This window comes from Hevea brasiliensis, chromosome 14 (assembly GCF_030052815.1).
Source record: "Hevea brasiliensis isolate MT/VB/25A 57/8 chromosome 14, ASM3005281v1, whole genome shotgun sequence".
Classification (NCBI taxonomy): Eukaryota; Viridiplantae; Streptophyta; class Magnoliopsida; order Malpighiales; family Euphorbiaceae; genus Hevea; species Hevea brasiliensis.
Genome location: NC_079506.1, coordinates 6,474,108 through 6,618,286, shown reverse-complemented (window position 1 = coordinate 6,618,286; position 144,179 = coordinate 6,474,108). Strand labels below are relative to the sequence as shown.

The window sequence follows — 144,179 nt, the reverse complement described above, 5'->3', positions numbered from 1 at the left end:
AATATAATTACTTAATTTAATTATTATAAAAATATTAAATAACTATAAAATATAATTAAATAAATTTTAGAACCATTATCTTAATAGGAAGTCTACGTAATAATAAGAATTCATATCAAAATAAATTATCAATTAAAAATTATAAAAAAAAAAGATTATGAATTAAAAATTATAAAAGAAAAGCTTAACAAGAGTTAAAGCTAAGGGATTTTTTATTTTAAAAAAAAAAATTTCACATAATGAAATTCTTTTTCATACTTATATGCTTTGCACCTTCCTAATTAGCGGATCAATAAAGTTGAATTTAGTTTTATCAGTTTTGAGATTGAAATTTTTAAATTATAGAAATTTCTATATAGTAAATAAATTTACTATATACAATAAGACTTCACATCTTATTTAATTATATTAAAATTTAAAAATATTAATTGAATAAAAATTTCTTTTTATATATATATTAAAAATATTATTTTAAATAAAATTAATATTAATAAAATTTCTTTTTTAAAAAATAAACTATATCAAAAAATCATAATTAAACATAATCGATATGATAGAAATTGAATTGCATAGATATAAAACTATTTTTACTTTAACATGATTTCGAATTTTAATAATTATTGAGTAAAATATTATATTAAATACACTAAACAAAAGAATGAAGTAAAAATATTTTTATACATTTATTTATCATACTTTTTAGATACATTATATAGTTTTTATTTAATTAAATATGTAATATATTAATAGTAATAAATTACATATTTTTTAATATTATATCTATTTTTTTTAATTTATTGCACAAACTTTATAAAAAGTTATTAAAAAAATTATAAGACACTTTCAATCTATATAAAAATAGTACCTAATTTATTATAAAAAAGTGTAAATTTTATATTAAAAATAAATCTTATATAATTATAAAAAATAATATATATATTAAATATATTTAATAATTTCTTCTATTATTATTATTATTATTATTGACGGAGAAGTCAATTTATATCCTGTTAAGAAATTGACCATTAAACTTAAGTCAAGTCTTTTTTTTTTTTAAAAAAAAAAAGAAAGAAAAAACTGAGGTCAAGTCTCGAGACTTTTTTTTATTTTTTTTTAGCTATTTTTGAAATTAAATTAGCAATTATTTATATTAATGCTGTCAAGTGGATAACAATAACATAGCGCCGCCAATAAATTTCTCATTCGATCAAATAATTTTAATTTAATAATAATATTAAAATTATTTTTTAAAATTATAATATCTCAAATTTCAACCACCTCATTTAATAAGAAGTTGATATGCAGAGACTAGTTTACAAATGTCCATCTCGATTGAACTCACATAGCCAACCACCAATGCCACCTCCTGTAGCATCACTTGAAACTATGACTTTGACTACGCGAAGACGGAGCTGATGACGGTTGTCCGTCTGGCATTAGGATTTTAAGGTAGAATTAATTTTCAGACAAAAAAAGACAATTTTAAATATGATTAAAAAAATAGTTTGAAAAATATTATTTTATTATTTTAAGAATTAAAATTTAATAAATTTAAATTTAAATTGTTTTTTAATTAATATATTTAAAAAAATATTTTCTATGACAGCAGTTTTAATACACAAACCTCGAGTCCTTGAGATAACGAGCACAAAATTGAGACCGACTATAATTGATTTAATAAAAAAAAATAAAATATGTATTTTATATTATTATTTAATTATTAAAATATTAATAAAATATATTTATAATTTTTTATTTATAAAAAAAATAATAAATTTAATTCAACATTAAGAAGAAAATAATATTAAAATAATAATTAAAAGACATATAGAGTAAAAAAGTTCACATTATTTAAATACTTAATATATGCTTAAATTATATATCAATTGAACACTTTTAATTTATAAGGTAATTTTTAAATTATAACCTCATTGGTCGGTCAGTCTGTAAATTGTAAATTAATGATATTAATATTTTAATTAAAAAAAATAAAATTCATATTTATTTAATGAATAAAATGCTGTTTATCTTTTTCTTTTTGTAATTTATATTAATACATTAGATTTTATAAAATAATTAAATGTTGAATTAAAATAATTTATATATTACATATAATTAAATGTTGAATTAAAAAGTATTTAATAATAATATTTAAAATTTGTATAATTTTCATATTTTTATATAAAATTTATATTATTAAGATATAAATAAATGTAAATTTAATTTATTAAGCTTATTTACTTGTGTTAATAAGTGTAATATTTATTTATTTTTAATGATTGATTCCAATAGTTAAATCAATAATTCATTAGCATAAACTCTTAGCAAGATCATATTCTATGTTAGATTTGTAACTACGCCTAGAACTGAATTAAAATTGAACTAATATATATGAATGTACGAATGAGATGTGAACTTTTGAGTGAACAAGCATATAATTAATTTTTATTTTATATAAATTTAAATTTAACTATAAAATAAAAAATATAGTTAAATTAGAATTTTTTACCTAAAAAAAATTAATTTTTTCTATTTAGTAATTATATAGCTTTAATCTCATAATAAATAAATTTGTTCATTACGATTCTCAATTATTATATAAAAAATTTCAATTAATTTTTTCAACCATGCTATTTAAGATTGGGAGTAAAAGATTTTTCTTTTAAGGAAAAAATTAGAAAAAAGCCCAAAGAGAAAACTAACGAGAGTAATTTTATTTATGTATATTTTTTTATCAATTTAATTTATTTTATATTTGAATTAGTGTATTTTATTATATAATTATCTTTTATCTATATTTTTATTAATTTTAAATCGTTTATTATAATAAAGAATATAACAACTCACAAAACTTAAAAGCTTTTTTTTTCAACTAATTAATAAAATTTATATTTTATTGAGTTAAATCAAATTAATACTTAAAATTATTAAAAAATGGAAATTAAATTTTCATTTTTTGTAATAATTTTAAAATAAAATTAAAATTTTCAATTTAATTCAAATTTTGTTAATTAAATATTTTTTTATAAACTTTTTATTTTAATTTATAAAAGTAAGGTTGAGTAGGTAAATTTATGATTTGATAAAAAAAAAATCTTAATTTTTAAAATTATTTAAGATGTTAAGAGTATTTAATATTAACTTTTTATTTGAAATTTAATTATTCCTATTCGAATTTATAAAATTCTGTATTTATCTTATTTAAACATTCTCAAATATATACTTTTCTAAAATACATGATAAACTTACATTTATATGCTAATTAAAAATATAATATCCTATACATGAAAATATGTTTAAAAAATAAATAATCATAATATTTAAAAACTATATAATCTTAAATTTATTGAATTATTACTTTTTAATATAAATTATTTATTATTAAATATTTATAATGGAAGGATTAATTAAAATAATATTAAAATTTTTATTTATAATTGACCAATTGAACATAAAACACTATACTTTTACGTGATTTTGCAATTTATTTCAAATATTTTAATCTAGTTTTGACCAGTTAAATAATAACACACTCAATTTCATAAATTTAATGTAAATTATCAAAATTAAATATTTAAATTAACATACAAATCAGTATAAAAATTTTGAATTTTTGTGAAGTTGAATTTTATTTATTTATATAAATAAAATTAATTATTATTATTATTATTAGAGTCCTTTGCCATTTTTAATAATAATAATAATAATAATAATAATAATAATAATGTTTACAACATAATTTAATTTTTACATTTTATGCCCCAGTTAATTAATGAATAGAAAATATTAAATTAAATTATCAATTTAATGTGATCAAGCCTATAACTCAACCTAGCAAAAGACTAATAGTCAGTGGGATTAATTATGTAAAACCATACTGATTAAATAATTATCTATATAAGTGAGTATTATTTATTCAGTATCTAAAAATATCTACTAAAGATGGTGGAGTAGTGAGCAAGTGGATAAGTGATATAGTCGATAGTTATGGGAGAAAGTGAATGGTTATGGGAGAAAGTGAATGGTTATGGGAGTTATTTGGTGGTTATATGAAGTTATGGATGTGAAAGTGCTTATGAGAGAAAGGTGCTGGTAGTGGAGAAAATGGTAGCTACCTTACTTGGCCACTAAGTAGATTTTTCCCATAAAGAGACGTGTTGGGCAATAAGCAAATGATACATATAGTTAATCAATTAACATTTGACAGATATAATATCTTAATTCAAAACTATCTCTACTTTAGCAATTTTTATATTTTTCAAGCGGTCTTTTATTTTTTCCTGCTAAGTAATCAGTCTTTTATTTTCAATTCAAGCAATCATTTTATATTTTTTTTGCATATATTTCAATTTTTATAAGCAATCCTTTAAATTTTTAATGTAAATTGCTGCTTTCCTGTTCATATTTCTTTTCAAGCAATCCACCAATTTAATTTTTCAAGCGATCAATTTATTTTTCCAACAATGATTTAAAATTTTTTGCCAAGCGATCATTTACTTTTTGTGTACAAATTTACTTTTCTAAGAGATCAATTTACTTTTATGCAAAGTAACTAATTTACATTTTTAATGTACAAATTTACTTTTTCTACAAAGTGATCAATTTACTTTTCAATGTACAAATTTACTTTTCCTGTAAAGCGATCAATTTACTCTTTAAATGCATATATTTAATTTTCAGTTAAGCGCTCAATTTACTTTTCCAATGCAACATTCATATTTTTCATAATAATCAATTTACTTTTAAAGCATAGTTTGGCTTTTCAATGCGCAAGTTCTCATTCAAATTCTCTCAAGCAATTAAGTCATTTTTTCAATTTCACAAAAGTTGAATGAGTAGAAATCCTAACAAATAATTATATATATATACTTCTTAAATATTTAATTATCATTTTTTCACTAAATTAATTTTGAAACAATTTTATTTATAATAAAGTGTGATTTATTATTCTAATAACAGTGTTGTGGACATTTCACTCTGTTGCGATTTCTTATTTTCAATTTTTTAATTTTTATTATATTATATATATATATATATATATATATATATATATATATATATATATATATATATATATATATTGAAATCTTTTAATATGTTTTTTTTTTCAATTAGCTTAGTCTTCTTAACTAAGAAGCAACACTTGAGTCTCCCCTAAATTTTCATATAGATTTTGTTTAATTAATTGAATTTTCAAATTCTATTTATTTATTTTAATTTTTACACCATATAAATATTTATATATGAATTTAAATTATTTTTTAATATTTTATTTTCTTTTATTATCATTTTATTTTTTTAATTACATGATTATTTAATCATTAAATTTGCATTAATTATTAATTTTTTTATTAAACAAGTTCAATATGATTTTATTTTACAATAAAATGAATTCTTTATACATCATGTTGAAGTAAATTTTAATTTAAATTTATAATTTTACATATTAGATAATGTAAATCAATTATTAAGAAATATTATAACGATATATAGTATTTTCAAAAAATGTTTATAGTATTCTCAATAAAGTGTTTATTGCATTCTCTTTTTCATTTGTTTGGATATTTATTTGAAGAATTATAATAATTAAAAAATATACTTTCATAATAATTAAAATTTTTAATATTGTATATGGATTTTATGCTCGTATAATATTTTGATGCTCGACTGATTTTTATTTCTTTCAATAATAGAATATATTATGAATTCATATAATAATTAAAATTATAATTATGTAATAATTATATTAACTATGGAAATTTTGTTATAATTTTTTTTTTAAACTTTTAAAAAAATTATAATTTGATATTTTATGTTATTTTTATTTACATGTTTTGTTTATGTATTATGGTTGGCTCCTACGAAAATTTCCAGCTCCGCCCTGGCAATAATTTGACCCATTAAAAGTCGCTTACTGTCATAACAAGAAATTGCTATGTAAAAATACTGATAGTTTCATGGCTCTCTTTCTTTCTATCCATTTGCCAAAACTTTCACGAAGTCATGCAAATTACCTGACATTTTGGTTAATCTTTATAATAATGATCAAGAACTAATTTGTCAAACATGTCAATATCATTTGACAAATATGATTGAATATTAGCAATCTATCAAGAGTCATGGTGGTCCACCTTATTTAATACTTTGTGAAGAAAAATCATAAACTTTCAAATTCCAAATCACATGCCACGCGATTGGAGTTCTATATTAAGGTTCCTCAGAAATTATTCTGCAGGATTTCAAAATCTCAACAACTGAATCATGGATATTTTTTCAGTTCTGAAAGTTGTATTAACCTTCATATGTTTGATAGTACGAGAATTTGCTTGCAATGTCAATGCCCAGATGATGGATTGCCTAGAGTCTGATAGAGAAGCTCTTGTTGACTTTAGAAAGGGTCTTATTGATCCTGGAAACCGGCTCTCAACATGGCAAGGAACCAACTGCTGCCAATGGCAGGGAATAATTTGTGATGGCAGAACTGGAGCTGTTATTACAGTGGATCTCCACAACCCGCATCCACCAAATGTTGGTAAAGTGCTCCAAGACTCAATTCCTTCTGATTCTTCTGCCGGTGACAGGTATGGATTCTGGAACCTGAGTGGGAAGCTTAGACCTTCACTAACGGCACTCAAGTCCTTGAGACATCTAGACTTGAGTTTCAACTCATTTATTGGTATTCCCATTCCCAGTTTTTTTGACTCTTGGGAGAACTTGCAGTATCTAAACCTATCAAATGCTGGGTTTAGTGGTGTAATTCCTCCAAATTTGGGGAACCTCACAAGCTTGCAGTATCTTGATGTCACTGATTATGACTTACATGTTTTAAGCGCTGAAAATCTTGATTGGGTGACTGGTCTTGTCTCACTGAAATATTTGGCAATGAGTGGAGTTAACTTATCAGTTGTAGGATCAAACTGGGCTGGGCAATTGAACAAGCTTCCCCATTTAACTGAGTTACACTTATATTCTTGTCTCTTATCTGGATCCATTGCATCTCCTATATCTGTTAATTTTACTTCACTTGCAGTAGTAGACCTCAGTTTTAACAGCTTCAACTCAAGGTTCCCCGCCTGGCTTGCGAACATCAGTAGCCTGGTTTCCCTTGATGTGAGCTTTAGCAGCTTGAATGTTGGTAGATTTCCACATGCTTTTAGTGAATTACCCAATTTGCGGTTCCTGAAACTTGTGGATACTTTCAACAAAGCACGTTGTTCTAAAATATTTACTGGAAGCTGGAAGAAGATAGAAGTTCTTGATTTGTCGTTCAATCGTTTATATGGAAAACTCCCTGCCTCCCTTGGAAACATGACATCTCTTACTTATCTCAGTCTTTATTGGAATGACATCCAGGGAAGGATTCCAAGTTCAATTGGCAAACTTTGCAACCTGAAATATCTTTCCTTGAGGTTTAATAACCTTAAAGGAAAGATACCTGAATTCCTTGGAGGTACAGTAAACTGCACTTCTGAAACTCCTTTCCCCAGCTTGGAGGTCTTAGTGCTGAGTTCAAACCAGTTGGTTGGTCAATTGCCAAATTGGCTTGGTAGCCTTAAAAATCTGGCTGTTCTTGATTTGGAGTACAACTCACTTCAAGGTCCAATCCCTCCTTTAGGCAATTTGAAAAAGCTAGTTGTACTCAAGCTTGCTGAAAATGAACTAAATGGTACCCTCCCTGATAGTTTACAATACCTTTCTGAGCTGTATGAACTGGATGTCTCAAACAATCACTTCACAGGAATATTTTCTGAAGCACATTTCTCAAAGCTAAGCAAATTGAAAACCTTGTATTTGTCTGGAAACTCTTTCATTTTGAATGTCACTTCCTTTTGGGTTCCTCCATTTCAGCTGGAGTCTCTTTACATTAGTTCTTGCTGTCTAAACTCTTCATTTCCTGTTTGGCTTAAATCTCAAAGCGACATCATTTATCTACATTTCTCAAATGCCAGTGTTTCAGGAATTGTGCCCGATTGGTTTTGGGATATGTCTGCTAATCTGAAGGACTTAAATGCTTCTTTCAACCAATTACAAGGTAGATTACCAAATCCATTAAAATTATCTGCCGATGTTTTGGATTTGAGTTCGAACCTCTTTGAAGGGCACATTCCTCTTCCTAGTGTCCCCATATCGGTTCTAGATCTTTCAAACAATCAACTTTCCGGTCCTATCCCAAATAGATTAGGTGAAGTGTTAGCAACAACAAGGTTCTTTTCTCTTTCCGGGAATCAACTGACCGGTGTGATTCCAATCTCTCTAGGAGATATGATGTCAGCTCAAGTAATTGATCTTTCAAGAAACAATTTAACAGGAAGCATTCCATCCAATTTAGGAAATTGTTCTTCTCTAAAGGTTCTAGATCTTCAACACAACAACTTGTCCGGCGAGATTCCAGGATCTTTGAGTCAGCTAAATATGCTTCAAACACTTCACCTCAGCAACAACAAATTCTCAGGTGAAATACTATCATTTCTCCATAATTGGTCGAGTTTGGAAACTCTGGACCTTGGATACAACAGGTTGACAGGAAATATCCCACCTTTGACCGGCAATGTTCTCCCGAATCTTAGAATACTTAGCTTGAGGTCAAATACCTTATCTGGTGAAATTCCCTCAGAGCTTTCAAATTTAAGTTCGCTGCAAATTCTGGACCTGGCAGAAAATGCGTTGAATGGCACTATTCCAGCAAGCTTTATCAATCTTAAAGCAATGGCACAAGTTCAGCGGGTAAATCATTACCTATTTTTTGGAATGAGCGCTAGGCATTACTATGAAGAAAGCTTCACTGCCAATTTAAAAAACCAGTTTCAAACATTTACCAAGACCCTGTCCATTCTGACTAGCCTAGACCTTTCTGGAAACAATTTAGATGGAAAGATTCCCGAGGGACTGATGAAACTTGCAGGTCTAATGGTTTTGAACTTGTCAGGGAACAATTTCACTGGTCAAATTCCTGAAAGCGTCTCAGAATTGAAACAGTTGCTGTCTCTTGATCTCTCAAGCAATAAGCTCTCAGGTCCAATTCCTCCCAGCATATCTTCATTGTCCTTTTTGGGATACCTGAACTTATCAAACAATAATTTATCTGGCGAAATCCCTTACAAAGGGCAGATAACAACTTTCGATGCACCATCTTTTGCTGGAAATCCTGCTCTATGTGGAGCTCCACTTGATGTCAACTGTATAGTCACCAACTCGGATAACAAAACGAGGAGACCTAATAAGAATGACGGTAACAATGGCTTCATTGACAAGTGGTTTTATTTGAGCATTGGATTGGGATTTGCCGCAGGTATCTTAGTACCTTTTCTTGTTTTGGCAATCAGAGGATCTTGGAGTCATGCCTACTTCTTGCTTGTGGACAAAACCGTTGAAAAGATATTATATTTGGCAGGAAAAGATGCTATGCATTGCAGGAACCATCGCCGTTTCAGGGTTTAGTTTCTTTAAACTCTTCATTATTGAAAATCAAGAAGGGAAAAAAAAATCTTTGTTATGTGTTGGTATTATTTTTGTTCAGTAGTGAAATTTGTGTTCTCTTCATCTTCTATCTTGCTTTTTGTTGTATTATTTTGAGAAAGTTTTTATTCTATCTTTGATTAAAATATTTCTAACTCTCTTTAATTTAGTTTTTCTAACATGATATCAAAATTTTCGCCTCCTTTTTTCAACTTTAATTTTAAAAGAATTTAGTCAAACTCGAGGTCTGAATACTCTGGAGAACCTATGCGTTTCGATCTTGCACATTCAGTAATTTTTTTTAATTAATTTATTTAATTTCTGTAACTATATTATGCTTATATGTTTTTTTTTTTTTTATCTGTAATCACATTCTTAACAACTTATTTATTTTCAATCGCTATGACGATGTTCATAATAGACAATTCACTTCATCAATCATTTTTATTTTTAGAAATATTCGGACCATTCTAAAAATATTTTTTATTGTCTCTTACTTAAAATTCTGAGTTCGGATAAATTTTAACAACTATCCCTGAACTTGTATGGTTGTAATATTATAGTCCTTCAATTTTAAAATGTAACATAAAACTCCATTGACTTTCAAATTTTACACAGTAAAATCCCTCTAATTTCCAATTATTGATTTTCTAGTTAGATACTGACGTGAACAAATCTAGCGTAGCGCTTATTAAGCATTTTTCTTTTCTTTCTTATGCAAAGTGTAAAATTATTCTCTCTACACATAAAAAATTATTTTCTCTATAGAGAGTAGAAGGATTCAATTTACAATGATGATTAAGCGTTACGCTGGAACTGTCCAGGTCAACGTCTAACTGGAAAACCGGTGATTGGAGATTGGAGGGATTTTACTGTGCAAAATTTAAAAATTGAGGGGGTTTTATGTTACATTTTTAAATTGAATGACTGTAGTATTACAACTATATAAGTTCAAAGACAATTATTAAAATTTATCCTTTTGAGTTCACTTGAAGATTCTTTTATCATTCTGCCGAGTGGTGTAAAGTTATAAGCCTTCTGAATTCTGTGGCTTGGTAAGGCATGTTCTGCGTGGAGCTTTAATTATGGTAGTAAAAGGTTAAAAGCACACCTTATACACTGATTACCTTTAGTTTGGAGTTATCTTCCATATTAAAATCTTTCGAATTTAAATTTAAATTTTAATCGAAATTAAATAATAACACATGCAAAATATAGTAATGATATAAATTATTATTATTATTATTATTATTATTATTATTAAATTCTTCTAGTTCTTGTCATTTTATGTTATGTTATTGGAGTTGTATCTAGAACAATGAGATTTCAAGTTCAAATCTCAGTCCGAGCTACTTGTATAAACTGTCATCCCTTAATATCTCAGACAATATGCTTTCAAGGTCTAATTCCTCTAAACATGTCTTTATTATGATCTTCGGGTACCTGAATCTCGTGGAAAAACAGAGAACAAGAAAAATCTATTGTGTCAAAATTGAGATCTAAATACATCAGTTTAGCTTATGTAAAATAATTATAATTGACTCTCACTCCTAGCTAACTTTGGTGCCTTCTCTTCTCTCATTATGATCAAATAAACCTGTCGATATGGAAGGCTACCATGCCCAGAATACTTTAGTCCCCATACCCAGTAAAGCCTACTATCCTTCAACCCAGCCCATCTCACGCTAGGCCATTTTTGCTATCTCCCTAGGGGCTGGAGCTCATCTCCATTGCTAAGGACAAATAGTGAGCATACACCAACAGAGAGAATGAGTGGGGAAGGGAAGGTGGTCAGTGTGACCGGACCATCTGGGTACACAGCCTCGTGGCTAGTGAAGTTCTTGCTTCAACGTGGCTACACTGTCAAAGCTTCAGTTCGTGACCCAAGTCAGTAACTCTTGTATCTTAAGCATAAACGCTAACTAAAGCTCTAAACTTTGACTTCATTTTTGTGCTATTTAAATTTTTGTGTTAAACTTTGGTCTTGCAAGCTGATTTTTTTTTTTTAAAAAAAAAAAATTAACTTCTGATCATTTGTGATCATTAAAGAAGTTGGATTTCTGGGAAGTAGTAATTGTTGGATTGGGCTTTTGTTTCCCTGGTTTGAACCTTGACGTATGAGTGAGAAATAATTTGAGGTCATGAGCCAAACTGGTGCCTGCCTGGTTAATAGAAACCTTACAATAGATTAGGGAAAAAGAAATTGTAAATGTAGAAGTTTGGAGATATTCTATTTGATCATAATTTCTGCAAAATTTGCAGTTCATGGATTAATTTTTATAGGAATACAAAAATTAACTTAAAAGAAATGTTTGAAGTTTTAAATAATAATAACCAAACAACAGTAAAATATTAGAATAAAATGAAAAATATGTAGAAGTATTCATAATTAAATCTGGGTTGCTTAGCTAAAGGGAGGATGATTGTCTTTTATAGGAAAATCGTAATCTCTCAAGTTCTTGAAAAAACAATGTGAGACATTGTTTTCTTTGTTTTTTTTAATAGATTATCATTTTCTTAATTTATAATTCATAATTTAAATTTTCAATTTATCATATAAATATTTTACTATAATAAAGAATTAATAATATATTATATTATATACTTAAATTTATTATATAATTAATAAGTATATATGTGTATACATTTACATGTTTAATTTTTTCAAAATCACTTTTTTAATTTACTATATATAATCTATATATACATAACACACTTTTGACACACACATATATATATATAGTTTTTTTGACCTACATTTTGTTTAAGTATTTGTAAATTGATTAATAAAATGTTTTGTCTTGCAAGAAAAGGTTGCATATATCCGTTCACTTGGCGTTTTATTATTTGTAAGAGTGAGCATTCGGTTCAAATAGAACTAAATTAAATTAAATCATAAAAATTAAATTATATATTTTAGAAACTAAATCGAACTGAAATGGATGAAAAATCGAATCAAACCAAATCGTTTTATTTCAGTTTGATTTAGTTCAAACAGATAGATTTTGATTTTTGATTATTTTTTAATTTAGACTTAATTTTCAAGTTATTTTATTTAATTTTGACATTGGTTTGAACCTAATAACCATTAATTAATTGAAATTAAACAATTTATATATATAAAATTACATATAATTCATAAATTCTCTATAAAAATAAATCAATTCAAAAATCAATTCAAAAATCAATAAAACTATTCAGTTCGGTTCGGTTTAACCCATTTCTTTCTCTTTAAAACTGAATCAAACAGAAATAACTGAAATTTTTATAATATAAAATAGAACCAAATCGAATTATCTGAAAAACCGAATCGAATTACCTAATTAAGACAGTTTGATTCGATTTATTTAGTTTGAACCGAATAATGCTTACTCCTAATTATTTTTATATGATTTGCAGCAAGAATGGTCATCATTGTAATTGATAATAGGATCAAATGATGAGAGGGAGAAAAGAAAATGATCGCACTCAACAAGATTTTTCAAATACATGCTCAATAAATGAAATAGAAAAAAAAATGGAACATTTCTGATCTTATTGTCAACACTTTTAAAAGCATTATACGAAAACAAGTCACAATAACTATACTTTTAAATGCTTACTGCTAATGAGTTAAGAGAAGTCAAGGATTCAAATGTTTTCATTATTTGCCTTGATTTTTTTTTTCCTTAAAAAAATTAAATATATTAAGTTAGGCTCTCTTTAAAAAAAATAAATATACAAGTTTAATAATTTTAAATTTATTTAAATTATCAAAAATATTAATTTTAGTGATTAATTTTATTAATTTATTTCTTAAAATTTTTTTAAAAAATTGAAAGTAATAATTTTATCAAATTTAATATTTAAAATTAATTATGGAAATAGATTAAATATTAAAGCCAAAAAATTTAATTTTTGGAAAATAAAAATTTGTTTGTATTTATTTTACTCCTATAGAGTCAAAAGTTTTATTTTCTATTAATTATAATAATTCTAAATTATTATTTTCATTATAAATTTGACATTTCAATGGAAAGTATATAATTAATTTTTTTACTAATTAATGATTTAGTCATGATTAATTAATTAATATGATTTTTGTTAGTCTCCCCTTAAAAGAATCGTGTTCTAAGGTTAATTTCATAAAATAATTATTATATTATTTAATATAATAATTATTAATTATATTTAAACAAGCGAAGTTTCCATAATGCGGTCCATAACTGTCATACTCATTCCATAATTGTTCCTTCTATTGCGGTCCTAAGAAGATGAGTGATTTGGACGATAAATGGTTATATTTATCTATATAATAACTTTAATTTAATTAATATTTAAAAATTCAATTAATCAAAATAGAATATTAAGAATTAATAAAAAAAGTAATTATAAATGTGTACAGATTGATAAGAAAAATGAGCCATCATCCTTATTAATTAGACTAATTTGTGTTAATTTTACTATTATTTATACTTCTAATCTGTAACATTTTTAATTTTTAAATAATTATTTTATATGTTTAGGGCAAAATCAATTAAAAGAGTGTTAGAAATGTTGCTTTCACTTAACTCAATATTCAATTTTAATTAATTTTTTTTAATAATCGATTTAACTATCATTGTAATAATCAAAGAAATATTCAATAATCCCTTTTGGATCTTATCAAACCTACTGGCCAATAAAAAAATCCCTTATTTTCCAATATGAAGATAATTAATCAATTAGTGCATTAAAAACAAGAATTATTGCAAAAACTCCATAGTATTAGTCTTAGTTTCCACCCCAAGTTTTACAATTGCTTCCCAACAAAATCATAAATAAGTAATCATTTAATATCATTCATACCCAAAAGCATTAAAACCAAAGATAACCACTAATTGCAAGATAGAGAAAATATATCAAAATTAAATCAAGTTACATCAAAATTCCTAACTTAAACTTTAGCTACTTATGGTATTAATTAACAATCGATACAAACCCAATAAAATTATGTCCAAACATCAAAACAATAACTGGGTATTTGATTAAAAGTAGAGATAAAGAAAAGAGATGAAAAAAAAAAGCAAAAAAAAAAAAATACTCTTAAGTTAATGTAGAAAACTCTCTTAGATTCAATCTTCTTAAAAAAAAAATCATTTTCAAGAACTAGCTCAAAATGGAGTTTTTAGAGCATTTGGAAGCCAAGAAGTCCCAAATAAAACATCTCCCTTAACAAATACAGAAATTGATTTAACCAACTCCCTTTTTGGATCCTTCTCTTGGTGAGTTGTCAAGAGTTGATTGGTTGAGAACAGAGAAAATCATTAAAAAGTCATCCCATAAGCTTTGCTGTGCGTTTCCTCATCACAATGGCAGGTTGTGGGATTTACCTGTTATAAATAAAATTAAATCGTTAAAGATTACATGGTTAGAGAATATGTGTACCTAAAAATATATATGTGTACCTAAAAATATATTTGTATCTATAATTTTTTATGAATAATTAAGAATGAAAGCGAAATGATAAGTTCACAACTCCTAATATCCACAACATTTAAATTCTATCTGATGTTACATGGGGTTATCAGAATATATATATATATATATATATATATATATATATGATTGAAAGTTGGAGTCTCTTTCTTAGTGGATTTATGGACAGTTTGACCTATTACAGTTTTGTCCAATCATATGACCCAATCCTTTTAGATATGGCCAATTACTATACTTATTATTTGATATCATTATTTAATCTGTCAATAAGCTTAACAATTGATTATTGCTAATTCACATTCAGATATAAATAAATAATCCAACATTACAATGCGATTCATTTCACTCTATTCTTCTTTGCACAGCTTGGGCGTGAAATTACTCCAATTTGCATGGCTCGATTGTGGTATTTACTGCCTGAAAGTTTCATTTAACCTTCAACTTCTTTTCTTCTTCTTTCTTTTTTTTTTCCCTCAAATTTTTCATCACACAACAGCTCTTTTACCCTTGTATAAAAATATTGGAAAGGCAACTGTTAGCTGCCACTTATTTTGCATTTATTTAGGGCATTTGTTTAGGAATTTTTGTGTACATATCTGTTCTTACCTTTTGTTGTATGATTCTGATACAATTTTAGTAGTTTAGCTTGATTAGGAACCTATTTGTTAGCTGTAATTTTTTATATATATCTTTGATTTCTGGGGCAATAAACATCAGAATTCTTATTCCAAAATTTCTTAGTTCTTTTACATGGTATCAGAGCCATGGCTGATGAAAAGAAAAATGAGAGTTCTGGATCAGGGAAGAAAACTTCTAGTTCTTGCACACTGAATTCGAATGACAACCCAGGTAACTTGATTACCCAAGTTCAGTTGAAGGGCGAGAATTACGAAGAATGGGCGGGAGCTATGCGAACTGCATTGCGGGCCAAAAAGAAATATGGTTTTATTGATAGATCTGTTAAGCAACCAGCAGATGACTCACTGGAACTCGAAGATTGGTGGACGGTTAACTCTATGCTGGTTTCTTGGGTGTTTAACACCATTGAACCGACGCTTCACTCGACCATCTCTCACATGGAGAACATAAAGGATCTGTGGGAGGATATTAAACAAAGGTTCTCGATTGGGAATGGTTCGCGAATGCAGCAACTGAGATCAGATCTGGTGAATTATAGGCAGGAAGGTCAACCGATCGTGTCCTATTTCGGAAGACTCAAAACGTTATGGGATGAAATAAACAACTATGATCAGATACCAGTGTGTATCTGTGCAGGCTGCAGATGCAATCTTACCATTGAATTGGAAAGAAAGCGTGAAGAAGAGAGAGTTCATCAGTTTTGATCGGCTTGGATGAAGAAGGATACGAAAAAGTGCGCTCTAATATTTTGAGCACTGAACCCTTACCCAATTTGAATCATGCCTATGCTATGGTTGTTCAACAAGAGCGGGTGCGAACTATGACACGAACCAAGGAAGAAAGAGGCAATCCTATGAGTTTTGCAATTCGAGCAAGAAGTCAAAATTCAGGGGGGGATAAAGACAAATCCTCAATTTCTTCTAATTGCAACCGAGAGGGACATGATGCTGAAAGTTGTTTCCAGCTGATAGGTTATCCAGAATGGTGGGGTAATAGACCACGTGGAACTTCTGCTGGACGAGGAGGTGGTTAAAAGCGTGGCAATAGAGCAGGACGTAACAAGGGAGGAGTTGCTCGTGCCAATGCCACACAAGCAACTGGAGTTAATGGTGGGCGTGGAATTGTGACAGATTCAGATCGAAAGGGTCTTAATGGATTAAATGAAGAGTAGTGGGCTGCTTTGCTAGGCATGTTGAATTCTTGTCAGAATGGTGGCAATGAGAGGCCGACAGGTATGCAGAGGAAATTTCCTTGGATTATTGACACAGGAGCTTCCCATCATATGACAAGAACGTTGGCATTTTTTAGTGAATTGCGTGACATTGTGCCATGCTCAGTCGGGTTACCTAATGGAGAAAAGACCTTGGCGGTGAAAGAAGAAACTGTGTTGCTTGGAGGAGACTTGAAATTGCAACGAGTCCTTTATGTGCTAAATTTGAATTGCAATCTAATCTATGTATCACAACTACTTAATGATCCAAATTTGGTTATTCAACTCACTAACAAAATTTGTGCTATACAGGACCTAAATTCGAGGAACCTGATTGGAGCGGGTGAGCAACGCGAGGGGCTGTACTTTCTTAAGGGAGTGACATCGGTACATGCTTGCAAGGTAACTGATGTGGGTCTTTTGAGCTTTGGCATAAGAGAATGGGTCATCCTTCTTATAAGGAGGTAGAGTTAATTCCAGAAGCAGGTAGCATTGTTAGGAAAACTAATAAAACTTGTGAAGTTTGTTTTAGGGCAAAGCAAACAAGAGAGGTTTTCTTTTCTAGTGACAATAAAGCTGATGGTTGTTTTGAATTGATACATTGTGATTTATGGGGACCTTATAGAGTCCCAACTTCTTGTGGAGCAATTTACTTCTTAACAATTGTTGATGTTACTCTCATGCTATTTGGATATATTTGCTGAATGGAAAACAAGAAGTAACTTGTGTTCTTAAGAAATTTGTTGTGATGGTTAAACGCCAATTTGAAAAAAATGTGAAAATTGTCTGAAGTGATAACAGAAGTGAATTTATGTGCTTGAAAGAATATTTTGATGAACAAGGGATGTTGCATCAGACTTCCTGTGTAGGAACACCTCAACAAAATGGCCGAGTGGAAAGAAAACATCGCCATATTCTTAATGTGGCAAGAGCCTTGCGTTTCCAAGCAAATTTACCTATAGAATTTTGGGGAGAATGCGTACTTGCAGCTGGGTATTTGATTAATAGGACTCCATCTATGTTATTAAATGGTAAAACCCCATATGAGATACTCTTTGGGAAAGTACCTTCTTACAAACACGTTCGGGTTTTTGGTTGTTTGTGCTATGCGCATAATCTGAATCGGGATAAAGATAAAATTGGTAGTAGAAGTCGTAGGTGTATTTTTGTTGGGTATCCATTTGAAAAGAAGGGATGGAGATTGTATGATTTGGAAACTAAAGAATACTTTGTATCAAGAGAAGTGGTATTCACTAAAACAGAATTTCCATATGCAAATGAGAAAATAATGGGTGATGAACTCATTAAAAATGAAGTTGAGGAGTTGGGTGATGAAGTTGATGGTTTAGAGAACAACTTAGGAAAGAAGCACGATGAAAGTGTGGGTAAAGAAAGTGAGGTGAATCCTGAAACGGAAGAATTGATCCATGAAAACAGTGAGGGAGTGGATAGAGGTAAAGTTGTTGAAGAGCAACTAGGTAGGGGACAAAGAGCCAAGCAACTTAGTGTTCGTTTGAAGGATTATGTGACAAATGCCATCAAAACAAGCCCCTCAGTATGCTCACCTTCCCAATCTGATTCCTCAGGTACGCCTTACTCTATAGCACATTATGTGGGTTATGATAAATTCTCTGCACAACATCGATATTTTTTGGCAGCCATTACTACAGGACTTGAACCAAGCTCTTATACAGAAGCAGTTAAGGATGAAAGGTAGAGAACGGCTATGAGAAAAGAAATACAGGCTTTGGAGGATAATGGTACATGGACAGTTGAAAATTTGCCATTTGGGAAGAAAGCAATAGGAAGCAAGTGGATATACAAAATTAAATACAATTCTGATGGAAGTGTTGAACAATACAAGGCGCGGTTAGTGATATTGGGAAATAATTAAGTTGAAGGCATAGATTATCAGGAGACTTTTGCTCTTATAGCAAAAATGGTTACTGTGCGCACCTTTCTTGCCGTTGCGGCTACAAAGAATTGGGAACTCCATCAGATGGATGTCCAAAATGCTTTCTTATATGGTGATTTGGAGGAAGAGGTTTACATGAAGATGCCGCCTGGATTTGCTTCTCAATCACCAAGGAAGGTTTGTAAACTCCGGAAATCTCTATACGGTTTGCGGCAAGCACCTAGATGTTGGTTTGCAAAATTGGCTGCATCTCTGAAAGCTTATGGATTTCAGCAATCATATTCAGATTACTCTTTGTTCACTTTTCGAGCTGGGACTGTTCAATTGAATGTGCTTATTTATGTGGATGACCTTATTATCTCCAGCAATGATGTTTTTGCTGTACAAAAATTCAAGAACTATTTGAGTTGTTGCTTTCATATGAAAGACTTGGGAAAGCTGAAATTTTTCTTAGGGATTGAAGTAGCCAGAAACTCGAATGGTATTTTCTTGTGTCAACATAAGTATGCGTTGGATGTAATTTCAGAAGTTGGATTACTAGGTTGCAAGCCGGCTAAAACTCCTCTTGAACAAAATCACAAGCTGGCCCTTACCGAGAGTGATGATGTGGATGACCCTACTCAGTATAGGCGTCTGGTGGGACGGCTTATTTATCTAACAATAACTCGGCCCGAGTTGTCTTATTGTGTGCATATTCTTGCTCAGTTCATGCAACAACCGAAGAAAGCTCATTGGGAGGCAGCTGTTAGAGTTGTGCATTATTTGAAAAGAAATCCAGGTCAGGGTATACTACTGCATGCCAATTGTGATCTCAAATTGTCTGCTTACTGTGATTCTGATTGGGTTAGCTGTCCTTTGACGAGACGGTCTTTGACTGATTATATTTGTTCTTTTGGGTGAATCCCCTATCTCGTGGAAGACTAAAAAGCAACAGACAGTGTCTTGCTCATCCGCTGAAGCTGAATATCGGTCTATGAGTACTACAACTTGTGAACTTAAATGGTTGAAAGGATTATTGAATTCTCTTGATGTGGCGCATACTGAACCTATGAATTTGTATTGTGATAGTCAGGCAGCTCTGCATATAGCTGCTAATCCTGTCTATCATGAAACTGTCATTTTATCTGTAATGAGATATTGAATGGTAACATTCGAATAGATTATGTATGTAGTTCAATGCAACCTGCGAATATCTTTATAAAGGCGTTGGGAAATGATCAGTTTGACTTTCTTCTTCGCAAGTTGGGCATTCGAGATCTCCATGTTCCAACTTAAGGGGGGTATTGGAAAGGCAACTGTTAGCGGCCACTTATTTTGCATTTATGTAGGGCATTTGTTTAGGAATTTTTGTGTGCATATCTGTTCTTACCTTTTATTGTATGATTCTGATACAATTTTGGTAGTTTAGCTTGATTAGGAACCTATTTGTTAGCTGTAATTTTTTACATATATCTTTGATTTCTGGGGCAATAAACATTAGAATTCTTATTCCAAAATTTCTTAGTTCTTTTACAAAAAACAATTAAATCTAATTAAATAAAAAAATGAATTTTAAACTAATTGCTCTAATAAATACTAATAAAAATTAATTAAAAATTTATAAAAAATGATAAAAATTAATATAGAATAAAAACTATAAAAATATTATGGCATTATAACACTATTTTAAAGAAAAAAAAATTATGAAATTGATATCTTATGCTGAAATAATAAATCAATATATAGAGTTTATCAATTTATTGGGTCGAGCAGATTTAATAAATAATTTTATGCTGACAAAACAAATTGGATTTATAAATGGGTCCTAATCGAATGGGATCTAGTTATTTCAGTAATAAATTTCGAATTATTCATCTTGTCACTACATAAAAAATAAATTTCAAATAATTTATAAATTGTAAGTTGTTTTTTAGTTCAACATTTTAAATTTATAGAAAAATTAATTTTATTAATTTAATTTAAATAAATCAATTTCACATGATTCAGACTAAATTCATAAGATCAATTAGTTTCAGACTGTCTGAAAATTAGATTTTTACGAAATTCAATTTAATTAATTTTTTATCAATTAAAATTAAAAAAATTAAAATTTTAATTTAAAAAATTATTTTAAAAATAAAAATCATATAAAAAATAATTAATTGTGTGCAAATTTATTTAAATTCTTTTATTAAATGATTTTTTTTTCCAGCCCTTATGAACTCGATCGATTTCTTTCATTCAGCAGTTGGCCTTCAAAGAACAAATATCTGCGGCTCTATGTGCTTTTCTTCACTTTCTCGTTGACAAAGGTTTAAACCTCATCAATTAATTACACTTTTCTATCACTTGTAATTATTTTGTATTTTTTTTCTCTAATTTCCCAATTTTTTATCACCAAGAAAAAAAATTATATTTAGCTACAGATTTATGAATTTGTCACTAATTAAGCCATATTATTAGCCATGCAATAGATATTTATTAATATTAAAAATAATTATATACAAAATAATAAATGAAAAATGCATACCTCAATAAGAGAGTATTGCTAATATTTTTTTTTCATGAGAATAATCATATTGTACTTTAGTAAGTTATTTAATAATAGTTGATAGTGGTAATTTAAATAAAAAATGTATAATTTATTTGTAGAATTATCAATTTATCAAGAATAAAGATGTATTTTTTTTATAGGCTACAAAGATTTTTTTTTTTCAATTTAATTAAATTGTTTTGAAAGGTTTACTTTCTTTTAAAGTTGACTAATAAGTATGGAAGAAAATATAGGAGGTAAATATGGTGACAAATTTAAATGTTTACTGTATTTATAAATAATTAATATTTAAGAGCAGTTTAATTTTTTTATTTTTTTAAAGATAACTAAATTATTTCTTTGATTAGAAAAATACTTTCTATTAATATTTTTAATTGCTCTAAACAACAAAGAATATGAAAAATATTTTTTCATAAAACAATTTGATCGGATAAATTCTTTTTAAGAAGAGATAATATAATATTTCAAAATTTTTATGAGAATTTCATGAAAATGAAGTTTGGAATTCTCAGTGTTTGAATACTTATCTTATAAATAAATATGTATATAAATACATTAAAATTGAAATAAGAAGTGAATAATTTCATTAATCAACTCTTTCTTAGAACTCTGACTTTTTCTAAAGATGAAACCATTTTAGTGATTGATTAGTGATGGATTAAAATTTCGTCACTAAGTTAGTGATGAATTGGTGATTGAATATCAGAGTATGTGTGGACCGTAGCTAATACTTTAGCGACATGTTTTTAAGCGATGCATTAAATAGGGCTGTGCACGGTTCTTGGGGGAACCGAATCGAATCGAAGAATCGTACCGAACTGATAAGAATAGTATCGGATTAAATTTATTTTGATACTTTGGCTCGGTTCTGGTTCTTCATTGAGAACCGAACCGAAATCGTATCAAAACTGAATTGAAACGGTACCGAACCGGAACTGAACCGAGAATTGAATTTATACATATTTTTTTCTATGTTTTTTTAGATGTATTATATATTTTCACTATAATTATATATATTTATATTATCTTTTACACACACACACACATATATGTATTAATTCTTAATTATATTTATATCTTATAGTTAAATATTATATGATTAATAAGTAATTAAAATATATATTATATGATATACTTATACTATTATATTATATAATATATTTAATTTTAAATTATATATATACTTTATATATAGCTAAAAGATATATTATATGATATATTATGTAGGGGTGTTCAGTTTTAGTTTAGTTTGGGATTTGCCTAGAAACCGGAACCGAACCGAAATTTTAAAAATTTTGGTGCGGTTCCGGTTCGGTTCTTCATTGTTTCAGTTTCAGTTCAGTACTGTTCTCGATTCTTGGTTTCAGTTCGGTTCGTTGCAATTCCAGTTCGGTTTTCGGTTCTTAAAATAGTTTTATGTAATTATTTCCTTAAAAAAATTATACTTGAATTAGCATTTAAGCTTTGAATTGAGTTATTAATACATAATATACCATATAATATATCTTTTAGCTATACATAAATTATATAATCTTTAATTATAAGGTGCATATATAACTTATGATTAAATATATTATACAATATAATAGTATATCATATAATATACAGTTAACTATTTATTAATCATATACTATTTAACTATAAGATATAAATATAATTAAGAATTAATATATATATATATATATATATATATATATATATATATATATATAAGATAATAGTATATTTATAATTAAGAATTATAAAATAATTGAATATATTTATAACTAAAATTATTATGAAAATATAGAAGAATGAAATATAATATTAGGTTGTATTTAGTTCATAATTATATATACATATGTAAATATATATAATTATATTGAAAGTATATAATACATCTAAAAAAAATAGAAAAATATATGTATTAATTCGGTTCCGATTTGGTACGGTTCTGGTTCAGTTTCAGTACTGTTCTAGTTCGGTTCTTAGTGAATAACCAGAACTGTATCAAAGTATCAAAATAAGTTCAGTTTGGTACGATTCTTATCGGTTTGGTTCGGTTCCTCCAAAAACCGTGCACAGCCCTAATATTATGTACTAATAACCCAATTTTAAACTTAAATGCTAATTTATGAATGATTTTTTAAGAAAATAATGATATAAAATTATTTTAAGAACTGAGAACCGAACTGAAACTGAAGAACAGAAAATCGTACCAAACCGGAACTGAAATAATGAATAACCGAACCGAAACCATATTGAAATTTTGATTCGGTTTCGATTCCTAGCTAAACCCCGAATCGAACTGGAACTGAACACCACTAAGTATTAAATGCTGTCATTGAAGGTCTTTTTTTTTTTTTTAATTAGGTATGGAATAGTGACCGACTACTTAAGTCGCTAAAAAGTTTTGCCTGATGAATTAGCACAGTTCATCGCTAATCAGTATTATTAGCAACCTAAAGGCCTATTTTCTTGCAGTGAATTTTGGAAAATATTTTAAAAATTCACATATACGTTTTTTAAAAGCTTAATAGAACACTAAAATATGAAAGGTGGTCATTTTAATAATAGCATGCAACAAGAGAATTAATTAAAACTTTAATGATGAAAAAAATGTGATAAGAATGAAAGATAATATATAAGATATTAATAAGACGCAAGGAAAAAGAGAAAACTTAGGGTATTGATTTCATTCCTTTGGATGTAAGTCTGAAGGACACTATTGAAAGCCTGAAGGACAAGGGCTTCCCTAACATTTCATGCTCAAGTTGTACTGCCAAAGATAAACAATCATCGTCGACAAAAGCTTTCCTATGAAGAGAGAATATCTTTGATTGTCCAAGGCTTTTACAGGTTTTGGTTCTAGGTTGTTTAAGAAATTGGAATGGCAATATTGCTCGTTGTTTTTTTTATGTTCAATCTCTTCGGAATCATTTTGACCCTCTCTATGACGCCATCAACAGCTTTATTATACTTTATTCTCAACTTGGAGAAGGGCATCTTATAAACATTGCAAATGAATTTCTGCTTGGTGCTTCCAGTGCTCAGGGTATCATATCTGGATGTTTGCTTTATTTTGATTTTCGATTGTCCTGTTTTGTTCTGCTACTTTCTGTTGTAACCTTTGGTTGTTGGGTTTGTTCTTGTTCCTCCTTGCCAGGCTTTTTCTGGTTTTTTCTAATAAGTTTTTTGTTCTGAAGAAAATAAAATCAACCACAAAAACACCAAATTTACGTGGAAAACCCTCCAGCATAGAGGGAAAAACCACGGGCCAATCTCTGAAAAATAATCCACTATATCAAGAGAGCATATACAATATTTTTTCTTACATTTCCACAATTGAGATCCTAAAAAATTGGAGAAAATAAAAAGAAATACCTTTCTGGTAAATACTAAAGTGTCTAAGAGTCACCTTGCAGCACCCAACACCATTAGAAGTCCCCCTCTGCGCTCAAATCAGCAGAGGAAAAAGTCTTCCTCCCCTTTGTTCTCACTCTCAAAATTGTCTCCGCTTAAAGACTTGCTGAGACCTGTTGCCAGCTCAAACAAATTTGGTACTTATAAAAATTTGAAGCGGCTGTCAATGAGTTGGAAGTTTTGCTCTAGAAGTTATAAAAGTTTTTCCAAGGAGTACCTTCGTATGAATCTTTTTATAAAAATAATCCAATCTTGTTTTGGTTTCTGAATAGTTCTCTAATAACTTCTGCAGGTGGAATAAAAAATAATCCTTTATATCCATGCAAAGAAAATGAAGGCAGAATTACATAGCAAAAAGATTAAGACAGATAAGAGAATGACCTGGCAATGCACCCGCACCCTTTGCATTTGTTCACCACTTTCCTTTAGAATTTTAGTTCAGGGAACTAACCACTGTATGTGGAGAAAGGGAAAGACCATTCAATATCATTCAGAGTTCATATCCGTTGTCCTGTCATTTGTCAAGAACACAAGCCACAAAGAAATTTCCAACAAAATTTATCCTAAGCACATAAATCCTAAATTATTAAAGAAGGAAAAAAAAAATTGAAAATGGGTACTCTGCACAGTTGATTGGTTGATTTAAAAGAGTATGACGAAAAGATACTTACTGAATCAATGTTTATGTGCTACTCATTTCAGAAGAAATAGTGGCAAAATTGTTGGGCAGCTAGTACTCTATATCTCATCATTCAATGTCCTGCGCACATAGAATTAGATAGTAATTTAAAAAAAAAAAATCTCATATAAAAGTAGAGATAAAAATTAATAAATTGCAAAATTTAAGAGAAGAATCACCAACTTACAGAAGCAGTAGGAGATTTTTGTAAAATTCTAAAAATCAAATAATAATGAAATGGTATGAAGATCAGTATATTGTTCAACACTTCAACTTATTCATTTATCGGAAAACATTGAAAAGGACAAGAAACAGAACGTCAAGAAATACGGCTTAACACTAAATATTTCTACTTCTAACGTTTTTGGAAGAGCAGTGAGTTTGCAATTGCAGCTCCGAAGCTCCTCATATCATGTTTTGCTCTATAACCAATATTCCTTCTACATTAAAGAAAATGAAGAATATATATATATATATGTAGATTTCTTACATTATGTTTTTACTGATGCTCAATGCACACATAATCAATGAGTTTGAAGTTTCTCTCTAGAACTTCTGCATGTTTTCCAAGAAGCAGAAATACCTTTGCATGAATCTTCTGGTAACAGTCTCCATAGTTGTAATCCGAAGTGTGAAAAATTCTTCTGCAGAAGTTGATCTTCAAATACGAATTATGTCAAGCCAATCAAAACATAAAACAGCTTCCGAGAAATCTTGTTTTGGTTTCTTATCCATTATCATGTCACTTGTTAAGAACACAGAAAATTCCTGAAAATTTTATCATAAAGAAAATTCACTTGTTAAGAACACAGAAAATTCCTGAAAATTTTCTCATAAGGAAAATAAATTTTCAGTTGTTAAAAATAAAAGGAAAATGAGTACTCTACATAGTTGATTGGTTGATTGAAATAAAATAATGACAAAGGAAAAAATTTACCGAGTCCATGTTAGTATTGCTGATTTCCAATGGAATAGAGTGGCCAAATTATTAGTCATTTAATCTTCATAACTCAGTAATTTCATTTCATGTGCATAAAGAATCAGAGAGTAAGTTTCACATATAAAACAAATTAAATAGAATTTGCCAATTGAAGAGAAAAGCACCAACTTACAAAAGGGTAGAAGATTTTTCTTCGTCCTCTAGTACATAGTGGCCGTCCCATTGGAATTCTTTTCCCTTAAATTTTAAATTTCGGCTATGAGAAACGAAAGGCCAATCCTCATCCTTCTTATTTCCACATCCTTCCTTCAACAGGGGACAATCATTAATTTCAAATTCTCATAAAGAGGTGAGGGAACCCAACTCTCTATTCCCAAAATCGTTGACTGTTGAAGATTTGTGAGGGAAGAAAGCCAACTTGGGAACCTCCTACCAATGCCTATCCCAGCAACAAAAGTTGCAAGGTCATGCATCAGAACACTCCTAGAGAGTGTTCATATCCAGCCCTCTGCAGATACTCTAAAATTCAAATAATAATGAAATGTCATGAAAATCAGTTTATTGTTCACCTTATTCATGTACAGGAAAATTTTGGAAAGGACAAGAAACAGAACACCAAGAAAGATGACGTACCACTAAATATTTTCTACCTCTAACATATTTGTAATAGCAGCGAGGATGTAATTGCAGTTCCGGAGCTTCTCATATCTTGTCTTGTTCTATTGCCAGCGTTCCTTCTAAATTGAGAAAATGGAAAGATCATATATACATACACCAAAAAAATAAAAAAGGGAAAAAAACAGATGATCGAATCAAGACACCACCTTCCAAGTGTCCTTAGCATAAATACCAGATATCAATTTATCAATGAGAATTTTCAGAAATGTCAACAAGTGAAATTGGTCCTTGCAACTTAATGGTATTGCTTGTGTTTTTACTGCTGTCCACTGCAGACAGAATCAATGAGTTAGAAGTTCCTCTCTAGAACTTCATACACGTTTTTCGAGAAGGAGAAATACCTTTGCATGACTCATCCGGTAGCAATTAATCTTCAAAACTTATCATTTCAATTTTCCTGTGCGTAAAGAATCAGATTGTAAAATTCAGATAAAAAAAATTAAATAGAATTTGCCAATTGAAGATAAAAGCACAACTTACAGATGTGGCGTAAGATTTTTCTTCGTCCTCTAGTAGATAGCAGCCCTCCCATTGAATTCTCTTGTCATCAACTTCAATATTTAGGATGTGAGAAATAAAAGGCCAATCCTCACCCTTTTTATTTGCACATCTTTTGCTCAACAGGGGACAACGTTCAATTATCAATTCTCGCAAAGAGGCGAGGGAACGCATCTCTTGAGGCAGAGATGTTAATCTTGGGCAGTCCGAAATCTTGAGCTGCTTCAATTTAGAGAGAGGAGGAACGACCGAGGAAGAAGAAGAAGAAGAAGAAGAAGTTGATGTTGTGAATATTTGCTTCACAAGTTGCTCGCTTACTCTCTCCAGTTGTAAAACCTCATCGATAAATGGAAACTGAGGGATCCAACTCAAATTAGGGCAACATTGACAAATGAATTGAGAAAGACAAGGAAATTGGAGTAGCTCTGATATTGACATGGTTGTTGAATCGTCACTATCATCATCATCATCATCTCTCTTTTGCCGCCATCCTTTTAGCTTACGACATGAACGGAGCTTGAGATACTTTGGGGATGGAAAGAATGGAGTTGCTTGTCCCTCAATTTCTATGTATTCTAAATCATATAATCCCCAAATCTCTAACATTTGAAGTGAAGGGATTTGATCCAGCGGCGGGAGATGCTGACATCTGAAATACAGTAACTTAATATTGACAAGATTTGTGAGGGAAGAAACCCAACTTGGAAACCTCGTGCCTCTGTACGAATACACCTTTAACTCTTTAAGATTAGGATGCGGTTGGAGATTTTGGAATGCCATTTCTTCATTATCAACATTTGCATCATCATCTCGATCCGAAGATAAAGACAATGATTGAAGAAGCGACTTGTCTTTCAAAATAGGATTTATTATCCCATTTTTCACAGATCCCAAATCTGTAATTTCAAGACTTCCTCTCAAATTGTTGAGGCTATTCAATTCAGTTAATCCTCCAACATTCTTTGCGACTGAATTATCTTTTGCCACTACAAACCATGTCAACGTTCGTAGTGAAGTCAATTGCCCAAGCCCAGGTGGCATATGAGTCAAAGACCGACAACCATCACAATACAGATGCCTAAGATTAATCATTTTTTTAATATCTTTAGGCAGTTCCATCAGACTATTACAAAAGGAGACATTTAGCACTTGCAAATTCTGCAGGTTCGTAATAGAATTTGGAAGTGTCCTAATTTCATAATTCTCAGAAACATCAAGATATCTTAGATGTTTTAAGCGTTTTATGTAATTAGGCACTTTTTTAATTCCAAAACCTGAAACACCAAATGCACGTAACTTTTTAAAGTTCAAATGAATTGACATTTCATGTGATGTTTCCAAAAAAAATCTTTGATGTGGCAAAAGAAACGTCCGCAATTTTCTTGTATTTGACAATCCAACAGGATTTATGGTAATGCCTATCCCAGTAATTGAAGTTGCAAGGTCATGCATCAAATCATGCATTTTGCAAAAATGAATATTCCCAAATTTTTCTAACAATTGTTTTCACATCAAAAGGATCTGAAACACACACTCATATTTTTAACTCAAAATAATTCTTAATGCGCTCATCATTGAAGATGAATTGTGCAAGTGTGGTCTTCCCTAATCCCCCAATTCCAACAATTGAGAGAACTGAAACATTCCCTTTACTGTTGGAAGCCAATAAAAGTTCTATGATAGCCTTTTTGTCACCCTCTCTCCCAATGACAACTTCAGGTACAGAGGACACAGTTTGATCCCTCACCATAGTTGTATAACGTCTCTCCCCAGTTCGAACCTCTAATCTAAATTGTCTATCAGCTTCAATATCAGCTAGTTTCTCCCTAATTGCCTTAATTTTATGACCCATCTTAAAACCATAAACAAGCCGATTCGAAGACGAGAAGAAAAGAGTTACCTCCTTTGTCAGTCTATTTCCAGTCATCACTTGGCGCCGCAGAGCTTCAGTGGCGAAGTCATCTACCAAGTCATCAGCATCATAAACAATTTCTTGTAGCTTCTCAAGCCAGCCTTTCACTTGACGGTTTTGTTTTTGCTGCTCCTCAGCGTCCAGAAGCATATTATGGATACTAGAAACTGTGGCCTCAAGTTTCTTAAGCTCGTCTCTGACACCCCCACCACAATCCCATCTCGCAAAAAGCTCGAGAACCCAACTTCTTAATGATCTTCCCAGCAATATCAAAGAGAACTCCTTCAGCCATTTCGGGAATTTTTGTTTTGTGTTTTCGAGGTTGTAAAAGGATGAAATGTTGTTGCGAAGATGGTGGCAAAGCAATGCTCAATATTTATAAGATCCTCCCAGACAAGACCAGAATTTCCTTAAAGGTGAAGTCGCGATATCCCATGGGTAAACAAGTACACAGTAGCAATCATAATTTTTCCAAAATTTCTATAGATAAGTCAACAAAATTTAAGTGGTCGTAGATAAGTCAAGGTAAATACTATTATTTTTGTCTACATCGTTTACCGATCAATCTCTTGTTTCTATTTCTTCGCAAATTCCCCTCTCTTTCTCCATCTATTCCATTTTTTTTTTCCTTCTCTTACTTTTCTTCTTATTTGCTGTTTTATTATTATTGGACAAGGTGTTACAAGTCATGTCCCAGAACCAATTTGGGATAGAACCTGAAATATCGGCCCCTGAGAAATCTAAAACTAGGACCTGTTTTTGAGATCTAACCCACAAGGGGAAGGAAGGACCTAGAAGGCTAGAAGGCACAAACCCATCTTTAAGAAAGTGACTTGGAAAGGAGGGACCCAGTTGGAGCTGACTTTTAAAATGAATAAATTAGTTGATAAACTAATTTCCTTTAGTTTTATCAACTTATGAAATGTACACCCGTCAATTTATTGAGAGAAACATCAAGGGAAGATAACTCAGAGAGCAGCCAAATGCTATCGGGCGGAGTACTATTTAGCTTATTTGCTGTAAGCGTGAGGGTAGTTAAACGCTGTAAATTTCCAATAGAGGAAGGAATGGAACCTTGAAGGAAGTTATTGCTCAACAGGAGTTCGACAAGATTCTTAAGCTGGCCAATTGAATCTGGTAAACTTCCTGTCAGGTTATTTAACGACAAGTCAATGTACTGCAAATTAGAAAGCTTACGAATGGAGCTTGGAATCCCAACCTCGATATAATTGAAGTGTAAATCAAAATGAATGAGAGTGTCATATTTCCAAGAAGAGCACGAAGTCTCATTGATAGATAAATCTAGCACTCGTATCTTTTTCCAGCTTCTTGTAAATAGTTGGAAGGAGCTTGCTGAGAGTTCATTATATTTAAGCTTCAACTACTGCAAATTTGGCAATTCGCCAAAACCAAGCAGAATCCTTTCAGTCAACTTGCTATTTCTGATGTCAACAGATACAAGGCTGCTAATGTTCACAAACCAAGTTGGTAAGTTGCCCTGGAAGGAGTTGTCCCGAAGGTTTAAGATATTAAGGGAAGTAAAATTAATAGAAGGAAGAGAATAGATGGAACCCGATTAAACACAGAATTCTAAGAGAATAGATGGAAACCGATTAAACACAGAATTCTAAGTGCAACTCAGATAAAAGTGGAAGCTTGTTTAATGGTTCAATCCATTCTCCTCCTAACTTTGAAAGGTCTACAGTATTCATTGCCAAATATTTTAGTGAAAGAAGACCACTCACCCATTCAAGATTATCAACAGTTAAACCATAACAAGAGACATCAAGAAACTGCAAGCTAGAGAAGTTTCCAAGTTTTGGAGGAATTGCGCCACCAAATCCAGCAAATGACTGGTTTAGATATTGCAATTTCTGCAAAGAGGACAAGAAATGAGGAATTTTACCTCTGTATTAGTTCCCACTTAAATCCAGATGTTTCAAGGACTTAATTTTTGCCAGTTAAGGTCTAATCTCCCCTCCTAATGACTGAAGACCTGAAGAATTTGGGAGATCAACTGCGAGAACAGCACCAGTTGTATTGTCACAAGCTATTCCTGACCATTTACAGCAATTGGCTCCATGCCATGAGGAAAGCCGGTTCCAAGAATAATTAAGACCCCTTTTGAGGTCAAGAAGAGCCTCTCTATAGGCTGCATTGCAGTGCGCCAATTGAGCAACTCCACCAGAAAATAGTTTTGCAGATAACAGACAGATAATCCAAAGAAATGAAAGGTCTTCATAGATCGAACACTCAATGAAAACTTAATAATTTTCAAGAAAGCTTTTTTTTATGAAAAGTGCATAAGATAAGTTTCAGTCTCATGATATTTAAATGGAAAACAGGAACCAATTTTAGTAATTTTTAATTCTATATAGCTGATAAAAACAATTCTATGGTTTCTGAACATTGGAATTTTGGATTAAATTAAGATGGAGGCTATAAAGCGTGTTCTTCACTTCCAACTTTAATGACTGGAATTTTAATACTAACTCTGTATAACCTGCTTTTCTTCCGTTTCCCATTGATAAAAGTGAAGTATTTCAGGTTTGAACCCCACCAATTCAATGAGAGATGAACCGCAGTTGACCCTCTCTAATTTTGAGCCAATTTGGGCCCATAAAACTGTTAATCAATTTCGATCTCAAATTTATACGAATTATTTTTTGTTCAGTTTCAAATCCAAACGATTCTTTGGTCAGCCCTATAATTAAACTAGATAAGGGCTAATTTATAATCGGAATTAGTCAAAATTAAATTGACCAAAACTGTCTTTGAATGGTTAATTTAACTTGGGAACTATATCTTTAACACACTACCCGTGGGAACTATATCTTTTCTATATTACTTGTACCACCCGTGCAGTTGGGCCACATCGGTAACCTGGTCCATCAATCCCTGTAAGCTCTCAACAGATATTTTGTAAATTTCTTTTAATCGTAGAAAAAATTTTAAAAATGAAGTAAAGAAGAAAGGGGAAAAAATATTGAGCCTCATTTTTTCAACTTTTTACATTATGAATGGTTAATTTAACTTGGCCTGCTCTGAAAGTTGCTTCAATTGAAAGAGCAATGATGTAAGCCTTTAGAAGTTGATCATTGTCTTATCAAGAAATTGTTATGTAAAAAATACTGATTAGTGTCGTGGCTCTTTTCCTTCTATCTGTTTGTCATAACTTTCACAAAGACAAGCTAATTACCTGACATTTTGGCCACTTATATTTATAATGATCAAGAATGTGCCAAACATGTCATTTTCATTTGACTAATATGATTCAATATTAGCAATCTGTATCTAACAAGTGTCATGAAAGATCCATCTTTAATATTTTGTGAAGAAAAATAATGATATTTCAAAGCACACGCCACATGGATTGAGTTCTATATTAAGGTTCTACGGAAAGTATTCTGCAGGATTTCAAAATCTCAACAACTGAATTCATGGAAATTTTTACATTTCTGAAAGCATTATTATCTTTTACATGTTTGATAATAGGAGAATTTGCTTGCAATGTCAACGCCCAGATGGTGGATTGTTTAGAGTCTGATAGAGAAGCTCTTGTTGACTTCAGAAAGGGTCTTATTGATCCTGGAAACCGGTTCTCAACATGGCAAGGAACCAACTGCTGCCAATGGCAGGGAATACTTTGTGATGGCAGAACAGGAGCTGTTATTACAGTGGATCTCCACAACCCACATCCACCAAATGTTGGTAAAATGGATCTCCAAAACCCACTTCCTTCTGATTCTTCTGCCAGTGACAGGTATGGATTCTGGAACCTGAGTGGGGAGCTTAGGCCTTCATTAACAGCTCTCAAGTCTTTGAGATATCTAGACTTGAGTTTCAACACCTTTAGTGGCATCCCCATTCCCAGTTTCTTTGACTCTTGGCAGAACTTGCAATATCTAAACCTATCAAATGCTGGGTTTAGTGGTGTAATTCCTCCAAATTTGGGGAACCTCACAAGATTGCAGTATCTTGATGTCACTGATTATGACTTACATGTTTTAAGTGCTGAAAATCTTGATTGGGTGACTGGTCTTGTCTCCCTGAAATATTTGGCAATGAGTGGAGTTAACTTATCAGTTATAGGATCAAACTGGGTTGGGCAATTGAACAAGCTTCCCCATTTAACCGAGTTGCACTTATATTCTTGTCTCTTATCTGGATCCATTTCATCTCCTATCTCTGTTAATTTTACTTCACTTGCAGTCGTAGACCTTAGTTTTAACATATTCAACTCAAGGTTCCCTGCCTGGCTTGCGAACATCAGTAGCCTGGTTTCCATTGATGTGAGCTTTAGCGGCTTGAATGTTGGGAGATTTCCACATGTTTTTAGTGAATTACCCAATTTGCGGTTCCTGAAACTTGTGAATACTTTCAACAAAGCACGTTGTTCTAAAATATTTACTGGAAGCTGGAAGAAGATAGAAGTTCTTGATTTGTCGTTCAATCGTTTATATGGAAAACTCCCTGCCTCCCTTGGAAACATGACATCTCTTGCTTATCTCAGTCTTTATTGGAATGACATCCAGGGAAGGATTCCAAGTTCAATTGGCAAACTTTGCAACCTGAATCAGAGTGTAAGTTTCACATATAAAACAAATTAAATAGAATTTGCCAATTGAAGAGAAAAGCACCAACTTACAAAAGGGTAGAAGATTTTTCTTCGTCCTCTAGTACATAGTGGCCGTCCCATTGGAATTCTTTTCCCTTAAATTTTAAATTTCGGCTATGAGAAACGAATGGCCAATCCTCATCCTTCTTATTTCCACATCCTTCCTTCAACAGGGGACAATCATTAATTTCAAATTCTCATAAAGAGGTGAGGGAACCCAACTCTCTATTCCCAAAATCGTTAACTGTTGAAGATTTGTGAGGGAAGAAAGCCAACTTGGGAACCTCCTGCCAATGCCTATCCCAGCAACAAAAGTAGCAAGGTCATGCATCAAAACACTCCTAGAGAGTGTTCATATCCAGCCCTCTGCAGAGACTCTAAAATTCAAATAATAATGAAATGTCATGAAAATCAGTTTATTGTTCACCTTTCATGTACAGGAAAATTTTGGAAAGGACAAGAAACAGAACACCAAGAAAGATGCCTAAGATTAATCATTTTTTTAATATCTTTAGGCAGTTCCATCAGACTATTACAAAAGGAGACATTTAGCACTTGCAAATTCTGCAGGTTCGTGATAGAATTTGGAAGCGTCCTAATTTCATAATTCTCAGAAACATCAAGATATCTTAGATGTTTTAAGCGTTTTATGTAATTAGGCACTGTTTTAATTCCAAAACCTGAAACACCAAATGCACGTAACTTTTTAAAGTTCAAATGAATTGACATTTCACGTGATGTTTCCAAAAAAAATCTTTGATGTGGCAAAAGAAACGTCCGCAATTTTCTTGTATTTGACAATCCAACAGGATTTATCGTAGTGCCAATCCCAGTAATTGAAGTTGCAAGGTCATGCATCAAATCATGCATTTTGCAAAAATGGATATTCCCAAATTTATCCCTTTTCACTTCTTGAAAAAATGACCTCCACCATAATTCCATAAAATATTTAAGCCCAATATCATCAGCACAATCTGTCGAACTTGATGACTCAATGAACCCTTGGGCAACCCAAAGATGAATCAATGTTTTCACATCAATTTTATAACCTTTGGGAAACAATGCACAATATGCAAAACAGTGTTTCAAAGGTGATGAGAGATGATCATAACTCAACTTGAGTGTTGGTAAAATATCATTCTCATTTTGAGGTACCTTTGAGAGTTCATTTTCTAAGAAAGTTCCCCATTCATTTTCTGAATATTTATAGCATAAAAGACTTGCAATTGTCTTTATTGCAAGGGGAACTCCGACGCATTTCTTCACAATCTCCTCAACAATTTTTTTTATCTTTGAATCTTTTGGTTCTTGTCCCCTAAGTGCTACATGAAGGAACAAAGACCAAGATTTACTTGGAGATAAGCCTTCCAAAAGATACGGTTCCTCTGTGCTAGATATCTGTGCTACTATTTTGGAGCGAGTAGTTACTAATATCTTACTTCCACTAGAACCACCCAACAATATTTTTTTTAGATTATCCCATTTTTCACAATCCTCATTCCACACATCATCCAACACTAATAGATACCTTTTACCATTCAAAATATTTCCTAGTTGAGATGTCAATGCCTCTAGCTCAAGATCTTCTGACTTCTTACATGTTGCAGTCTCCAAGATTTTTCTAACAATTATTTTCACATCAAAAGGATCTGAAACACACACCCATATTTTTAACTCAAAATAATTCTTAATGCGCTCATCATTGAAGATGAATTGTGCAAGTGTGGTCTTCCCTAATCCCCCAATTCCAACAATTGAGATAACTGAAACATTCCCTTTACTGTTGGAAGCCAATAAAAGTTCTACGGTAGCCTTTTTGTCACCCTCTCTCCCAATGACAACTTCAGGTACAGAGGACACAGTTTGATCCCTCACCATAGTTGTATAACCTCTCTCCCCAGTTCGAACCTCTAATCTAAATTGTCTATCAGCTTCAATATCAGCTAGTTTCTCCCTAATTGCCTTAATTTTATGACCCATCTTAAAACCATAAACAAGCCGATTCGAAGACGAGAAGAAAAGAGTTACCTCCTTTGTCAGTCTATTTCCAGTCATCACTTGGCGCCGCAGAGCTTCAGTGGCGAAGTCATCGACCAAGTCATCAGCATCATAAACAATTTCTTGTAGCTTCTCAAGCCAGCCTTTCACTTGACGGTTTTGTTTTTGCTGCTCCTCAGCGTCCAGAAGCATATTATGGATACTAGAAACTGTGGCCTCAAGTTTCTTAAGCTCGTCTCTGACACCCCACCACAATCCCATCTCGCAAAAAGCTCGAGAACCCAACTTCTTAATGATCTCCCCAGCAATATCAAAGAGAACTCCTTCAGCCATTTCGGGAATTTTTGTTTTGTGTTTTTGAGGTTGTAAAAGGATGAAATGTTGTTGCGAAGATGGTGGCAAAGCAATGCTCAATATTTATAAGATCCTCCCAGACAAGACCAGAATTGCCTTAAAGGTGAAGTCCCGATATCCCATGGGTAAACAAGTACACAGTAGCAATCGTAATTTTTCCAAAATTTCTAAACGACAAGTCAACAAAATTTAAGTGGTTGTAGATAAGTCAAGGTAAATACTATTATTTTTGTCTACATCGTTTACCGATCAAAATCTTGTTTCTATTTCTTCGCAAATTCCCCTCTGTTTCTCCATCTATTCCATTTTTTTTTTTCTTCTCTTACTTTTCTTCTTATTTGCTGTTTTATTATTATTGGACAAGGTGTTACAAGTCATGTCCCAGAACCAATTTGGGATAGAACCTGAAATATCAGCCCCTGAGAAATCTAAAACTAGGACCTGTTTTTGAGATCTAAGCCACGAGGGGAAGGAAGGACCTAGAAGGCACAAACCCATCTTTAAGAAAGTGACTTGGAAAGGAGGGACCCAGTTGGAGCTGACTTTTAAAATGAATAAATTAGTTGATAAACTAATTTCCTTTAGTTTTATCAACTTATGAAATGTGCTTCTGAGATAACACCCGTCAATTTATTGAGAGAAACATCAAGGGAAGATAGCTCAGAGAGCAGCCAAATGCTATCAGGCGGAGTACTATTTAGCTTATTTGCTGTAAGCGTGAGGGTAGTTAAACGCTGTAAATTTCCAATAGAGGAAGGAATGGAACCTTGAAGGAAGTTATTGCTCAACAGGAGTCCGACAAGATTCTTAAGCTGGCCAATTGAATCTGGTAAACTTCCTGTCAGATTATTTAACGACAAGTCAATGTACTGCAAATTAGAAAGCTTACGAATGGAGCTTGGAATCCCAACCTCGATATAATTGAAGTGTAAATCAAAATTAATGAGAGTGTCATATTTCCAAGAAGAGCACGAAGTCTCCCATGTAACTCATTGATAGATAAATCTAGCACTCGTATCTTTTTCCAGCTTCTTGTAAATAGTTGGAAGGAGCTTGCTGAGAGTTCATTATATTTAAGCTTCAACTACTGCAAATTTGGCAATTCGCCAAAACCGAGCAGAATCCTTTCAGTCAACTTGCTATTTCTGATATCAACAGATACAAGGCTGCTAATGTTCACAAACCAAGTTGGTAAGTTGCCCTGGGAGGAGTTGTCCCGAAGGTTTAAGATATTAAGGGAAGTAAAATTAATAGAAGGAAGAGAATAGATGGAACCCGATTAAACACAGAATTCTAAGAGAATAGATGGAAACCGATTAAACACAGAATTCTAAGTGCAACTCAGATAAAAGTGGAAGCTTGTTTAATGGTTCAATCCAGTCTCCTCCTAACTTTGAAAGGTCTACAGAATTCATTGCCAAATATTTTAGTGAAAGAAGACCACTCACCCATTCAAGATTATCAACAGTTAAACCATAACAAGAGACATCAAGAAACTGCAAGCTAGAGAAGTTTCCAAGTTTTGGAGGAACTGCGCCACCAAATCCAGCAAATGACAGGTTTAGATATTGCAATTTCTGCAAAGAGGACAAGAAATGAGGAATTTTACCTCTGTATTAGTTCCCACTTAAATCCAGATGTTTCAAGGACTTAATTTTTGCCAGTTAAGGTCTAATCTCCCCTCCTAATGGCTGAAGACCTGATGAATTTGGGAGATCAACTGCGAGAACAGCACCAGTTGTATTGTCACAAGCTATTCCTGACCATTTACAGCAATTGGCTCCATGCCATGAGGAGAGCCGGTTCCAAGAATCATTAAGACCCCTTTTGAGGTCAAGATGAGCCTCTCTATAAGCTGCATTGCAGTGCGCCAATTGAGCAACTCCACCAGAAAATAGTTTTGCAGATAACAGACAGATAATCCAAAGAAATGAAAAGGTCTTCATAGATCAAACACTCAATGAAAACTTAATAATTTTCAAGAAAGTTTTTTTTTATGAAAAGTGCATAAGATAAGTTTCAGTCTCATGATATTTAAATGGAAAATAGGAACCAATTTTAGCAATTTTTAATTCTATATAGCTGATAAAAACAGTTCTATGGTTTCTGAACATTGGAAATTTGGATTAAATTAAGATGGAGGCTATAGCGTGTTCTTCACTTCCAACTTTAATGACTGGAATTTTAATACTAACTCTGTATAACCTGCTTTTCTTCCGTTTCCCATTGATAAAAGTGAAGTATTTCAGGTTTGAACCCTACCAATTCAATGAGAGATGAACCGCAGTTGACCCTCTCTAATTTTGAGCCAATTTGGGCCCATAAAAGTGTTAATCAATTTCGATCTCAAATTTATACGAATTATTTTTTGTTCAGTTTCAAATCCAAACGATTCTTTGGTCAGCCCTATAATTAAACTAGATAAGGGCTAATTTAGAATCGGAATTAGTCAAAATTAAATTGACCAAAACTGTCTTTGAATCAGATTAAAACCATTCTGCTTAGTTTCAAGTCAAAACCAAATTAAAATAATAATAATAATAAAATTAAAAAAGTTTTCAATTTTATCGAACCAAAAGTAAATTGAAATCAAGATTAGACCAAAAACCACGGAGGCCAAGCAATTTTGATTTTGATAAATTTCGGTCATGATAAAAGAAAACGTTCTAATTCGATTTTTTAATTTAAATTTTTAATTTGATTTCAATTATTAATTTGAATAATTTTGATTTTTAGATCGTTCAACTCAATAAAAAAAAAAAATGGAACTAGCTGAAGTGGCTGAAGTTCCAAGCCCATAGTTCTATCATGTTTTAATTAAACCCAGACATATTTGCTTTAAGCCTGATCAACCCAAGCCCAGAAGACCTATTCAATCGATTCGATTCTACGCATAAATGCAGTTTGATTCAATCCTCAACATGTATCTTCCAAGTTTCAATCTTTCAAGGATAACATTATACATTATAGTTTTGAATTCACCTATAGTTTTTTAGCTTCTTAGATTTTATCTATTATATTTTTGAGATTTAAATCTAGCCAGGCTTATTTCTTAGTTCTAGTCTAATTTAGCTCATTTCAATCGCCTAATGCATATTACTTACCTGATAGACTCAAATTTGAAGCCTTAATCCCTTACGAAAAAAAAGCTCTCAACAGATATTTTGTATATTTCTTTTAATCGTAGAAAATTTTTTTTAAAATGAAGTAAAGAAGAAAGGGGAAAAAATATTGAGCCTCATTTTTTCAACTTTTTACATTATGAATGGTTAATTTAACTTGGCCTGCTCTGAAAGTTGCTCCAATTGAAAGAGCAATGATGTAAGCCATTAGAAGTTGCTCATTGTCTTATCAAGAAATTGTTATGTAAAAAATACTAATTAGTGTCGTGGCTCTTTTCCTTCTATCTGTTTGTCATAACTTTCACAAAGACAAGCTAATTACCTGACATTTTGGCCACTTATATTTATAATGATCAAGAATGTGCCAAACATGTCATTTTCATTTGACTAATATGATTCAATATTAGCAATCTGTATCTAACAAGTGTCATGAAAGATCCATCTTTAATATTTTGTGAAAAAAAATAACGATATTTCAAAGCACACGACACATGGATTGAGTTCTATATTAAGGTTCTACGGAAAGTATTCTGCAGGATTTCAAAATCTCAACAACTGAATTCATGGAAATTTTTACATTTCTGAAAGCATTATTATCTTTTGTATGTTTGATAATAGGAGAATTTGCTTGCAATGTCAACGCCCAGATGGTGGATTGTTTAGAGTCTGACAGAGAAGCTCTTGTTGACTTCAGAAAGGGTCTTATTGATCCTGGAAACCGGCTCTCAACATGGCAAGGAACCAACTGCTGCCAATGGCAGGGAATACTTTGTGATGGCAGAACAGGAGCTGTTATTACAGTGGATCTCCACAACCGACATCCACCAAATGTTGGTAAAATGGATCTCCAAAACCCACTTCCTTCTGATTCTTCTGCCAGTGACAGGTATGGATTCTGGAACCTGAGTGGGGAGCTTAGGCCTTCATTAACAGCACTCATGTCTTTGAGACATCTAGACTTGAGTTTCAACACCTTTAGTGGCACCCCCATTCCCAGTTTCTTTGACTCTTGGCAGAACTTGCAATATCTAAACCTATCAAATGCTGGGTTTAGTGGTGTAATTCCTCCAAATTTGGGGAACCTCACAAGATTGCAGTATCTTGATGTCACTGATTATGACTTACATGTTTTAAGTGCTGAAAATCTTGATTGGGTGACTGGTCTTGTCTCCCTGAAATATTTGGCAATGAGTGGAGTTAACTTATCAGTTATAGAATCAAACTGGGTTGGGCAATTGAACAAGCTTCCCCATTTAACCGAGTTGCACTTATATTCTTGTCTCTTATCTGGATCCATTTCATCTCCTATCTCTGTTAATTTTACTTCACTTGCAGTCGTAGACCTTAGTTTTAACATATTCAACTCAAGGTTCCCTGCCTGGCTTGCGAACATCAGTAGCCTGGTTTCCATTGATGTGAGCTTTAGCGGCTTGAATGTTGGGAGATTTCCACATGTTTTTAGTGAATTACCCAATTTGCGGTTCCTGAAACTTGTGAATACTTTCAACAAAGCACGTTGTTCTAAAATATTTACTGGAAGCTGGAAGAAGATAGAAGTTCTTGATTTGTCGTTCAATCGTTTATATGGAAAACTCCCTGCCTCCCTTGGAAACATGACATCTCTTACTTATCTCAGTCTTTATTGGAATGACATCCAGGGAAGGATTCCAAGTTCAATTGGCAAACTTTGCAACCTGAAATATCTTTCCTTGAGGTTTAATAACCTTACAGGAAAGATACCTGAATTCCTTGGAGGAACAGTAAACTGCACTTCTGAAACTCCTTTCCCCAGCTTGGAGGTCTTAGTGCTGAGTTCAAACCAGTTGGTTGGTCAATTGCCAAATTGGCTTGGTAGCCTTAAAAATCTGGCTGTTCTTGATTTGGAGTACAACTCACTTCAAGGTCCAATCCCTCCTTTAGGCAATTTGAAAAAACTAGTTGTACTCAAGCTTGCTGAAAATGAACTAAATGGTACCCTCCCTGATAGTTTACAATACCTTTCTGAGCTGTATGAACTGGATGTCTCAAACAATCACTTGACAGGAATAATTTCTGAAGCACATTTTTCAAAGCTAAGCAAATTGAAAACCTTGGATTTGTCTGGAAACTCTTTCATTTTGAATGTCACTTCCTTTTGGGTTCCTCCATTTCAGCTGGAGTCTCTTTACATTAGTTCTTGCTTTCTAAACTCTTCATTTCCTGTGTGGCTTAAATCTCAAAGCCACATCATTTATCTACATTTCTCAAATGTCAGTGTTTCAGGAATTGTGCCCGATTGGTTTTGGGATATGTCTTCCAATTTGATGGACTTGAATGCATCTTTCAACCAATTACAAGGTAAATTACCGAATCCATTAAAATTATCTGTCGATACATCACCAAATGTATTAAATTTAGCACTCGGTGCTACTGTGGATTTGAGTTCGAACCTCTTCGAAGGGCACATTCCTCTTCCTAGTGTCCCCATATTGGTTCTAGATCTTTCAAACAATCAACTTTCCGGTCCTATCCCAAATAGATTAGGTGAAGTGTTAGCAACAACAAGGTTCTTTTCTCTTTCCGGGAATCAACTGACCGGTGTGATTCCAATCTCTCTAGGAGATATGATGTCAGCTCAAGTAATTGATCTTTCAAGAAACAATTTAACAGGAAGCATTCCATCCAATTTAGGAAATTGTTCTTCTCTAAAGGTTCTAGATCTTCAACACAACAACTTGTCCTGCGAGATTCCAGGATCTTTGAGTCAGCTAAATATGCTTCAAACACTTCACCTCAGCAACAACAAATTCTCAGGTGAAATACCATCATTTCTCCATAATTGGTCGAGTTTGGAAACTCTGGACCTTGGATACAACAGGTTGACAGGAAATATCCCACCTTGGACCAGCAATGTTTTCCCGAATCTTAGAATACTTAGCTTGAGGTCAAATACCTTATCTGGTGAAATTCCCCCAGAGCTTTCAAATTTAAGTTCGCTGCAAATTCTGGACCTGGCAGAAAATGAGTTGAATGGCACTATTCCAGCAAGCTTTATCAATCTTAAAGCAATGGCACAAGTTCAGCGGGTAAATCATTACCTATTTTATGGAATGAGCGCTAGGCATTACTATAAAGAAAGCTTCAATGCGAAGTTAAAAAACCAGTTTCAAACATTTACCAAGACCCTGTCCATTCTGACCAGCCTGGACCTTTCTGGAAACAATTTAGATGGAAAGATTCCTGAAGAACTGATGAAACTCGCAGGTCTAGTGGTTTTGAACTTGTCAGGAAACCATTTCACTGGTCAAATTCCTGAAAGCATCTCAGAATTGAAACAGTTGCTGTCTCTTGATCTCTCAAGCAATAAGCTCTCAGGCCCAATTCCTCCCAGCATGTCTTCATTGTCCTTTTTGGGGTACTTGAACTTGTCAAACAATAATTTATCTGGCGAAATCCCTTACAAAGGACAGATAACAACTTTTGATGCACCATCTTTTGCTGGAAATCCTACTTTATGTGGAGCTCCACTTGATGTCAACTGTACAGTCACCAACTCGGATAACGAAAGGAAGAGACCTAATGAGGATGACGATAACAATGGCTTCATCGACAAGTGGTTTTACTCGAGCATTGGATTTGGATTTGCAGCAGGTATTTTAGTACCTTTTCTTGTTTTGGCAAGCAGAAGATCTTGGAGCCTTGCCTACTTCTTGCTTGTGGACAAAACCGTTGAAAAGATATTATATTTGGCAAGAAAAGCTGCTATGCATTGCAGGAACCATTGCCGTTTCAGGGTTTAGTTTCTTTAAATTACAATTCTGCTGCATGTAAAAAACCAGTAAATTGAACCATCCAACAAATAGAAATCCTTCACTTCATTTATGCAATTAAATAGAGTTATTCAATAGTTTCACTCATGTTAATTTGGAAATTTGCAGAATGAATTAATTTCAGAATATTGTTATTGCTTTCTCCAGGGCTATTGCTTTCTCCAAACCAAGAACACAAATATTGTTATTAGGAATCCAAGAAAACAGAACAAGTCCATTGAGAAATCATCAAAATGCATTCGTTTGGAACTTTCCTTCTCAAAGGCAAAATTATTTCCTGCTTTTAGATTTTGGATTATATCTTGGAGATTTGGGCCCAAGCCCAAGACCTGCATGGCAAAATATGAAAACAAATATTTCTATATTTATTTTTATAATTTTTATTATGAATGTATAAAAATTGCACTATTCTTTCACAATGGAAATCATCAAACTTAAAAGAAAATAAAAAAAATATCATTTAATGCAATTTTTGAAAATAAATTTGATTTTTAATATTTTTATATTATCATTAATGATTTTCAAATTACATTGTTATTTGTAAAATTGTTATATTAAAATAAAGTAATTTAATAAAATTTTATAATTTATTTAATATAATTTTTTAAATTGATATTTTTACTCTGTTTGTCCTCTTTTACTTTGATCATAGAAATATTCAATGATTATCAATATTTAAAGGCAGTTATTAGAAAAATCTGGGGCTAATAAATATTAAACTTTGGTAATTGATCTGCCCTTTTATCAATAAATAATTTTGATATCGAAAAATTAATATGATTTTTTTATATTTTTATATTATCATTAACGATTTTAAGATGAATTTTGCTAACTTTTTAATACATCATTGTGCTTAAACAGAAAAATTTAGCACCTCAATAAATATAAAAATTAAATATATTAATACTTTAATTTAATGATAATGAAATATTATCTTAATTTAATGATAATAAAATATTATATTCCATGATTATAATAATAAAATTAAATATCTGAAATCAAAGGACCAGTATATATATTATTTCATAAGTATTAAATTTTTTTTAACGCTTCTATGTATAATATAGTTTAAGGAGTACAATTGGGCCAACACTTTTATATATAGTATAGTATAAATTTTATTTTTTGTTAATTTTTTTTTAAAAATCATTAAATTTTTTTTTAAAATAAAAATAACTGATTTTACTTAATTCTTTTCTACAATTTTTTTTTGTAAAGAAAAAGTTAAGTAAAAATAAGATTAAATAAAAATTTTAATTTTTTTAAAAAAATAAAAAATTTTAAATAATAAAAATCGTAAACAGTAAATAATATAAATTTGTCTTCAAAAGCAAAAGCAGCGATGGTGTCAGGGCCACCAAGGCGCAGCAATAGAAAAGGAGCCCAGAAAGCCAGGATGTTACTGTTCTCAGAAGGGGATTCATGTGCAGTACTGTTCTTGCAGTTGAAGATGACCTCCCACTGCAAAGTTTGCTGTTGCATCTGCAAGTAAGTAAGCTGACCACACCAACAACATCACAAGCTTATTTGAAGTCCACTTCCTGGAGGGAGCTAAACCTATGAGAAGAATCTGCAATGGAAGGCTGAAAAGAACAGCAACCCTGATATTCCAATGTTGAAAAATGTCACCTTTCTTCTATCACATAAAGAAGAAAGAACAGTCTGCAAGTTGTCAGCTCCAAGAGCCATAAACTGTGAATAAACCGCAAATAAGTAATTACGATTTGAGGAATTATCAGGTACACCCGGTACACATACACCTTTTCTCACAAATCATGTGGGATCACTCTTTATGTAATAGAAAATCCTGTATCATTAGCTGTTTTTCTGAATAAAATCATTTTAGATGTTATTGGGAAAAACAGTTTAAAAAAAACTGTTTTGTTATTTTATGTTCTTATAACTAAAACTGATTAAATTTAATTTTTAATTATTTTTTAATACTCTCTAATAAGTATATTTAAAAAAGTAATTTTCTCAACAACAATTTTAATAACAATGCTAAACAGGCCCTAAGTTATGAATTGTGAATGGTGAAATATCACTCGAAATATAAATTATGGAGTGAAAATAACAAGTAGAAATAAGACAAACCTGAGTAAAATGTTGCTATCTTTGAAAAATCAAGACGAAGGCCATGGCTGCAACGTTGAAATAACAAATGTTCACTCGCCGCCGACCACCGCGCCTGGGCCGCCGTGCTCAAGCTAGTTGGGTTGAGAGGCAGCAGGGGACAGAAGGAAAAGAATAGGCTTTGGAAACGTAACCCAAAATTATGTCGTTTTGGGCTTTGGCCCTTAAGTAGTATCGCTTTAAAACTACGTCGTTTTACTCTTCAATCTTCCAATCTCCAACTTTATAGTAAATGCCATCTTCATACTTCAATGTCATACAAGGGAAAAAAAAAAAGAAAAAAAGAAAATCAAAAGGAAAATGCTCATTTCTATATGCCGTTTGGAATCTAAGAGACAGAACAAGTCAAACGAAATGTGAAAGAAAGTCATCTAGGAATTTAAACTATTATTAGAAATCACACCTGTCGATTATGCCAATGCAAGCTCATCCTTCTTCTCATGAAAATTGTCACTATATATTATGATACAGGTTGTTCATCACTTAAAGAAGTTGAAAGCTTGAGACTTAAATTGATGGAAAAATTATCACTTCTTCTGATGCTGTTACTTATCATCATCAGTTTTAATAGAGTGGGGCTCAATGCCCAGTTGGTGGATTGCTTAGAATCTGATAGAGAAGCTCTTATTGACTTCAAAAATGGACTTGTGGATCGAGGGAATCTGCTCTCATCTTGGCAAGGAAGTAACTGCTGTCAATGGTGGGGAATAGGTTGCAATAATAAAACTGGAGCTGTGATTATTGTTGATCTCCACAACCCAGACATTGATAGAGAAAGCCATGGATTAAGTGGGAAGATTAGACCTTCGGTGACAAAACTCAAGTACTTGGAATATTTAGACTTGAGTTTTAACACATTCAATGCGAATGAAATTCCTGCATTCTTTGAGTCCTTTGAGAAATTGCAATATCTGAACTTGGCATATGCAGGGTTTATTGGCACAGTTCCTCCAAATCTGGGAAATATCTCTGCGTTGCGGTATCTAAATGTCTCTTCTTATGCCTGGAGGTTAACTTCTGACAACCTTGAATGGATGAAGGGACTTATCTCTCTGAAGTATTTAGCCATGAATGGAGTCTACTTGTCGCAATCAGACTGGGTTGGAGCACTGAAAATGCTTCCAAATTTAACAATTGTGCACTTATCTTCTTGCAGCTTAAATGCTTCCACTTCACTTCCTAGCTTTGGTAATTTTAGTTCACTTGCTTATATAGACCTTAGTTTTAATAACCTCTACATGTTTCCCTTTTGGCTTGTGAATATCAGTAGCCTGATATCTGTTGATCTCAGCTTTAACAAGTTGCAAGGAAGCATTCCTCTTGGATTTAGTCAGTTGCCAAATTTGCAATTCTTGCAAATCCCTGGGAATTATCTCACAGGTAGTTGCCATCAACTATTCCATGGAAGCTGGAAAAAACTGCAAGTTATTCAGTTAGGTGATAATTTTATACATGGCAAGCTACCTGCCTCCATTGTTAACCTGACATCTCTCACTTATCTTGCTTTGCCCAACAACAATATTAAGGGGGAGATTCCAAGTTCAATTGGCAAACTTTGCAATCTGAAACTCTTTGATTTTTCCTTCAATAGTTTGACAAGTTTACCTGAAATTCTTGGAGGAACAGAAAATTGCCTTTCTAGAAATCCTTTTCCTATTTTGCAGTCCATTCAATTGAGCTACAATCATCTGGAGGGAAAATTGCCAAACTGGTTGGGTCAACTTCAAAATCTAGTTGAATTATTTTTAGATCACAACTTCTTCTATGGTTCTGTCCCTTCTTTCCGGGCATTGAGACATCTAACTACTATCCAGCTTGATAATAATGAACTAAATGGAACTCTTCCATGTAGTTTGGGTCAGCTTTCCAAGCTATCTTACCTAGATGTCTCTTCCAATCATTTGATTGGGTCTCTACCAGAGAGTTTGGGACAACTTTCTGAACTTTTTTTCCTAGATGTCTCTTTCAATTGTCTTTCTGGCGTTGTCACTGAATCCCATTTTTCAAAGCTAAACAATTTGGAGGTCTTGAGATTGTCATCCAACTCTCTGATTTTTAATCTCAGTTCAAATTGGACTCCTCCATTTCAAATCTATCGCCTTCAAATTAGCTCATGCTACTTGGGTTCATTTCCAATCTGGCTTAAATCTCAAAGAAACATTACTCATCTTGATTTCTCAAATGCTAGTATTTCATATTCCATTCCAAGTTGGTTTTGGGACATTTCTGGTAGTCTCTTATTCTTAAATTTTTCTTCCAATAAGTTGCAGGGTGAGCTACCAAATCCCTTGAAATTGCCTTCCCTTTTAAGTATCGATTTGAGCTTCAACCTCCTTGAAGGAACTCTTCCTCTTCCAGTTGGGGAACTTGTAGCACTGGATCTTTCTCATAACCGATTTTCAAGTCCCATTCCAGAAACCATAGGTGAACACTTGCAATCCCTGAACTTCCTTTCTCTTGCAGGCAACCAGCTGATTGGTGCAATCCCAGCTTCTATAGGAAGACTTCAGAAATTGATAGTCATTGATCTTTCAAACAACAATTTGTTAGGCAGCATTCCATCAAACTTAGGGAATTGTAATGCTGTAGAAGTTCTAGACCTTCAAAATAATTTTTTATCGGGGATGATTCCAAATTCTCTGGGTCAGCTAAAATTTCTTTGTTCACTACACTTGAGCAACAACATGCTTTCTGGAAAACTTCCACCTTCTTTCCAGAACTTGTCAAGCCTAGAAATTTTGGACCTTGGAGGCAACAAATTGGAGGGTTACATCCCATCATGGATTGGAGATGGTTTTAAACATCTTAGAATTCTTAGATTGAGGTCAAATGCATTTCTTGGAGAGCTTCCATCCATACTTTCAAATTTGAGTTCTTTACAAGTACTTGACCTTGCAGAAAATGAGTTGAATGGTACTATTCCATCTAATCTGGGTAATCTTAAAGCTATGACTAAATCACAACGAATTAATCATCCTTTAAAGTATTTGGGAAGCCTGTTTGGAAACTATTATGAGGAAAGTTTAGTTGTGAATATGAAAGGACAATCCTTAATATACACCAAGACTCTTTCCCTTCTGACTTGCATTGACATTTCTGGGAACTACTTGCCCGGAGAACTTCCTCATGAATTAACCGAGTTGGAAGGATCGGTAGTTTTGAACCTGTCAAGAAATCACATCAGTGGCCAGATTCCCCGGAGCATTTCAGAATTGAATCAACTTTCATCCCTTGATCTCTCGAACAATATGCTTTCAGGTCTAATTCCTCTAAACATGTCTTTGTTATCATCCTTGGGGTACCTGAACCTGTCAAACAACAATTTCTCCGGTAGAATTCCTTTTGTGCTGCAACTAGCAACTTTTGAGGCTTCCTCTTTTGCTGGCAATCCTTATCTTTGTGGGGTTCCCCTAATTGTTGAGTGTTCAGGTGACAATTCAACTAATGCAGGACCTGGAACTAATGAGAATAATGCTGGTAACAAGAATGATAATTTTTATGAGCACTGGTTTTACTTGGTAATTGGGTTGGGATTTGCAGCTGGTATATTGGTTCCTTATCTGATTTTGGCAACCCGAAGACAATGGAGTGATGCGTACTTCAGTCTTGTGGATGAGATTGCTGACAGAATTTCCTACTGGGGATACAGAGCCATGATGCATCTGAAGAATAATCATTAAATTACCACTAGTAATTTCTTTCTGTTTCATGAGCTACTTTTTATGTTTTTGAAGAATTTAAAACTTCTACTTAGTTTTTGAAGAGAAATAGAAAATAATGATAATCGGTTATGTTTTATATGCCATGTTAATTCAAATGAGTGGAACAAGAAGATTGTAGTTTCATAAAAGGGTCAGTCATGCAATTTCTCGACTGAACTATCAATAAGCTTAGTTCATTGTACTTGAGTTGTTTTCAAGGCGTGCAGTTTCATTCAACAGAGCTCTCATCTCCTTTATTGATTGCTGTTGACGGCTGTGTTGGTGCGGCTGTTGAGGTTCATCTGCTAACTGGGACTTAGCGTCAGTAGGAGGGGCAGCTTCGATCTTTCCATTTGATAAATTTCAACAACTGTTTCTGAACTTATAGTTGTAATATTATAATCCTTTAATTTTAAAATATAACATAAAATTTCCTAAACTTTCAAATTTTACACAAATCTCTCTAACTTTCAATTACCAATTTTTCAGCTAAAAATTGATGTGAATAGCTCTCGCATGGCACTTAGTCAATATTTCTCTCTCCTCTTTTAGGCAAAGTGTAAAATTATTCTCTTTAAGCATGAAAAATTATTCTGTCTACAGAGAGAAAAATGATTCAATTTACATATGGCTTGAGAGAGAAAAGAGAAATACTGACTAAGCTCAATCAAATCGCCCAAATCGTCTAATCGAAAAAATCAAAATCGCCTGTCGTCGAATCAAAAATTGATAATTGGAGGTTAAATGGATTTTACTGTGCAAAATTTGAAAGTTGATAGGATTTTATATTACATTTTTAAGTTGAGAGACTGTAATGTCACAAATGGATAAGTTCAGAGACAATTGTAAAAATTTATCCCTTTCCATTTCCTAGTCCCCACACTATCTCCCACTCTAGTCTGTTGAGGTTCTAGCGTGTTGGTTGGGGGATTCTGTGATGGGTTGAGTTTTGGGCCTCAAAGCCCTATCTGTGTTCTAGATCAGTTGTATTGTTAGCCCTCTCGGCCCTATGAATGCAAATGCTTGCAGTTTTTTTTTTTTATATATAAAAAAAGATCTCATTCAGTGGAGGACATATATCTATATCAAATCTTAGAGAGATTCTCAAATCTTGCCACCCATTTTGCATTATATTTTTCAACATCTAGATTTTTTTATATAGAAATTAAGAGGGTGAAAATTTAAATATAGCATTAAGTGAGTTACCAAATCAGACTATACCATATCTAGAAACGATTGTATTCCAATAATAATTGAGGATTTTGTGAAGATTTCTCAATCTTTCTTTAGTTCATGTGATGAGTCATTTGTTGATGCAACAAATAAGCTTTCAATTCAAGACACATTTCGTGTTTATTTAAATTATTTTTTAATACTTTTTAATTAATATATTTTTTTTAGTAATAGTTTCAATAATAATATTAAACAAATCATTTGTTAAAAGAATAACAACATTCTCAAGGAATGATGAATTTGATTATTCTTAATGTTTTGTTATGGAAAATGCTTTGTGTTGTATTGAGTTACTGCAACTATAGTGCTTATGACTCTCATTTCTCAGGACCTTTTTCTATTATATAAGTATAAATACAGAAATAAATTTAACAAATATAAAATGTGTTCAACTTGTAATACAAATTATGTCATAGTATAGTTACAAAAACAGGATATATAAATACAAAAGTACTTCATAATAAAATTTTGTAATTGTAAAATAGTATGCCAAATGCGACTTTAATATATATATGCGTCTATATGTGCGACCGAACCGATCTCAAGCTAGGCCATTTTTGCCATCTCCCTTCCCTGGAGCTCATCCCTATTGCTAATGATCAAATAGCAAGCATACACCAACAGAGAGAATGAATGGGGAAGGGAAGGTGGTGAGTGTTACCGGAGCATCTGGGTACATAGCCTCATGGCTACTGAAGTTCTTGCTTCAACGTGGCTACACTGTCAAAGCTTCAGTTCGTGACCCAATGTCACGACCCAACCTATGGGCCGGACCGGCACTAGGACCTGGGCCAGCCTAAAGCCCCCGAGGCCCGTAGTAAGCCTAACTGTTCATTAACCCAACTCTAAGGCCCATTTGGGCCCAATTTCAAGAAAACAAACGGACAGAGTCCGGCCATAAAATGGACTTTCCAACGGGGAGTTTTTGACTCACCCGACCTGTAAACACAATATATAGTCATTTGGGGAGCTCAGCTCACCCTCCACATACTCATCAACATAAAAATAAATGGGAGCTCAGCTCCCTCATCCAATCCATCAAACATGCATAGCATATTAAGTTTACAGGTCCCAAAATAATAATTTAGTTTACAGACCCAAATCAAATAAACATTTCTAACACATGCGGAAATTCTAAGATTTAACAAGTTTATACAAACAGTAATAATTGACCTGCGAGGGAGAAAGCAGGTTAACCTCAAAAAATATCCTCCTGTGGCCTGTAAAAATTTTTGAACAGGAGTGAGCGTTCGACTCAGAGAGTAAAATATCAATCATAACATATGGGAGCTGATCCCCTATACAGCTCTCTTAAATCCAACCTGGTGCCAGCGAATTACTCAAGCTCGGACTTCCACTTAATAACCAAATCGAGGGTCCCAGCGAATTACTCAAGCCGTGACTACCCCTCGAAGGATCGGGTCCCAGCGAATTACTCAAGCCGTGACTACCCCGTCCTATCCATAGTCCACACCACATCACACGCACGCCAACGCACGCACACTGCTCCAAATTACCACAGCAACATCCATGGCACATCAACAGTTATGAATGCAACATAAATCGTGCCTAGAGTTTAACTACATAAATATATGCATATAAGTGATGCATGGGCATGCTTGAACATATAATAATATCGAAATTACAATTAAAATTAATATTCTACTCACAGACTTGACGGTGGTCACTGAGGCGGCTGGGCAGAGGAAGAAGGCTGTCCCGGCTCACCTGACAATTTTTATTACAATCATTTAATAAATTTGACTCAATACAAACAAAGAAAAAGACCAATACGTCCTAAGTCGTGCCGAAAATCCGACAGAGTCTCCCCTATACCTAGGACCTACCCAACCTGCAAAAGGGCTCAAAACACACTTCTATATCCACAATCCATATATCCACAACTCAATCACATCACACAGCCCCTCCTGGGCCCATCAAATCAATCATTCATCACAATATGTAAAATTTCAATTTAGTCCTTATAATTGATCATTTTTGCAAAAACTGCTCAAATAAGCTCTAAAAATTATAAAACTCTGCCCCGGTGTCCTTAGAAATATTACTAAGCTATTGCAAAAAGAATCGTAATTTTCTAAGCTACCACGAATATTTTATGGATTTTCAATCCTATTTAAGCACTAGAAAATTACGAAAAAGAAAGGTTCGTTTACCTTTGCCGATTCCGACTTCGAACGCTCTGGATGCCTGACAATGGACGGGTAGCCAAAACCTCTATCCACCGGAGACTTTTCCTAGTGGTCTGTTCGCCGGAAATTCACGCATCCGACAACCGTCGAATTTCCGCGAATTGAGGATACCTACACGAAGCCCAATAATAATATATAAAAATCGTGGGTGTTACATTCTTCCCCTTACAGAAAATTCGTCCTCGAATTTTACACAAGGCAGAATAAAGCACATGATTATACATTGAACAGATAAGGGTACTTGCTACGCATGTCCCGTTCTAACTCCCAGGTGCACTCTTCCACTGACTGACTCCTCCACAAAACCTTAACCATAGGGATCTGTTTTGATCTCAGCTATCTCACTTGGTAGTCCACTATGGCTACAGTTGCTCCTCAAATGTCAAGTTCTCTTTAGCTCTATCACATCCAATGCAGTACATGAGAAGGATCGGAATGTATTTCTGAGCATAGAGATGTGAAACACGGATGAGCGTGAGAGAGGTTGGGTGGTAGCTCCAACCGGTAGGCAAGCTGCTCCAACTCTATCGGTAACCTCAAAGGTCCAATATACCGAGGTGCCAACTTGCCCTTCTTTCCAAATCTCATGACTCCTTCATTGGAGAAACCTTCAGAATACATAGTCGCCATCGCAAACTCCACATCCCTCCGTCTGGGTCTGCATAACTTTTCTCGCCATCAAAGTCAAGCTGCTCGATTAAAGGAACTATCTCTGAAGTGTACTGCACTAGGTTTACATCATGCACCTTTGCTTCCCCCATTTCTGTCCAACACAGAGGAGACCTACACTTTCTTCCATATAGTGCCTCATAGGGTGCCATTCCTATGCTGGAGTGATAACTGTTGTTGTAGGCAAACTCCACCAAAGCTAGCTGATCATCCCATTGACCTCCAAAATCCAAAACACTCATGCGAAGCATGTCTTCCAGTGTTTGGATTGTCCTTTCGGACTGTCCGTCTGTCTGAGGGTGGAAAGCCGTACTAAAGTTTAACTGTGTGCCAAGTGCCTCCTGCAACTTTCTCCAAAACCGAGAAGTGAATTAGGGCCCTCGTCGATATTATGGGCGGAACTCCATGCAATCTGACTATTTCTCGAATGTAGAGCCGGACATACTGTGCCACAGAGTATGTAGTCTTTACAGGTAAGAAGTGAGCTGATTTGGTCAAGCGGTCTACAATTACCCATATCGAATCATATCCTCGCGTGGTACGAGGCAACCCAGTCACAAAATCCATAGTGATCATTTCCCACTTCCATTCTGGGATAGGGAGCTCTTGCAACTTCCCTGACGGTCTCTAGTGTTCAAACTTCACCTTCTGACAAGTCAAGCACTTGGACACAAAGTCTGCTATGTCTCTCTTCATGCCATTCCACCAATAGCTATCTTTCACATCATGGTACATCTTGGTGGAACCTGGGTGGACACTGTACAGTGTGTAGTGTGCCTCTCGCATGATTTCATTCCTGAGGTTGTCCACATCGGGCACACATATCCTAGAACCTTGCACTAGGGCGCCATCATTGGCAAATCCGAACTCACCACCTTCACCTTGCTGTACTCTTTCTATAATCTTCATCAATTGTTGGTCTCTGTGCTGGGAAACTCTAACTCTGTCCCTCAAGTCTGGCCTCACTGAAAAGTGAGCCAACAATACCCCTCATCTGAAAGATCTAGGATTAAACCTTGATCCATCAACTCATGGACCTCCCGAATCAACGATCTCTTCTCTCATGAAATGTGCGCCAAACCGCTGTAAGATTTTCTCGCTAAAGCATCTGCTACTACATTGGCCTTCCTGTGGTGGTACCGATGGGGCAATCATAGTCTTCCGAAGCTCCATCCATCTCCTCTGTCTCAAGTTTAAATCCTCTGTTGGAAGATGTACTTCAAACTCTTATGATCGGTGTATATCTCGCACACTTCACCATACAGTAGTGTCTCCGCATTTTTAGTGCAAAGACTACAGCGGCCATTTCCAAATCATGGGTGGGATAGTTCTGCTCATGCCTCTTCAGCTTCCTCGAAGCATAAGTCACTACTTTTCCATTCCGCATCAAAACACACCCTAGGCCAACTCTAGAGGCATCACAAGACACCTGTATCCTTCACCGCTCATAGGTAGTGTTAACACAGGGTCAGTGGTTAGACACTCCGTATCCTCATCATTATAACTGACTCTATCGAGCTCTCTTCCTGTCCTTTGCATCTTATCCACTTCCCTTTTCCTATTTTTGGTATTGTTGGTATCATTTCAACCTGCTGTACTTATTCCTTAATTTTAGTCCTATCTCATCCTTACACCTTTTCCTTCAAAGATGTCTATCCCATCATCAACTTTAACTTTCTTTTTATTTCTTAGTCTTATCTTGAATACTAGTTTCATTACTTCAAGAATTCTAACCCTATGATTTACTCCTACCAAAGACATTCTTCACCTTATGTAACAATTATAATTACCCATAGAAAATTTTTTTTTCTTGTATCCCCTTTTTCCAACTTAACTATCGTAACATTATCATTCCCTATCACCTTAGTAGGAAATTGCTTATCCTGGATGAATATGAGCCCCATAAACTATAAGTTCCATCTGAACTAACACGGCTGTAGGAAATATGTGTCATGCCTTAATTCCAAACAAGATACTTCACGTGTTCATTCTCCTTAATATAATCATATATACTGCCCATAGCTTTCTAAACTTCAACCTCAAATTACCTATCAGCAACAATTTCATCTATTGAATCTCAACCATAAATAGTACTTCCTCCAGCTCATAGTTTAAAACAGTTGCAAGCCTTAGTAGCTAACTCAATTTAACTCTGTCATTACTGTCATTCTTTCATACTTAATACTAGGTATGCACTTACTGTCATTCTCATATCAGGAAATTATGTATGAATTTGTGCCTACTAAACTCTCAATAACTAGGTCTCCTTGACTCAGTTTTTGTTCCTTATATAACCTTCTAGAACCAAAAGCACAAGCTAAACTTGAAAAGAAAGAAAATATCCTCTTATATTCAACTACACCCGATTGTCATATTATAACGTTTCACCTAAGTTTCTTGGTCTTTATCTCCAAATTTCATCATCTCCTAGCACAATTATGCTCTACCTATAAGTTATCATCTGCATAAACCCTTTACCGTACCATTTTCCTTCTTGACATAATATTTTATAATTTATTAACTTTACTTATACTCGACCTATGATTCATATCTATCATCGTTTTTATTGTGCCCTTAACTTTTGTTGATTCCTGAAAGATTTCTCTCACTAATAAATTCTTCCAACACTAATTCCACCCTTATCTAGGGTCATTAATTTGATCCCTTAGACTGACTTTTATTCAACTTACTGCTTACTAACTTCTCTTTCTCTACCTATTTAGGTAGTCCGCAATACCATCGCACACCTTCTAACATTTACTCATTATTATTGTATTTCATACCTCCATCACTTTTCTCACTAATGTGATCCCATTTTGGGTTTTCCATCCTTGTCATTCTCCTTGCCAAGAATAACACTTAGCCTATCCTATATCTTAACTTTGTTCTTTTTATTATGCGCTCTTTAGGTTGTCCTTTCATTTATTTCCTTTGTCTTACCCAAAATAGAACTTGACTATTCTATCCCTGGTTCCATTCTTCTTCCTAACATAATAGCTGTACTTGCTAACTATATCTTTTAGAGTCTCTATCGCGTTATCATATGTCTGTGCTACTCAGATTTGGTCCTTTGACCACTCTAGCTAGTACTTCCACTAGCATTTAGATTATATTGCATCTGCAATCAATTGCCCAAACTTTCATTCTGCACTTTCTTTATCCATTGGCCTTCTGTGATTTATCTTCGCTAATTTATTACTCTTAACACTATTATAATTAGATTATACTATTGTTTTGAATAATTTGAAATTAGAAAGGAACTCAGCAAATTACAGTCATACTTTTATTGTATGATCTCTATTCTTATCCTTTAACTTACATAATACCCTTACTACCTCGAGAACTGATTCTGCAGTAATTTTATTTATTATTAATTTTATTATTATTATTATTATTATTTTCCATGTTTACTCAATTCCAAAACTTAAGATTTCGGGCACCCAAACCCGTCATCCAATTCAAAGGATTTACATCCATCGTGATCTGATTATATATGATTCCTATAATGGAACTTGTATCCTCTCCAGGATACCCGAGCCAACTACTCTCTACCACACTCTACAGTCCCATCTGGGACACTATTCCATAAGTCATCATTATCAGTAATAACCTTCGATCCATTCCGAAAGATAGGACTATATACTAACTAGCTGCAACAAAGGTACTACATCTACCACCTTGCCAGAACCATGTCAAGTTAATGACTCTTTTATCATATCATAGCTCTATAAATCATCAATTCATAGTTTCGACCTTCTCTAGGTAGTAGAGTTGTACTTTATTCCATACTGATACACACAAGGTATACTATTCTCACTCTATAAGTGTCACCTAGTCCGAAACCTCTGGTCTGATGGCAACTCTTGATGAAACTCTAGCTCATGCTGGGGTAACTGAGTCACTGACTCTAGTTATCACCCAACTGTGACCTTTCAATATTCTAACTCTAAACTCATAGCCAGGAGTTCCCAACTCCTCTGCAAATATAGAACTCTGTTCTGGCATAAGCATACCAAAACAAGCCATCTCAAACACCCTCATTATGGAGCACCACGGGGATGCACGCTACACAATAATCTCATGTCTGCATCAGAACTGCAGCTTACAGAGCAGACATCGAGAATATTGTATAGTTACTATGATACGTCCTGACAGACTAGGTCTCCTAATTTCTTATCTCTCCTGAATCTTCTATTATCACAAACTTATTCTGACTGGGTCATCTACTGATGACTGCCAGTAGTGGTATCCTCATCCTTATCTAGGGCAACTGTACTTTTAAGACTCACTTTTATGTACTCGTGTCTTACACGAAATGGGCACACCATTTAAACCCATACTGACAAAAATATAACATTTCTTGGAGTACGTATCCTCATGATAGATCTCACATGTCTACTAACTCTATTTCACATTTCTGTGTACTCCACGAAAATCAAGACACTAACTGAGGTAATCTTATATTTCCCGAGGTATAACGTAGAATCTAGAAACAAAGAATTACAGGAAAAGACGAAACAGAATCCTATACTCCGCATGTGACTCCTAGTAGACTCTTCCCAACACTTAGATAATTTTTCCCTATGAATCTGAAGCCTAAGCTCTGATACCACATTTGTCACGACCCAACCTATGGGCCGGACCGGCACTAGGACCTGGGCCAGCCTAAAGCCCCCGAGGCCCGTAGTAAGCCTAACTGTTCATTAACCCAACTCTAAGGCCCATTTGGGCCCAATTTCAAGAAAACAAACGGACAGAGTCCGGCCATAAAAATGGACTTTCCAACGGGGAGTTTTTGACTCACCCGACCTGTAAACACAATATATAGTCATTTGGGGAGCTCAGCTCACCCTCCACATACTCATCAACATAAAAATAAATGGGAGCTCAGCTCCCTCATCCAATCCATCAAACATGCATAGCATATTAAGTTTACAGGTCCCAAAATAATAATTTAGTTTACAGACCCAAATCAAATAAACATTTCTAACACATACGGAAATTCTAAGATTTAACAAGTTTATACAAACAGTAATAATTGACCTGCGAGGGAGAAAGCAGGTTAACCTCAAAAAATATCCTCCTGTGGCCTGTAAAAATTTTTGAACAGGAGTGAGCGTTTGACTCAGAGAGTAAAATATCAATCATAACATATGGGAGCTGATCCCCTATACAGCTCTCTTAAATCCAACCTGGTGCCAGCGAATTACTCAAGCTCGGACTTCCACTTAATAACCAAATCGAGGGTCCCAATAATTACTCAAGCCGTGACTACCCTCGAAGGATCGGGTCCCAAATTACTCAAGTCGTGACTACACCGTCCTATCCATAGTCCACACCACATCACACGCACGCCAACGCACGCACACCGCCTCCAAATTACCACAAAGAACATCCATGGCACATCAAGCTATGAATGCAACATAAATCGTGCCTAGAGTTTAACTACATAAATATATGCATATAAGTGATACATGGGCATGCTTGAACATATAATAATATCGAAATTACAATTAAAATTAATATTCTACTCACAGACTTGACGGTGGTCACTGAGGCGGCTGGGCAGAGGAAGAAGGCTGTCCCGGCTCACCTGACAATTTTTATTACAATCATTTAATAAATTTGACTCAATACAAACAAAGAAAAAGACCAATACGTCCTAAGTCGTGCCGAAAATCCGGCAGAGTCTCCCCTATACCTAGGACCTACCCAACCTGCAAAAGGGCTCAAAACACACTTCTATATCCACAATCCATATATCCACAACTCAATCACATCACACAGCCCCTCCTTGGCCCATCAAATCAATCATTCATCACAATATGTAAAATTTCAATTTAGTCCTTATAATTGATCATTTTTGCAAAAACTGCTCAAATAAGCTCTAAAAATTATAAAACTCTGCCCCGGTGTCCTTAGAAATATTACTAAGCTATTGCAAAAAGAATCGTAATTTTCTAAGCTACCACGAATATTTTATGGATTTTCAATCCTATTTAAGCACTAGAAAATTACGAAAAAGAAAGGTTCGGGTTTACCTTTGCCGATTCCGACTTCGGGAACGTGCTCGGGATGCCTGACAATGGTGGGGTAGCCAAAACCTCGATCCAATTCGGAGACTTTTCCGGTAGCTGGTCTGTCTGGCCGGAAATTCACAGATCCGGACAACTGTCGAATTTCCGCGAATTGAGGATACCTACACGAAGCCCAATAATAATATATAAAAAATCAGGGGTGTTACACCCAAGTTAGTAACTCTTATCTCTAAGCATAAACGATAACTAAAGCTTTAAACTTTGACTTTATTTTTGAGTTATTGATCTTGCTTTTAAGTTGCATTGCTTCTCTAAATTTTCAATCCTTTTTATGATCAAATTAAGTTCTTGGGACTCTGGGAAGTAGATAACTTAATCGTTGACTTCATTTTTTCTATGATTTTGGTAAAGCTGAAATTTTTTTAACCTCTGATCATTTGTGATCATTAAAGTTGTTGGATTTCTGGGAAATAGTAATTTGTTTTATTGGCTTTTGTTTCCCTCATTTGAACCTTGATTTATAAGTGAGATGTCTGAATTTGAGGTCATGAGCTAAATTGGTGCTTCTGTGGTTAATAGAAACCTGAAAATAGATAAGGGAAAGAGAAAATGAAAAACGTTGAAGTTTGGAGAAATTCTATTTGATCATAATTTCTCAAAAATTTTCAGCCCATGGGCATAATTTTTACAGGAATACAAAAATAACTTAAAGGAGTGTTTGAAGTTTTAATTAGTATGTCTCATTTGAAATTATTTCTAAGATGAATAATAACCAAACAACAGTAAGATTTTAGAATAAAATGAAAAATATGTAGTAAGCATTCATAGTTAAATCTAGGTGGCTTAGCCATTTTTTATTTATTTATTTTTTTTATGCCAGCCAATCAACTAGAATGAGGAGGTGAAATGGCTTCTGCTGCATCAGTGTGCATGTTTGGATCCTTTTTCTTATCTAAACTTTGGACATTTCTATTATTCTTATTTCTTAAAGAAAAAGTTTGGCTATTTAACTTACGATATCACCTAGTTAGCACATTTATGCAGTTAGGCTCAGCAGCTTGTATATTGTACTTTATTGGTTTGAGGAATTTAATCCCAATGAGTTTTTCTACTTATATATTCTTTCTCATACTATTGAAAGAATTCTGTTGATATATGGCACAGATGATGCAAAGAAAACTAAACATTTGCTTACACTTGATGGAGCTAAAGAAAGACTGCAATTATTCAAAGCAGATTTACTGGAGGAAGGATCTTTCGATCCTGTGGTTGAGGGATGTGAAGGTGTTTTTCATACAGCTTCTCCATTTTATCACACTGTAACTGATCCCCAGGTATATCCTCCACACCACCCCCAAACCCTTCCATTACACAGCAATAATTGAAATCTAACAAAATTTTCAAGTTGGCATACTTCTACACTAGTATCAGTCAATGAATTGATTCAAATATGATCACCTGCTTTTTTCTTAGTTGTCTTTTTTATTGGTTGGTTACTGGAAACTTCTGCATACTTCTTGAGCTATCTTCATGTTTGCACCAAACTTTGCACTGATGAAGGATCTAAAGTCCAAACACTGCTGACCATTGAGCTTTTGACTTGCAAGAGCCAGCATTTTGATTCAGTTGTGTATGTGTTCTTTTGCCTTATGTCATAAGAGAAACTCAAAAATCTCATTGATGTTATTCCTTTTTCCTCTTAAGGCGGAACTCATAGATCCTGCATTGAAGGGAACACTTAACGTTCTTAGATAATGTACCAAAGTTCCTTCTATCAAAAGAGTGGTTATAACATCATCCATGGCAGCAGTTGTGTTCAATGGGAAGCCTCTCGCTCCTGATGCAGTAGTTGATGAGACATGGTATTCAGATCCTGATTTTTGTGAGAAAACAAAGGTATGTAGAGTGCAAAATTTTAATTACCAAAGCATATTTCTGAAAGCTTTTTCACTTAGTGCTGCGTGATAGGATTTAGCTGGCAATTATAATGTAAAATTAGTTAACAATTCGTGTAATTTTTTCGCACGCATGAACTGCAGAGCCTCTGACCTATCTTGTTTTTAAAATATGTACCCCGTCTCTTTTGTTCTTTCACTTTTCTTTGGCTTGGTTGCATTGCATGTTTTATGTGTTAACAGCACATGATCACTTGGCTTGTGGCGTGTGGACCAGAAACCTTTGTCATTAAATGTTCACCAAATTGGTTTATTTCTTATCAGTCATGGTACAGGCTCTCAAAAACCTTAGCAGAAGAAGCTGCTTGGAAGTTTACAAAAGAGAATGGAATAGACATGGTTGCAATAAATCCAGGATTGGTGATTGGTCCTCTCTTACAGCCAACACTTAACAGCAGTGCAGCGTCAGTTCTGAAACTTATAAATGGTACTTTTTTTTATTTAGTAACAAGATATTAATATTCTCACATGAAATACTTTTCGTTATAACAAGCACACATATTTAAGGCACCCACATAAATCTCACAATCACACAGTATTAAAAAAAGAAGAAGAATAACACAGGATTTAACGTGATTCAACCGTAAGGTTTACGTCCACAGGCAATATAAGAGAAAAATGTTCCACTATAAGGAAAAGAGCAAGATACAATCAATCAGAACTCTCAAACACTAAACCCAGTGTGTTTCCCGAATATCTCACAACTCTACCACAAAGGGTAGAATATTACAATATTTATATTGGTTCATACCGCGAGGGCGTTGCCTCTGCACACCAAAGGAGATCAGTGGTGGGCTTCGGGCCCGGGCCTATCGGTCCGTGCCCTCCGCTACCACCACAAATCTCACTTTTTATCCCAATCGGGTCGCAACGCGAAACTTTCAGGTCATGTCACAATTTGAGTTCATAAAAAAATATATCCAAAATTCAAGCCACAAAAATAACAATTCTTCCTTAGCTTGAATTCCCTTTATCATCAACAAAATAACCATAAAAATACTCTGTCTTACCATATGCCCTCGCAAGGGCATTACTGAGCACTACAAACACCAACCAAGTCTAGGCAATGCCTAAACTTGCTAATTGGGACTCTCTTAGTCATCATATTTGCTGGATTATCATGTGTAGAGACTTCTGCACAACTACAGTCTCCTGAGATACAATGTCCCAAATGAAGTGATATCTGACATTAATGTGCTTAGTTCGCTCATGGTACATCTGATTCTTTGTGAGAAGTATTGCACTCTGGCTATCACAAAACATCGTTGCCTTATTCTGTATCAACCCAAGATCACCCACCAAACCTTGTAACATAAAACTTCCTTTACTGCCTCTACTAAGGCCATATATTCAGCCTCTGTGGTAGACAAAACAACTGTAGCTTGTAATGTTGCCTTCCAACTGATAGCACTTCCAAAAAGAGTAAACAAATAACCTGTCAAAGATCTCCTCTTATCTAAGTCCCCTGCAAAATCTGAATCCACATGGCCAACAACTAAATCACTTGTCTTGGCCCTGTCAAATGTCAGGCCAACATCTATAGTATCCTTCAAATACCACAAAATCCATTTCATTGCCTGCCAATGCTCTTTCCCAGGACACGCCATGTATCTACTCACAATACTAACTACATGTGAAATGTCAAGTCGGGTACATACCATAGCATACATAACGCTACCAACAGCACTCGAATAGGGAACACTGGACATATGCTCCATCTCCTCATCTGTTTTGGGTGACATGTCTGCAGATAACTTGAAATGGGTAGCAAACGGAACAGTTACAGGCTTAGCATTATTCATGTTGAAACGCTTAAGCACTTTCTCAACATAGGCCTATTGAGACAAGAAAAGCTTCCCAACACTTCTATTCCTGGTAATTTCCATTCCCAATATCTTCTTTGCAGCACTCAAATCTTTCATCTCAAACTCATCACTCAATTACTTTTTCAGAATGTTAATTTGTGACATACTTTTAGCAGCAATAAGCATGTCATCCACATACAACAGCAAATAAACAAAATAATCATCTAAAAGCTTCTTATGATACACACAACTGTCATGTGAACTACGATTAAAGCCATTACGAACCATGAATGAATCAAATCTTTTGTACCACTGCCTAGGAGACTGTTTCAGACCATATAAAGATTTCTTAAGCAAGCAAACATGGTTTTCCATACCTGGAATGACAAGTCCCTCAGGTTGACTCATATAAATTTACTCCTCCAACTCACCATGCAAAAATGCTGTCTTCACATCTAGTTGCTCAAGCTCTAGATCATGAAGAGCAACCATAGCAAGTAAGACTCTGATAGAACTGTGCTTCACAACTGGAGAAATACTTCATTAAAGTCAATCCCCTCCCTCTGAGTAAAGCCTTTTGCTACCAACCGTGCCTTATATCGAGGTGCTTCAACCCCTAGAGTGTTGTCCTTTTTTCTTGAACACCCATTTGCAACCTACCACTTTTTATCTTTTAGGCAATGTTACAAGCTCCCAAGTTTGATTCTTGTGAAGAGATTCAATTTCTTCACTCATAGCACTGACCCACTGATCTGCATCTAAACAAGAAATAGCTTCTCTATAATTGCTGGGTTCATGCACATCAACTGTTTCAGCAACTGACAAGGCAAATGCAACTGGATCTGCATATGCATATCTCTATAGTGGTCTAATCTGTCTTCTCTCTCTACCAGTTGCAATGTTATATGGTTCCTGTTGTTGTTGCTCAGGTGCATCCTTTTGTTAATCAGGATCTTGCACCTCATCTTCTGAATCACTGGACTGAACTGCTGAAGTATCAATATCAAGCTCCACCTGTTCTCTGATATCGTGATTTGATTCTGCTATTAACTTCTCCCTCTAACTATCCAATGAAGCAAACTCATTAAATGTCATATCCCTGCTAATAATTAATCCTGGAGACTTTGGATCATTGCACCACAACTTGTAGCCTTTCACTCTAGATGTATACTCTAGAAATATGCATTTTCTTGCCCTCGGCTCAAGCTTACCTTCTCTCACATGAGCATAAGCAGGGCAACCAAATACTCTTAACTGAGAGTAATCAGCAGGTGAACCAAACTAGATCTCAAAAGGAGTTTTGCACTCAATAGCTATAGATGGAGATCTATTAACTAAGAAACAGGCTGTATTAATTGCTTCAGCCCAGAAATTCTTTCCCAATCCTAAATGTGAGAGCATGGTTCATGCTTTGTCACAAAGCATCCTGTTCATGCGTTCTACAATACCATTCTGTTGTGGTGTCCTTGTACAAGTGCGATGTCTCACTATACCTTCATTGCTGCAGAATGCATCGAACTCACAATTGCAAAATTCCAACCCATTATCAATTCTAAAATGTTTGACCTTCTTTTTTGTCTGCTTCTCAATCATCGTCATCCACTTTAGAAAGGTTGAAAATATCTTATCTTTTGTTTTCAGAAAATACACCCACACTATCCGAGAGTAATCATCAATTAAATTCATGAAGTACCTGGCACCACTCTTGGAAGGGATTCTGTTAGGACCCCATAGATCTGAGTGGATATAATCCACTGTTCCTCTGGTCTTGCGCACTGCCTTTTTATCGAACTTCACCCTAGTCTGTTTGCCAAACACACAGTGTTCACAAAAGTCCATAGATTCTGTTTTATGCCCGTCCAACAAATCCCGCTTGCTTAACACAGATAATCCTCTTTCACTCATATGACCAAGAAGCATATGCCACAATTGAGTCTGATTCTGATTATTGCTTCCGGATGCTACTGCAACTTCCCCTGAAACTGTACTGCCTTGAAGAAAATATAATCCTGAAACCAAACTGCTCTTCATGAGTACCATAGAGTCCTTGCATACTTTGAGAATTCTATTCTCTACATGGTATCTGAATCCATAAGAGTCAAGTGTTACAAGAGAAATCAGGTTCCTCTTTAGTCCTAAAACATGCCAACACTCTATAGTTCTAGCAACGCCATCAAACATCCTCAATATGATGTTACCAATTCCTTCAACAGATAATGCACGATCATTGCCCAGAAGCACCTTGCCACTCATTTATTTGTAAGTGACAAACCAGTTTCTGTGTGGACACATGTTATAAGTAGCACCAGTATTAAGAATCCAGAAATTTTGTCCATGATCTGAACTCACGGATAAAATTTCTCCAGCACTGTCATCACTATCAGAATCAATAAAACTATCAACCACATTCGCAGAACTTTCTGGTTGCTTTCCCTTTTTATTTTTCAACTTGGGACAGTCTCTCCTGAAGTGACCTTGCTCTCCGCATTCAAAACAGTTGGCCTTTTTCATTCTTGACTTAGATCTGGCTTTAGATTTCTTCCTGCTGGAAGAACCCTCCCTTGAATGTGTTCTTCCCCTGCTCACCAAACCTTCCCCCTCAAATCTTTCTCTATTATCTGGAAATTTCTTTTTCAACTCCTTTGATTTTAGAGAATTACTAACATCGTCTAGTGAAATACTGTCTTTCCCATACAACAGAGTATCAACAAAAGTTTTATAGAAGGGTGGCAAAGAACATAACACAATAAGGGCCTGATCCTCACTATCAATCTCAATATAAATATTCTTCAGATCCATAATGATTGAATTGAATTCATCCAGATGTTCATTAATGGCGTTCCTTCACTCATTCTCAGATTGTAAAGTCTTTTCTTTAGATGCAGGCGGTTGGTCAGTGATTTGGTAGAGTATAACTCCTATAATTTCTTCCATGCCGCATATGCTGAGCTTTCACCAGCAATCTCGCGTAAGACATTATCAGTTACGCTCATGAAAATCTCACTCAAGGCTCTCTCCTTTAGATCAGCCTTCTCCGCCTCTTTCATACCTTCTGGAAAGTTATCCTCGATTGCTTTCCATAGACCTTGTAGGATCAAGGAAGATTTAATTTTAATCTTCTACAGACTGAAACTCGATTCACCATCAAACTTCTCTACTTCATACTTCGTTGAAGACGACGCCATCTGTAAACCCTAGGTTTTGAGCACAAAGCTTTGATACTAGTTTGTTATAATAAGCACGCAAATCTAAGGCATACACACTGTCGACACCATATTTTGGCCGATCCCCAAAACCGATAAAACTTTGAAACCGATCCCCAGCACTAGATCTCCCTGTGCCAGCCAATGACACTTCCGATCTCTCTTTATCTTTCTTTGCCAGATAACCATATTTCCGAACTCTCCTCAAAAAGGAATTGAATCAATGCTAAGTCCCCATGTCATTTAAAGCCTCACCGACCTCTCAGACCAATTGTCAAATCTTCTGGCTAGTCTATTACATTCCCGAGCTCTCCTGACAAACGAAATTGAACCAACACTAGATCTTTATGTCGCCAGTTTTATTGCCGATCTCCCTTTTAAAAGTTTAAAGAATAATCAAGTTAAATGAAAATCCCGATCTTAAATGTTCAAGCCAAATCTTCAATTAAGTTCTGTTTAACGTTGGGTCCTTACCGATTTCATGCATGTTGTGTTTTCCGATCTCTTACACTTAGGATAATAATCGCTTTCAGTTATTTCAATATACTCAGACAATCAAGTGTTTAAAGATTTCCCGATCACAACCATTCATCGAACAAAAAGAGTCATTTCATTTCATTTCAGAATTTGTACAAGTTATTCGGCTGGAGGATCACCCCCAGCCTGATCTACATTTTGCTCACTCTCTCTCTCACCCTCTCCCTCCTCCTCACTATCTTCACCATCACCCCCAGGAGCCAGGTCGGCCATCCAAGAGAAGTCCTCCTCTGGGTAACGCTTCTGGAGTTCGGCCAAGAGGTCCTTGTAAGCATTCACATAGGCTCCGGCTATTCCCGCCACCATCTCTTCGTCTTTCTCCTTAAGCTCCCCGTCTTTCTCCTTAAGCTCCTCGATGAGTTGAGCGACCTGAAAAGCTTCGTTGGCCCGAAACGCTTGGACTTCCCCGAAAGCACGATCCTTTTCAGCCAGAACAAGATTCAGTTCGGCCAGCCTGTCCTCATAGAACTTCGCCCGTCCCTCAACTTGAGATACGTAATCCTGAGTAGATGCGAGTTGGGATCGGAGGGAAGCCACTTCCTGATTCTTCTTCTCGACCTCCTTACCCAGGCGATGAGCCTTTTCCCGGATCATGGTCTGGTTCACCAGACACTCCACGTTCAGGCTCATGGATCGAGTCAAGATATCGTCAAGGCTGTCCGGGGATAGCCTGTCCCGATCCTCTCGAAGGCAAATGGAAGATCCCAAGACTTTGGCAAAATCGGGGTTCTCCCGAACAGTCCGGTTATTCTCCAGACAAGCGATCAGCGTTTGAGCTCCACGAGAAGAGGCCCGCCCAGAAGTTTGAGTAGGCCCCCTTTCTGTGCTTGGAGCAGCTGGGGGAGGTCGAGCCGGCTCTTCTCGTCGAGGAGGAGATCGGATCGCCTTGATGATCGGCGGCCCGAAGGCGGGCGGGTCCCCTTGTACCTCCCTAGGTTCATGACCGGGCGTTCGAAGCGTTTCCGAACGCTTCATCTCCTTTATCCTCCGGGAAATCTCTTTGTCTTTCTTCCGCTTCCTGGAACCCTCACCACCCGCCATACCTGCACAAAGAAGAGGTCAGTGAGATCGCTAAGGTCCTGAGATCTGAGATATAAAAATACCAATGCCGAGTCGAGAGCGGAAGTTCGCGATCTTGGCGGTGGCACTGTATGGTCCAATGGTGCAGCTCGGTAGTCACCGCATCCAAACAGGAATACTTTTGAGTGGCAGCCTGACTCTTCAGATCCATCACTATTAAGCTTTCCTCCTGGTTCAGAGTAACGCGCCTCGGAAGCAAGGGCCCCTGGTACCACCCGGCTACGGGGAAGTCCTCAGCGGCTCGGATCTTTGCTCCTCGGAATGAAGAAGCGGTTCTTCCAATTCTTAAGGGAGGAGGCGGATCGGTGAAGAGCCGCAATGAGGCTTCGCTGAAAGAACCAGATGCTCGTCGTCCTTTGTGAGTTAGCTGTCTTGATTCGGCGAACACCTTAGCCGTAGGTCTGATTCCCTTAGCTCGGCATAGGCCTCGGAAGGCTACTAAGATCCGCCACGAGTTAGGGTGAACTTGAACAATGCACACTCGGTGAAGTTTTAGGACCTCCTTGTAGAAGTCATCCAGAGGAAATCGAAGACCGGCCTTTAACTGTTCCTCGTATACCATAACCCTGTCATTCTCTTCGAAGAAGTGATCGACACGAAGATCGCCGTGGCACTTAATGAACTCGTACAAATCAGGCCGAATGTTGTATTCTTGGCTAAACGATTGTAGGTCGGTCTCTCGAAGGATCGACGGTAGCTCGTCTATAGGGAGAGTATCCCTCCCTGAAGAAGGTCCATGCCTTGATGGTATGATCCGCCCCCGAGCTGGAACGGAGACCCTAGGAGGTTCTGGTTGTGCCCTTGGCCCGACCACCTCTTCTTCATCAGACGACCATGAGAACTGAATGGAAGGAGGGCTCGCCGCTCCCTGACCTTCGGCACCGCTCATTTTCAAAGAAAATAAAAAACTTAAGCTAGAAAGAAGATCAAAACCCTTACCGGAGTCTGATCGGCGTCGGAAGAACTTGAGGAAGCGAGAGAACTTTGAGGTTGTGAGCAGGAGACTGAAAATGGAATGAGAGAACAACTGGCTGACCCCTCACCCCTATTTATACTAGTCCGAGCATTTAATGCTCACGAGGTTCCAGGCAGTGCATCGATTAACGGGATTCGCCAGCTGTTCTGACACGTCTCTCGAACGTTCCAAAGAGATCGGCATAATAAGTTGAATATTTTGAATAAAGGATCAGTTAAGAGTCGTTTTGTTAGGAACCGGATCGGACAAATGTATCAGAGATCGGAAAATAATTAATAAGATAACAATTGGCAAAATAAATTTTTATTTTCAAAAGATCGGATTACATCATTTGGGTGTTCTCTAGGGATCGGATTACAATAAAGGTCTAACTACATCATTTGGGCGATCTCTAGGGATCGGATTACAAAAGATCGGATTACATCATTTGGGCGATCTAAGGATCAGAATACATTAGAGATCTGATTACATCAAAAGGCCGATCTAAGGATCAGCAGAACATCCTATCTAAAAGAGTCCCGGGTTTATAACTGATCCCAAGGATGTTGCCGACCGGAAGCTTAATCCGCTGTCGGAACACCCAATGTGATGAGAAGCCAAAAAAAAACTCAGTTGAGCGACTCGAGATCGGCACAACCGAGGTCCGCAATACAGATCGGTCAATTGATCCAGTTCTCTCACCATCATCAGTTAAAGTCACTACGTTTATTCGATCACCGGGATCGTAAATTTTCAGTCGGTGAGTAAAGAAGTCCATCGGAAAAAGATCTAGGCCACAGTTGTAGCCGGAACTTCCACCGGAGCAGCTAGAACTGGGAAGTCAGAAGGAAGAGAGGAAATCAGATGAAGGAAATGTCTCATCGACGGGGTATATATAGGGAAAATGAGCATTTATTCTTTGGCGACAAGCGGCAACGCGGGAATCGAGGGGCAATTAATGCTTTGACCGGACCGAACCTGAGAAAGGGAAAGATCGGGATAATAGATAGGAAGATGGGAGACCGGCATGAAAGATCGGAGAAAGAGCATATTAAAAGAGATCAGAAAAAGGGAGGATCGGAAGGCAAAAAGAATAAGACAAATCCCAAATAACCGTCGTCAGAATCAGAGCCGAGGTAGTTAAAGCGTGGCAGACGAGATCTCCACCGCACGCCTAAGAATCGCCGCAATCTTGGCAGTGCGGGGTATGTCATGACAGTCCTGTACATCTCAATCTCCACCGTTGATCTCACTTGTAAGGACGAACCCGGAACCCTTGGATCAAGAGAGAAGACGACAAGACCAGCGTCTTTCGCTCTTAGCCCTCAGATCGTTCCGGACGAGAAGATTTGGGACCGTTAGATTGAAAGAAGAAGAGGACAAATATTCTGAAGAGTGATCTCGGCCATTCATTTTGATTCTCTTTAATTCCTGAACATCCGATCATATCCTTTGAAATCTTGACCCTCCGTCTCCCTCAAAATAAATCCTGACCCTTCATGGGGAGCACCCGATTCCTATAAATACCTGCATGAAAAACTGTTCAAGGGACGGGCAAAAAAAATAGGTAGTTATTATAGCGGAAGAACTCTGAAACTTCATTCAGTTTGTCACTCTGCTACTTAGAAGGGTTGATTAGAAAGACTTTTGAAACAAGTTTTCTGAAGTGTTTTCTTGAAAATGATTCTGAATACTGGAACTCTACATTTCCAGTTTGTTCATTATCTGGTCACACTCTCACTTTTAGCCCTTTATCATCTCTGTTTTCATTTTCATTGTCCAAGCTCAACTTCATTCCACTCGGTTTTTATCTTAATCTGATTGCATTTTAGCTAAGCACCCTTCAGTTCACGACGAACATCAGCCCTCAGGCTAATCGGTCCGCAGTCTTATCACTATTTGCTACCCCGTAGTTATTTCAATAGATTTGGCTCCTTACAGGTAAGAGCTCATATTGCAGTTTTATTAAGTGTTTACGTTTATTTTTCGCACTTTCTTTGTTCTTCTTACGTATGTGACTTTCTCCAAGTTTATTTTGTAAAAAAAAAAATCCCAAAGAACGTTACTCTCTAACCCTCTTTAGTGATCAGTCCATCATTTTATTAATCTTCGTCATTTCTGAATGCAAGTTTTCTAGCTCCTATTAGTGTGTAAGTGGTTGGGTAAAATGTAGGTAACTGCGACTTAAGGGTCTCTTTTAAAAGAGAGAACCTGAATAACACGTCAGGGAAATAGCCAAACTATTAGGCTGATGTAAACGACAATTCGCCAAGATACCATAAAGTGGAATAAGACCAAAGTAAACGAAACAGAATAGATCGGATATTAATAGGTATTGGTAAAATGACTACATGAAAGGTCGGTAAATCAAGTCTAGTATTCCCCGTTTAATCACAAGGTATCCAGAAGCCTTATCCCCAGCATCTTTGAATGCCAGAATCCTTAGTTTTAGGCTCTTATGGCATGTAGCCGGAATTAAAATTCGGGAGATCGGAAAAGTCCCTTTCAGGCTCCTGTTAATCTAAAAGAGATCGGAGGAGAGTTCTTATCCGGTCTCAACTCAAAACTTTAATAAGTATTTAATAGAGATCGGAGGAGAGTTCTTATCCGGTCTCAACTCAAAATTTTAATAACTATTAAATAGGGATCGGAGGATAGTTCTTATCCAGTCTCAACTCAAAATTTTAATAAACGTTAAAAGAGATCGGAGGAGAGTTCTTATCCAGTCTCAACTCAAAGTTTTAATAAACGTTAAAGGAGATCGGAGGAGGGTTCTTATCAGGTCTCCACTCAAAATTTTAATAAATATTTAAAAGAGATCGGAGGAGGGTTCTTATCCGGTCTCCACTCAAAATTTCAATGAATAACTTAAAAGAGATCGGAGGAGAGTTCTTATCCGATTCTCATACCAAATTTTAACCTATACGCAAAATAATCCAAAACCAAAAACGATATGCGATGTTAATTCACTAAGGTTGTCTCATTTACTTATGTATCTGGGTGATCCGAATTTAGTGAAAAATTAAAATTTCCTTTTGACAAAAGGATTAACATGTCCATTCAAGCCCTCCTAACTAATGCAAAGTTAAATCTACTTACCCTTATTAAGGGACGAGGTGGGGTGCCTAACACCTTCCCCACCCGTTTACGGACCCCGAACCTAGAATCTCTGTCTCGAAGTGGTTTTATTTCAATTTATCTTCTCAAATGTTTTTCTTTAGTTTCCCTCAAAACTAAGGTGGCGACTCCTCACTCTTTCCCACTTCGGTGAGTGATCGTCCAGGCGACCGCAAAATCCCTTGCGACAGCTTGGCGACTCCACTGGGGAAATATACGTTAAAGACTGACTTAACCCCGGTCTAGTGGTCCAAAAAGTAGATTTAATTTTGTCAGATCAAATTATAGTTAGATGCGCTCATTCGGCGATGTTTTATACGTTAATTATTGTTATTGCTGCTAACTATTTTGTTTGTTTTGCCTGTTCTATTTCCTACAATGCTCTTCATTTCAAAAAAGGGAAAAAAGGGAAAAATGGAAAAATAAAATCCCCCTGAATTGGGAAGAGGTAAAGGTGTCTCTTCACACACTGAACACTCACACAATGTCCTCACACACTTTGGTCCTAACCCGGGCTTTCTTACCCTTTTAGGAAAGTAGGAGGGGGGTCATGTAGCGGTACCCGTGGGTTTTACCCCCTTAGTATCCGTGAAGGCTTCTGCTCAAATTGAAACTCGTTCTATCCACTGTGATACTCGTGGAATTTTCTCGATAATATCATGGGGTTAGAATGGGGCTCTCTTGTTCTGATGAGGGGCAATTTGGGAACCTGTGGCTTTTAGAAAATTAGACCTTGAGCTAAACTATCACATTAGCTGAAAACCGCAGTAAACTACCTTATAAGATAGAACTATCCGAACAGGTAGCGCTCATCCGGTGTTAGGACTCTCCCTATTATAGGACAAAAGGGGCATACTTACTCTTACCCTGCTCCGCTTTAATTTCCTTTTGTTCATTTTTGTGAGGGTAATCTTGAATTTTACTGAAACACCTGCACATTTTCCTACTTTGATAAATGTGTCAACAGTATGATTCAAAATTACCCAAGTTTATCTTGCTAACGGGTTTTTCCACAGGCGTCACCAAATCGAGAGTCTGTGTAAAGGATAGGCATCATTTTTATCATGGCATCCTCAAGTCAGTTGGCAGAAGAGGTTCAGAATGCTAAACTTTGGTCCAAATCGGCTCGTAGTCCAGTACCCCCACAAAATGATGTTTCCAAGGCACATGCTAGCTTACTACCTTCATTGGATCTGAATGAGATCAGGGTCAGAATGAACAGCCTCGAGAGTCTGTCTAATGGATGGAGGTCGCTTCCCGATCAGGTCAAGACACGATTTGAAGAGAAGTACGGGAGGATTGCAACCTTAATGCGAGTCAAAGTCTAAATCCCGGCATTAAAGGCCATGCTGTTGGTTTGGAATCCTAAGTACGGGGTATTCTCTTTCAATGATATTGATACGGTTCCCACTTTAGAGGAATATCAGGCACTACTAGGGATTCCTAATTCATCGCAGAATCGGATCTACCTACACCTTGAGCATAGGCAGACCTGGAAACGGTTAACACATTTGTTGGGTTCCTTCGGAGGACGCGAAGTCAAAAGAAACTGTCAAAGGAAACACGCATGGATGGTATTGGACCTACCTCGAGAAGCGGTTAGATCAGTACCTCTAAGAGAAACAGTGGGATCAAGCTTCAGTAGCACTCGCCTTGGGAATATATGGTCTGATTTTGTTTCCAGGGCCATTGGGGATCATAACTTGCAACGCGGTGGAAGTATTCTGGACAGTAGAAAGGCAGGAGATCAATCCGATACCGGCAATTCTCGCGGAGACCTTGTTAACTCTAACCTACTGCAGACAACAGGGGAAAGGGTCCATTAAGTGTTGTTCTCAGTTGCTATACCTCTGGATTATCAGTCACATGTGCCCTGTGGAGACAAAGGGATTGACTTGGTACCTTGACCAGCCTCCCATTGAAAAGATGACCCGGTTAGTAATCAGTCCGAAGAATGAACAGCAGTGGTGGGAACGGATTTGGAGTTTCAATAGCCATGATTACTGTTGGAGGAAACTATGGACGTCAGGCCAACTCGTTCTGATCGGTACAGGGGGTAATCAGTCGGTATCCCTAATCGGAGTAACCGGATACACAAGTTACACTCCGGCATTGGTAATGAGGCAGTTTGGCTCAACACAGTCCGTGATCAACATCGAGGAATACCACCAAGGTCACTTCTACCATGAGCTCAAGGAAGAGGAAGGGTTGAAAATGGCTCGCAAGTCTTGGGAAAACATCACTCTGATGGAGAGATCGCCCAAAGGCCCAAGTGCCTCGGGCGATTATCTTAAATGGAGAGCTGACAGGGACGGAGAACACTCTACTGTAGAATTCGAGGACAATAATCCTCGCCAAAGCGTCCTATTAGAAGAAGCTGATGATCGCCTGGATGACTCGCTACAAAAGGCAAATACCGAGAACTCACAACTGCAAGAACGAATGAAACAGTTGGAGGACCAACAGCAAAAGCTTAAAAGAAGAGTGAGAAGACTCAAGGAAGAGGCAAGGGCCGAAAGGATGGGGTTCGAAGAGCAAGAAGTACACTGGGAAAAGGAAAGAGACTCTCTCCGAGCTGAGGTAAAAGAAGTGAAAGTGCAGAATAGTAAGCTTCAGGAAAAGATGAAATACCAAGAAGTACTCGTTGAAGAGTATAAACAAGAAAACAAAAAGAAGAAGCTCGAAGCAAAAGAATAGGCGCTACTCATCAACGATATCTTGAAAGAGTGTGCTAAAGAAAGGAAAGAGAAAGAAAAACAAGCTGCTCTCTATCAAGGACTGAAAGAGAATGTGGACCAGCTGGAAAGAACAATAGCACAGGGAAAACAAGAGTTATTACCTGAATCCGAATATGCGCTCAAAGCGTTCGACCCTGCCAAGCAAGAAGAAAGGTTATACGAGTATCTCAGAAGATGTCATCTTATTATAAAGAACCTTCCAGAGCCTAGGCCAATGTAAAGGATACGATGTACAAATTATTCAGTTAATGAAATGATTTTTGGACAATTGTTTAGCGAATTGGTGAATGAATAATATGACTCCCGTAGGAACTCCCTCGTTAGGGTTATGTGAAAAATTGGATGCGCTATATGGACAGGTATCATAAATGCGCATTCAATCCCGTCATTCACAGTCAGACTATCGAACGATGCCATGATAAAGTTGATACGATTATCCTTTTACAGATTTCAACCTGGCTCTCAAATGCCACTGTATCCTTCGTCCAGACCAGGACTTTTAGTTTCTTTGCAAAATTCAAAGTTCATTTAAAATTTTCTTTTTATCTTACAGGAAATCAATATTGCTTCAAACAAGGCAAGTCTGACCAAGCACACGGTTCAACCCAAACGAGTGTACTTAACAAGATCTCGAACAAGGAAGATAATGGAAGATCAGGAACAAGTACAGAACCTACAGGGACAGGTTTCCGATTTGAAGGATCAGTTCTCAGAACTTATGAGACTAATGAGGGAGATGTCCCAGAATAAACCCACAGCAGAGCCTAGCCTGCCGCTACCTCCTCCACCACCTCCAACAAATGATCCGCACCAAGCTTCAACTTCTTTTACCTTTCAGTCTCCTATCCTGGACCCGACAATCACTGTCAATCCGGTTACCACAAATAATGACCTACCTTACTCTCATTACCCAACCGTTCCAAACACCGACGCGTACCCTTCAAATATAATCCCTCTAATTCACTTCACCCCTCATCTTCCAACTGGGGGAGTATTCCATGTAGTGGGAGGGGAAAATAAGACTAAAGAAAGCGAGAAACTGTCCGCCCTAGAAGAAAGATTGAGAGCTATAGAGGGCCTGAATATATATGGCTCAGTGGACGTGGCATCACTAAGATTAGTACCGGATGTGGTGGTGCCACCCAAATTCAAGGTCCCCGATTTTGACAAGTATACTGGGAATTCGGATCCTCGAATTCATTTGGCCACCTATATTGCCAAGATGTCCTCTATGACAGATGATGACAGACTGTTAATCCACTTCTTTCACGAGAGCCTCTGGAAGCGACCACGAGGTGGTGCGTTGATTAAACAGAGGCGACTGCGCTCTGGAAGGATTTAGCGAGGCCTTTTTGAAGCGATACAAATTTAAGCTGCGATGTGGCCCCACAAGGAGGATCTTGAGAATGCAGTGCGAAAAGGCAGGAAAGCTTCAAGGAATATGCCCGAGAGATGGAGAGAAAAGCGGCGAAAGTACATCCCCGGTGGCCGATAATGAGTTATACTCTCTGTTTATCGAGACTTTGAAGGCTCCTACTTCAACTTGATGATTGGAAACACTTCCAACGACTTCTCGACATCATCGGTGGGTGAGAGTGAGGCCAACTTAAGAATGGGACATTGCGAGTCGGTGAGAACTCTGCAAAGAAGGCGCCAACTTTGGCAAGAAGAAGGAGGGTGATGTGCATTCATCACCGTCGAATAATTACTCCCTATTTCCCCAAAATAACTACCGGCCCTGTGCTTCCCCTCATGGCCAAACCGTCGCAAACATCCCACCTCCCTTCCCAAATTATCCACACCCGCGCCCACAATATCCCCCACCTACAAATTACCAACCGAGACCACCTCCTCCTCCTGCTCAACCAAGACCACCACAAAATAATCCAAGGCCCCCAAGAAACCCTGATCCACCTCTTCCCCTCCCACTCAGTGAAATATACCGATACCTTGTCGGTATAAACCAAATTGTACTAGTCCCCTTAGACCCAATCCAGCCACCATACCCCAGGTGGTATGATGCCACTGCCCGTTGTGAGTACCATGGAGGGGCACAAGGGCATTCAGCGATAAGCTGCGGGCACTCAGAGGGAGAGTGCACGCTTTAATCCGAAATGGGTGGTTGAAGATCGAGGGAAATGGTTCCCTCCCTAATGTTACCTCAAACCCACTGCCTAACCATAATGCGGGCAGTGGTGTAAACATGGTAGAGCCTGATGGAGAAGGATCAACACCGGAAGTAGACAAGCTGGTTCCTTACTTTGAAGAAATTTTTGCTATGGCAATGAGGGAAGGCTACCTTTGCCCCCAGGTGACGGGATTAGACGAAGGTACGGGGTATCCTTACCATGGAGGGGCAGCTGATCATGAGCTGCGGGATTGTGAGGGGTTCAGGCAAGAGGTTCGGAACTTATTGTCTCTCAAGGTTCTGAGATGTCAGACAAAGTCAAAGACGGAAGGGGGAGTGAACACCACTAGATTCAGCCAAACTGCTTCTACCTCCAAACCCAGGATCACCTTCTCACCCCTAGTAGCCTCACCGCCAGTAACGGTTATCCGAACTCCGCCCCAGCTCCCTGTCACCAATACTCACGCTGTCCCTTGGAACTATAATTTCCAAGTTTTCACTCAGGGAGCGTCAAGCAGTACATCCACTCCTAATCTTGCCTCACCGCCGGCACCACCAAAACCATGTTTCGCTCCTCACGAGCATTTCAGAATGACTTATGCTGGACCTACCAGCAACATTACTCCCCAAACCAGTTCTCAGCCCGTTATCACAACAAAGCCCTCTCCACCTGAGCAAGAAGTCGAGTTTATAACTCGAAGTGGGAGGTGTTACGGGAACGAAGAAAGAGAAAAGAGGAAAGGGAAAGTAAAAATGGGAGAGTCATCAAGAAATACAGAAGAGGAGGTTGAGAAAGCAGGGGAAGTAGAGCCTGCTGAGCATAAAGAAGAGGAGGAACTGCTGCTCCAAATCATGAAACAGAGCGAGTATGATGTGGTGGAGCAATTGAGGAAAACACCGGCCCGAATTTCGCTGTTATCACTGATCTTGAGTTCGGAAATGCACCGGCAAGCCTTGCAGAGAATCCTGGATCAGGCCTTTGTAAACCCCGACATTACTCCGGGGCAATTTGAGAAAATAGTGGGACAAATCCAGGCATCCAGTTTTGTTACTTTCTCGGAGGACGAGATAGACCCTGCGGGTTTAAGGCACACTAAGGCTCTACATGTAACAGTGAAGTGTAAGGGCTGCATAGTAGCCAAAGCACTTATTGATAATGGGTCAGCTCTTAATGTACTCCCTAATGCTACCTTAGCTAGGTTGCCAGTTGACCAATCTGATATACGTCAGAGTGCTATGGTAGTAAGAGCCTTCGACAGTACAAGAAGAGAAGTGTTGGGAGACATTGACCTGCCAATCCAAGTCGGGGCCTGTACTTTCGACGTCAAGTTTCAGGTGATGAACATTGAGCCTTCCTATACTATGCTGCTGGGGAGGCCTTGGATCCATTCTGCAAACGCCGTTCCCTCAACTCTGCACCAGAAAATAAAATACATCATGGACGGCAAAATCGTCACAGTAAAAGGAGAGGAGGCCTTACTAGTCACCAAGCCACAATCACTTCCCTATGTGGAAGCAGCTGAGGAGTCATTGGAAAGCTCCTTCCAAGCCCTCGAGTTACAAGAAACCAAAAATGAAGGGGCTATGGCTATGGTGGCCAAAGTAATGTCAAGAAATGGGTATCAGGAGGGCAAAGGCTTGGGCCCCACACTGCAAGGAATCGTGGAACCCATACCGGCTATCCAGAAGATAGGCCGTTGCGGATTGGGTTATGGGGAAGATGCTCTCATGGATGGGCGATTCTGGATAAGAAACAGACTTCGAGATCAGAGATTCGACCAGAAAATCGGGAGAATGAAAGTAGTCCCGAGAATTACGGAGATCTTCACTAAACCGGTCATTCAACATCCGGCAAATACAGAGGAATCACCCGATGATCCATCCATAGATGTCATCCAACTGGACTCCTTGTATGAGGCCCTAGTCTCCCCAATGGCTGAGGGGCAAGAGCTGAACAACTGGACAACAGAAGACATCCCTGTACTCAATCTTGAGTAAAGTACCTTTGGTTATCTACACTTGATCATTTTGTCCATGGTGACAAGTGTAATACTGTAAATGGACCTTTTCTTATGGCATTAATATTAATGAATTGATAGCGCATTTTAAATCCAATACTCTCTTTCTTTCCTTTTTAAATTCCATCCTTATAACACGTTCTATTCTTTATTCATTCAGGACCATTCATCAATTAACACCTAATAATCCAATAGACTCAGAAATTCCTCTGGTTAATTTTGAAATCCCTATAACTGCCATTACTTCAAGTGATTTTGAGGAAGATCTTACACAAGAAGACGGTGAAAAGGATGAGCCCTCCCTCGTGCCTTGTGGAGACGAAACGCGCACCGTAAACTTAGGCACGGAAGAAGTAAAAAGGGAACTTAAGGTAGTGGAGAGTGAAGAATTGAGAGATATGATCAGTCTGCTTAAAGAGTTCCTCGACGTGTTTTCCTGGAGCTATGATGATATGGTTGGTTTGGACCCCCAGATAGTGATGCACAAAATTCCCTTAATTCCAGGAACGATTCCGGTGAAGCAGAAACTAAGGAGAATGAATCCCGACACACTGCTCAAAGTTCGGGATGAAGTCAAGAAACAGTATGACGCTGGGTTCCTGGAAGTGGTCAAATATCCCCAATGGGTGGCTAACGTCGTCCCAGTAATGAAGAAGGATGGGAGAGTCAGGGTGTACGTTGACTACAGGGATCTTAATAAAGCAAGCTTGAAAGATGATTTCCCTCTCCCTCACATTGATGTGCTAGTTGACAATGCTGCGGGATTGGGCAGGTGTTCATGTATTGATGGGGCATCAGGGTACAATCAGATCCCGATGGACGAGGAAGACAAGGAGAAAACTGCTTTCATCACTCAATGGGGAGTATTTTGCTATCGGGTTATGCCTTTTGGGTTGAAGAATGCCGGGGCTACTTACCAGCGCGCAATGGTCACATTATTCCACGATATGATGCATAAAGAAGTGGAGGTGTACGTGGATGATATGATCATCAAATCCAGGGGAGAAGAGAGCCACGTTCAGGTGATGAGGAGGGTATTCGAAAGGCTCAGGAAATACCAGTTGAAGCGAACCACGCCAAATGCATATTCGGAGCTAGATCGGGAAAGTTGTTGGGATTCATAGTAGCGAAAAAGGAATAGAAGTAGATCCGGACAAAGTTCGAGCTATTCAAAAATGCCATCCCCAAAAGCGAGAAGGAGGTGCGATTTTAGGAAAGTTAAACTACATTTCGAGATTTATTTCTAATCTCACTGCCAAAGCTGAGCCTATTTTCAGACTACTCCGGAAGAACAACTCTACCCAATGGGATTCAGTTTGTCGAGAGGCTTTTGAGAAAATCAAGCAGTACTTGTCCAACCCACCAGTGTTGGTTCCACCAGTGGTGGGCAGGCCTCTGATCCTGTATATGGCAGTCCAGCAGAACTCGATGGGATGTGTTTTGGGACAACATGATGATACCGGCCGAAAGGAGAGGGCTATTTATTACCTGAGCAAGAAGTTCAATGAATGTGAGTCAAGGTACTCTTGCTTAGAAAAGACTTGCTGCACGTTAGCCTGGACAGCAAATCGCCTCAAGCACTACATGTTAAATCACAAAACATGGCTCATCTCCAGGATGGATCCTATCAGATATGTATTCGAGAGCCCATTCGTGCCAGGAAGGATAGCCAAGTGGCAAGTTATACTCTCCCAATATGATATAGTCTACATGACCCGGAAAGCGGTGAAAGGTAGCGTGATTGCTGACCTCCTAGCGGAAAACCCTATCCAGGATTATGAAGCTATGGATTTTGAGTTCCCTGATGAGCATATTAATGAAGTAGACTGCGAAGAAAAGGGGCCAACTGATGTATGGGAAATGTATTTTGACAGAGCAGTCAATTTATCCGGGAATGGAATCGGAGCTGTACTGGTATCCCCGGACGGAAAACACTTCCTGATAGCTGTCAAGTTGAGGTTTGACTGTACCAACAATGTCGCAGAGTATGAAGCTTGTGTAATGGGTCTACAAGTTGCTATTGAAATGAAAATCAGAAAGTTGGAAGTGTATGGAGACTCGGCTCTGATAATTTATCAAGTCAAGGGAGAATGGCAAACCAAGGATCCCAAGCTAATCCCATATCAGAAGTACTTACTGGAGCTGATTAAGGAATTCGAAGAAATCTCTTTCACCCATCTTAGCAGAGACAAGAATCAATTTACTGATGCCTTAGCTACTCTAGCTGTTATGGCTCAAATCGAAGAAGGGCAGACAACTCAAGCGTTGAAGATTAAAGCAAGAGATGAACCAGCTTACTGCTTCATGATCGAGGAAGAACCCAATGGAAAGCCTTGGTATCATGATATCCTGGTCTACTGTAGAACCAGAGAATTCCCCTCAGGGGCAAGCAAAAATGAAAAGAAGATGATTCGTAGATTAGCATTGGGATACTTCCCCAGCGGTGGAACCCTATACAAGAGAGGATCCAGCGGTGAATTATTGAGATGCGTGGATGCAAAGGAGGCGAAGAAAATCCTTTTTGAGACTCATGAGGGAAGCTGTGCAACCCATGCCAATGGACACATGATGGCCAAGCAAATCATACGACGGGGATATTTTTGGACTACAATGGAAAAGGACTGCAACGAGTATTTCCGGAAATGTCATAAGTGTCAGATCTATGCCGATCCGATAAATGTGCCACCTCATAAACTATTCAACCTCGTCTCACCATGGCCTTTTGCAATGTGGGGCATCGATGTGATTGGTCCCATCAATCCCAAGGCATCCAATGGGCACAGATTCATCCTTGTGGCCATCGATTATTTCTCCAAGTGGGTCGAGGCGACATCCTATGCTCACATTACACAAAACACGTTTCTTAAATTCCTCAAGAACAACATCATCTGTCGGCATGGTCTCCCGAATGAAATTGTCACCGATAATGCCAAGAACTTGAATGGTCCGAAGATTCAAGAATTGTGTGATCAATATAGAATCCGACATCTCAATTCCTCTCCATACCGTCCCCAGATGAATGGAGCGGTAGAAGCTGCGAACAAAAATCTCAAAAGGATAATCCGGAAAATGACGGTCACATATAGGGATTGGCATGATATGCTTCCCTACGCTCTTCACGCATACCGGACTTCCGTAAGAACCTTAACCGGGGCAACTCCATACTCACTGGTCTACGGGATGGAAGCAGTATTGCCTATTGAAGTTGAAATTCCTTCCCTAAGGATTCTGAAGGAATCAGGGATTGATGAATCAGAATGGATCCAGTCAAGGTTGGATCAGTTAAACCTGCTGGACGAGAAAAGATTAACAGCAGTATGTCATGGGCAATTATATCAGGAGAGAATGGCTAGGGAATTTGACAAAAGCGTTCGCCCACGCGAATTCCAACCCGGGAACCTAGTTCTGAAGAAAGTGCTACCGAACCAAAACGATCCCCGGGGCAAATGGTTACCAACCCATGAGGGACCCTATGTGGTTAAAAATGCATTTTCTGGAGGGGCCTTGATCTTGACCCACATGGACGGTGAAGAGTTCCCAAGACCTGTAAATGCCGACACTGTCAAGAGATACTATGCATAAAAAAATAAAAAAGAAAATGAGTGAGGGGTGAAAACCCGAAAGGGCGCTCCTAGCAAAATGTGTGAAGGCGAAAACCTCGAAGGGGCGCTTTCTGTAAAATGAGTGAGGGGTGAAAACCCGAAAGGGCCTCCTAAAAAAAAAAAAAAAAGAAAAAAAAAAAACTTGGGGTGAAAACCCGAAAGGGCGTCCCAAGAACCAAAATGGAGAAATAAGGAAGGGGGTATGAAACCGAGGATGGAGAGGAAATCGTCACGGCATGAGGCTTCAGAGAATTTGAAACAATGGCAGTTAAAAGACTTCAAAACCAACTATAAGGAATATGTGAGATCTATCCTTGTACCCTTCCTTTGAAAGTCTACCCCTGTTTTTCCAAAAACCATAATAAAGTTATACGTTATTTCCTCTGCTTTTATTTTCCTGTTTACTCACCTTTTAATACTATCCCTTCTCTTTGTTTAATGCGCTATTGACTAGTTAAAATTTTTGCCATGAGATTTAAATTTGAAAATTGATAACCTCACGTACTTTACTATGAGATTTGCAGGGAATGGCCTCCAAAAAAAAAAATAACAATAAAAAAAATAAAAAAATAAAAAAAAAAGAGGAAAAAAACTAGGAGTGAAAACCTGGAAAGGCGCCTCTAGTCAAATGGACGGAAAGGAAGTGAAAACCAGCAAGGACGCTTTCCGTAAAATAAGAAGAAAGTCGGGAACAGAGAAGGGGAATCCGAAGGAATGAGGTCATAGGTCAAGTCTTGCAACTCCTCCTCCATTAATCATCGGCCTTCGGTATCTTATTAAGTACACGTCATCAGGGAAGAACTTCATGTGTCAGGGTTAGACTTGCCTTGTAAGTTGATTTTATTTTCCTGCAATTTACATTTCTGGTATCAACCTCTGGTTCCTTGATCTAAGTTGATTTTAATTTCCTGCAATTTAAATTTCCTGTCATCAACCTCTGGTTCCTTGATCTAAGTTGATTTTAATTTCTTGCAATTTACATTCCTATTATCAGCCTCTGGTTCCTTGATCTAAGTTGATTTTATTTTCCAGCAATTTACATTTCTGTTATCAACCTCTGGTTCCTTGATCTAAGTTGATTTTAAATTCCTGCAATTTACATTTCTGCTATCAACCTCTGGTTCTTTGATCTAAGTTGATTTTAATTTCTTGCAATTTACATTTCTGCTATCAACCTCTGGTTCCTTGATCTAAGTTGATTTTAATTTCCTGCAATTTAAATTTCCTGTCATCAACCTCTGGTTCCTTGATCTAAGTTGATTTTAAATTCCTGCAATTTACATTCCTGTCATCAACCTCTGGTTCCTTGATCTAAGTTGATTTTAATTTCCTGCAATTTAAATTTCCTGTCATCAACCTCTGGTTCCTTGATCTAAGTTGATTTTAATTTCCTGCAATTTAAATTTCCTGTCATCAACCTCTGGTTCCTTGATCTAAGTTGATTTTAATTTCCTGCAATTTTAATTTCCTGTCATCAACCTCTGGTTCCTTGATCTAAGTTGATTTTAAATTCCTGCAATTTACATTTCTGCTATCAACCTCTGGTTCCTTGATCTAAGTTGATTTTATTTTCCAGCAATTTACATTCCTGTTATCAACCTCTGGTTCCTTGATCTAAGTTGATTTTATTTTCCTGCAATTTAAATTTCCTGTTATCAACCTCTGGTTCCTTGATCTAAGTTGATTTTATTTTCCTGCAATTTACATTCCTGTTATCAACCTCTGGTTCCTTGATCTAAGTTGATTTTATTTTCCTGCAATTTACATTCCTGTTATCAACCTCTGGTTCCTTGATCTAAGTTGATTTTATTTTCCTGCAATTTAAATTTCCTGTTATCAACCTCTGGTTCCTTGATCTAAGTTGATTTTAATTTCCAGCAATTTAAATTCCCCGTTATCAACCTCTGATTCTTTGATCCAAAGTTGATTTGGGTCTAACTTCTGTTGCCAATTTCTAGGTCACCAACTTAAGCACGCTTTAATCCCCTAACTTCGAACACCTAATCGTCCAAAATATGAGTCTGAATCTTTACATAATTCCTACACGGAAATTTTTTCCTTTGATAGAAATTATGTAAAGAGAAGCATTGTCGACACCATATTTTGGCGATCCCTAAGCAAATAAAACTTTGAAACCGATCCCAGACTAGATCTCCTGTGCGACCAATGACACTTAGATCTCTCTTTATCTTTCTTTGCGGATAACCATATTTCGAACTCTCCTCAAAAGGAATTGAATCAATGCTAAGTCCCCATGTCATTTAAAGCCTCACCGACCTCTCGGACCAATTGTCAAATCTTACGGCTAGTCTATTACATTCCGAGCTCTCGACAAACGAAATTGAACCAACACTAGATCTTTATGTCGCCGATTTATTGCCGATCTCCCTTTTAAAAGTTTAAAGAATAATCAAGTTAAATGAAAATCCGATCTTAAATGTTCAAGCCAAATCTTCAATTAAGTTACATTTAACGTTGGGTCCTTACCGATTTAAAGCATGTAGTGTTTTACGATCTCTTACACTTACTAAAAAAATCGCTTTCAGTTATATCAATATAAACAGACAATCAACTGTATAAAGATTTACCGATCACAACCATTCATCAAACAAAAGAGTCGATTTCATTTCATTTCAGAATTTGTACAAGTTATTCGGCTGGAGGATCACCCCCAGCCTGATCTACATTTTGCTCACTCTCTCTCTCACCCTCTCCCTCCTCCTCACTATCTTCACCATCACCCCCAGGAGCCAGGTCGGCCATCCAAGAGAAGTCCTCCTCTGGGTAACGCTTCTGGAGTTCGGCCAAGAGGTCCTTGTAAGCATTCACATAGGCTCCGGCTATTCCCGCCACCATCTCTTCGTCTTTCTCCTTAAGCTCCCCGTCTTTCTCCTTAAGCTCCTCGATGAGTTGAGCGACCTGAGAAGCTTCGTTGGCCCGAAGCGCCTGGACTTCCCCGAAAGCACGATCCTTTTGGCGAACAAGATTCGATTCGGCGGCTGTCCTCATAGAACTTCGCCCGTCCCTCAACTTGAGATACGTAATCCTGAGTGGATGCGAGTTGGGATCGGAGGGAAGCCACTTCCTGATTCTTCTTCTCGACCTCCTTACCCAGGCGATGAGCCTTTTCCCGGATCATGGTCTGGTTCACCAGACACTCCACGTTCAGGCTCATGGATCGAGTCAAGATATCGTCAAGGCTGTCCGGGGATAGCCTGTCCCGATCCTCTCGAAGGCAAATGGAAGATCCCAAGACTTTGGCAAAATCGGGGTTCTCCCGAACAGTCCGGTTATTCTCCAGACAAGCGATCAGCGTTTGAGCTCCACGAGAAGAGGCCCGCCCAGAAGTTTGAGTAGGCCCCCTTTCTGTGCTTGGAGCAGCTGGGGGAGGTCGAGCCGGCTCTTCTCGTCGAGGAGGAGATCGGACTGCTTCAGTGATCGGCGGCCCCGAAGGGCGGGGCGGGTCCCCTTGTACCTCCCTAGGTTCATGGCCAAGGCGTTGAGCGTTCGAACGCTTCATCTCCTTTATTCTCCGGGAAATCTCTTTGTCTTTCTTCCGCTTCCTGGAACCCTCACCACCCGCCATACCTGCACAAAGAAGAGGTCAGTGAGATCGCTAAGGTCCTGAGATCTGAGATATAAAAATACCAATGCCGAGGTCAGAGAGCGGAAGTTCGCGATCTTGGCCGGTGAGCAGCTGTATGGTCCAATGGTGCGGCTCGGCGATCCGCATCCAAGCAGAATACTTTTGAGTGGCGGCGACTCTTGGATCCATCACTATTAAGCTTTCCTCCTGGTTCAGGGTAATGCGCCTCGGAAGCAAGGGCCCCTGGTACCACCAGCTACGGGGGAAGTCCTCAAAGCAGCTCGGATCTTTGCTCCTCAGAATGAAGAAACGGTTCTTCCAATTCTTAAGGGAGGAGGCGGTCGGTGAAGAGCCCGCAATGAGGCTTCGCCTGAAAGAACCAGTGCTCGTCGTCCTTTCGGCGAGTTAGCCTGTGCAGTTCGGCGAACACCTTAGCCGTAGGTCTGATTCCCTTAGCTCGGCATAGGCCTCGGAAGGCTACCAAGATCCGCCACGAGTTAGGGTGAACTTGAACAATGCACACTCGGTGAAGTTTTAGGACCTCCTTGTAGAAGTCATCCAGAGGGAATCGAAGACCGGCCTTTAACTGTTCCTCGTATACCATAACCCTGTCATTCTCTTCGAAGAAGTGATCGACACGAAGATCGCCGTGGCACTTAATGAGCTCGTACGAATCAGGCCGAATGTTGTATTCTTGGCTAAACGATTGTAGGTCGGTCTCTCGAAGGATCGACGGTAGCTCGTCTATAGGGAGAGTCTCCCTCCCTGAAGAAGGTCCATGCCTTGATGGTATGATCCGCCCCCGAGCTGGAACGGAGACCCTAGGAGGTTCTGGTTGTGCGCTCGGCCCGACCACCTCTTCTTCATCAGACGACCACGAAAACTGAATGGAAGGAGGGCTCGCCGCTCCCTGACCTTCGGCACCGCTCATTTTCAAAGAAAATAAAGAACTTAAGCTAGAAAGAAGATCAAAACCCTTACCGGAGTCTGATCGGCGTCGGAAGAACTTGAGGAAGCAAGAGAACTTTGAGGTTGTGAGCAGGAGACTGAAAATGGAATGAGAGAACAACTGGCTGACCCCTCACCCCTATTTATACTAGTCCGAGCATTTAATGCTCACGAGGTTCCAGGCAGTGCATCGATTAACAGGATTTGCCAGCCGTTCTGACACGTCTCTCGAACGTTCCAAAGAGATCGGCATAATAAGTTGAATATTTTGAATAAAGGATCAGTTAAGAGTCGTTTTGTTAGGAACCGGATCGGACAAATGTATCAGAGATCGGAAAATAATTAATAAGATAACAATTGGCAAAATAAATTTTTATTTTCAAAAGATCGGATTACATCATTTGGGTGTTCTCTAGGGATCGGATTACAATAAAGGTCTAACTACATCATTTGGGCGATCTCTAGGGATCGGATTACAAAAGATCGGATTACATCATTTGGGCGATCTAAGGATCAGAATACATTAGAGATCTGATTACATCAAAAGGCCGATCTAAGGATCAGCAGAACATCCTATCTAAAAGAGTCCTGGGTTTATAACTGATCCCAAGGATGTTGCCGACCGGAAGCTTAATCCGCTGTCAGAACACCCAATGTGATGAGAAGCCAAAAAAAAACTCAGTTGAGCGACTCGAGATCGTCACAACCGAGGTCCGCAATACAGATCGGTCAATTGATCCAGTTCTCTCACCATCATCAGTTAAAGTCACTACGTTTATTCGATCACCGGGATCGTAAATTTTCAGTCGGTGAGTAAAGAAGTCCATCGGAAAAAGATCTAGGCCACAGTTGTAGCCGGAACTTCCACCGGAGCAACTAGAACTGGGAAGTCAGAAGGAAGAGAGGAAATCAGATGAAGGAAATGTCTGCATCGACAGGTATATATAGGGAAAATGAGCATTTATTCTTTGGGTAGAAAAGCAAGCGGCAACGCGGGAATCGAGGGGCAATTAATGCTTTGACCGGACCGAACCTGAGAAAGGGAAAGATCGGGATAATAGATCGGAAGATGGGAGACCGGCATGAAAGATCGGAGAAAGAGCATATTAAAAGAGATCAGAAAAAGGGAGGATCGGAAGGCAAAAAGAATAAGACAAATCCCAAATAACCGCCGTAAATCGAATCGGGCGAGGTAGTTAAAGCGTGGCGAGACGAGATCTCCACCGCACGCCTAAGAATCGCCGCAATCTTGTGCAGTGCGAGTATGTCATGACGATCCTGTACATCTCAATCTCCACCGTTGATCTCACTTGTAAGGGCGAACGCGGAACCCTTGGATCAAGAGAGAAGACGACAAGACCAGCGTCTTTCGCTCTTAGCCCTCAGATCGTTCCGGACGAGAAGATTTGGGACCGTTAGATTGAAAGAAGAAGAGGACAAATATTCTGAAGAGTGATCTCGGCCATTCATTTTGATTCTCTTTAATTCCTGAACATCCGATCATATCCTTTGAAATCTTGACCCTCCGTCTCCCTCAAAATAAATCCAGACCCTTCATGGGAGCACCGATTCCTATAAATACCGCATGAAAAAGCTGTTCAAGGGACGGGCAAAAAAAGAGGTAGTTATTATAGCGGAAGAACTCTGAAACTTCATTCAGTTTGTCACTCTGCTACTTAGAAGGGTTGATTAGAAAGACTTTTGAAACAAGTTTTCTGAAGTGTTTTCTTGAAAAGGATTCTGAATACTGGAACTCTACATTTCCAGTTTGTTCATTATCTGGTTACACTCTCACTTTCAGCCCTTTATCATCTCTGTTTTCATTTCCATTGTCCAAGCTCAACTTCATTCCACTCGGTTTTTATCTTAATCTGATTGCATTTTAGCTAAGCACCCTTCAGTTCACGACGAACATCAGCCCTCAGGCTAATCGGTCCGCAGTCTTATCACTATTTGCTACCCCGTAGTTATTTCAATAGATTTGGCTCCTTACAGGTAAGAGCTCATATTGCAGTTTTATTAAGTGTTTACGTTTATTTTTCGCACTTTCTTTGTTCTTCTTACGTATGTGACTTTCTCCAAGTTTATTTTGTAAAAAAAAAATCCCAAAGAACGTTACTCTCTAACTCTCTTTAGTGATCAGTCCATCATTTTATTAATCTTCGTCATTTCTGAATGCAAGTTTTCTAGCTCCTATTAGTGTGTAAGTGGTTGGGTAAAACGTAGGTAACTGCGACTTAAGGGTCTCTTTTAAAAGAGAGAACCTGAATAACACGTCAGGGAAATAGCCAAACTATTAGGCTGATGTAAACGGCAATTCGCCAAGATACCATAAAGTGGAATAAGACCAAAGTAAACGAAACAGAATAGATCGGATATTAATAGGTATTGGTAAAATGACTACATGAAAGGTCGGTAAATCAAGTCTAGTATTCCCCGTTTAATCACAAGGTATCCAGAAGCCTTATCCCCAGCATCTTTGAATGCCAGAATCCTTAGTTTTAGGCTCTTATGGCATGTAGCCGGAATTAAAATTCGGGAGATCGGAAAAGTCCCTTTCAGGCTCCTGTTAATCTAAAAGAGATCGGAGGAGAGTTCTTATCTGGTCTCAACTCAAAACTTTAATAAGTATTTAATAGAGATCGGAGGAGAGTTCTTATCCGGTCTCAACTCAAAATTTTAATAACTATTAAATAAGGATCGGAGGAGAGTTCTTATCCGGTCTCAACTCAAAATTTTAATAAACGTTAAAAGAGATCGGAGGAGAGTTCTTATCCGGTCTCAACTCAAAGTTTTAATAAACGTTAAAGGAGATCGGAGGAGGGTTCTTATCAGGTCTCCACTCAAAATTTTAATAAATATTTAAAAGAGATCGGAGGAGGGTTCTTATCCGGTCTCCACTCAAAATTTCAATGAATAACTTAAAAGAGATCGGAGGAGAGTTCTTATCCGATTCTCATACCAAATTTTAACCTATACGCAAAATAATCCAAAACCAAAAACGATATGCGATGTTAATTCACTAAGGTTGTCTCATTTACTTATGTATCTGGGTGATCCGAATTTAGTGAAAAATTAAAATTTCCTTTTGACAAAAGGATTAACATGTCCATTCAAGCCCTCCTAACTAATGCAAAGTTAAATCTACTTACCCTTATTAAGGGACGAGGTGGGGTGCCTAACACCTTCCCCACCCATTTACGGACCCCGAACCTAGAATCTCTGTCTCGAAGTGGTTTTATTTCAATTTATCTTCTCAAATGGTTTTCTTTAGTTTCCCTCAAAACTAAGGTGGCGACTCCTCACTCTTTCCCACTTCGGTGAGTGATCGTCCAGGCGACCGCAAAATCCCTTGCGACACACACAAATCACACAATCACTCAATATTAAAAAGAGAAGAAGAATAACATAGGATTTAACGTGGTTCAACCGTAAGGTCTACGTCCACAGGCAAGACAAGAGAAAAATGTTTCACTATGACGAAAAGAGTAAGATACAATTAATCAGAACTCTCAAACCCTAAACCCAGTGTGTTTCCCGAATATCTCACAACTCTACCACAATTCGGGTCGGGTCACAATTCAGGTCCATGACAAAATATATCCAAAATTCAAGTCACAAAAATAACACTTTTTAATGGACACTGCCAAATATTGTAGGTACTTCATGCCTGGCTAATATTTATGTTTGGCTAGCTTTTACTTAACAAAATAAGTAACACGAACATCAAAATAGAGGGAAGGTTATCCTAAATCAATTCAACTGAAGAAGCAAAAGCAAACTCATAAATAGTTCTTCCTAAAAAATCTACAGTCTACGCAAGTGCTTCTCTTTCCCAATTTCATATATGTGAATGTGAAATGTAGTAACTTTCTCCTGATCATTTGGACTTTAAAGTTACTACTAATTTTATTCAGTTCTGAAATAATAAAGTGGATTTGTATCTACTCCAACAATACCTACTTTATGTCATGATCATAACTTGTGGGTTGTCCCTTGTGTTCTTCACCACTTCGTTGTCTAGCAAATTTTCTTTCGAAAATTTACATCTATATGCATTATAGATACATGGAAACTCATTAGGATGCCATACAATGTGGACTCTAGAATTTTGTGAAAAGTTCTAATACAAAGAAGATGGTTCTATGAAAATAAAAGGTGGGGTTGAGGGATATTAACCTGAAGTAACCATTTAATCATCTGGTTTTCATCCAGCTCTTTAATTGAAATGTCAAGCCTATTTATGCCCAAATGCAAATTTTTGTTCGAATTTCCAAACATGCATTGTGGCACAAAATCCACAATGGTGACAATGCTGATGACTGGATAAAAATTTGAATCAAACACAATACCAAGAAAAAAAAACATCTTAAACTACTCAACCTCAACTAAGCCTCAATCACAAATTAGTTGAGTCAGCTATAAGAAACTTATTAGAAAAATCCAGAAAAATTTTAAATTATTTGAAAACTGAAAATTTAACATATTTTACTCTGCTGCTTAACAAGAAAATATAACCAATCTATGAGATTCCTTAATTCTGCTAGGGTGTATCCTTAATTCTGCTAGGGTGTAAGTGCCTAATTTGTCCCATATATATTTATATTCTTTTGTATGCAATTATTTGTGATGCAAGTAGTTGAGATCCTTTAATGCAGGAGCAGAAAAATATCCAAATACCACATTCAGATGGGTTGATGTCAGGGATGTTGCCAATGCACATGTTTATGCCTTTGAGAATCCTTCAGCTTCTGGAAGATATTGTTTAGTTGGGGCAGTTGTACACTCTTCTGAGGCTGTGGAGATTTTACACAAAAGTTGCCCTAAACTCATTATTCCTAATGAGTAAATTTCTTAGACAAACATACAACATTGAATTTTACTGCATAATATCTTCAATGGAGACAGCCAAGCTTGTACTTTGTGTGAGTGTGTTTTTATTTTTTGGTATTTTTTTTATTTTTTAAAAAAGTTACTGGATGACATGGTTTCTGTTAAATATTGTTTTTGGACTGCACGTGACATCTTTTCAGGTATTTAATTGATTTGTTCTTGGTCAATAAGTTAGTCCTATTCTTTAGGATATTGTTAGTTTGTTTTATTCTATTTCATGGATCGTGGCTTTATCTTAGGACCACAATTTTGCTTTCAATTATGTTTTTTCAGCTATTTAAATGTATTACCATTGATCGAATAAATATAGAACTTTCCTTAAGCCGTTGCATTCTTATAATCTCCTGCTCTGCAATTTCAATTTTTCTATTCTTTTTATTTCTTAAACCTACAATTGGTATCAGAGCTTTCTTCTTAAGGGATCTATGAGTGAGATGGAGGCTGACACCAGTTTCTCTCAAATTTCTCCTCCTGTCTTCGATGGAGAAAATTACCAGCTTTGGGCAGTGAGAATGGAGACTTACTTGTAGGCTTTAGATCTTTGGGAGGCCATGGAAGAGGATTATGAAGTTCCTCTTCTGCCAAACAATCCCACCATGGCCCAAATCAAAACCCACAAGGAAAATAAAACCAGGAAGTCAAAGGCTAAAGTAGCTTTGTTTTCTGCTGTGTCTACAACAATGAAGGAATAATATGCAGGAGATGAAAGAATACGAGGCATGCAAATGTTGAATTTAATAAGGGAATTCGAGTTGCAGAGGATGAAAGAGTCTGAGACAATCAAAGAGTACTCAGACAGATTGCTTGGCATAGTCAATAAGGTGAGGTTGCTTGGCACCCAATTTTTAGATTTAAAATTCTGGTAACTGTGCCAGAAAGACATGAATCTTCAATAACCACCTTGGAGAACACAAAGGATTTGTCCAAAATTACTTTGGCAGAGCTGGTAAATGCTTTGCAAGCTCAAGAGCAACGGAGGCTTATGAGGCAAGATCGTATTGTTGAAGGAGCTTTGCCAGCCAAGCACCAAGAAGCAGGAAAGAGCAAGAAGAAATATGACAAAAAAAATTTGGCTTCAACCAACGAAAACTCTGCAAACAGCCAGACTCAAAGGAAGGGTAGAACCTCAAAGAAAAGCTATCCCCCTTGTCAGCACTGCAGCAGAATGGGACAGCCACCGTTCAAATGTTGGAAGAGACCAGATGCAAAGTGCAGCAATTGTAATCAGCTTGGACATGAAGCTGTGATTTGCAAGAGCACATTTCAGAAGCATGAAGTGGAGGCTCAAGTTGCAGATCAAGATGAAGAAGACCATATTTTTATGGCAACATGTTTTTCAACTGGAAGTTTTTCAGAAAGCTGGCTGATTGATAGTGGTTGTACAAACCACATGACGTATGACAGAACTCTTTTCAAAGAATTGAAGCCTACAGGAATCACGAAAGGTCATAATTGGAGATGGTGGATATATTTCTGCAAAGGGAAAAGGGACTATCGCAATTACAACAAGTTTAGGTACAAAAACAATTTCTGATGTTCTTTATGTACTTGATATTGATCAAAACTTATTGAGTGTAGGCCAGTTAATTGAAAAAGGATTTAAAGTGTCCTTTGAAAACTGGTATTGCCATATTTACGATGCCACTGGGAAGGAGATTTTACGGGTAAAAATGAGAGGTAAAAGCTTCTCATTTGATCCAACAGAGGAGGAGCACACAGCTTATCCTACTAAAGTTAATATCACCGAAATCTAGCACAAAAGGTTGGGCCATTGTCATCTTCAAAGAATGCTGAAAATGAAGAAGAAAGATATGTCGAAAGGCTTCCCGAGTCTTACTGACTATTTACCAGATTGTAGAGCCTGTCAATTTGGTAAACAACATCAAAAGTCATTTCCTAAATCAACTTGGAGAGCCTCACAAAAGCTGCAGCTAATACATACTGATGTAGCAGGACCTCAAAGAACTCCATCACTATAAGGTAGCTTTTACTATATTCTTTTCATTGATGATTTTACAAGAATGTGTTGGATTTTTTTCTTGAAGTTTAAGTCAGAAGTAGCTGGCATATTTTGGAAGTTCAAGAAAATGGTGGAAAATCAAACTGGCTACAAAATTCAGATTTTAAGGTCCGATAATGGAAAGGAATACACCTCAGCAGAGTTTAATTTATTCTGCGAAGAAGCTGGCATTGAACATCAGCTTACAGTTCCCTACACTCCGGAACAGAATGGAATTAGTGAGAGAAGAAATATATCAATAATGGAGATGGCTAGATGTATGTTGCATGAGAAGGAGTTGCCTAAAATGTTTTGGGCAGAGGCAGCCAACACGACAGTATTTCTGCAAAATCGACTTCCAACGAATGCTTTGGAAGATAAAACACCATTCGAGGCTTGGTATGGGTATAAACCTTCACTAAGCTTTCTTAAAGTTTTTGGCTCTGTGTGTTTTGCTCATGTTCCTCAGGTTAAACGTAACAAACTTGACAAGAAGGCAATTCCAGGCATCTTTGTGGGCTATAGTTCGATTTCTAAAGCCTACAAAGTCTATCATCCTCAAATTAGAAAGATGACAATCACATAAGACGTACACTTCAGCGAGAATGAGCAGTGGGACTGGAAGAATTCTCAAAGAATAGGTGGACTCTTACAACAAGTAAACAACAGTCCTTCTGAAGAGCAAAGAACTGAGCAGTGGCAAAATGACCTAGAAGATGATTCTTTGATTAGAGGAACAAGGCTGCTGTCAGACATCTATTAGAGATGTAATGTAGCAATTTATGAACCTGCTGGACCGAAAGAAGCTCTTCAAGACCTGAAGTGGAAGAAAGCAATGGAGGAGGAGATGTCAATGATAGAGAAAAATAAAACTTGGGAGTTAGTTGACAAGCCTGAAGATAGAAATGTCATTGGTGTGAAATGGGTGTTCAGAACAAAGTTAAATGCAGATAACTCCATCAACAAATACAAGGCCAGGCTCATAGTTAAAGGGTATGCACAAATTTATAGTGTTGATTATTCTAACACTTTTGCCCCTGTCGCAAGATTAGATACAATCAGATTGCTGCTTGCAATAGCCGCACAAAAGGGCTGGAAGGTGTTCCAATTAGATGCAAATCAGCTTTTTTAAATGGAGTTTTGCAGGAAGAAATATATGTGGAGCAACCAGATGGATTTGTGGTGCAAGGTGAAGAGGATAAGGTTTACCTGCTCAAAAAGGCTCTTTACAGCCTAAAACAAGCGCCTTGAGGCTGGTACAGCAGGAGAGATGATCATTTGCTAAGCCTAGGCTTTGAAAAAAGTTTATCTGTGGCCACTCTTTATGTTAAGCATAAAGGCAATGATGTTCTCATAATGTCTCTTTATGTTGATGATCTTTTAGTGACAGGAAATAATACAAGGCTGGTTGAGAAGTTTAAAAAAAAAATGATGCATGTCTTTGAAATGACAGATCTTGGTCTTATGACCTATTTTCTTGGGATGGAAATCAAACAAAGCGAAAATGATATGTTCATCTGCCAGAAGAAATATGCAAGAGAAATACTGAAAAATTTTAGATGGAAGAATGCAAAGCAGTGAGCACACCGATGAATCAAAAAGAGAAGCTGAGTAAGGAAGATGGTGCTGATAAAGTTGATGAAGGTTATTATAGAAGCTTGATTGGATGTTTAATGTATCTCATTGTAACAAGGCCGAATATTTTATTTGCTGTAAGTCTCTTATCTCGATTTCTGCATTGTGCTAGTGAACTACATTTAAGAGTAGCAAAAAGAATATTAAGGTATATCAAAGGTACCATTAATTATGGTGTCAAGTTTGAGAACTGTCAAAGCCTCAAGTTGTTGAAGGAACGAAAGCGTGAAAAACACAAGTTTATACCATTGAATTCAAAAATTTTCACCTAGGGTCACATGCATCATGCAAGATTTATTTTTATCTATTTGATTTCAATGATAAACAACATATTAAAACTCTTTTAATATATTTTTGGATCTTTATTTGCCATTTAAGATTTTTAAATTAATCAGATTAATTTTAGAACCCTAGATTAAATCAAGAACGATTACACTAACCTCTTGATGCACTGCAGCGTGTCTGTGCCTTTGAGATTCGTCTTCAGGACACCAGATGTTGTCCCTCTAGCTTGTCCACACCAAGAACACCTATGGCAGCCCTTGAACAGCTTCTAAAGCTTTTTCTATTAATTAGAAATTCAAGTTCTACCTTTTAAGAGATTATAGATATAAACAGGACACTAGAAACAATTTCTAGTGTTCTTAATTCAAGAGATTGATGGCTAATTTCTTTGAATTGATGAGAGATGATGATGAAGAATAGATGGAGAGCCTCAAAATGGCGTGACAAAGGAGGAGTGGCTGCTGGTTGTTTTTTTCTTTTTCATAACAACACTTATATAGCTAGGTTAACATATTAAACCCTTGCTACATGTCACCCTTTGATTAGCTCTAGGTTTATGTGACCCAATCACATTGTGGCAAGTGTCAAACCCATATTTAATCTTGATTTTAATCATCTTACATGATTAAAAAAACATTTGGCAAGCTTATGTGTAATCCCATGTGTCACCATCTCATGGAGCCACATGTCACCCTGTGAAATGACCAAAATGCCCCTATGACTGAATTTTGAGTTCTCAACCCAAAATAATTATTTTTCTTCTTCTAATTAATTTATATCAAATATAAATTAATTAATTAATCTATATTAATTAATTTCTCATTAATTAAATTCATATTTAAACACTTTAAATATAAATTTAACTTATACTATATCTCCAATAATCTAGATTTGGTTTCAAGTCATGCAAGGGACTTTGCAATCTAATTGCAAACCAAACCTATTTAATTAATCAATTAAACTCTTTAATTAATTAATTAAATCATATTTAAATAGGTGATAACTTGTGTATGTATGTGACTTACTAGGCTCATCACTAATTGACAATGAGACATGATATCAACTCTTAATATCATCAGAACTCTTTCTTACCATAAATGATTTCTCTAAATCATTTTATGCAACTCATAGACCATGGTTAACACCTAGCATAGCATGCCATGGACACCCAATTAGTAATAAGGTTTACCTTAAATGAACCTATAATCATATGTTACCATGCACTAGAATCTCTCTGTTACAAAATCCCAACTCAAGCTGGAGTCATGGTTTATGTCAAACCCCATTTGCTATGAATATTATGTTCTCTTTTAATTCCAGTTCTTGATTAAAAAGATTTTCTCATCAGAAAATCTTTTCTGAATAAATCTATCTGTCCTGGCTAGGAACTTGAAACATCAAGAACAATTAAATGAACATAGGATTTTATCTCTATTTACTTAGAGGAACAGATTCCATCTTGATCAACACCCACCTCCATATATAACTAGTAGGAGCCAACACATGCCCATATACCCATACACAGTACAAGTATGAAAGCAGTATCAAACTCAAACTACCTATATACAAGATAACTATGCTATCTCAGGTCTAAAAATTATATGCACTGATATGATTTATGACAAAACATTGACAAGAGAAAACTCCATGTGCTTGTCATAAGTGTCACTGGTTCGGCCTACTTATCATGTATAAGTGCCTATCATGTTTATTATATGGCATGAGACTCACCATTCCATCTTATTTATATCTCATATAAATAACTTGGGAACAAACATGAATACAATCTTTCTGGATAAGTCATGTCCTTATTATGAAGTATCCTCGATTGTGAACCTATTTATGATACTTTGTACTAGAAATACTGTCACTCATATTCTTAACAACTTAAGAATAGAATTTCTAACAAAATATCAATGGACCTTTTCTATTACACATAAATATATTATGTAAACGGAAAAATGGAAATGCCTTTTATTAATAAAAACATGTACAAGATACATACTAAATGATATGCTCTAGGGCATACTACTAACAGTTGTATGGATTCTCGGATAGTGATTGGGCTGGATCCATTGATGACATGAAAAGTACTTCAGGATATTGTTTCAGCCTAGGTTCAGGAGTTTTCTCGTGGTGCTCAAAGAAACAAGAGATTGTAGCACAATCCACTGTAGAAGCATAATTCATAGCAGCAACAGCAGCAGTAAACCAAGTTCTATGGTTGAAAAAGATTATGTGTGATTTGCATATGGAGCAGAAGAATAACATAGAGGTTTTCGTTGACAATCAGGCAGCAATTGCTATCTCAAACAATCCGGTGTTTCATGGGAAGACTAAACATTTCAATATCAAGCTCTACTTCTTGAGGGAAGTGCAGCAAAATGGAGAAGTGACTCTAGTTCACTGCAACTCTAAAGATCAGTTGGCAGACTTATTCACAAAACCTCTTCCAGTCAGCAAATTCGAGCTTCTAAGGCAAAGAATTGGAGTTTGCAGTTCCAAAAGCAAGGAGTGTTAAATATTGTTTTTGGATTGCACATGACATCTTTTCAGATATTTAATTGATTTGTTCTTGGTCAATAAGTTAGTCCTATTCTTTAGGATATTGTTAGTTTGTTTTATTCTGTTTCATGGATCGTGGCTTTATCTTAGGACCACAATTTTGCTTTCAGTTATGTTTTTTCAGCTATTTAAATGTATTACCATTCATCGAGTAAATATAGAACTTTACTTAAGCCGTTGCATTTTTGTAATTTCCTGCTCTGCAATTTCAATTTTTCTGTTCTTTTTATTTCTTAAACCTACAATTGGCATCAGAGCTTTCTTCTTAAGGGATCTGTGAGTGAGATGGAGGCTGACACCAGTTTCTCTCAAATGACTCTTGACAATTGTCTAATATTTTAATTCTTGAGTATTCAAAATTAAAATTCTTAATGTGGTGTTTGACTATAGTGAGTCGTCAATGGTTACAGAAAGTAAATGAATAACTACACAAAATAAATAAATTATTAAAAATGTTATTACAGAGAGTGAATGAATGAATTTTTTTCAAAGTATTAAAAAAATAAAAAAAATGAATGTATGAATAAAATATAATTACAAAAACTGAAAAAGTAAATATAAAAACGAATAATAAAATACAGAAGGTGAATAAAGAACATGAACATTTTATAACAATAAAGAATGACTAGCACTCTATAATTCTTTGGGTAAATTACAATTTAAATATAAATTTTAAATCAAGGGATTGTTTTGTAAGTTTCACCAAATCTCAGTGACTAAATTATTTCATATTGAAAGTTAAAGGCATTTTGGTAATTTTTATTATAATTAATGATAAATTTGATGGAAGAAGTAATCTGTATATATAATCAAACTTGAGAAACTAAACTACTTGCTTTTAAAAATATAGGAACTAAGTTATAGATTTTTTCAAAATTAAATTATAATTTACCCTAATTTTTTCAATAATACTCACTAGAATATTGTTGACTGTAATTAGTCACAATAATTAACCTAGCAGAGCTCTTTTCAAAATTAATTAACTTTTAAATCCCTAAAAAAGTTAAGAAGTGATGGACTAAAATGTTGTTTCATCCAAAATATGAGGACTAGAAAGTTAATTTGTAAGTGAACATTTTTGACCTTTGAATTACGTCTGCCGTTAGTGTTACTATTAGATCATAGCTTACGTAAAACGCCAATGCCATTGCCAGGCAGTGACACCATGGACGTAGTTAGAGATTCAATATATCCAGATGTCCCCTCCAGAAGAGAGACCGGGAAATATCTCTTCTGGGTTCTGAGAGAGAGAGAGAGAGAGAGAGAGAGAGAGAGAGCAAGAGATACAGACATCCAGTATGAGTGGAGAAGGAAAGGTGGTGTGTGTAACTGGAGCTTCAGGTTACATAGCTTCATGGCTGTTTAAGCTCTTACTCGAGCGAGGTTACACAGTTAAAGCCACGGTTCGTGATCTAAGTGAGTTTATGCTTTTCTTTCTTTTAGCTTATTTGTGTGTCCCTTTTGAGCTTAACGTGGTCAAGCCATTGTCTTTGTGGGCTTCCTGCATTATTTTGAGCTCTTCTCCATTATCTTCATAGGAGTTCATTTTACTTTTTCTAATTTTGTTTGCACCATGTCATAGATGACCCTAAGAAAACAGAGCACTTGTGTACACTCAATGGAGCGAAAGAAAGACTTCACTTTTTCAAAGCAAATTTAGTGGGAGAAGGAGCTTTTGATCCTGTAGTTGATGGATATGAAGGTGTATTTCACACAGCTTCTCCTGTCATTTTTTCAACAGATGACCCACAGGTAAACTGGTGAATTGCAACTTTATCTTAATTAAAGCAGTCTCTATTTGCAACATTATTATTTATCCTTACATTTATCTTTGTTCCACAGACATATGTATTAGTTGAAATTCATTAGTTTATTTTGTATCTTGGTTAAAAAGTTCATTTTTTTTATCTGCATTACAGAATCAATTGATTGAACCTGCAGCAAAAGGAACAATAAATGTTCTCAAGTCATGTGCAAAAGTCTCTTCTATCAAAAGAGTGGTTGTAACATCTTCTATGGCTACAGTATTTGTCAATGGGAAGCCTCTGACCCCTGATGTGGTAGTTGATGAGACTTGGTTTTCAGGTCCAACTTTCTGCAAGGAAAATAAGGTACATCATGTCTCTGCTGCAGAAAATTTTGAAATTTCACGAATGGCAATGGTTCTACTAGAAATATGAGATATGAGGCTTGTCATTCCTTTTACGTGCATCTGCATGTACAAATAACGGCACATGATTTTTACTCTCTTTCCATTCATAAATTTCCTTGTCCCTGCTTCTTCCACCATGGATTTCAGATTTTCATTATTTTTTTGTCCATAATGTCTGAAATGTTAACTTTCTTTCACAGAAGCATAATCACGTTTTTAGTTTTTGGAGAAGTCTCTATGGATGAACTGGTTGCGCATGTTGACATGAGTATTAACTAGACTATCATCAAGTTAAATTACTAACCTTCTTTCACTACTTCAATTCCAGCTATGGTATGGCTTTCAAAAACCTTAGCTGAGGATGTTGCTTGGAAATTTGTAAAAGAAAATGGAATTGACTTGGTTACAATGCATCCAGGATGGGTGATTGGTCCTCTCTCGCAGCCAACTCTTAATATCACTGTGGAGGTGATTCTGAACCATATAAAAGGTACTCATTCTTCAACCATCGATGACACCATTTTCTTTTTTCTGTCAATAAGGATGCCAAATGGGCTGTATGGTTGTGGGCTACGCAGAATGCAATTCACTCATTTATGAAGTACAGAATGCAATATCACTCAGTCATTACCTAGATTGCATTTAAAGAACTTCTAGCAGTAGAATGCCTCCTAGACATATAAGTATTCAATATATTGCTTAATATATCAATAACAGAAGATAAAAAACAGGGTATGTTTTAATGTTTATGCTTTTTGTTCTCTTGGGAACATTTGAAAATGGGCTAGATAAAAGGATTTATTATCTTATATTATAATTAAAAATAAGCTTTCCAAACTTTCCAAACTATCAACAAGAAAATAGCTTTATTGTCTGGCTGATACCAATTTTCCTTCTAACCACTCCAATCCTATGAGAATTCATAAGATGGAAATAATAGTTTTTTTCCCCCTGAAGGTCAAACATTTCCATATGAAATTTTTAGATTTGTTGATGTTAGAGATGTTGCATATGCACATATTCTAGCTTTTGAAAGACCTTCAGCCAGTGGCAGATACTGTATAGTTGGACAAGTTGCACATTTCTCTGAGTTCTTGAAGATTCTGCATGAACAGTATCCTACACTAAAGCTTCCTCAAAAGTGAGTTAGTGGTCCTGATTTTTTTCTTTTTTGGTATAATCGGTTCCAACTAGGACTTGAACTCAAGACTTCATGGTCCTAGAGACGACTCTAGTATCACTGAGCTAAAACTCATTGGCAATGGTCCTGAATCTTTAGTTATAATATATGATTGCCTTACTAACATACTGCTCATAAGAAATGTTTAGCATTCTTTTGTATCTATAATTTCAATTTCTCTGACAAAATCACAGAAATTTTACAAAAACTCTGTTTCATAACCAGATGCACAGATGACAAGCCTTTTGTGAAAAAATTTGAGGTATCCAAGAAGAAAGCAACAGCTTTGGGTCTTAACTTCACTCCATTGGATGTTACCATTAAAGACACCATTGAAAACTTTAAAGAGAGAGGTGATCTTAGCATCTGAATGATGTGAGTTACCCAAATGCCTCAGTGATACATGTGAAGCTCAAGCTCCTATTTCTTACAAGATTGTATGTGGGATGCAGCCATTAAATTTAGTTACTTGTCCCTCTAAAAGGGTGCTTCTTTTGAGGTCTAGATGATTTATGATTATTGACGTTTACCATTAGCAAAGTTGTATTCTTACACGGTTTTCCATATCTTGGTGCATTTTATTTGATTTCTAAAGAAAATTATTGTATTGTTTCGATTTCCAAAGAAAACCCTAATTAGAAACCTCAAATTCAAACTAATTTCTTCCATTTTAATTCATTTCTTTTTAGCATACTTGTTCAGAATCAAAAACAGGACTAATCATCAAATTCTCTCTCTCTCTCTCTCTCTCTCTCTCTCCCCTTAGCAGAATCATCAATTATTGTAAAATCTCATATATTAAATTTAATTGGGGCTTAGAAGCAAAAAATATATTTCTATGTGGGGCATCTGAAAAGATATGCCCCTTTATAAAATAATTTAATTAAAAAATAAATTTCACTATGTCACGACCCAACCTATGGGCCGGACCGGCACTAGGACCTGGGCCAGCCTAAAGCCCCCGAGGCCCGTAGTAAGCCTTAACTATTCATTTACCCAACTCTAAGACCCATTTGGGCCCAATTTCAAGAAAACAAACGGACAGAGTCCGGCCATAAAATGGACTTACCAACGGGGAGTTTTCGACTCACCCGACCTGTAAACACAATATATAGTCAATTGGGGAGCTCAGCTCACCCTCCACATACTCATCAACATAATAATAAATGGGAGCTCAGCTCCCTCATCCAATCCATCAACATGCATAACATATTTAAGTTTACAGGTCCAACATGATAAAAATATTACAGACCAAATTCAAATAAATACTGCTAACACATGCGGAAATTCTAGGAGTAAATAAAATTACACAAATATTGATAAACAACCTGCGAGATAGAAAAACAGGTTAACCCAGAACAAAATATCCTCCTGTGGCCTGTAAAAATATTGAACAGGAGTGAGCGTTCGACTCAGAGAGTAAAATATCAATTTTAACCATAATCTCTATAACTATCTAAATCTAATGCACCCTGTAGAGTGAAATGCAACATCCACATCATTTTCACATCATAACATCAAAAAGGTAATTTGGAGCACTCACGCACTCGTAACATCAATCATAATATATGGGAGCCGATCCCTATACGACTCTCTTAAATCCAACCCAGTGCCAATAAAAACTCACTTCGGACTTCCACTTAAATACCAAATCGGGTCCCAGTGAAGAACTCAAGCCGTGTCTACCCGAAGGACCGGTCAATGAAGAACTCAAGCGTGTCTACCCGTCCTATCCATAGTCCACACCACATCACACGCACGCCAACGCACACTGCTCCAAATTACCACAACAACATACATGGCACTTTAACATTTATCAATGCATCAAAAATCGTGCCTAGAGTTTAACTACATAAATATATGCAAATAAGTGATGCATGGGCATGCTGAACATATAATAATATCGAAATTACAATTAAAATTAATATTCTACTCACGCACTTGACGACAATCATGGCGGTGGGCGGAGGAAGAAGGTCATCCCGCTCACGACAATCATATTACATTTATTTAATACAATCGACTCAATACAAAGAAAAGACCAATTACGTCTAAGTCGTGCGAAAATCCGTGAGTCCCCTATACCTAGTACCTACCCAACCTGCAAAAGGGCTAAAAACGCACTTCTATATTCACAATCCATATATCAACAGTTCAATCATATCACACAGCCCCTCCTGGGCCCATCAAATCAGTCATCCATCACAATATGTAAAATTTCAATTTAGTCCTTATTATTGATCATTTTTGCAAAAACTGCCCAAACAAGCTCTAAAAATAATAAAACTTTGCCTCATGTCCATAGCAATATAACTAAGCTATTGCAAAAAGAATAGTAAAATTCTAAGCTAAAACTAATATTTTATGGATTTTTGATCCTATTTAAGCACTAGAAAATTACGTAAAAACAAGGTTCGGGTTTACCTTTGCCGATTCCGACTTGAACGCAGCGCTCGGGCGTCGACAATGGGGCTAGCCAAAACCTCGGCCCAATTCGGAGACTTTTCCGGTAACGGGTCCATGCGCCCAAATTTGCGGCATCGGTCAATCGTCAATTTCCGCAAATCGAGGATACCTACACGAAGCCCATAACACGGGGGTTAGTACATAAATTTTTCAGAATTTTCTAAGCTCATTTAGTGCTCGAAAATACACTGCAAAGTTCCGTGGGACCCACCGAAAAACGGTGTCGGAAAAATTCGAAATTTATGTCGTTGCGAAGCTCTCGACGAATGGAGCGTGCTGGTGGCCTCGGTTTTCTCGTGGGATTCACGGTTTTCGAGAAATCTAGCCCAAAAGTCGAAATGGGCTAAAATCTTCCCGAGCTAAAATCGGACAATCCGCTCGATGGATTTCGGCGTTCTTGGTGTCTATGGAAAGCTCTCGCCGAGTAGATGGTTTTGGACACAAGACCCGGTCCAATCGGTGACCGGATCGGCCGGATTTGGCCGAGGAAGCTGGCGAGCGAGCGCCAGGGACTTTCGCGGCGTTTCGCCGTTACCGGCGGCTGGGGCCGTGAGGGAGGCAGCGAGGAGGCGGCCGCGGCGAGAGGAGGAGAGAGAAAAGAAAGAGAGAAGGGAGAGGCGTCGCGCGGAGGAAGAGGAAGAAAAGAGAAGAGACCTCCGATTCGATTCGGTAGGTTCAATTCAATACAAAATTTTGAATTTTTACTCTGCCTCGGGACCGAAAACGAGGTCCAAAAATTCCGAAAAAAATTCCCGAAAACTCAGAAAAATACGTAGACTCCAAATATATTTTTAGTTTTGCCACGTGGTCTTTAAATTAATTTTTAAAAATCATCAAAGTTTATATTTTCGGAAAATCGAACCCGATTTTTAAAATCCGAAAAATCTCAAAAAAAATTCCTAAAATTCAAATAAAATTAAAATACCAAAAATACTCATAAATAAAAAAAATTTGGGGTGTTACATTCTTCCCCCCTTACAGAAAATTCGTCCTCGAATTTTTACACAAGGCAGAATAAAGTACATGATTATACATTGAACAAGTAAGGGTACTTGCTACGCATGTCCCGCTCTGACTCCCAGGTGCACTCTTCCACTGACTGACTCCTCCACAAAACCTTAACCATAGGGATCTGTTTGGATCTTAGTGCCTTACTTGGTAGTCCACTATGGCTACTGTGTTGCTCCTCAAATGTCAAATTCTCCTTTAGCTCTATCACATCCATCAAAGACATGAGAAGGATCGGGAATGTATTTCCTGAGCATGGAGATGTGAAACACGGGATGAACGTGAGAAAGGTTGGGTGGTAGCTCCAACCGGTAGGCAACGGCTCCAACTCTATCAGTAACCTCAAAAGGTCCGATATACCGAGGTGCCAACTTGCCCTTCTTTCCGAATCTCATGACTCCCTTCATTGGAGATACCTTCAGGAATACATAGTCGCCCACTGCAAACTCCACATCCCTCCGTCTGGGGTCTGCATAACTCTTCCGCTTCATCGAAAGCCGCCTCGCCAAGCTTCTCGATTAAAGGAACTACCTCTGAAGTGTACTGCACTAGGTCTACATCATGCACCTTCGCTTCCCCCATTTCCGTCCAACACAGAGGAGACCTACACTTTCTTCCATATAGTGCCTCATAGGGTGCCATCCCTATGCTGGAGTGATAACTGTTGTTGTAGGCAAACTCCACCAAAGCTAGCTGCTCATCCCATTGACCTCCAAAATCCAAGACACTCATGCGAAGCATGTCTTCCAGTGTTTGGATTGTCCTTTCAACCGTCTGTCTGCGAGGGTGGAAGGTCAGATCAAGTTCAATTGTGTGCCAAGTGCTTCCTGCAACTTTCTCCAAAACCGAGAAGTGAACTGGGGCCCTCTGTCAGATATTATGGAAGCCGGAACTCCATGCAATCTGACTATTTCTCGAATGTAGAGCCGGGCATACTGTGCCACAGAGTATGTAGTCTTTACAGGTAAGAAGTGAGCTGATTTGGTTAAGCGGTCTACAATTACCCATATCGAATCATATCCTCGCGTGGTACGAGGCAACCCAGTCACAAAATCCATAGTGATCATTTCCCACTTCCATTCTGGGATAGGGAGCTCTTGCAGCTTCCCTGACGGTCTCTGGTGTTCAAACTTCACCTTCTGACAAGTCAAGCACTTGGACACAAAGTCTGCTATGTCTTTCTTCATGCCATTCCACCAATAGCTATCTTTCACATCATGGTACATCTTGGTGGAACCTGGGTGGATACTGTACAGTGTGTAGTGTGCCTCTCGCATGATTTCATTCCTGAGGTTGTCCACATCGGGCACACATATCCTAGAACCTTGTACTAGGGCACCATCATTGGCAAATCCAAACTCACCACCTTCACCTTGCTGTACTCTTTCTATGATCTTCATCAATTGTTGGTCTCTGTGCTGGGAAACTCTAACTCTGTCCCTCAGGTCTGACCTCACTGAAAAGTGAGCCAACAATACCCCCTCATCTGAAAGATCTAGGATTAAACCTTGATCCATCAACTCATGTACCTCCTGAATCAATGGTCTCTTCTCTACTGAAATGTGCGCCAAACTGCCAGAAGATTTTCTGCTCAAGGCATCTGCTACAACATTGGCCTTCCTGTGGTGGTACCGATGGTGCAATCATAGTCTTTCAGAAGCTCCATCCATCTCCTCTGTCTCAAGTTTAAGTCCCTCTGTTGGAAGATGTACTTTAAACTCTTGTGGTCGGTGTATATCTCGCACACTTCGCCATACAGGTAGTGTCTCCAGATTTTTAGTGCAAAGATTACAGCCGCCATTTCCAAATCATGGGTGGGGTAGTTCTGCTCATGCCTCTTCAGCTGCCTTGAAGCATAAGCCACTACCTTTCCATTCTGCATCAAGACACACCCTAGGCCAACTCTGGAGGCGTCACAATACACGGTGTATCCTTCACCACTCACAGGTAGTGTCAACACAGGGGCAGTGGTTAGACACTCCTTAAGCTTTTGGAAACTCTCCTCACAGTCATCTGTCCAAATGAATGGAACATTCTTCCTGGTCAACTTAGTTAGGGGAGCCGCTATCCTGGAGAAATCTTGTACAAAACGCCTATAGTAACCAGCTAAACCCAGAAAACTTCGCACCTCGTTGGATCGTTGTAGGCCTAAGCCAATCGATTCTGACTTCAATTTTCTTGGGATCCACTTGAATGCCATCACTAGAAACCACGTGTCCCAAGAATGAGATGCTTTCTAGCCAAAATTCACATTTTGAAAATTTGGCATATAGCTGGTGCTCCCTCAACGTCTGCAACACCATCCTCAAGTGCCACACGTGTTCTTCCTCGGTCCGAGAGTATACCAGAATGTCATCTATGAATACGATGACAAAACGGTCCAAAAAAGGCTTGAACACCCTGTTCATCAAGTCCATGAAGGCTGTTGGTGCATTAGTGAGTCCAAAAGACATCACCAAGAACTCATAATGACCATATCTTGTCCTGAAAGCCGTTTTGGACACATCCTCATTCCTGATTCTCAACTGATGGTAGCCTGATCGTAGGTCTATCTTGGAAAAGAATCTAGCTCCTTGGAGCTGATCAAACAAATCATCGATCCGAGGAAGTGGATACTTGTTCTTCACAAATACCTTGTTCATTGTCGTAGTCACTGCACAACCTCAATGACCCATCCTTCTTTCTCACAAATAGAACAGGAGCACCCCAGGGTGAAGTGCTCAGACGTATGAAACCCTTGTCCAAAATCTCCTGTATTTGCTCCTTCACTCTTTCTTTCACTGTGGTGCCATCCTGTAAGGTGGCATGGATATGGGGTTTGTACCCAAAATAACATCAATGCAGAACTCTATTCCCCTTTCTGGTGGCAACCCTGGGAGCTCTTCAGGGAAGACATCCATAAATTCTCTGACAACAGGAACATTTTCTATGCTGACACCTTCTACAGATGTATCTCTCACCAATGCCAAATACCCTTGGCATCCACGCCTCAACATTTTTCTAGCACTAATTGCTGACACCAAATTATATGGAGCCACGCTCCTGTCACCATCAAAGCTAAACTCTTCCACACCAGGTATGTGGAAGTATACCTTTTTGTTCCCGCAGCTAAGGTGGCATAATGAGTTGCCAACCACCCATCCCCGTGATTACATCGAAATCCATTACTTGGAGAGGAACCAAGTCTGCTGGGAGGATCTTTCCATCCACTACCACTGGGCTACCCGGAAATACCATGTCTACTTCTATGTTGTCACTAAGTGGGGTAGCTACTGACAAAGGGCACTCTAAAGTTGTAGGGTTTCTACCCAACCTCATGGCAAACACAGGGGAGACAAATGAGTGCGTAGCACATGGATCTATCAAAACACGAGCCTCATAAGAATGCACTGAAGAATACCGCCACAACGCATTTGAAGCTTGAGCATCTTGGTGGGTCGGTGAAAACCCGTGCTTGACCCCTACCGAGTGGCGTAACTCGACATCGACTTCTACCTCTGACCGCCTCCAAATCCACGCCCCTTGTCCTCGCCATTGGCCATCGAATCGACCGCCATGTTGGAAGCACCGGATACAATTGTCGAGGAACATTTGCAATGTAACCCCGTGACCCCATCTGGCTCATCAAAACGGCAGGCGATCTCTAGCAAAGTGGCCGGTTGGCCACACTCAAGCATACTCGACCCCATCAAATAAGGTCCGAATGTCCTCTTCCACATCAGGCACACGGTGCCAAAGAGGATCTGAACGAGCTAGAATCGCCTTGCCTCGAATCGTTACCACCGCTGGATCCGCACTGTCGAACCCTCGGGATTTGTGTCTAAAACCACTCCTCTTATTTCTGCTTCTTCCTCTGTAAGTAGTTTGGCCACCACTATCCATAGTACCCGTGTGGGGAACACCTGAAGAACCCTCTGCTCTGTTTTTCTTTGCTCTTCCGCTGTCATCCACAGCATAGCTAATCTCAATCTGTCTGGCTCGATCCACCACCACATCAAAAGACTGATCAGACATCATGGCCAGGTTCGCATACCTCCTGTCAAGCCCCTTTAGGAATCTTTTCACCTTCATCTTTTCTGTAGCTACTGCTGCAGGGGCATATCTGCTCAATTCCAGAAATTGCAGAGCATATTCATCTACTGCACCGCCATTCGTCTTAAGGCCTCAAAGGCCCACTGCTTCGATATCCAAGCTTTCGCACAAACCGATTGATGAATGCTTCCACAACCGAGCCCATGTCAAAACCTCCATCTTGGTTAACTCGTAGTCATTCATCCATTTTCTAGGCATGGGCCCCATGACGTGCTGCTTACACTCTATCAATCTTCTATCACCAATCAGACTCGCCTCGCCGTCATGCAGAATCCAAAACCGATATGCATCGCTCGACACATCATAGGTACCAGGCACCAACTTCTTGAAATTTATGATCTGTTTGTAAGATTCCTCTCTTGGTGCGGTGGACTGCTGCTGTGGAGGATGGACCATATACTGCGCCATCATGTCGATGGTTCTCTGCATCACCTAGAGTAGCGCCATGGGGTCCATGGGACCTGTGCCATAAAGGACTGCTCTCAGATCAGGTTGGCTGCTCCTCTACTTGAGCAGCTCTAGGCCTCCTACCCCGCCTCCTCGGGGCAGGCGCCTCATCCTGTGCCGACACCTCGTCGGGCACATCTGGTTCTGGTGCAGTGGCAGCTCTCCTGCTTCTATGCATTTTCCTGAAATTCAGCAGCATTAGCCCACAAAATTCAAAACTGCACATTATACAGCTCTATAGACTCATATTTATACATAACATATGGAGCAGTAACTAGAAGCAAAGATGACAATGCAAGACGAATGTGGACCCTATATTTCCGCATGTGATTCCTATTAGACTCTTCCCAATACTTTAGACAACATTCCCTAAGAATCTGGAGCCTAAGCTCTGATACCACATTTGTCACGACCCAACCTATGGACCGGACCGGCACTAGGACCTGGGCCAGCCTAAAGCCCCCGAGGCCCGTAGTAAGCCTTAACTATTCATTTACCCAACTCTAAGGCCCATTTGGGCCCAATTTCAAGAAAACAAACGGACAGAGTCCGGCCATAAAATGGACTTACCAACGGGGAGTTTTCGACTCACCCGACCTGTAAACACAATATATAGTCAATTGGGGAGCTCAGCTCACCCTCCACATACTCATCAACATAATAATAAATGGGAGCTCAGCTCCCTCATCCAATCCATCAACATGCATAACATATTTAAGTTTACAGGTCCAACATGATAAAAATATTACAGACCAAATTCAAATAAATACTGCTAACACATGCGGAAATTCTAGGAGTAAATAAAATTACACAAATATTGATAAACAACCTGCGAGATAGAAAAGCAGGTTAACCCAGAACAAAATATCCTCCTGTGGCCTGTAAAAATATTGAACAGGAGTGAGCGTTCGACTCAGAGAGTAAAATATCAATTTTAACCATAATCTCTATAACTATCTAAATCTAATGCACCCTGTAGAGTGAAATGCAACATCCACATCATTTTCACATCATAACATCAAAAAGGTAATTTGGAGCACTCACGCACCCTGTAACATCAATCATAATATATGGGAGCTGATCCCCTATACAGCTCTCTTAAATCCAACCTGGTGCCAGCGAAAAACTCAGCTCGGACTTCCACTTAAATACCAAATCGGGGTCCCAGCGAAGAACTCAAGCCGTGTCTACCCCGAAGGACCGGGTCCCAGCGAAGAACTCAAGCCGTGTCTACCCGTCCTATCCATAGTCCACACCACATCACACGCACGCCAACGCACGCACACTGCTCCAAATTACCACAACAACATACATGGCACTTTAACATTTATCAATGCATCAAAAATCGTGCCTAGAGTTTAACTACATAAATATATGCAAATAAGTGATGCATGGGCATGCTGAACATATAATAATATCGAAATTACAATTAAAATTAATATTCTACTCACAGACTTGACGACAATCACTGTGGTGGCTGGGCGGAGGAAGAAGGCTGTCCCGGCTCACCTGACAATCATATTACATTTATTTAATACAATCTGACTCAATACAAAGAAAAGACCAATTACGTCCTAAGTCGTGCCGAAAATCCGGCAGAGTCCCCCCTATACCTAGGACCTACCCAACCTGCAAAAGGGCTAAAAACGCACTTCTATATTCACAATCCATATATCAACAGTTCAATCATATCACACAGCCCCTCCCGCCCATCAAATCATCATCCATCACAATATGTAAAATTTCAATTTAGTCCTTATTATTGATCATTTTTGCAAAAACCGCCCAAACAAGCTCTAAAAATTATAAAACTTTGCCCCATGTCCTTAGCAATATTACTAAGCAATTGCAATAAGAATAGTAATTTTCTAAGCGACCCCGAATATTTTATGGATTTTTAATCCTATTTAAGCACTAGAAAATTACGTAAAAACAAGGTTCGGTTTACCTTTGCCGATTCCGACTTCGAACGCGCTCGACGTCGACAATGGGGCTAGCCAAAACCTCGCCCAATTCGAGACTTTTCCAGAACGGTCCGTTCGCCCGAAATTTGTAAACCCGGTCAACTGTCGAATTTCCGCGAATCGAGGATACCTACATGAAGCCCATAACACGGGGGTTAGTACATAAATTTTTCAGAATTTTCTAAGCTCATTTAGTGCTCGAAAATACACTGCAAAGTTTCGTGGGACCCACCGAAAAACGGTGTCGGAAAAATTCGAAATTTATGTCGCTATAAGCTCTCGACGAATGGAGCGTCTTTGGTGGCCTCGGTTTTCGTGGGATTCACGGTTTCAGAAATCTCGCACAAAAGTCGAAATGGGCTAAAATCTTCCCGAGCTAAAATCGGACAATCCGCTCGATGGATTTCGGCGTTCTTGGTGTCTATGGAAAGCTCTCGCCGAGTAGATGGTTTTGGACACAAGACCCGGTCCAATCGGTGACCGGATCGGCCGGATTTGGCCGAGGAAATCGCTGAGCGGCCATGGGACTTTCGCGCGGCGTTTCCGACCGCTCAGGCGCTACTGGCCGGGAAGGTCGAGGCGGCGAGGGGAGGACGCAGGGGAGGCGGCTGGCCGGCGGCAGGGGAGGGGAGGAGAGAGAAAAGAAAGAGAGAAGGGGAGAGGGCGTCGCGCGCGGGAGGAAGAGGAAGAAAAAGAGAAGAGACCGGTCCGATTCGACCGGTCCGATCCGGTCCGGTTCGATTCGGCCGGTTCGATTCGAAATACAAAATTTTGAATTTTTACTCTGCCTCGGGACCGAAAACGAGGTCCAAAAATTCCGAAAAAATTCCCGAAAACTCAGAAAAATACGTAGACTCCAAATATATTTTTAGTTTTGCCACGTGGTCTTTAAATTAATTTTTAAAAACCATCAAAGTTTATATTTTCGGAAAATCGAACCCGATTTTTAAAATCCGAAAAATCTCAAAAAAAATTCCTAAAATTCAAATAAAATTAAAATACAAAAAATACTCATAAATAAAAAAAATTTGGGGTGTTACACACTATCTCCCACAACCTCTCCATCCATTATCATCCTTAATTTGGAATCAGAAGCATGCCCATAAAACATGCCATACCTTATCAACAATAGAAACCACAACCTACTGATAAGCTAAATTGTACAAACATTTTTTAATTTATGTGATTATTTCATTCAATGATTCAATTTTAATTTATCAGAACAAAATTTCTTAACGTTATTTTTATTTCATAAATAATCCCTTTAATATGTAATAGCAAGTTTTTATATTAAAAAGAATAAAATTATTCTTTTACCCTTTCTTCATTCTTTTTCTTTTTTTTTTCTTTATGATTAAATTAATCAATAATTATTATTAATAAAATTATTTATTTAACTAAATTTATAGACAAAATTATTAATTATATATATTATTTATCATTTATTGTTATATTGAAATTTAATTTATACCGTGGATAATAATAATAATAATAATAATTTATAAATTTTAAAATGACATTTTATTAATATATGATATCTAGTTTTTCATATAAATAAATAAAAAAAAAACTATAAATAATAATTTATAGATAATTTAGTGTGAATTTAAAAAAAAAAAAAGCTTGAAAATTTGTTAAAGGGATTTTTTTAAAAAAAAATTAAAATTAAAATTTTATTTTAATAAATTAAAGGTGAGGAGCTGAAATGAAATAATGACATTGGGTTGGTCAACAAACAGCGTAATTTCCTCCGTTTGCCGTTGTAAGCCTTATGTTGTAAGCCTTATGGCGTACATATATGGCAGAGACTAGAGGCCGTGTCCGTGTCATATTTGCTTCTTCTGAGAGTAAGGGATAGAGGAAAGAGACATCATGAGTGGAGAAGGAAGGGTGGTGTGTGTAACTGGAGGATCAGGTTATATAGCTTCATGGCTGGTCAAGCTCTTACTCCAGCGAGGTTACACAGTTAAAGCTACTGTTCTTGATCCCAGTAAGTTCTCTCTCTTTTAGCTTCTTGTACTGTCTCTTTTGAGCTTGATGTGGTCAAGTCAGTGTACTTTTGTGATTTTGTGCATAATTTTGAGTGATTAGATTCTGAATCTGATTTAGTTTTCTTAGCACAGTATAATCTCTCTCTTCTGGCGGTTGTCTGTAATGAGCTCAAGTGGGCAAGTGAGTTTGATCTTTAGTAAGTTTTCTGAAGAATTCAGGAGTTTTTAGGTTCTGGGTGATTATCCTAATATAATCCAAGCCTCAATTTTAATTGCTTGATTGCTATTGAGATTTTCTTGATCTGGCATGGGCAATATGAGTTGCCAATTGGGTGTTAGTATTGTTTTGTTTGCCTAAAGCACTCTGTTAATGAACTGTTTACTGATCACAGGGAAAGTAATTTTATGTTCCCTTGATGGAATTCTTATGGTAGCTTATTATATAAACTACTGCACTCTGCCCAGAAGAAGACTGCATTTCCAAGAAATGTTCTCCCTCCTCTGTATCTATTTATCAATTCATAGAATAATTTCGTTTATGAATTTTGTAGATGATCCTAAGCAAACAGAACATTTGCTTGCACTCGATGGAGCTAAAGAGAGACTTCAGTTGTTCAAGGCAAATTTAGTGGAAGAAGGAACTTTTGATTCAGCAGTTGATGGATGTGAAGGTGTATTTCATACAGCTTCTCCTGTAATTCTTTCAACAGATGACCCACAGGTACTTTTGTTGCATTTTTCAATCACATTTATCTTACATAGTACGTTAGTGGCTAAGTTCATGGTCATAGTTTCTATGTTATCCACATTTCAGAATGTATTGCTTGAGCCTGCTGTTAAGGGAACACTAAACGTTCTTAAATCGTGTTCGAAAGTCCCTTTTATCAAGAGAGTGGTTGTAACTTCTTCTATCGCAACAGTACTGTTCAATGGAAAACCTCTGACCCCTAATGTGGTAGTTGATGAGACTTGGTTTTCTGATCCTGCTTTCTGCAAGGAAAATAAGGTATATTATTGTTTCTTTTACAAAGTTCTCCGCTTCCCTTCCTAATTTTGAAAAGTTGTCAATTTTCATGGTTAAGTTTTCCACCATAAATGAAAATGGTTTTTACTGGCAATATGAAGAGCAATTATATGCTATCATAGTGATAGCATATAATTTCTTCTGATATGAGAGGATGTGGCCTGTTCTGGTTTACCTTCATCCGCAAGTGCAAGCATCAGAAGTTAAAAACACTAACCTTGTGATTTAAAACTATATGTATGAATTGGTTGCTTGTGTTGAATCTGATATTATTCAGATCATTGTCAAGAACACTCACTGAGAAGTTAGAATACTAACCTTTTCACGTGCTTTCCAGCATTGGTATAGGCTATCAAAAACCTTAGCAGAGGATGCTGCTTGGAAATTTGCAAATGAAAATGGAATTGACTTGGTTACAATACATCCAGGGTTTGTGATTGGTCCTGTCTTCCAGCCAACTCTGAATGTCACTATGAAGATTATTTTGAACTACATAACTGGTACTCTTCTCAGTTGTGGATGTTGCATATGCAACTACTGCAATCCTTCATGAATCTGTTTGATGGAAGAAATTGTCTTTTTACGTGCAGGTCAAACATTTCCAAATGAGACTCTAAGATCTGTTGATGTTAGAGATGTTGCAAATGCACATATTCTAGCATTTGAAAGATCTTCAGCCAGTGGCAGATACTGTTTAGTTGGACAAGTAGCACACTTGTCTGAGTTCTTTAAGATTCTGCGCCAACACTACCCGACACTACCACTTCCTGAAAAGTAAGATCTTATAATTTGTTCTGCAATTTCTCAGTTTAAATCACACAATTTTGAACAGAAATCTGTTACTGTTATGGTTTTCTTTTGCAAGCAGATGTGTAGATGACAAGCCTTTTGTGCCAAAATATGAGGTATCTAAAGAGAAGGCAAAAGACTTGGGTGTGGACTTCACTCCTCTGGAGGTTACTGCTAAAAACATCATTGAAAGCTTGAAAGAGAGAGGCTTTCTTAATTTCTGAGTAGTGTGATTTATTTAGTTTTCCTAAATGTCTTCATTTATATAAGCTTCTGTTTCTTATAAGGTGTATGCAGGATGTAACCAGTTACTTCTTAAGGGGTGCTTGTGCTAGCTTTGAGCTCTTGGGGGCCATATTGATAGGAACACATTTGAATTGAAAGCAGATTTTAATATAATGAAAAATATACATAGGATTAAGCCCAGTGGTACTGGAGTTGTCTTCAAACCTGTGAGATCTTTGGTTCGAGTTTAGTTGCAATGGTTTTGGTCTAGAACCGAACTGACCAATTTCTAATAATTGTCCGCGCTTTGGTACGTATAGATCCTGTTACTGTTCGAATTTTAAATCAGGTGAGAACTAGCTTAGTTTATTTTAAGATCAAAATAAAACTAGAGGTTAATACCTCTGAATATGACTGAAACTGTCTCCTTCGAATCAGATTGGATGATTCGGGTTCGACTATTTACAAATTTCTTTAAAAAAAGGAAAAAATTAAAAAAAAAAAACAACCGTTGAATTGTTTCAAACCGGTTTGAATTAAAATAGAATCGAAAGCTGCAACATGTCACTCTGGGCCCTTAGGCCCAATAGATGTAATAGATTTGCATTCAACGTAGCATGCGTGATTAGGTCACAGTGACATGTGAGCCCAAGTATTAGTTAAAAAAGTAAAAATTAATATTTAACATTGAAAAACATCGTTTAATCTATAGATTAGGGTTTAGAAATTATTTTTCTTTATGAATTTTATGTGACAAAAATATTTTAATTTATGAGAATTGCCATCTTCAAGGAAAAAAAATCAATTACCTTCTATCATTTAAAATTAAAAACGTAAAAGTAATTTTTTTTTGTACGATCAATACGTGCTATATATGACAAATAAAAAGAAATAAAAAAAAAAAAAGTAGAGGGGACCTTTCACTGTTTTTAAGAAATAAAAGTTCCCCTCTTTTAGTGCTATATATACACATCTGCTGCTAGCTCATTGCTTAGGCCATGAGCCCGATTACTATAATCAAGCTTTTGTCTACATATATTTCTGCACTAAACACTCTGTGGAGAGGAAGCTTCTGAAAGAGGGAGAATGAGTGGAGAAGGAAGGGTAGTGTGTGTAACAGGAGGCGCAGGTTACATAGCTTCATGGTTGGTCAAGCTCTTACTTCTGCGAGGTTATACAGTTAAAGCCACTGGTCGTGATCCAAGTCAGCATCATCCCTTTCTCTTTTAGGTTCTCTTTTGAGCTTAATGTTTGTTATTGTTTTGCATTATTTAGAGTTTTTGGATTCTGGGTTTCTATCTCTCTCACTTGTGATGTCTTTGGTAATCTTTTTTGAGATTAGAACTGTCAATTTTAGTAATCTTTATGTTTTTAGATTCTGGGTCGTGTTCTATTTCTTAGCACTGCATCATCCACAGCTAGATTCCCACTTCATCTCTTGGTTGATGACTATTGAGGTTTTCTTGAAATGTTCTACACAAAATAGGTTACTTGTGGATTTAACTAATTATGTCAAAAGAATTTTAGTTTTTGTTTTGATAATTATAATTTTAGTTTTTGTTAATGAAATTTCCTTGTAGATGAATTTGAGTTTTAGGTTTTCTCTTTGTTCATTGACCTATTTTATGCATTTGACAGAGGATCCTAAGAAAACAGAACACTTGCTTGCACTTGATGGAGCCAAAGAAAGGCTTCACTTATTCAAAGCAAATTTAGTGGAAGAGGGATCTTTTGATGGAATTATTGATGGTTGTGATGGTGTATTTCACACAGCTTCACCTGCGATTCTTTCAACGAATAACCCTGAGGTAAACTTGACGCGGGTTGCTATGTAGTTATCACTTTTTGTTTAATGTAGAAATCAATAACAGTACAGGAAGAAATAAGAACATATAAAGCCATAATGACATCCCGCACTGATTAAGTTGCATAGTGTTTGATGGCAAAGTTCATAAAATTTTTCCATGATATCATATTTCTGTGTTGTCATTTCAGGCAGATTTGTTTGAACCAGCAGTGAAGGGAACGCTGAATGTTCTTAAGTCATGTGCAAAAGTTCCTTCTATCAAAAGAGTGGTTATAACATCTTCTATGACAACAGTAATGTTTAATGCAAAACCTCTCAGCCCTGATGTGATTGTTGATGAGACTTGGTTTTCCGATAGAGCTTTTTGTGAGGAAAAGAAGGTGTTTTATTTCTCTTTTTCTAGTCATTTGGTTTCTTTGAATCATATAAGTCCTTCTTTTGGGGTTAATCTATTTTTGGTTCTTTCCAGATTTGGTATGCTGTTTCAAAAACCTTAGCTGAGGATGCTGCTTGGAAATTTGCGAAAGAAAATGGAATTGACTTGGTTACAATACATCCAGGATGGGTGATTGGTCCTCTCTTGCAGCCAACTCTTAATATCTCTGTGGAGATGATTCTGAACCATATAAAAGGTACTCATTCTTCAACTATGGATGACACCTTTTTCTACTTTGCTGTCAATAAGGATGCCAAATGGGCTGTATGGTTGTGGGCTACGCAGAATGCAATTCACTCATTCATGAAATACAGAATGCAATATCGCTCAGTCATCACCTAGATTGCATTTAAAGAACTTCTAAGTGTAGCAGTAGAATGCGTCCTAGACATATAAGCGTTCAATATATTGCTTAACATTTCAATAACAGATGATAAAAAACAGGGTATGTTTTAACGTTTATGCTTTTTGTTCTCTTGGGAACATTTAAAAATGGGCTAGATAAAAGGATTTATTATCTTATTTTATAATTAAAAGTAAGCTTTCCAATTTATTATCTTATTTTATAATTAAAAATAAGCTTTCCAAACTATCAACGAGAAAATAGCTTTATTGGCAGGCTGAAACCAATTTTCCTTCTAACCACTGCAATCCTATGAGAATTCATAAGATGGAAATAATAGTCTTTTTTTCCTGCAGGTCAAACATTTCCAAATGAACTCTTTAGATTTGTTGATGTTAGAGATGTTGCATATGCACATATTCTAGCTTTTGAAAGATCTTCTGCCAGTGGCAGATACTGTATAGTTGGACAAGTTGCACATTTCTCTGAGTTCTTGAAGATTCTGCATGAACAATATCCTACACTACAGCTTCCTCAAAAGTGAGTTAGTGGTCCTGAATCTTTTTCTTTTTATGGTATAATTGGCTCCGGCGGGGACTTGAACTCAGACTTCATAGTCATGGAGATGACTCCAATATCACTGAGCTGAAGTTTATTGATAGTGGTCCTAAATCTTTACTTATGATATATGATTGCTTTACTAACATGCTGCTCAAAAGAAATGTTCAGCATTCTTTTGCATCTATAATAGCAATTTCTCTAACAAAATAACAGAAATTTGACAAAAACTCTGTTTCATAACCAGATGTGCAGATGACAGGCCTTTTGTGCAAAAATTTCAGGTATCCAAGGAGAAAGCAAAAGCTTTGGGTCTTAACTTCACTCCATTGGAGGTTACCATTAAGGACGCCGTTGAAAACTTTATAAAGAGAGAGAGGTGATCTAAGTGTCTGAGTGATGTGAGTTGCCCAAATGCCTCAGTGATACATGTGAAGCTCAAGCTCCTGTAACTTTAGTTACTTGTCCCTGTAAAAGGGTTGTTCTTTTGAGGTCTAGATGATTTGTGATTATTGACATTTACCATTAGCAAAGTTGTATTCTTGCATGGTTTTCTATATCTTGGTACATTTTGTTTGATTTCTAAAGAAAATTATTGTATTGTTTTGATTTCTAAAGAAAACCCTAAATAGAAACCTCAAATTCAAACTAATTTCTCCCATTTTAATTCATTTATTTTTAGCATACTTGTTCAGAATGCACGTCAAAAACAGAACTAGTCATCAACTACTCTCTCTCTCTCTCTCTCTCTCTCTCGCTCTCTCTCTTCTTAGGGAAGAATAATCAGTTATTGTAAAATCTCATATATTAAATTTAAGTGGGGCTTAGAAGCAAAAAATATATTTCTATGTGGGGCATCTGAAAAGATCCGCACACTTATAAAATAATTTAATTAAAAAACAATTTCCATCATCTCCATCAATTGTCATTCTTAAATGTGGAATCAGAAACATGCCCATGAAACATGCTATACCTTATCAATAACAGAAACCACAACCTAGTACTAGGGTAAGTTGGTCAGTTGCACTAATTATCCTTCAACTTGTGGTTATTTTATTTTAATTATTTAATTTTAATTTATTAAAATAAAATTTTTATTTTTTAATTTTATTTTAAAAATAACCCTTTTAACCTACAACAATAAATTTTCATGATAGAAAATATAAAATTATCTTTTCGTCCTCTCTTCTTTCTTTTTTTCTTTTTTCTTTATCATTAAATTAATTAATAATTACTATCAATAAAATTATTTTATTTAACTAAATTTATAAACAAAATTATTAACTATATATGTTATTTATCATTTATTGTTATATTGAAATTTAATTTATAGCATTGATAATAATAAATAATAATAATAATAATATTTAAATTTTAAAATAATATTTTATTAAATATATAATATTTTATTTTATATAAAAGAATAAAAAAATATAAAACTATAAATAATAATTTATAAATAATCCAATGTTAAGTTGAAAAAAAAACACTTAAAAACTTACAGGTTAAGGATTTTTTTTTTTTAAATAAAACTAAAGTGGAGGATTTTAATTTGACAAATTAAAGTTGACTGAAATAAAATACTACAAGGGGGTGAAATTTACCGGACAACTTTCGTTTTCCTTCATTTGCCATTTTAGGCTTATGGTGTACATATATAGTAGTGAGTAGAGACTGTGTCTGTTAGGGGTGGCACGGTCCGGTTCAAAACCGGACCGGTTCGGTCAAAACAAGAACCGACTTTGAATCAGACCGAAATCGTCCTTCTGCGGTTTGGTTCAGGTTCATATTTTTTAAGAACAGTGAACCGGCCGTTTCGAATCGGATTGAACCGACGATTTCGAACCGGATTAAACTGGCGATTTAAATATAAAAAAATTCAATAAATATGTTACCTCACTCCTAATTCATTTATATATATCATTAATTCTCTACACAATTATTCTCTGCATTTTCTTCAATTCTTAATATTTTTTCAATTTTTCTCAAATTCTCTAAATAATTATTTTCTATACTCATTTTAATTTCTAATACTCTCTCAATTTTCCTACTTTATTATTTTATATACTTACTGAAATTTTCAATACTATCTCAATTACTTTGTTATTACTTTAAATCCTCAATAAAATTTCCAATACCCTATATTTTATTTTTTTTTTCTCTTTTATTCTTTTTAATTATCAATTATTATATAATTTTTAAAAAAAGGCAAGTAATAGAACTAAAAATTTTTATTCCTCTAAATCCTAAAGGGATATTTAGGCAAAATTAAGTTCATGCAATTTTTGCTAATTTCTTTAAAAAAAATTAATTTCATCTCTAGTTTTTTAATCAGGTTCAAGTATTTATTTATTAAATTTTTCTTAAAGATAAATTATTTTCTTTCTTTTTTTTTTCTTATTTTATTTTGATTGAAAGATTTCTAAGAAAAATTAAAATATTTTTACAAATATAACTTAAATTTTGAATCAATAAAATTTTTCTCTAATTTTTTTTGTCTAAGCTACTCTTAAACCATCCCTAAACTGCTTCCAAACCGTCCTCCAAACTGTCTTGAACCGTTCTTTTTTGAACCGCCCTTCAAACCGTTTTAAACCGGGGCTCAAACCGAAACCGGCGGTTCAGGAACCGTCTTCCAAACCGTCCCCTAGCGGTTTAGTTCAAGTTCATAATTTCATTGAACCTAAACCGGCGATTCATGACCTATAACCGGCGGTTTCTGAACCGTGGCCACCCCTAGTGTCTGTGTCATATTGCTTCTTCTGAGAGTAAGGGATAGAGGAAAGCGACATTATGAGTGGAGAAGGAAGGATGGTGTGTCTAACTGGAGGGTTAGGTTATATAGCTTCATGGCTGGTCAAGCTTTTACTCCAGTGAGGTTACATAGTTAAAGCTACTGTTCTTGATCTGAGTAAGTTATCTCTCTCTTTTAGATACTTGTACTTTGAGCTTGATGTGGTCAAGTCAGTGTATTTTTGTGGTTTTGTGCACAATTTTGAGTGATTAGATTCTGGGTCTGATTTAGTTTTCTTAACACAGTATAATCTCTCTCTTTTTGTGGTTGTCTCCAAATAGCTCGAGTGGGCAAGTGAGTTTGATTTTTAGTGGTTTTCTGAAGAATTTAGGAGTTTTTAGGTTCTAGGTGATTAGCCTAATATAATCCAAGGTTCAATTTTCATAGCTTGATTCCTATTGAGATTTTCTTGATTTGGTATGGGCAATATGAGGTTACCAATTGGGTATTAGTATTGTTTTGTTTGCCAAAAGCACTTTGTTAATGAACTGTTTACTAATCACAGGGATAGTAATATTATGTTCTCTTGATGGAATTCTTCATTTCTTATCGTAGCTGATTATATAAACTACTGCACTTTGCCCAGAAGAAGACTGCATTTCCAAGAAATGCTCTCCCTCTTCTATATCTATTTATCAATTCATAGAATAATTTCGTTTGTGAATGTTGTAGATGATCCTAAGCAAACAGAACATTTGCTTGCACTCGATGGAGCTAAAGACAGACTTCAGTTGTTCAAGGCAAATTTAGTAGAAGAAGGAACTTTTGATTCAGCAGTTGATGGATGTGAAGGTGTATTTCACACTGCTTCTCCTGTAATTCCTTTAACAGATGACCCACAGGTACTTTTGTTGCATTTTTCAATCACATTTATCTTACATGGTACGTTAGTGGCTAAGTTCATGGTCATAGTTTCTAGGTTATCCACATTTCAGAATGTATTGCTTGAACCTGCAGTTAAGGGAACACTAAACGTTCTTCAATCGTGTGTGAAAGTCCCTTTTATCAAGAGAGTGGTTGTAACTTCTTCTATCTCAACAGTATTGTTCAATGGAAAACCTCTTACCCCTGATGTGGTAGTTGATGAGACTTGGTTTTCTGATCCTACTTTCTCCAACGAAAATAAGGTATATTATTATTTCTTTTACAAAGTTCTCCGCTTCCCTTCCTAATTTTGAAAAGTTCTCAAATTTCATGGTTAAGTTTTCCACCATAAATGAAAATGGTTTGTACTAGCAATATGAAGAGCAATTATATGCTATCATAGTGATAGCATATAATTTCTTCCGATATGAGAGGATGTGGCCTGTTCTGGTTTACCTTCATCAGCAAGTGCAAGCATCAAAAGTTAAAAACACTAACCTTGTGATTTAAAACTCTATGTATTGTTAGCATAATTACAGCAATTAGTATGATTATAGGAGATTTTGTGTAGCATAATTACAGCAATTAGCATGATTATAGGAGATTTGTGTAGCATAATTACAGCAATTATTATTCTTGTCTAAATTAGCTCATATTCTCATGTATAAATAGATGTAATATCTCTGTAAATAAGACACAGATAAATACACAATCATTTCCTTCATTACTTATATTCTTTCTTCTAACATGGTATCAGAGCCGTAAAGCTTTTATTTCTGGTTTCTGGGGTCTCTCTTCTCTCTCTACAACATGTTCTGTTTCATTCTTTCATTCCTGTTATTATACCATTTTTTTTCTTCTCATCTTGTTATCAATGGAGAAATCTGATATTTCAAGACTTATTGCAACAATTCTGACTGGTTCCAACTATAATCTTTGAGTTCAAAGAATGAAAAGTTTTTTGATAGGTCGCAAGCTTTAGCGTGTTGTTATCGGAGATATCACTACGCCGACAAGAGAGAACGATGAAACTGATGCAAAATTTGCTGACCGTCTTGAGGATTGGGATAGTAAAAATCATTAGATCATCACCTAGTTTCGTAATACCTCTGTCTCGTCCATCCACATCCAATTTGCTAATTATGACTCTGCCAAAGAAATCTAGGATTTTTTGGCTAATCGATATCAGACCACTGGACTTGCCCACTATTATCAGTTGTGGACTACTCTTCATAATCTGAAACAAGAAGCAGGTCAATCTGTGAATGATTTTCTTGCCCAGGTCCAACCCATTTGGAATCAAATATCTCAGGCCAAAATCAGTGAAGATCATCTTCATCTCATTCAAGTTCTAATGGCTCTTCGATCAGAATATGAGGCCGTTCGAGCGTCCCTGCTACATCGAAATCCACTCCCATCATTGGATACTGCTATTCAAGAGATTATTTTTTAAGAGACTCGTCTCAGTTTGGATAAAACTCCTCAATTTGAAACTGCTCTTGCAACTACTCGATCCTCACATCAGAAATCTGGCAATCAACTCTGTAAGAATTGTAATCAAATTGGTCATGCTTTTGCATATTGTCCTACTATAGAATGCAGATATTGTCATGGTTACGGTCATATTCTTGAACATTGTCCCACACGTCCTCCAAGACCAAAAGGAGGGCATTCTAAATTCAAGAATGTCTCAAAGCCTGGATCTTCCTCTGTCACTACTGTTGCTGCTACTGAGGGCTCTACTGCCATCACCATCAGTGATCTTGAGGCACTATTCAAACAGTTTATCTCTTCTAATTCTCCCGCTACCATGTCTGCCACTCCGGGTAATTCTTATTGGCTTTTTGACTCTGCATGTTGTAATCATATGACCACTAATCTTAAATTCTTATCTTCTGCAAAACCTGTATCTTCCTTACCACCAATCCATACTGCAAATGGTACTAAAATAAACATCACACATACTGGTCATGTGTCTACCTTAAATCTTCATCTCCCTGACACCTATTATATCCCTAATTTGGCACTCAATCTTATTTTTGTTGGTCAGTTGTATGAAAAAGGACTAAATGTTATTTTTTCTCCCCATGGTGTCCAGGTACAGGATCCACAAACGGGACAGATTCTTGGGAAGGGTCGTAGAGTGGGTTGATTATTTGAGCTTGCATCTTTACATCTTCCTCAGAGATTTGTGTCTACAGCTACAATCCCTAATTCCTCCATTCACCAATTGCATCTTCGTCTTGGTCATGCTTCTGCCAGTAAAATTCAACCTTTAATTTCTCGTGGATTATTAGGATCTACTAAATTTGAGTCATTTAATTGTTTAAATTGTCAGCTTTCAAAACAACCTGCATTATCTTTTTCTCATAATAATACTACTTCAGACACTCCTTTTGGTTTAATTCATTCTAACATTTGGGGTCCTTCTCCTATTTCTTTAATAAATGGTTTTCGTTATTTTGTGATATTTATTGATGATTATTCTCGGTTTACTTGGATATATTTTTTGAAACATCGATCTGAGTTATCACAAATTTACATCACATTTACAAAAATGATTAAAACTCAGTTCTCTTGTGACATTAAAATTCTCTGAACAGACAATGCCATGGAATATCAGGATTTTTCTTTACTTCAGTTTCTTAGTCAACAAGGCACCGTTGTTCAACGTTCTTGTCCTCACACCTCTCAACACAATGGGCGAGCCGAGCGCAAGCATCGCCATATTCTTAATTCTGTACGTACTCTTCTTCTTTCTGCCTCATGTCCAAAAAAATTTTGGGGAGAAGCAGCTCTTTATGCTGTTTATATTATTAATCGTCTTCCTACCTTGGTTCTTCATAATTTATCTCCTTTTGAAAAATTGTTTGGACAACCTCCTGACTATTCCATCCTTAAACCTTTTGGATGTGTTTCTTTTGTTCTTTTACAACCTCATGAACATACCAAATTAGAACCCTGTGCTCGTCTATGTTGTTTTCTTGGTTATGGCATTGAACACAAAGGGTATCGTTATTAGGATCCTGTTTCTAGTAAGTTACGCATCTCTCGTCATGTTACCTTTTGGGACAATACTATATTCTCTTCTCTTTCCAAATTTCATCACTCTGTCAATACTGACTCTCTATTTTTCACTGACTCCTCCAAAGAGCTGTTTCCAAGTCCTGATCCAGGTGATTGTGATGTGCTCAATATTAGCCCAACTACACCTGCCCCTGTTGAATCTGCACCAGTTGTTGATCCAGTACCTGCGCCTGCATCTCCTCCTAGCACTACTCTTCATTGTTCTACTCGTGTAAGAGAAACTCCTCATTATCTTTCTGATTTTCACTGTTACTCTACTATTGCAACCCTTCATGAGCCTCGTTCTTATCGTGAGGCAAGTACTGACCCTCTTTGGCAGCAAGCTATGACTGACGAACTTCAAGCTTTAGAGAAAACTCATACTTGGGATTTAGTTGATCTTCCACCAAACAAGACCCCTATTGGTTGCAAATGGATTTACAAAATCAAGACCCGTTCTGATGGAACTATTGAACGCTACAAAACTCGCTTAATAGCTAAAGGGTACACTCAAAAGTATGGTATCGACTATGAAGAAACTTTTGCTCCAGTGGCCCGATTAACATCTATTCGCAGTCTCTTAGCTATTGCTGGAGTTTGTAAATGGAAACTTTTCCAGATGGATGTCAAAAATGCTTTTCTTCATGGTGATTTAACAGAAGAGGTTTATATGCATCCTCCTCTTGGTTATCATTCTCCTCATAAGGTTTGCAAACTTCAGCGAGCCTTATATGGATTAAAACAAGCTCCCAGGGCCTGGTTTGCCAAATTTAGTTCCACTCTTGCTCAACTTGGTTTTCTCTCTAGTCCACATGATTCTGCATTATTCACTCGTCGAACTGACAGTGGTATTGTTCTTCTGTTGCTTTATATTGATGATATGATAATAACAGGAGATGATTCATCTAGTATTTCAGAGTTACAACATTATCTCAATCAACATTTTGAAATGAAAGACCTGGGTTCTCTCAGCTATTTTTTGGGTCTTGAAGTTTCTCAAAATTCTGATGGCTATTATCTATCTCAAGCCAAATATGCATCCGACTTACTTTCTCGAACAGGCATCACTGATAGCAAAGTAGTATCAACCCCGTTGGGGCTCAATTGCAAACTTACACCTCTTAATGGCACTCCTCTTGATGATCCTACTTTATATCGACAGCTTTTCGGGAGTCTTATTTATCTCACAGTTACTCGACCTGATATTTCATATGTTGTTCATCTGGTCAGCCAGTTTATGTTTGCTCCTCGCTCAACTCATTTCTTTGTAGTACTTCGAATCCTTCATTATATCAAAGGCACTCTTTTTCATGGTTTGCACTTTTCTGCTACCTCCTCCCTAGTATTATCTGGCTACTCTGATGCTGATTGGGCTAGTGATCTGACATATCGTCGCTCTACAACTGGTTATTATTTCTTCTTGGGTAATTCTCTTATCTCTTGGCATAGCAAAAAGTAAACTGTTGTTGCACGTTCTAGCACAGAATCTGAATATCGTGCTCTTGTTGATGCTACATCTGAATTACTTTGATTACGGTGGTTATTAACTGATTTGAGTGTCACTCATTCTTCTGCTACATTGCTTCATTGCGATAATAAAAGTGTCATACAGATTTCTCATAATGATGTATTTCATGAGCGTACCAAACACATCGAAATTGATTGTCATTTTGTATATCATCATGTTGCTCATGGCACCATATGTTTGATTTCTGTCTCCTCTGTCAGCCAAACTGCTGATATATTCACCAAAATGCATCCTCCCACTCGCTTTCAGGATCTCTTAAGCAAACTCAAGTTGGCACCTGTGCTACCACCTTGAGTTTGAGGGGAGGGGGGGGTGTTAGTATAATTACAGCAATTAGCATGATTATAGGAGATATGTGTAGCATAATTACAACAATTATTATTTTTATCTAAATTAGCTTATATTCTCATGTATAAATAGATGTAATATCTCTGTAAATAAGACACAGATAAATACACAATCCTTTCCTTCATTACTTGTATTCTTTCTTCTAACATGTATGAATTGGTTGCTTGTGTTGAATCTGATATTATTCAGATCATTGTCAAAAACACTCACTGAGAAGTTAGAATACTAACCTTTTTCCGTGCTTTCCAGCATTGGTATATGCTATCAAAAACCTTAGCAGAGGATGCTGCTTGGAAATTTGCAAATGAAAATGGAATTGACTTGGTTACAATACATCCAGGGTTTGTGATCGGTCCTGTCTTCCAGCCAACTCTGAATCTCACTATGAAGATTATTTTGAACTACATAATTGGTACTCTTCTCAGTTGTGGATGTTGCATATGCAACTACTGCAATCCTTCATGAATCTGTTTGATGGAAGCAATTGTCTTTTTACGTGCAAGTCAAACATTTCCAAATGAGACTTTAAGATCTGTTGATGTTAGAGATGTTGCAAATGCACATATTTTAGCTTTTGAAAGATCTTCAACTAGTGGCAGATACTGTTTAATTGGACAAGTAGCACACTTGTCTGAGTTCTTTAAGATTCTGTGCAAACAGTACCCAACACTACCACTTCCTGAAAAGAAAGATCTTATAATTTGTTTTGCAATTTCTCAGTTTAAATCACACAATTTTAAACAAAAATCTGTTACTGTTATGGTTTTCTTTTGCAAGCAGATGTGTAGATGACAAGCCTTTTGTGCCAAAATATGAGGTATCTAAAGAGAAGGCAAAAGACTTGGGTGTGGACTTCACTCCTTTGGAGGTTACTGCTAAAAACATCATTGAAAGCTTGAAAGAGAGAGGCTTTCTTAATTTTTGAGTAGTGTGATTTATTTAGTTTTCCTAAATGTCTTCATTTATATAAGCTTCTGTTTCTTATAAGGTGCATGCAGGATGTAACCAGTTACTTCTTAAGGGGTGCTTGTGCTAGCTTTGAGCTCTCTGGGGGCCATATTGATAGGAACACATTTGAATTGAAAGCAGATTTTAATGTAATGAAAAATATACATAGGATTAAGCTCAGTGGTACTGGAGTTGTCTTCAAATCTGTGAGATCTTTAGTTTGAGTTTTAGTTGCAAAATTCATTGCAGTTTCGGTTGGGTTCAATTTAATTTTGATTTGATGAAATTTAATAGTTGAAAATTTTTTCAATTAAAAAATATGGTTTTGGTTCAGAATCGAACCAACCGGTTTTGGTCTAGAACTGAACTGACCAATTTCTAGTAATCGTTTGCGCTTTGGTACATATAGATCCTGCTACTGTTCGAATTTTAAATCAGGTGAGAACTAGCCTGGTTTAATTCAAGATCAAAATCAAACTAGAGGTTAATACCTCTGAATATGATTGAAACTGTCTCCTTTGAATTAGATTGGACGATTCAGGTTTGATTTGAATTTACATATTTATTTAAAAAAGGAAAAAATTAAAAAAAATCAACCATTGAATTGTTTTAAACCGGTTTGAATTAAAATAGAATCGAAAGTCGCAACATATCACTCTGGGCCCTTAGGCCCAATAGATGTAATGGGTTTATATTCAATGTAGCATACGTGATTTTGTCACGGCGACATGTGAGCCTAGGTATTCGTTAGGCTCCCTTAAGCTCGTAAAGTAAGTCCATGTTTCAACTCATTTTTTTTTGTCCTGAGGATTCGGTTCAAATTGAATTGAATTGAATTATTAAAATTGAATTAATCAAATTATCATATTTTAAAAATTAAATAGAATCATAATAAATAAAAAATTAAATTGAACTAAACTGCTTTATTTTGATTTGATTCGGTTTGAATTGATTAATTTTTGAATTTGATAAATTTTTAATTTAGACTTAATTTTTAAATTATTTAATTTAATTTTGATATTAATTTAAACTTAATAATCATTAATCAATGAAGTTAAATAATATATATAATTCATAAATTTTATATAAAAATAAATTAATTTAAAAAATTAATAAAGTAATTTAGTTTGATTTGATTCAATCATTTTTAATTAAAATAATAAAAATTTAAAAATATAAAATTAAATTAAATTATAAAAAATTAAATTAAATTATAAAATTAAGGCGATTTAATTTTATATATATATATATATATATATATATATATATATATATATAATTTAAAATGAGAAAGAACATCTACTGCTAGCTCATAGCTTACGCCATGTGTCCGATTACTACAATCAAGCTTTTGTCGACATATGTTTCTGCACTTAAGACTTTGTGGAGGGGAAGCTTCTGAAAGAGATAGAATGAGTGGAGAAGGAAGGGTAGTGTGTGTAACAGGAGGCGCAGGTTTCATAGCTTCATGGTTGGTCAAGCTCTTACTTCTGCGAGGTTATACAGTTAAAGCCACTGTTCGTGATCCAAGTCAGTATCATCCCTTTCTCTTTTGGGTTTTCTTTTGTGCTTAATGTTTGTTATTGTTTTGCATTATTTAGAGTTTTTGGATTCTGGGTTTCTATCTCTCTCACTTATGATTTCTTTGGTAATCTGTTTTGAGATTAGAACTGTCAATTTCATTAATCTTTATGTTTTTAGATTCTGGGTCGTGTTCTATTTTCTTGGCACTGCATCATCCACAGCTAGATTCCCACTTCAACTCTTGGTTGATGACTATTGAGGTTTTCTTGAAATGGTCTACACAAAATAGGTTACTTGTGGTTTTAACTAATTATATCAAAAGAGTTTTAGTTTTTGTTTTGATAATTAGAATTTTAGTTTTTGTTAATGAAATTTCTTTGTAGATGAATTTGGGTTTTAGGTTTTCTCTTTGTTCATTGACCTATTTTATGCATTTGGCAGAGGATCCTAAGAAAACGGAACACTTGCTTGCTCTTGATGGAGCCAAAGAAAGGCTTCACTTGTTCAAAGCAAATTTAGTGGAAGAGGGATCTTTTGATGGAATTATTGATGGTTGTGGTGGTGTATTTCACACAGCTTCACCTGTGATTCTTTCAACGAGTAACCCTGAGGTAAACTTGACGCGGTTTGCTATTTAGTTATCACTTTTGTTTTAATGTAGAAATCAATAACAGTACAGGAAGAAATAAGAACATATAAAGCCATAATGACATCCCGCACTGATTAAATTGCATAGTGCTTGATGGCAAAGTTCATAAAATTGTCCATGATTTCATATTTCTGTGTTGTCATTTCAGGCAGATTTGCTTGAACCAGCAGTGAAGGGAACGCTGAATGTTCTTAAGTCATGTGCAAAAGTTCCTTCTATCAAAAGAGTGGTTATAACATCTTCTATGACAACAGTAATGTTCAATGGAAAACCTCTCAGCCCTGATGTGGTTGTTGATGAGACCTGGTTTTCCGATAGAGCTTTTTGTCAGGAAAAGAAGGTGTTTTATATCTCTTTTTCTAGTTATTTGGTTTCTTTGAATCATGTACATCCTTCTTTTGGGGTTAATCTATTTTTGGTTCTTTCCAGATTTGGTATGCTGTTTCAAAAACCTTAGCTGAGGATGTTGCTTGGAAATTTGCAAAAGAAAATGGAATTGACTTGGTTACACTGCATCCAGGATGGGTGATTGGTCCTTTCTTGCAGCCAACTATTAATCTCACTTTGGAGGTGATTTTGAACAACATAAATGGTACTCTTCTCCAATTATTGATAATTTTATAATTTGCTTCCATGTCAAATTCAAGCATACATAAGGTGCATTTCCTGTCTCTCAAATTCATCATTCTAGCTAGCAACCTTCCAGAAAGAAAAGTCTAGTTTGAGACTGCATGAATCCTTTTCTGATGTGATAAACCTTGCATTTATCCTATGGTAATTGGGCCCTTCAGTTAACCATGAAGTTAAATTACAAATTTTATATCATTGGCAGGTCAAAACTCCTCTCTCTCTCTCTCTCTCTCTCTCTCTCTCTCCTTCCCCCCCAAACCCCCCTCCCAGGAAAAAAAAAATCATCCCCTCTTTTTTATGTGCAGGAGCTCAGATATTTCCAAATGAGAACCTTAGATTGGTTGATGTTCGAGATGTTGCAAATGCACATATTCAAGCTTTTGAAAGACCTTCAGCTAGTGGCAGATACTGTTTAGTTGCAAGGGTTACACACTTCTCTGAAGTTTTGGAGATTGTGCATGAACACTACCCCACTTTGGGACTTCCTGAAAGGTAAGTTATTTTTTATTTGCATTGCAGTGAATGCCAGTCAATTTAGACTTCAGGTGGCCTTTAGATCAATTATTCAACATGCCATGTTACCTGAGATATGTGTTAATATAATATTCAGATGACAGTTAAGTTATGGGATTATGAGTGTCATGATCAGCATTCTTTGAAATCTTTCTTTTATTTAATAACAAATTCTCTGATAAAAAAAAATACGCTAATGTAACCAAAGTTCTGTTTGCTTCCCTTTCATAAAGCAGATGTGCAGATGACAAGCCTTTTGTGTCAAAATATGAGGTATCTAAAGAAAAAGTGAAAACTTTGGGTATCGATTTCATTCCTGTGGAGGTTACTCTTAAGGACACAATTGAAAGTTTGAAGGATAAGGGCTTTCTGAACATCTAAATGATGTGATTATAATCTTTGAGTGTGTATCTCTTACCAGTGCAAGAAGCAAGTTCGAAGCTTTGCTCTTTCTTCTGCACATAATTTGTTTGTGGTTGATGTCTAGCTTAGACGTGGTACACTTTATTGATTGGTCAAAGGATTTTAAGAAATGCTATTGTAATAGAGGAGTTTTGTTACCCTTGTATGCAATGCACTTGCAGACTTCCATTTGCTTTTGCAGAGAGGTTGTTTCTGTGATTTGAAGCCCTGTATATTAATGCGAGAACATTGTGTACTCTATATTATTCACAACATTAATTCGGCCCTTGCGTATCCAAAATGGTTTATAGATAAGAAGGAAATTTGCCACACCATTAAAACTAATGGCATGATTCAGGGGATTGCTTGAAACTGTAATGCTATCAGCATGATGGCCTCCTGTCTTGAAACTCTGCAAACTATGCTGGTAAATGGAGGTGGTTTGGATCAGCCTGGGAAAATCTAAGGCCTTATGTGAAGACCAAGGCCAATAACTATAGATAATTTTGTATCATTCTATTTCAAATTCTGTTGCACAACAAGAATGCTTTCTTTATTTCTTTTTCCTAACCTCGGATTACCATATACTTAGAACAAAAAATATATTTATATTTTGACTTTACGATGAATTGAGTTTCGACAAGAAAAATCTATAATTCGTAGAAAAAATGCATTCATTAATGTTTATATTTTTATTTTTTTACCCTCAAAATTTTTATTAGTTGAAAAACTATTTATATAGAAATAAATAATTCAAAAATTAAAAAATAAAAAGATTATATAATTTATTTTTTAAATTGTGGAGACGGAGTGATTTTTTTTATATTTATTTTATTAATATATTTAATAAAAAATGATGTCCCAAAATATGTCCAAGAGGGGGGTGAATTGGACTTTAAAAACAATTTTCGGTTCTTGCTCAAAACCTTTGAAAATTGCAGCTAGGTTCAACTAAATTATCTAATGTGAAAAATGAACAATATAGCTCTATTGACAAGTTGACTCAATGTTAAGCTGTATATAATCAGTAAATATATCGATGGCGAATACGTTTTTATCCACGGCAACTAGAGCGTTATACCGGATATCCTATCGCGGCTGTGAGATAACCAGCGAATATATCGGATATCGGCCAAATTTTGCGATAAACTATTTTTCTCGAATGACAAAATCAACAGCATATGATATCAATTTTCATATCAGCAAAAGCATATCATTCATAAAATTAAAATTGCATAAATGTAAAGAGCAAGGGTTGAGAAAATGAACACTGAAATTTTTATAGTGGTTCGGCTTTAACTAGCCTACATCCACTCTCTCAAAGATCACACTTTGAGTCTTCACTCCACTATTCTTCTCTTTTCAAGGCAAGAGACAAAGCCCTTTACAAATCTTCTCAACAAAGCTTTTACAAGTAGCTTCACACTTCTACCAAGTGTTATCCCAAACACTTATCACAACCAAGCTTCAATAGGTGCTTGAATGACCTCTCACAAATGATAATAATGTGTTGAAAAACTCACTCTCACTCAATTACAACGCAACTATAAAGAAGAGTTGAGTAAATAAGCCAATGATGAGCAATAAATCACTTTGAGCACTTTGAATGAAAGCTTTAAAGATTTTGAGCAGTAGAGGACTTTCATTAAGTGCAAAATGGCCAAAGGAAGGTGTATTTATAGCTTTGGAGCGTTTGTTACCGTTGCAGAACCCATTTGAGCGTTACAAATCGAATTTCAAGAAAATAGCCGTTATTTTGTCGTTTTACTGCGATGTTGTGCGAGTTCAAGCGATTAAGCGTACTTGAGAAAATAGCAAACCGGTTAGCATACTAAAATCGGTAGCAAACCGGTTAGCATACCGGAAAACTTTTACGCATAACTTTCAAAACTATAAAACTTTACACCAAATCATAGTCAAACACTTTTTGGGCGATGTGATATTTAAAAGAAAATCTTTTGATGGATTAAAAATAAGCATCAATGACTTTTACTCCTCAATACTTTTCACAAGAAATCCTAAGAAATAAAACTAACTTCTATACTAGATGTACCTTCAAATCTGATTTTCAATGCAGCCTTGGAAGGTAACCTTTTCTTCTTTTATCTCTTTTGCTTCGTCTTGTGTTATCCTTAGAATGTCATCTTTTCTTCATAAGGACCAATCCATTATAAAATCCTTTTGTCCTTCTTCTTTGAGATACACAACACTTAAAACAATGTTAGTTTGATTCTAGTTGAGTTTTGGTATCATCAAAATCTATGCTCCTTTGAGCTTGTGGGGTCAACAATCTCCCCCTTTTTGATGATGACAAAACTCAATTGAATCACCAAGTAAATGTCAATAAGTGTGAGTATGTGTATGAATGTGTATGTGAGAATAACTCCCCCTACGTATGTGCTTATATCAACAATTAATCACAAATAACTCCCCCTTAATAATTTCAATAAAACATCCATAAGCATTTTCTTAAGGAGTCAAGTGTGACTAAATATACTAACTAAATATGCACAATATACACACTAATCACAAACTGTATATATCATTCACAAGTGATATCAACAATATACACAACCATAAAACTATATCAACCATATGCACAAACTATGTTATCCACAAGTAATCACAAACTATATCAAGTATCAAGATTACCATTCATTACTTTTCTCCCCCTTTTTGTCAGCATCAAAAGAATATGGGAGAAATCATGCATGTGTGAATAAGTCAAAATTCAGTTTAAGTGCAGTGAATAAGCGATCAAAATAGTAAATGATATACCAATCTAATTAAAAGTTCATAAAAATCAAAAATAGCGGACTAAGTAGCAAACTAATGAATTGTTAGACAAAATTCAATTAAAATTCAGTTCATCCTTTCGACCTAGAACTTCTTACGATTGGTTTTGGAGCACCCATTTTGACTTTTTGGGCTTGATAGGTTTGTCACTCAAAGTTTGAAGAATTGCAGACCAATTGCATTAGGGTGTCAAAGGAACAATAGGCCCAGCTGCTAACTCAGTAGTACCAGACTCAGCTGCAGACTTTTTGCCAGTTTTAGTCTTTTTGCCAGTGGGTTTACCAGTTTCCTCTTTCTGTTTGCGTTTCTGTTCCTTTTGAGCTGTTTTGCCCTTTCCTTTTGCAGGAGCAGCAGGAGGCAGTGTCTCGAGTTACGCTTGGACTACGAGTCACTCTTATCTTTTCCACTTCCCTCTTTTCTGCCTCCAGTACAATTCTCATCATCAGATTCATCTTCATCTTTTTACCTTGACTTTTCCTCTTCTTCCTTTTCTTCCTCTTTCTCTTCTTCTTCTTGATTTCTTTCTCTTCCTCTTCTTACATTTCTTCTTCTTCCTCTTCCTCTTACATTTCTTCTTCTTCTTCTATTTCTTTCTCTTTCTCCTTTTCTTTCACTTTCTCGGCTAGAGAGCAGAACGATAGCAACCTTCTTGGTTTCTCGACCTCAGTGGTTGAAATACCCAAATGGACTTTGATTTTAAACAACTCTTCAACAATCTTGTACATTAGCATCAAAGATCCATCAACCTTGGAGTCAAGAGCATTCATGAGAATAGTTTGAAAACTTCTAAACTTTTGTAGCTCTCCAAGTTCCATCTCAACAAATTCTCTCAAATTGTTCACTTCCTCCAAAATACCTTCAGCATTTAAAGTGCCACTTGCACTATCTTTGGAGCTAGCACCTTGCTCAAATCTAAGCTTTCTACCATCATCATCTTTTTGCAAGCTAGTGATTGGAATCATATTGGTTCTAAGTTTCTCAGATTCCAAAGGTATCCCAAAGTCTCTAAATAGACCATTTAGAAGATGAGCGTAGGGTAGCTTATAAGGTGGCTTCCATCTCATGATTTGTTTGACATAAAATAAGCAAGATTAAACTCAATTTGGTTCACTATATGCCAAATTATGCAGAGGTCAAGGGTACTCAAATAATTGGGATTGCCGGTTCTAGGATTCAACACATAAATAATAAAACTATGCGAATTTTAATGTGTTGATGAGCATGAGTAATGCTTGTCTTATCCTTCACTTCTCCTTTAAACACTTCACCCTCAAAATCCCTTTTGTTGAACCCACCAACAGCAAAAACATCTTTGTGGGAGCAGATTTTGTTTCCACTATTTGGAATTCCTAGGGCTTTAGCTAATCTAGCTACTGTCACTTCATAAATTGTCCCTTTCATTTTCACCTTAAAGGACTCATCTTTTTCAGAATCATCAACCCTCAAATTTTGATAGAATTCTTGCACTAAGTCCACATACACTCCTTGATGTCGAACACGATTTATCCCATTTTGATACTCAAATAAAGATTGCAAAGGCGGAAATTTCAACAAAGCGGGCCGGTGAATATACCTTGGCTCATGAATAGCCCTCTCCATACGCTGCTGGAGCTTTTGAAATCTTCTTCTTTTTTGATCCTTTTTAGGGTAGCTCATTGGTTCTTTTCTTTGATGTTTCTTTTGGCTTACCAATTACAGAGGAGCATCCTTTTGTGGAGGTGGTGGCGAGGACAGCGTCGATTGAGTCGAGGATGAATATGTGGTGATTTTGGCTTTCCCTTTTCCTTTGTCTCGTGCCATAACCAATCTTAGAAATAAATTAGGCGAAATGAGAGAGAAGCTGAGATTGTAAAATAAGTGATGTGAATGACAAATATATATATATATATATATATATATATATATATATATATATATATATATATATATATATAATCAATTTAAGCATATCAACATTCATTTTCTAGCAGAGCGCAATGACAAAATAGAGCAGACGACAAAAAAATATTAGAGTTCTTATAAATCCATAGTGTCGAGTTAATATTATGTACCATATTTTCACGAAGCGTTAATGCCCAAAAATTAACAACAGGCGTTAAAAGCTGAACAAACAACGAGAGGGCAATAAAAATCAGCATATTACGAAGCGAGCAAGCAGACAAGAACAAATCAAAAAAATATCAACATATTACAGCGAGCATACGGGCATGAGGCGAATATGAAGCACGATTTCGTTAAAGGTTTAAACTTTATACACGAATACCTTTGGAGCAGAGAGTGCGAATCGACAAGAAAAAATAACCAAAGCCAAATGATTTCTTTCGGCAGATTTAACGGAAACGAAAAATTTTTGGAGATTTTCTTTCTCTAAATAATCGATTTAATCGATTCACTGTCAAAGGTTTTCGGAAGAGTTTACGAGCGATGAAGAGAGACGAGCGCTTGAAGTGGTGCGGCCAAAGCGGGTTAGCAAGTGAAAAGAAAAGCAAGCCGTTCGGGTTACGGGAAGCGAGGCGACGGAAAGAAGGGTTTTGAATTTTAAAAGCGAAAGACACAACTGTAGGTTTTGCAGGGAATAGGTAGCGTGTAGCAGAGGAAGGACGGCGAGAAGACTGATGGTTCAGAAGAAAAAATTTAATCCCGCGCAAATCAAAGTGTTAAAAAGTCCATTTTGCCCTTAAATACATAATGATGCAATACTTTAAGTAGAGGGGTATTTAAGTAAAATGAGCTTTAAACATGCAGAATAGGCGCTTCGAAAAAAAATTTTAGAGTTTTAGAACAATCGGACACGATTCCCGGTTGCAACGAAAAAGTAGGAAGCGATGGTAAAGCGTTTAGCAAACAAGAAAATTAGCAACCGGATTAGTATGCCACTGAGAGCAAATTCTGCAGATTACTGTTCATATCTGATATAACCCAGAATTTTTCAAATTGCACTAAAAATATCATAATGCATTTTCAACACTGCAAATCAACATATATCACTTCATTTTCATATGGAAACATGAGAATACATCAAAATTTAATCAAAAGCATCAATCATACCAAGTTCTCTTCTTATTTTGCAAAAAGTTTCCTCACTAAGTGGCTTTGTGAAAATGTCAGCAAGCTGTTTTTCAGAAGGGACAAATTCGATTTGAATATCACCATTTTGAACATGATCCCTAATGAAATGATGTCTAATTTCAATATGCTTGCTTCTAGAGTGTTGAACAGGATTTTTTGATAGGTTTATAGCACTAGTATTGTCACATCTTATGGGAATGTGATCAAATTTAATTTCAAAGTCTTCAAGCTGTTGTTTCATCCACAAAATTTGTGCAACACAACTTCCAGCTGCAATATATTCAAACCTGCGATGAAAGTGCAACAGAAGTTTGCTTTTTACTGTGCCATGAAACTAATGCATGACCTAGAAATTGACAAGTTCCAGAAGTGCTTTTTCTGTCTAATCTACTACCAGCAAAATCTGAATCACTATAACCAATAAGATCAAATGATTCACATTTTGGATACCATAAGCCAATATTGTGAGTGCCAATGAGGTATTTAAAAATTCTCTTAACTGCTATAAGATGAGATTCTTTTGGACATGATTGAAATCTTGCACATAAACATACACTAAAATGAATATCTGGTCTAGATGCTGTTAAGTAAAGTAAAGAACCAATCATACCTCTATAAAATTTGTTATCTACCTCTTTACCTTTTTCATCTTTCTCCAATTTAATTGTTGAGCTCATGGGAGTTCCAACACTTTTCATATCCTCCATTTTGAACTTCTTCAGCATATCCTTTATATACTTGGACTGATTTATAAAAATTCCATCTTTCATTTGCTTAATTTGCAATCCAAGAAAGAAAGTAAGTTCACCCATCATACTCATTTCAAATTCACTTTTCATCATGTTGGAAAATTTCTTACAAAGAGAATGGTTAGTAGCACCAAAAATAATATCATCTACATAAATTTGCACAATAAGCATGTCTTTTCCCATTTTCTTAATGAAGAGAGTAGTGTCTACTTTTCCTCTTTTAAAATCATTTTGAAGCAAGAATTTGCTAAGTCTCTCATACCATGCTCTAGGAGCTTGCTTTAAACCATAGAGAGCTTTAGTAAGCTTATAAACATGATTTGGAAAATGAGGGTCTTCAAAACCAGGAGGTTGAGCTACATAAACTTCTTCATCAATATATCCATTTAAAAATGCACTTTTAACATCCATTTGATAAAGCATAAAATTTTTAAAACATGCAAATGCACATAACATTCTAATAGCTTCAATTCTAGCAACCGGAGCAAAGGTTTCATCAAAATCAATACCTTCCTCTTGGTTGTATCCTTGAGCTACTAGTCTAGCTTTATTTCTAACTACATGTCCTTTTTCATCCATTTTATTCCTAAATACCCATTTAGTTCCAATAACAGTATGCTTTTTAGGTTTAGGAACAAGTGTCCAAACTTTATTTCTTTCAAATTGATTTAATTCCTCTTGCATAGCAAAAAGCCAATTTTCATCATTTTGAGCATCATCATATGTTTTGGGTTCAAATTGAGAAACAAAAGCAACATTACCAAAGTATCTTCTAAGTTGAGCTCTTGTCATCATTCTTTGTGATGGACTATCAAGAATGTCATCTTTGGAATGATTTCTATGATACCTCCATTCTTGTGGAATATCTTGATGTTGAGGTTCCTCAATTTGTAGTTCTTCCACATTTGGTTGGGAGTCATCTTGAATTTCAACATTTGTGGAGCAAGGGAGTTCATCTTCTTTGTCATTTTGATCATCCTCCACTTGTTCTTTTGATTCAAGCTCATCATTATTTGAATTCTTTGAATTTAGAATCTGCTCAAATTCATCATCACAAGAATCTTTCCTTTGCAAGGAAGTGTTAGCATCATCAAAAAGTATATGCATTGATTCTTCCATGGTCAATGTTTTTCTATTGAAAATCCTATATGCTTTGCTATTTGTTGAATACCCTAGAAATATTCCTTCACAAGATTTAGCATCAAATTTCTTGAGATTCTTTGTCTTTGTTATTCAAAATGTAACATTTGCAACCAAAGACATGAAAATATGCAATATTGGGTTTTCTTCCTTTCCATAGTTCATAAGGAGTTTTCTTTAAAATAGCTCTAATGGAAACTCTGTTCAAAATATAGCATCTTTGTATTCTGACACTTGAGAAATATTTTGGTAAAGCTGTTTTCATTGACATTGTTCTTGCCATTTCTTGCAAAGATCTATTTTCCTTTCAACAACTCCATTTTGTTGTGGAGTTCTAGGAGCTGAAAATGTATGATAAATACCATTTTGAGAGAAATTTTCAAACAAATTATTCTCAAATTCTTTTCCATGATCACTCCTCAAAGATGTAATGCAATATCCTTTTTCATTTTGAGTTCTTTTGCAAAAGGCTTCAAATATATCAAAGGTTTCATCTTTATGAGCAAGAAAGAAAGTCCATGTGAATCTTGAAAAATCATCAACAATTACAAATGCATATGCCTTGCCTCCTAGACTTCTAGGTGTGATTGGACCAAAAAGATCAAGATGCAACAATTCCAATGGTCTAGATGTAGTTACAACATTTTTTGATTTAAAAGATGATTTTGTGTGCTTACCAAGTGCACAAGCTTTACATTGAAATTCTTTTTCAAATCTTAGCTTTGGAAGTCCTCTAACAAGGTTCTTTCTAGAGAGTTTAGCAAGAGTACTCATGCTAGCATGTCCTAATTTTCTATGCCATAACCATGCACTATCATGTGAAGTCATAAAGCATGTTTCACAATTTTCTTCAAGGCTTGTTAAATCAAGTAGGTAAATATTATCTATTCTAGCACCAGCAAACATAACATTATTTCCATGAATCTCACAATGTGTAGAAGTAAAAACCACTTTAAAACCATTATCACATAGTTGACTAACACTTAAAAGATTATACTTTAATCCTTGAACTAATGCAACATTCTCAATGCAAGGATTTTTACCAATAGTTCCACATCCAACAATTTTAGCTTTGCTTTTATCACCAAATTTCACATAACCTTCTTCTTTCAAGGTAAGAGAGGAAAACTTGCCTTTATTTCTGTCATGTGCCTAGAGCGACCACTATCAATGTACCAATGTTACATTTCCGGCCATACTCCTTAGGCAGACCTGAAATCAGTTAACTGTTCTTAGGTACCCAAGCAACTTTGGGTCCTTGGATGTTAGTAACATTAGGTAGGGTTCCTTTGGGCACCCATACTTTCTTTGCCTTAAAGGTTCCTTTCCTAATAGGACAAGCATTAATCATATGACCATTGTGATTGCAATAAAAGCATGTAATACTTGGTTGAGAATAGGATGTAGCTTTAACAAAAAATTGTTTGTATTTTCCATACTTCATAAATCCATCATATCCAATTCCAGATTTTTCATTTGTAAATCTTTGATTCCCAAGAAGTATATCAAGTGTTTCTTTTCCTTTTGTAAATTTAGATAAATCTCTTGTCAAAGATTCAACTTTTTCTTCAAGAATTCTGTTTTTCTCAAGAAGTTGTTCACATACTTCTTTTGATCTGTGAAGCTCATCATTAACTTCCTTAAATAATTTCATTTGAGATTTATAAAATTCATTTTCCTTTGAAACCATACTCAATGAAATATTTTCTGATCTTAAAGCACAATTTTCATGAACTAAAATTTTGCATTTCTTTTTAAAAGTTCTATACTTATCATATGTCTTCACAAATGCAAGTTCTAATTCATCAACATTAGAAAGTTCAAGATTTACCTCATTTTCACTATCTTCGATGTGTGAGCTTTCACCTTTTTCTTCAATTGCCATCATACAAGTGTTTGCAGCCTCTTTGTCACTTGTTTCATCATTTGATGAAGAATCACTGTCACTCCAAGTTGCTGCCATTGCCTTTTTGCTTTTGTCCTTTCTGAACTTATTTTTCTTCTTCAAAGTAGGACATTTTGGCTTAATGTGGCCTGGTTTGTTACACTCATAACAAACTATTTCACTTGAATGATTTGGAGTCTTTGGAGCATATTTCTTTGTGAACTTCTTGTATTTGCTTCCACCTTTTCTAAATGCTCTTTTGAATCTTTTGACTATCATAGCCATATCTTCATCATCATCACTTGAAGCACTTGAATCATCACTTGAATTAGCTTTAAGAGCAACATTTTTCTTTTTCTCATCTACTTTTTTGGATATGAAAGCTATCCCTTTCTTTTTCTTTTGATCACCTTCATTCTCATCTTTCTTATAAATCATCTCATGTGCAATGAGAGAACCAATCGACTCATCATAGGTGTATTTTACGAAATCCTTGGTGTCTTGAATAACGATAGTTTTGCTTCCCACGTCTTTGGAAGAGACCTCGGAATTTTCTTTACAAGTTCTTGTTCTTCAAATCTCTTTCCAAGAGCTTTAAGTAGATTAACAAGGTCGATAAATCTGGTACTCATTTCAGCAATGGTTTCACGATTTCATCTCAAATAATTCATAATCTCGGATGAGGAGGTTTGCCTTTGACTCTTTTACCACATCGGTTCCTTCATATGTGACTTCTAGTTTGTCCCATATTTCTTTTGCAGTTTGACATCCTGAAACACGGTTATACTCATTAATATCAAGAGCACAATGAAGAATATTAATAGCCTTAGCATTTGTAGAAATTTTCTTCCAATCATTATCATCAAATTCAACTTGACTTTAGGAATTTATGCAGTTCCTTCACTTTGGTTTTATAAGGAATATAAGGACCATCTTTAACTATTCTCCAAGCATCAATGTCAGCAGTTGTATAAAGTTTCTCATTCTAGTTTTCCAAAAGGAGTAATTTGTGCCATTAAAAAGTGGTGGTCTAGTGATGGAATAACCTTGACTAAGAGGCGGAGTATACAGTAATTTCTAGATGAACTAGCCATGTGTGTGGATCACTCTAAGGGTTTAATCCTCAAGCAAGAGAGACAAGCTCGATACCAAATTGATGTCCCAAAATATGTCCAAGAGGGGGGTGAATTGGACTTTAAAAACAATTTTCGGTTCTTGCTCAAAACCTTTGAAAATTGCAGCTAGGTTCAACTAAATTATCTAATGTGAAAAATGAACAATATAGCTCTATTGACAAGTTGACTCAATGTTAAAATTGTATATAATCGGTAAATATATCGATGGCGAATACGTTTTTATCACGGCAACTAGAAGCGATATACGGATATCCTATCGTGACTGTGAGATAACCAGCGAATATATCGGATATCGGCAAATTTTGCGATGAAACTATTTTTCTCGAACGGCAAAATCAACAGCATATGATATCAATTTTCATATCAGCAAAAGCATATCATTCATAAAATTAAAATTGCATAAATGTAAAGAGCAAGGGTTGAGAAAATGAACACTGAAATTTTTATAGTGGTTCGGCTTTAACTAGCCTACATCCACTCTCTCAAAGATCACACTTTGAGTCTTCACTCCACTATTCTTCTCTTTTCAAGGCAAGAGACAAAGCCCTTTACAAATCTTCTCAACAAAGCTTTTACAAGTAGCTTCACACTTCTACCAAGTGTTATCCCAAACACTTATCACAACCAAGCTTCAATAGGTGCTTGAATGACCTCTCACAAATGATAATAATGTGTTGAAAAACTCACTCTCACTCAATTACAACAGAACTATAAAGAAGAGTTGAGTAAATAAGCCAATGATGAGCAATAAATCACTTTGAGCACTTTGAATGAAAGCTTTAAAGATTTTGAGCAGTAGAGGACTTTCATTAAGTGCAAAATGGCCAAAGGAAGGTGTATTTATAGCTTTGGAGCGTTTGTTACCGTTGCAGAACCCATTTGAAGCGTTACAAATCAATTTCAAGAAAATAGCCGTTATTTTGTCGTTTCTGCGATGTTGTGCGAGTTCAAGCGATTAAGCGTACTTGAGAAAATAGCAAACGGTTAGCATACTAAAATCGATAGCAAACCGGTTAGCATACGGAAAACTTTTACGCATAACTTTCAAAACTATAAAACTTTACACCAAATCATAGTCAAACACTTTTTGGGCGATAATGATATTTAAAAGAAAATCTTTTGAGGGATTAAAAATAAGCATCATTGACTTTTACTCCTCAATTCTTTTCACAAGAAATCCTAAGAAATAAAACTAACTTCTATACTAGATGTACCTTCAAATCTGATTTTCAATGCAGCCTTGGAAGGTAACCTTTTCTTCTTTTATCTCTTTTGCTTCGTCTTGTGTTATCCTTAGAATGTCATCTTTTATTCATAAGGACCAATCCATTATAAAATCCTTTTGTCCTTCTTCTTTGAGATACACAACACTTAAAACAATGTTAGTTTGATTCTAGTTGAGT

The 144,179-nt window shown here is 36.3% G+C and overlaps 7 protein-coding genes, 2 long non-coding RNA genes and 3 pseudogenes across 10 annotated transcripts; 9 read left to right on the top strand and 3 right to left on the bottom strand.

Moving 5' to 3' along the window:
* Window positions 1-6,204: 6,204 nt before the first annotated feature.
* LOC110660012 (receptor-like protein EIX2) lies at window positions 6,205-9,534 on the top strand. Its single transcript, XM_058133236.1, has one exon. The coding sequence runs from the start codon at window positions 6,262-6,264 to the stop codon at window positions 9,436-9,438; it is 3,177 nt and encodes a 1,058-aa protein (XP_057989219.1). The 5' UTR covers window positions 6,205-6,261; the 3' UTR covers window positions 9,439-9,534.
* A 14,940-nt stretch (window positions 9,535-24,474) lies between these two features.
* Window positions 24,475-36,413, bottom strand: LOC110659964 (disease resistance protein RGA2-like; annotated as a pseudogene).
* Window positions 36,414-40,058: 3,645 nt separating this feature from the next.
* LOC110660015 (receptor-like protein EIX2) lies at window positions 40,059-43,303 on the top strand. The gene has a single exon (XM_058134172.1). The coding sequence runs from the start codon at window positions 40,059-40,061 to the stop codon at window positions 43,188-43,190; it is 3,132 nt and encodes a 1,043-aa protein (XP_057990155.1). The 3' UTR covers window positions 43,191-43,303.
* Window positions 43,304-45,868: 2,565 nt separating this feature from the next.
* LOC110657430 (receptor-like protein EIX2) lies at window positions 45,869-49,033 on the top strand. Its single transcript, XM_058134171.1, has one exon. It carries the CDS (start codon window positions 45,869-45,871, stop codon window positions 49,031-49,033), a length of 3,165 nt encoding a protein of 1,054 aa, XP_057990154.1.
* A 2,256-nt stretch (window positions 49,034-51,289) lies between these two features.
* On the bottom strand, window positions 51,290-52,302 carry LOC131172470 (uncharacterized). The gene is made up of 2 exons (XR_009142942.1): window positions 51,958-52,302; window positions 51,290-51,507 (listed from the first exon to the last, which is right to left on the bottom strand). It is a non-coding gene; the product is annotated as an uncharacterized LOC131172470 (long non-coding RNA).
* Window positions 52,303-57,980: 5,678 nt separating this feature from the next.
* On the bottom strand, window positions 57,981-105,192 carry LOC131172469 (uncharacterized). The gene is made up of 4 exons (XR_009142941.1): window positions 105,075-105,192; window positions 59,208-59,365; window positions 58,702-58,759; window positions 57,981-58,256 (listed from the first exon to the last, which is right to left on the bottom strand). It is a non-coding gene; the product is annotated as an uncharacterized LOC131172469 (long non-coding RNA).
* Window positions 99,464-102,149, top strand: LOC110659974 (phenylacetaldehyde reductase-like; annotated as a pseudogene).
* Window positions 105,193-113,285: 8,093 nt separating the features above from the next.
* Window positions 113,286-115,792, top strand: LOC110659970 (phenylacetaldehyde reductase). 2 transcript variants are annotated; one of them, XM_058134084.1, is made up of 6 exons: window positions 113,286-113,552; window positions 114,105-114,274; window positions 114,368-114,559; window positions 114,915-115,077; window positions 115,168-115,351; window positions 115,446-115,792. In XM_058134084.1, exons 1-6 carry the CDS (start codon window positions 113,435-113,437, stop codon window positions 115,588-115,590), a joined length of 972 nt encoding a protein of 323 aa, XP_057990067.1. In that variant the 5' UTR covers window positions 113,286-113,434; the 3' UTR covers window positions 115,591-115,792. The 2 variants fall into 2 exon arrangements, with proteins under 2 accessions (XP_057990067.1, XP_057990066.1); XM_058134083.1 differs by having other exon boundaries at window positions 115,410-115,792.
* An 869-nt stretch (window positions 115,793-116,661) lies between these two features.
* Window positions 116,662-124,545, top strand: LOC131172674 (phenylacetaldehyde reductase-like). The gene is made up of 9 exons (XM_058134170.1): window positions 116,662-116,795; window positions 117,230-117,399; window positions 117,587-117,778; window positions 117,868-118,030; window positions 118,534-118,717; window positions 118,983-119,114; window positions 122,176-122,371; window positions 122,465-122,656; window positions 124,492-124,545. Exons 1-9 carry the CDS (start codon window positions 116,678-116,680, stop codon window positions 124,543-124,545), a joined length of 1,401 nt encoding a protein of 466 aa, XP_057990153.1. The 5' UTR covers window positions 116,662-116,677.
* Window positions 124,546-127,588: 3,043 nt separating this feature from the next.
* LOC131172655 (cinnamoyl-CoA reductase CAD2-like) lies at window positions 127,589-128,463 on the top strand. Its single transcript, XM_058134082.1, has 2 exons — window positions 127,589-128,021; window positions 128,116-128,463. The coding sequence occupies exons 1-2, from the start codon at window positions 127,810-127,812 to the stop codon at window positions 128,258-128,260; spliced, it is 357 nt and encodes a 118-aa protein (XP_057990065.1). The 5' UTR covers window positions 127,589-127,809; the 3' UTR covers window positions 128,261-128,463.
* Window positions 128,464-129,589: 1,126 nt separating this feature from the next.
* LOC110659967 (phenylacetaldehyde reductase) lies at window positions 129,590-132,302 on the top strand. Its single transcript, XM_021818087.2, has 6 exons — window positions 129,590-129,813; window positions 130,249-130,418; window positions 130,605-130,796; window positions 130,886-131,048; window positions 131,392-131,578; window positions 131,836-132,302. Exons 1-6 carry the CDS (start codon window positions 129,645-129,647, stop codon window positions 131,978-131,980), a joined length of 1,026 nt encoding a protein of 341 aa, XP_021673779.2. The 5' UTR covers window positions 129,590-129,644; the 3' UTR covers window positions 131,981-132,302.
* A 10,678-nt stretch (window positions 132,303-142,980) lies between these two features.
* Window positions 142,981-144,179, top strand: part of LOC110660020 (phenylacetaldehyde reductase-like) — a 5,057-nt pseudogene continuing 3,858 nt past the window's right edge.

What these genes read in the sequence shown, in the direction of transcription:
- LOC110660015 (XM_058134172.1), top strand. Translation starts at nt 40,059, where the DNA reads ATGGTGGATTGTTTAGAGTCTGACAGAGAAGCTCTTGTTGACTTCAGA.
- LOC110660012 (XM_058133236.1), top strand. Translation starts at nt 6,262, where the DNA reads ATGGATATTTTTTCAGTTCTGAAAGTTGTATTAACCTTCATATGTTTG.
- LOC110659967 (XM_021818087.2), top strand. Translation starts at nt 129,645, where the DNA reads ATGTTTCTGCACTTAAGACTTTGTGGAGGGGAAGCTTCTGAAAGAGAT. An exon ending in TTTCAACGAGTAACCCTGAG is followed by an intron (nt 130,419 to 130,604) that starts GTAAACTTGACG and finishes TTGTCATTTCAG; the next exon opens with GCAGATTTGCTTGAACCAGC. An exon ending in ACTTTGGGACTTCCTGAAAG is followed by an intron (nt 131,579 to 131,835) that starts GTAAGTTATTTT and finishes TTCATAAAGCAG; the next exon opens with ATGTGCAGATGACAAGCCTT.
- LOC131172674 (XM_058134170.1), top strand. Translation starts at nt 116,678, where the DNA reads ATGAGTGGAGAAGGAAGGGTAGTGTGTGTAACAGGAGGCGCAGGTTAC. An exon ending in CTTTTTGTGAGGAAAAGAAG is followed by an intron (nt 117,779 to 117,867) that starts GTGTTTTATTTC and finishes GGTTCTTTCCAG; the next exon opens with ATTTGGTATGCTGTTTCAAA. An exon ending in ACACTACAGCTTCCTCAAAA is followed by an intron (nt 118,718 to 118,982) that starts GTGAGTTAGTGG and finishes TTTCATAACCAG; the next exon opens with ATGTGCAGATGACAGGCCTT.
- LOC131172655 (XM_058134082.1), top strand. Translation starts at nt 127,810, where the DNA reads ATGGAAGCAATTGTCTTTTTACGTGCAAGTCAAACATTTCCAAATGAG. An exon ending in ACACTACCACTTCCTGAAAA is followed by an intron (nt 128,022 to 128,115) that starts GAAAGATCTTAT and finishes TTTTGCAAGCAG; the next exon opens with ATGTGTAGATGACAAGCCTT.
- LOC110659970 (XM_058134083.1), top strand. Translation starts at nt 113,435, where the DNA reads ATGAGTGGAGAAGGAAGGGTGGTGTGTGTAACTGGAGGATCAGGTTAT. An exon ending in AGCTACTGTTCTTGATCCCA is followed by an intron (nt 113,553 to 114,104) that starts GTAAGTTCTCTC and finishes TGAATTTTGTAG; the next exon opens with ATGATCCTAAGCAAACAGAA. An exon ending in ACACTACCACTTCCTGAAAA is followed by an intron (nt 115,352 to 115,409) that starts GTAAGATCTTAT and finishes AATTTTGAACAG; the next exon opens with AAATCTGTTACTGTTATGGT.
- LOC110657430 (XM_058134171.1), top strand. Translation starts at nt 45,869, where the DNA reads ATGGAAAAATTATCACTTCTTCTGATGCTGTTACTTATCATCATCAGT.